This window comes from Euleptes europaea, chromosome 4 (genome assembly GCF_029931775.1).
Source record: "Euleptes europaea isolate rEulEur1 chromosome 4, rEulEur1.hap1, whole genome shotgun sequence".
In the NCBI taxonomy this organism is placed as follows: Eukaryota; Metazoa; Chordata; class Lepidosauria; order Squamata; family Sphaerodactylidae; genus Euleptes; species Euleptes europaea.
The window spans coordinates 87,026,886-87,165,982 of NC_079315.1; the positions used below are offsets into that span (position 1 = coordinate 87,026,886).

At 41.0% G+C, this 139,097-nt stretch overlaps 3 protein-coding genes across 3 annotated transcripts; 2 read left to right on the forward strand and 1 right to left on the reverse strand.

The window, feature by feature from the left end:
- Nucleotides 1–4,007: 4,007 nt before the first annotated feature.
- Nucleotides 4,008–72,962, reverse strand: MSH3 (mutS homolog 3). Its single transcript, XM_056849014.1, has 24 exons — nt 72,783–72,962; nt 70,432–70,525; nt 69,018–69,199; nt 67,870–68,082; nt 67,215–67,331; nt 65,950–66,069; nt 64,602–64,742; nt 63,644–63,810; nt 53,788–53,900; nt 51,505–51,619; nt 48,801–48,885; nt 47,430–47,539; nt 35,540–35,672; nt 27,384–27,571; nt 26,073–26,241; nt 24,865–24,929; nt 13,982–14,098; nt 13,151–13,258; nt 12,765–12,879; nt 11,736–11,893; nt 6,171–6,357; nt 4,867–4,996; nt 4,446–4,620; nt 4,008–4,176 (listed from the first exon to the last, which is right to left on the reverse strand). The coding sequence occupies exons 1-24, from the start codon at nt 72,960–72,962 to the stop codon at nt 4,083–4,085; spliced, it is 3,276 nt and encodes a 1,091-aa protein (XP_056704992.1). The 3' UTR covers nt 4,008–4,082.
- Nucleotides 72,963–73,250: 288 nt separating this feature from the next.
- DHFR (dihydrofolate reductase) lies at nt 73,251–93,196 on the forward strand. Its single transcript, XM_056848536.1, has 6 exons — nt 73,251–73,336; nt 75,900–75,949; nt 78,777–78,882; nt 80,017–80,143; nt 92,681–92,796; nt 93,015–93,196. Exons 1-6 carry the CDS (start codon nt 73,251–73,253, stop codon nt 93,103–93,105), a joined length of 576 nt encoding a protein of 191 aa, XP_056704514.1. The 3' UTR covers nt 93,106–93,196.
- A 34,250-nt stretch (nt 93,197–127,446) lies between these two features.
- On the forward strand, nt 127,447–129,016 carry ANKRD34B (ankyrin repeat domain 34B). Its single transcript, XM_056848686.1, has one exon. The coding sequence runs from the start codon at nt 127,471–127,473 to the stop codon at nt 128,980–128,982; it is 1,512 nt and encodes a 503-aa protein (XP_056704664.1). The 5' UTR covers nt 127,447–127,470; the 3' UTR covers nt 128,983–129,016.
- The last annotated feature ends 10,081 nt before the right edge of the window (nt 129,017–139,097 follow it).

Below are 139,097 nucleotides of genomic sequence, written 5' to 3' on the forward strand. Positions count from 1 at the left end.
AGCTCCTTTTCAATCTCCAGACAGATTCAGAAGGCCTGGATTGGGATGAAGCACTGTGTGGATTGGAGTTGTCCAAGAAGGAATACAGGATCACCTGAGTAGATCTTGAAATCACACCTTCCTGAGCCAGAGAGGAGCAACCAAGACAATGCCCCTTGATCCACTATTCTTTGCCCTACTTTGGGGACAAGCTTCAGAGGGAAGAAGGTATATAGCAGCTCCCTTGCATATTCACACATAAAAGCATTGACCCCTTTTTCTTGAAGACACCTTCTCTAGGAAAAAAAAAGTTGGAAACCTGATAAGTTTTCCTAGGATGCAAAGAAGTCTATTATTAGGGTCCCAAATTGGACACAAATTTGTCAGAAAACTTCCAGGTGCAGTCTCTATTCCATTTGATCTAGTTTGTATTTGCTGAGCCACGCTACTGTAACGTTGGATGCTCTGTTCTGATGGACTTCAGGTATATCTCCACCTATTTCAAAATCTCTACGGTTGGGGTTCCTTGTTGATTGAAGTAAGCCTCTGCTGACGTGTTGTCCATGTGAAGCATGACCCTCCTTTTCAACTGAACTTGGAAGCAGATCAAATGTCAATTTCTGTCTCTCAGTTCCAGGCAATCGATGGTCATCCTGACTTCTGTTCAGTCCCAGCTCCCCTGGGCTAGATGTGTTCCCCAAACACTGAAACTGGCATCCACTGTGAAGAGCACTCTGTAGGGATCCCAAAGGGGAGGTCTATGTTATAAGTTGTCTCCTTGCTTCCACCGTCCAAGTTCCCCATGAAGATCCTGAGGTATGGTCAGGAAGCATCATTGTTGCCTGAGAACCTGTGATTGGAAGGGAAGAAGAAACTTGAATGGAATCTGGCTGATTGGATCATATCCTGGCATGACACCAACAGTGCTCCCTAAAAGCGGAGCTAGTGTCATTAGGTTCTGTTGAGGCCAGAGTAACTGTTGAAATCAGATTTCTGATTTTTCTCGTCTTTCTGGAAATAGAAAAACCTTGTCCAATGCAGTGTCTATGACTACTCCCAAATCTTCTGTGAGGGTCCTAGCCAACTCTCTGCAGGCAGATTACAAAGCCATGACTCTCCAGGCAATGGATAATTAAGTCCATGTCATGTAAACCTTGAGGTGAGGGGGGAGATTTTATCAAGATGTGGAAACACCAAGACTTCCTGTGTTTGCAGATACCAGCAAGGTCACTAGCATTTTGGAGAACACTCTTGGGGATAACAACAGGTGAAACGATAGGGCTTGGTGTAGAAAGTGTTGTCCAGCATAGGAAAACTGCAGAAAACGTCTGCGAGCCTCATGAATAGGAAGATGGAGTATGCTTCTGATAAATCCACTGAGGTTAGGAGGTCCTTTTTGCTGGTTGCTCCTACAATAGACCTGAAAGTTTCTGTCACTGCATTTTTAGAGTAGGCTATAGTGTATAGGATCATGTACTGGTGCTACTGTGTTGTACCAACTCATGAGAACTATTTGCAATGAGGGGGGGGGAAGTAAATTAGCAATCCTACAATGAATATAAAATTATTTTTATATCTTTGATATTACATCTCGATATTTATCAAGGGAGAATATTGTCAAATGTCTCTAAATATCTCAGTACTTGAAACACGTACTTAACAAACTGTGTTTTATATTATCTGTGCAAACAATCACAGTCATTGATGAAATCTCCCTCTACGCCACTGCAGAAACCGAACCCCATGGTATACCAAGGGGCTCCGGGTTGTAAAACGGGAGTTTAGACAGCTAAGGCAGGTTTGGCAGCATGCCTGTGACAAAGCTGCAAGAACATCTTACAGGACATTTATGAAAGCCCATGAGATGGCAGTGAAGGCTGCTAAAAGGAATATTATGCAAACTTCATTGTGTCTACTAGCTCTTGCACGGCACAATTGTTTAGGATTGGCGTCCCTATCAGAGGGACAACCAAATTTAAATGTGAATTTGGCTTATAGCTGTGAGGCATTTTTTGAGCTTTTTTGCGGATAAAGTCTTGTTGCTCTGCCATGATCTGCCGGCCAATCTTGATACAGTAAGGGAACGGGCCATCTTCAGGTTCAATTTTGGACCATTTCAGTTGGCTTTCTCTGGACGATGTGGATAGAATCCTGTCACTGTGAGGCCCACTACTTGCCTCCTGGACCTGTGCCCTTCCTGGCTGATTAAGGCCAGTTGGAAAGCAGTGCAGGGGCCCCTGGGAGAAATTATCAACTTGTCCTTCAGAACAGGGACCTTCACGGGGGGCTTAAAGGAGGCATCTGCGTCTACTCTTAAAGAAACCATCATTAGATTCTAGAGATCTTGCCAATACCGCCCAGTTTAGAATTTATCGTTCCTGGGTAAGGTAGTTGAGAGCAGCAAACAGCTTCATGCTTTTCTGGATGAAGCATCGGTTCTAGACCCATCCCAGTCAGGCTTCCGCCATAGTCATTGGATGGAGACGGCTCTGATCACTCTCACGGACAATCTCCTTTGACAACTGGATCAAAGCAAGTCAGGGCTGGTGATACTCTTAGACTTGTTGGCAGCCTTCAACATGGTTGATAACAATGTGTTAGACCACCGCCTTGCCAACATTGGAATCCGGGATACAGTTCTTCAATGTCTGCGTAAAGAGATTTTATCCCAATGTTCTTTATAAAAAAAATTCATCAGGAATTTTGATCATATAAGCATCCAAACAACCATCATCCAGTCTTACTTTATTTAACAGGTGTTTCAAATAACCAATAGGCAGTCTGTTTGATAATCACTCAAATCTCATAAACGACTCCCATTCTCACTGCTCTTAGCAAACTCCACATGCACATGTTGTCCTTACATTTCCAAAGTCATCTTCATGAGTAGAAGATGCAATTAAACATTTTCTTGCTGATATTTTACGGGCAAGAGTAAATGGAAGGAATTTTATAACCTACAACTGAAGGATCAGTGATCTGCCCACAATGTATTTTGTGAGAAAGATAAGCATGTCAGCCAGCAGCCTAGGTGCACCTCCTTAAAAAAATATGGTAATATGAAGCACCTGCATCCATTAAATCACAAATAAATACACTTCTATTATTTATTTCATTTATTTAAAATAGAAACAATTACTATGATGCCTTTATAAATTGTTTTAATAATCAAAGTGCTACTTTTTAAAAAAGCTGTGGAGTGGATCTTGTAAAAAAAAAACTTGTAGGAGTTAGTGAACAAATAGTTTCCTGCTTGCCCCTTCCCCAGCAGCTCTTTGATTGTCCTGAAAATCCTCTTAGAGGGCCAAGATGGTGGCAGAGGCAATTTAACTCGATTTCCCACCCTCACAGCAGCCCCATGTGCTGCATTTTGTCACAATGGACTTCTGATCCTCAGAGAGGATTTTTAGCATAAGCAGCAAGTTACTGGAAACATGGAAAGGTGAGGAAGGATCAGCTCCACCATCATCTTCTGTAAGATCCAGCTTATTCTTTTAATTAAAAATATTTTTCTGTAATTTACAAACATGATTTCAGCAAATGATGACAGTTCACTTCAGCAAATACAAAAAGCTATTTTTTTTTACTTTAAGTAAACTCTTATGTGTAGAGGCTGGAAATAAAGTTGATGAAATCAGCCTATATTTGGGAAATAAATATGGGAGACCATAATTCTATTTCAGTGAATACATCCAATGTACATTAGGATAAGATTTTCAAAAACCATAAATAAGAGAGAAGTACAAAGCTTACATTTGAATGAAAGGGTAATTCACACTATAGATTTTTCTAGACGCATTTGACCTTGTGAGTGCACACGATTCTGTCACGAAGTACCGTTTAATCCTAGTATGAAAGTACATTTGGAAGTGAACAGCAACCTTAGTTCACATGGTTTGTTCCACATAATTTCTTCCATGGAAATAGTTTGAGTGATTTAAAAATTACCATGAGAATCAGCCATTAGCCACTTAAAATTTACCTACTAGTTTTAGTTAAGGAATCTCAAATGTCACTATTATAAATTTTTTGTATGGGCAATTTTAAACATTCTATGTCATTCCAGTCTTCATTCAGCAAGCATTATCATTTTTGCCACTGGTTCAATCAATTTCTGTTTCAAACACACTTTTCCATTTTTGCAGATCTCTAGCATCATTAGCGTTCCATAGTCTAGCAAATGACATCAGCCTTTTCCTAAAAAACAACACAAAGATCAGCATTAGAAAGCCACTTAGAGACCATTAATTAGCATTTAAAATATTTCAGTAGCATAGATTATATAGAGTGTAGGACAGGGGTAGATTCTTTACTCAATAAACGGGAGTCCTTTGATCCAACAGGTAGTATATTTCTGCATAAATGTAACATTTTCTATTTCAATGGCAAAGTTTTAATTGTAAATTCTTCTGCCTCATTTAAAAGTTTTACTACCAACAAAGATGTGAATGAAGCTATTCTCTAACCTTTTCATATTCATTAATCTCTCCAGCTCTTTTGATTTGTGAGCTGCCTTTTTCAGAATTTCATCAGGAACATCTGCTAGTCTAGCAACGTTTAGCCCATAACTCCTCGCGGCAGCTCCTCTTGATGTTTGATAAAGGAAAGTGACAAATCCAGGATTTTCTTCATGATCAGTTGCTATAAAAAGAAAGAAAATTTTCGTTTTAATACACCATAAGAATTCACTACTTTTCCTTTTTGCTCTCTGACTAACTACCAAAAACAGTTCTTTACTTTTCTAAGCACATTTCTCAAATGTTCCCTAGGAATCAAAGCTTGGGTAGCCTCACATACCATCATATACACAAGACAAATTAGTTGAGACCATTAGCATTCAGGAACTATTAGAATGAACCTACCCATCAGGTAATTTTGATATCATACCCTTTTCTTCTTCACTATCCTCTTCATTTATCAGAAAAGCCATGTGGTAATTCCCAGTCTGACTTGGATAGACCTTTTCTAGTTCACACACTGGGGGATAATGGGTGACAAATAGCGTCAGTGAACCCACCTAGAGAAAAATAAAATATATCATGGTTTGGAATTATACATATTGGGATTTTATTCCTAACAGGACATTTCTACAGGGCAGTAATTTGGCACTGAAGTGGATTGAACAGGGCCTTGTTCACCCTCCCAATAGATCAGGTTAGTGGGTAAGATGCAATATTAAATGCAGATAGCAGACAGTTATTTTTTCCCCTTCTCGCCCAATTTAGCTTTTGCAGTCTCTGACTGGGTTACATTGCCACCACAGTTTCAATGTCCATGCTCTGGTAGCAGCCATAACACCTCAAAAAGCCACCATAAAACTTTGGGTCTTCCTTTGGTCCATGGAAGTTTAACCCTTCCCCCCCAAATCAGTCATCTTCCCCTGTGCACCTCCCGTACTATCTGTAGAATCTTGAATATGACTTGAAAATGTCGAAGTAGTTTAAACTTATGCAATCTATTTGCTACAGGAGAAGAGTGGATGGAATACAAGAATGAGGGATTTATGAACTTAAGCTCATATTCAAGGTACTGTGGATAGTAAGATATGCGGCGCAACCTGTAAACTCTACCCAATGTGCAACTTCATAGGTTTTGCCTGCCTACTTAGGCATTTACAGATCATATTCCAGGTCTACACATAGTGGTAGCTGGGAAAGCATCCACCAATCCAAGGCTTGTTCCTGTGTCCAAGTAAATAAAGTACATTCTGAAGCTGTGTATGAATCAGAATAGACTGCATGAGTACTTATGTGCAGTAACTATACTGTAACTTAACTGTACTAACTGTAACAAAATCATATTCAATACAGCATCTTTCTTGAAATTCATTTAACCTAGAGGATTGCTAACATCCATGCCTGGGCATCTTTCAAAAGTGTTGTAAAATCAGATGCAAGGACATTTATTTATGATATTTTATTTATTTAGGATACTTTAGAGTCCAGATCAAGGAGGCTTACAATTAAATTAATATAAATAAAAAAGCCATGAAAACCAAGCTGTTTAAATAACCAAGCTGTTTATTTTATATTTTTAAATAGAAACTGTTCACATCCTCTGGAATTACATTAGCTAAAAATGCAAACAACTAAATAAATCTTTATTTCTGCAACTATCAAGCAATGCTAAAAGTGTTCTGTGTGTAACATCTAGAGACCACTCATTAACACACCCAAGTCTGTTCTACTTACATCTTTAATAAAATGTTCTAGAGTAGCATAAGCAATAGCAATTCCATCATGTGTGCTGGTTCCTCTCCCAAGTTCATCCAAAATTACAAGTGAACGTGAAGTTGATTTTCTAATTATTTCAGCTGTATCTATCAGTTCTTCCATAAATGTACTGTGACCTTTGAATATATTGTCTGTGCCACCCATTCTGCAAACAAAACAGGACTATTTATTAGACCCAACCTAAAACAAACAAAAAACCCTATATTATTTTGGCAAATAATACAAATATAATGTTGTAAAATTATATGAATTTTCCCTAAATATTTTCTTAGGATTTCTAATCTTAATTGGGCTACTGAAGAATATATGGGTACAATATCAAAGGTATTAATGTGGACACAACAGAATGAAAGGGCTGTCAAGACATTATATAGAATATGGTACTGAAATGAAATTTAGCAAGCTTAAACTAGGTATCATGAAATTTGATGCATGATGCCAAATCGGGGGGGGGGGAGGAAATGTGCATGCATGACAGGAATAAGTGCTTAATCTGCACCTAATTCCCAAACTGTGGTTAGATTCAGATTCTTTTCCACATGCAAAACATATCTTCTGTTCATGATGAGGCAGTTTTATACCTTATATTGGACTGCTATACCATTAAAGTGCAACTAAACTAAAAGATCTTCAATTTGTACATCTTGCACATCATGAATGCTGCTGTAAAATCTACGTGTTACAGCATTCTCACTCTTGCACAAGGCCGTCTGGATCACCTGTGCACCACTAGGTGCTATTTTCTTCTGTTTATGAACATAAGAAGAGCTCTAGATGGATCGGAACAGTGTTCCATCTAGTCCAGCATGCTGTTTCACACATTGGCCAACCAGTAGCCTTGGAGGCCCAACAGGGCACAGAAGCCAAAGTCTACACCTGATGTTGTTCCAGTGTGCATTACCTTACACCACTTCTTTTTACTTCATGTATACCCTTTTCTCCCCAATGAGTACCCAAAGTGGCTTCCCCCAATTTATCCTCAAAAAAAACCCTTTTAAGTAGGAATGAGGTTCTGAACCTGGGTCTTCTTAGTCTGATATTCCATTGTATCCCACTAACCTATTTTAAAGAGATCCTCCCAGAGGGCTTCACAAACTGCTTTGGTTTTTACCAGATTTCCTAAATATTTGGTGTAATCTGCAAGCTTGGCCATTACACTACTCATGGCCAGTTCCTGTTAGCACTGGCTCCAATACTAATCTTTGTGGAAACACATTGCTTACATCTTTAAATTGTGAGAACAGTCCGTTTATTCATAGCCTGTCTCATGTTCAAAAACAGTAAAAAATGTGAATAATTTTCAAATAGTTTACTTATTTAATCTAAGCATAATTCAATAGGTTTTGAGTAACTTTTAATAATGAATAATACAATTTAATATTTATTGTTGCCTATCACATCCCTCTTTTCAGGACTCTGGGAACCACATGAACATCTAGGCAGCAATCCAGGTCAATTACATCAATGTGGACTGCACCCTAATGGTTTGTTAAATTTATCTACACTAACGGAAACTCCCCCCCTCCTGAACTTCCTGTCTACAGGTATTACTAACAGAATTGGTGTTTTTCTTTTATCCAGTTTCAGGAAAAGCTGTAAAAACAAATTTTTCTTCTAAGAATGACAAACAACTAATCTACTAGGTCTTGTCCAACTCTGATAAGCTGACAGATGACATATAACATTCATTAGATGAGTACAGATCTTTCCAAATATTTTGCACACATATTTACTTGACTATAGCTATGTCACTAGCATCAAAGGACTGCAGAGACCAAGATTTTTAAAATGAGAAATTGAGGATTTGGCACAACAATTTGGTCACTTTACTCGTGTCACTGTCTTCGGATGTTGTCAAAAATAAGGGCCAAACTGCATGTGATACAGGACTGAATTCACAGGCAATATAGATGAACACTGTACTACAGGGCTAGGGGAAGTTCCTTTTTCCTTTTGTAGTGTTTGTCCAATTGGAAATGCCCTCCCCCAGCTGCATTAACCCCTGAGAAGGAAAAAAAGCCATACTGTCCCTTTCTTTTCACCCTAAGGTTTGAAGCAGTTGTGGGAGGTCCCCTATTAATGCTCATCTGGGGGTCTGATCATGAATTTCCAGCATCACGTAGTTTTGCCCAGAGAATTTGAAGCTTATTCAATTATTTACTGCACACTCCTATGCAGAATTACTCAATTCTAAGCCCACTGACATCAATGGGAGCAGACTGGAGGAGTTCTACATTATTGTCAATTTTATCAAGTAAAAATAGAATAGAAACCAATATTTTGAATCATTGGTAGCAAGCATAATCTCTGCTTTACATGTGTATATTATTGATAATATCGTCTATTGCAAACGGATGCAAAACTTCCCCACTTCCCCTGTTCTCCCTTCTGTATTTCTTAAAACACAATAAGAACTTTAAAAAAATAATAATAATAGCAGTGCTCCACTCCAACATGTATGAGATTATTTCTGTGGCTCTGAAGACTAACTGTTCTTGCCTGTATTTGTAATTTCACTTGAATATATTTACAGCAATTTAGCTCAGTTATGCCCTCTCAAATTGAACTGCTTTCCTGGGTACAGTATAAATAAATATCACTGTCTAAATCTGAATGTCTACATAATTCAGAAAAGGAGAGTTATGGGAACCTCTAACCCTCTTCAGTTTGCATCATAGTAACTTTTTACGACTGAACAATCCAGTGTATTATAATTTTTTGGGGGACAGGCTCATATCTAATCAAATTATCAAACCTATTTCACATGAAACATTTTTACTATCTTCCAACCCAGAGAATGAAGCTATCAGATATTTTTAGTACATCTGAGAGAAGCAGCATCGCTCTACAAGGCCTTCTGACCAACAGTGCAATCTTGTACAGTTACTCCAGTCTAAATCCATTGATTATAAGGAGTTCGGAGTATCTCTGTGTAGAATTACTCCAACAGATCTTTTTTTTCCAAATAAAGATTTTCTGTACTGACTTCACAGGAGTCACATGATCTGACCCAAAGTTTTTTGTAATCTACCGGTATTAAGTAGGTTTTTGATCTTTAACAAGTAGTTGACTACCCCTTGCATTATTCAAACCTGTGCAGATAAGGCAATCATACGTTGTCTTTTTTCTTCTTGTACTTCTTTCCAAGGCTACTATTTTTCTTAAACATAAATTTGGAAGTTTCTATCAGCGACTGACATTTTCACATCCATTGAGCACTACGTGGATGTACTAGTTCCATTTGAATGCTGCCATGAATGTTTCTTCCATTTTGTTATACCACTGTATGTTTCATCTTCCTAACTGCACAGTTTACTTGCATATTCCATCTTACAGTTTTTTAAAATAGTATTATCAACTCACATGGCAGCTAAGGCGCTAGCACCAAATAAGTTTTTGCTGGCTTGGTGCAATGAATTAAGGCAAACGAATTTCTCTTCACTAAAAGAGGATGTAACTTATTACTTTTAAAAGATGTAGCTCAATTATAATGACTGACCAGATGAAGTACTATTATTATTAAATTACTGATACCATAATTTGTCTACTGTATATCTAAGATCAGGGGTTTCCAACCTTTTTGAGCACCTTTAGAATTCCGACACAGAGTGGCGGCTGCAAGTACAAAATGGCTACCACAGGAGATGGAGCCAACCACACACCCAGATGAAGTCCACATACAAGGGAGAAGAGGGGGTTATTTTAAAAATACACTGGGAAAAGAGAGTGAGTCAGAGAAGAAAACTAACACTGGTGGCAGCTGTCATTGAAGCACAACCAATCAGATCTCCAATAACCGAGAGCCGCACCTGCCCCACCCCATTTTTTGAAAACAAGCAGCAAGTGCCAGGTGATGTGTCGGTGGGCACCATGGTGCACATGGACATTATCTTGGGGACCAGATAGAAAGGTTCTGCTCTTCTAGCAGTAGAATCTTCTACTGATAGAAGACAGCTCTTCTGATGGAAGAACTCACCTTGCACCTGAGATAGATGATGATTGAATCTCATTTGTACAAACACTGGGAACAGCCTTTTGAGATAGATGACTGAATCTCATTTGTACAAACACTGGGAACTAGACCTGCAGTACAGTGATCCTGTGAAGTTCCACCCTGTAAACCTATTTAATGTTTCAGGGGAGAGTTCAACCTGGCTTGCTATATCCAACATTACTGGGCATTACTTGTGTAGTCCTGCACATTTTTAGTAATTATGACATTTTGTGAATACCACTAAAATAACGATACTATTTTTAAAGGTCAATACTGTAAACCTGAGATAACTCCTGCTGCTAAGAAGTTAATGTCAGTATTCCTCACTGAAACTATAAAACCCTAGCTATATTTCTTCAGTAACGATAAGAAATTCTCCCCCTGAACTGGTGCAAAATATTTCAAGTAATTTTAGCAGACCACTTTTAATCTTTCTAAGCAAGCATATGGTAACACAGAGAAGTTGCCATCAAATCCTTATTTTTTATGTTGAAGGAGGAAAGTTCATCAAGTCTCTAAAGTCATAATGTGAAATATATTGGTTATTGTCCAAAATAACAGTGATCAAATGGACACTAGAAATGTCCATTTTGGGGGGCCTACCACATTTTAACACTTGATGTTACACTAGATTGTACAAGAAGCAGCAGAAAGTATTCCACGGCAGTAGGCTCTTTAATTGTATAAAAGATATTTTGCACAGTGCCAAATTGGAACACATCCCTACATACATACCTGGGTTGTGGTTATTATTCTGCTAGAATACTGTAATACATGCTGTATTATGTATGCACTGGTGTGCATTATAAGTGATGTTATCAGACCACTGATGGAAGGCCAGGGGGTCAAAACGTGTTTGGAGTGTGGTTTTAGTTTATCAACCTGTATCAGTTGCCATTTGAGCTTTCTTTTAATATAACGTTTAATGTTTTTAATGTAGATATCAGCGCCTTAAAATAAATATTTTTCTATACATAAGTGAGTCTTTTTCCACCCACACTTTGGGTACCCAACAGAGTCAAGTGACTACAGAAACAATGAATCATGAGAATTAAATAAAAGTTCCCGAGCTACTAAATATTCCATCCAAACCATGGAAGAAATCTGAACCTTTGAATTGGTGGATATTGTCTTAATGTTTCCAAATTCCTCCAGTAATCACTATGGCTAGAAACGTTCTCTTACTGGCCTATATCCAACCACATTTTGAAGGGTACAAGTTTTCTTAAGAGAGGGGCATCATTTCCCCCCTCCCACTTCATCCCTCCCACTATGCTTTCCCTGAGGGTCCACTGATCCCCACAAACAAAATGTTAAGAGTAGCTCAGTGGGCTGCAGTCAGAAATGGAGGCTCAGTTGGCTCCCCCTCTGTATCCTTAAGTACCCTTACGTCTTTAGAAATGCACGGTTATTACATATAAGGTATGAGTCTACACACTTGGGCAACCAGCAAGTATGTGCTGAAAAAGTGGACATGTAATTTCAAAAATATCATTCATCCCATAAAAATCTTTAGCTTTACATCTCACCTGGTGAATACACCATCCACAATACCAACAGATGCTTCCTCAGCTGGTACATAAGAGCCAATCTGTGCCATGATTGTTATCAACGCAACTTGTTTTATATAGGAGCTCTTTCCACCCATATTAGGTCCAGTAATTATCATTGTCCTTTGCTTGTCTTCCTAGAAAGAGAAGCAGTATTTAATAACCATATTATGGAATCACTTATCATTAAGGTCCTTTTCGGGTGGTCATAGGGAGGGGCAGTCACAAGCAATAGGAGGCAGGAAGGGTTGTTAACTTTTTTTTTAACAACTCCTTGTGAGAGGGACTTCTCCCTCAGTCTCCTGGGCCGTTCCAGAAGCTGTGCACCTTCTCTACAACTACAAAAAACACTATGACTCCAACTGTCAACAATTAAAATGAAACAGGAAGAGAACAAGGGAAACATCAAAAAGCCATGCTCCAAGATTCTCCCTTTGGAACACTGACAGTTGGGAGGGACTGACTGCCCCATGTGCTGGGAGGGGACAAGGCAGCTTTTCTCCTTGTTGACTACAAAGCCAAGGGTCTGAAGGTGGGCAACAGTCCAGTCCATGTCTGCCAGCCCCTGGTGAAATAAGGGATATGAGAATATTGTCCAGATGGTCATATCGGGATGATTTGAACTAAGACACTACTTCTAAAATATGACTTGAAATATTTCTCATCTTGTTTTCTTAACATTTCACTTATTTATAAGGAGTTGTCTCATTTTTTCTACCTGATCAGGGTTGCCAAAGCAGCTTACAGTATACATATCACAATATCCCAATATCACGTAACAATAACACCAACTAAAAATAAAAATTGCACATTAATAGCTATATCTCCATAAATTGTTATCATCACAGTAAAACAAAATAATTATTTAATAGGGGTGGGGGGAGGCACTGATAAAATGTATGGATAGTATCTCCTGGTGGCAGCAAACTGTCAAGTACATTGTTTTTCTGGAAAAAAGCAACGTTGTTATGAGTTTATTACTTCCTAATCTATTTATTCCATACTTACCGATAAGAAGGTATCATTTGGAACGTACTGCTCTTGCTCCCCTAACAACAAGTCAATCACTGGGTGTTTCCCATTTTTTATCATTATCTCTGATCTGTCATCTTTTATGACTGGTCTGAAAAAGAACATATTACAACACATTGTTTGATGGAAGTGAGGAGGAGTCTGAACTCAATGTTCAAACTCCCCCAAACTGAAGCAACTCAGGGTACACAATCAGAAAATCAACTCCACCACTGTAATAACGAGCCTCACAGGCTGATCTTATGGAGTATTGTTTTAATATCTTCAAATGTGATACTCAGATATTTTACAGTTCTTATTTTTGAGTTATATTAAATCAACAAAGATAACTAATGTTTTGCCCTTGTTTAGGGAGTCATTACCTGCAATAGTCCCCTTGTTTAGCAACCTCAGCCAAGGAAAAGACACAATCCACAGTTGCTAGGTGATCCACAGCTTTAGAGGCAGAGTGATAATGTTCACTAAAATGACTACACATTAAGGAGAAAAAGAAAATTAGTGAAAAAAATATTTATTTATAAACTATTACTACATTCTGCAACTGATTCTAGTTTCCCCCCAAAATTCCTACATAAAGGTTCGGTATTAAGCTTATAACTAACCATTAAAGAACAAGCAAAACAAAACGTCTATACAGAAATATTATATTAACTGGGCAAACAAACCTTTCATTTTCCAAACTGGCATATGATTAGCATAGAATTCCAATTAGTGGGACAGATATAAGTTGAGGCACACTAGCAATCCATTTCAGGTAGACAACAGATTAGTTAAAGGCAGTCTTAACATTTTATTAGACTTGAAAACGTATTACATAAGCATTCAAATAGCTCCTAGAGGTTTCATTTATTTCTTTATTAAAGTTGTATCCCACTCTCTATCCCGGCCAAGGCCAGGCTCAGAGCAGCTAACAATGTTAAAACACAATACATAAATACAACAATAAATACAACACAATACATAAACACAACAATATAAATTAAAGACAAGTTCAGCTATCTAATAATAAAATCAAATCTAAGTTCTAAAATACCGGCTATACATATTTTAAATATATCATTTTCAAATAATCCTTGAAGCAAAGCCAACCACAAAAATTTAATACTTGCACTTTAAAAATATTAATAAATTTCTATTTTGAAACACATTTTATGGACTTCTTGCAATAACAAACGCTGAACTTGTAAACTTACTCTAAAAAGCGTAACCATTCAGCACTGCAGTCAAAGACTAGCTGCTCACGCAGCTGATTCAGACGTCTGTAATTTTCTACAACAAATGGAGTGTGGAAACGGCTGACGGTTTTTGTGCTAGAAAGGAAAACCAAATAGGAAATAAAGGTTACTAAGCAATCTGTCATGCTACCATGTGGAAAATCAGACCAGTGCTTTCTTAGGATCAGTTCACATATAACTTCAATGTAGGAAGATTATGTTCCATATCATTTGAACTGGACTGCTGTTGATCATACAATTGTTGCTGGTTGCAACTGATTTAATGTTTTACTTTCAGCAAACTTACCACATGCACCATTCCTCAAAATAAAGAGTATACTTTTATGGCAGCTATATCTCACTGTGTACCCTGAAAATAAAGGAAATCTCCCTATTTAGTGAACTCTGATTTTATCATTTATTGTAACTAAATTACCATATTACTAAGGAGCATTCAGTAAGTAAAGCATTCAAAACACTAAGCAATTCAAAAATAATATATAACAGTCAGAATTTAGATACATGTATTTGCATGTACTGTTTGAACTATTCAAACTGTTAAATATTCTGTTTCACAGAAGACATATTTTTGCTAGGAAAGCACAATGGCTAGTATGGATTTTGCTTAACAGCAGTATTATGACATAACAAAACATTTCTGATGTTTTAAAAGCAAATGATGTTAAAATGTGGCCTGCCCATTCCTCCAGTAAGTAACCCTTTGGAATTTCCTTTACAGGCTGTTAACTGCTTTTTCATACTAAAAAGGTGCTATGTAATGAAGAGTTATGGAAATTTATTTCAGGAAAGCTTGTGAGAGATGTTCTACTACAGTACTAATTGACAGGGGGAAAGGTTGATGTATATATGAATACCACAGCCAATTAAAAAAGTAATAGTGAGTGTTATTATTAGACTCTTTGGGAATCCGTAAATAATTGTTAACGGAGGGGGGACGTTTCTCTTTCAGTAACTGGATGTTAGCATGTGGCTAAATCAATCAAGAAAAATTTAACTGGTTCTTTCGCTGTAGACTACTGAATACATTATTAATGTATTGATGTATACATTATACGAAGTCTATCCCTGAGATCAATGACAACGATTGGAGTGAAAAATACAAAGAGATACATTTTCGTGAATATTCTCAGGATAACCTGATTAAAAGATGTAATTACTGAAATAAAATGTGTATTCTATGTTGCTATACTGCTAAGGAGGCACGGTAGCTGCTCTAACAGCCTAGAGCAGCCTGATCTTGCCAGAATTTGGAAGCTAAACAGGGTTGGTTCTCAGATGGGAGACCACCAAGGAAAACTGGGTCTGATATGCAGAGGATGGCAATGGCAAACAACCTCTGCTCATCTCTTGACTTGAAAACCCCACAAGGTAGAATTCGCAGCTTGATGGCACACTTTACTTACTTTAAGAAGAAGATTGGTGAGGATACAGTATTATTCCATCTTGTTCAGCAAGCCAGGCCTGCCTTATTAATGATATCATAGGAGTCATTACTAGGAGCTAAAATTCTCTGTATACTTACTTGGGAGGAAGCCCCATGGAATTCATTCCAGAGTAAGCATGTCTATAGTGGCTTTTAGCAATAGCATAACTGAACTGAAACTTTTATTTGTGTCCCTATGGGAACAGATATAAATATCTATTCTATCTAAATATCTATCTATGAGCCACCTAAACTGAAAGCTCAAAGAAAAGTGTGTGTGTAAAAAGAGAAGTAAATAGCATCTGAACTTAAAACTAAATAGAACGCATAAATAAACCTGCTGTTTGACAGTTTGAAAGGGTAAAAACTCAGTAGAATTTTGACGTTTGAATAATTGCAGGGGTGCTCCAAAATGTAAAATGCTCTTTCCTCCAGAAAACCACCGCATTCGCAGTGTTTTTTATTTTATCGAGAGACACTTTACAGATTATTTTGCCAGAAAAAAAGAACTGTTCTCTAAATCACTTTTACTGCACATGCTTTTGCTACATTAACAGGTTGCCAACCTTTACCACATATGGAATGAAAAATGCCAGATGTTCAAGCTGGATTCCGAAAAGGAAGAGGCATTAGAGATCATATTGCAAATTTATGTTGGTTACTGGAACATGAGAATATTTTAGAAAAATCAGTTTGTAATTCATAGATTTCAGCAAAGCTTTTAACTGTGTAGATCACGAAAAGCTATGGTTGGTTTTAAAAGAAATGGGTGTGCCACAACTGATTTTTTTGATGCACAACCTGTACTCTGGACAAAAGGCTACTGTTAGGGCAGAATATAGAGAAAAAACAGTGTTGCACTTACCTGTAACTGTTGTTCGTTGAGTGGTCTTCTGTGCAGGCACACATGGGACTGCGCAGGCGCAGGCCAGCCACGGAAAAGATTAGCAGAGCTTCCAAGCAAAGTTAGCTCCCAAGGAGCGCTCCCCTCCCCCCTCCCGTCAGGGACCCAGCCTTAACGGCTTTTCCCGCCCAGGAGTCACCTGACCGGAGGGGGTGGGGAGCACTCCTCCCTCAGTTCTCCTAACGCCGCCGCGGGGAGTACACTCTTTTACGGTGCCATCCACAGCGGGGAAGGAGGGAGGGATGTGTGCCTGCACAGAAGACCACTCAACGAACAACAGTTACAGGTAAGTGCAACACTGTTTTTCGTTTTCGTGGCTTCTGTGCAGTCCCACATGGGAGAATAGCAAGCCTACTTACTGCGCAGGTGGGTGTGCGATGGTCAACGGAATAACGTATTCAACACTGCTTTTCCCACAGCCGCATCAGCTCTTGAGTCGACATCTATGGCGTAATGCTGAATGAAGGTCGTCGGAGTGGACCACGTAGCCGCCTTACAGATGTCTGTAATGCTGACCGTCGAGGCGAATGCAGCCGAGGTCGCTTGTGCTCTCGTGGAGTGTGCATGCAGGATAAGAGGACAGTCTACCCCTGATGCCTGGTAGGCCAATCTAATGGCTGTTACCACCCACCTGGAGAGTGTGTGAGTGGAGACTGCTTTCCCTTTATGTATCCCTTTAAAACAAATAAACAGATTATTATCCTGTCTAAAGGGCTTCATTCTTTGCAAGTAGAATAAGAGTGCTCTACGCACATCCAAGGTATGTAATTGCTGTTCAGAAGGGGATTGTGGAGAAGGAAAGAACACGGGTAGGGTGATATCCTGCGATAGATGAAACTTCGAAACCACCTTAGGTAAGAAGGCTAAACTTGGGCGCAGGACAACTCTATTTGAGAAAATCTTGGTGAAGGGCCCTTAAGGCTCTCAGATCACTTACCCTCCTGGCCGAAGTGATGGCTATCAAAAAAGCTGTCTTATAAGACAGCAGGGACACATCACAAGACGCCATGGGTTCAAAAGGCTTAGTAGTTAAGTGTGAAAGAACTAGAGACAGGCTCCATTGATGAACAGGAGCGTGTACCTGGGGAAATAAATTCTGCAACCCTTTCAGGAACCTCTTGCAAAGTTTATTTGAAAATAGAGAACAAGAATCTATTCCATCATGGAACGCAGAAATAGCCGCTAAGTGGCATTTGATGGAGGAATTCGACAACCCACTATCCTTTAATGACAAAAGGTACTCAAACAACTGCGGTAACTTACATCTTTGCGGTACAATGGCGTGAGACAAAGCCCAATTGGAAAAACGAGACCACTTGAGCGCATAAGCCCGCCTAGTGGATGGCTTACGGGCAGAAAGGAGGACATGGGCCACCCTATCCGACCACTGAGTCACGGAGTGATCCTCCATGCAGCTAGACTGAGACAGGCCGGGTCGTAGTGAAGTACCCGTCCCCTGGTCAGAAGGGACGGGGAATCGGGGAATCTGATGTACCTCTGACGCGACATGCTCCAGAGGGTTGCAAACCATGGCCTTTTCGGCCAGAAAGGGGTCACTAAAATCAAATTGGCACTTTCCTGGAGGGCCTTCCCTAGCACCCTCGGGATCAGAGGAATCGGGGGAAAAGCGTACATCAGACCTGTTGACCACGGGATCTGGAATGCGTCTCCCGGAGACAATGCATCTCTTGCTGCCCTTGAACAGAACTGTGGGCATCTTGAATTGTCTTGTGTAGCGAACAGGTCTATGCTTGGCCAACCCCAACTGAGGAAAATCGGGCGGAGGAAGGAAAAGGGGATGGACCATTCGTGATCCTGGGACACATCTCTGCTCAGGGCATCTGCCGTAACATTTGAGCAACCTGCCACGTGAATAGCTGTGAGGGATATCTGACGTTCTATAGCCCACTCCCATATGCGGGACGCCTCCCGGCATAAAGCTAGGGAATTGGTGCCCCCTTGTTTGTTTATATAAAACATAGCTGTGGTGTTGTCTGTGGCGATGAGCACATTCTTTTGAGTGAGAACATCTGCAAAAGAAAGGAGGCCAAATCTAATAGCTTTCATCTCCAATAGATTGATATGCAATGAGGCCTGGCGTGGGGACCACCTACCCTTAACTGTAAGGGATCCACAGTGAGCCCCCCAGCCTCCCATGGAGGCATCAGTAAACACTTGGAGGTCATGCGACGTGACACCGAAACTAACCCCCCTGAGAAGGTTAGACTCCTGCGCCCACCAATCTAGTGAACGAATAACCACCCTTGGAATCGATAACCTCTTCTCTTGAGGGTCAATGTTGATTCTGAAAGCTCTCAAGAACCAATTCTGCAGGGGTCTCATGTGCAACCTAGCGTAGAGGACCACGGCAGTAGTAGATGACATGAGCCCCAACAACTTTTGAATAGTTACTGCCTTCTGATATCTTTGAGCCGAGAAGTATCTAACCAATTTCTGAATGGCTCTAATCCGAGGTATTGGGAGGAAGGCAGCCTGACGCACAGCATCCAGGGTTGCCCCTATGAAGTCTACCCTCTTAGAAGGCGTAAGACGTGATTTTTCAAAATTAATAATTAACTCAGACGGCCCAAGGTGCCCGTCACCAGCGTGAGGGAGGCGAGTAACGCCTGACGAGACCTGCCCACCAGCAGCCAGTCATCCAGATAAGGGTATATATCACAACCCTGCAATGCTAGGAACCCTATCACCTCTGCCATCACTTTAGTGAAAACACGTGGGGCAGGGGATAAACCAAATGGCAAAACTGTATACTGATAGATGACCCCTTCACATGTGAATCTGAGATACTTCCTACATTGCCTGTGGATCGCAATGTGGAAGTACGCATCTCTGAGGTCTATGACTGCAAACCACATTTCAGTTGACAGAAGGGGTAAGATATCCCGTAGGGACAACATTCTAAACTTTTTGAATTGAATATACTCATTCAGGTCTCTTAAGTCCATAATGGGCCTCTTTCCACCCCCTTTCTTGTCAATCAAGAAATATCTGGAGAAGAAACCTAATTGCGATTCAGTGGGCGAGACAACCTGAATCGCTCCTTTAGATAACAGGCTTTGTACTTCTTGTAGGATTTCTACAGAGCTTCTGCCAGACTCTGGACTGGGATAGGTACACGGTGGTGTTTCCGTGAATTCCAAGTAGTAACCTGATGAGATGATATTCAATACCCAGGAATCAGAGGAAATTTGTAACCATTTACTGAAGAAGGGGAACAAACGCTCAAAAAACATTGGTGTAACAGGTTTTGATACTGACAACGTCGATAACACTGAACTGGGCAAAACAGGGACTGACACCTTTAGGTCGGGTAGTCAGGACACAGATTTCTTTCCCCCTTGGTTATCACGTGGGGGGTATCCCCCTTTCTTACCCAGACTCTTAGGGGTGAATCTCTTATCCTGCTGGGTAGCAGGATAATGGCGGGACTGGGATTGTTGATAGCCCCACGATTGAGGCCTATGCGATTTTCCCGAGTAATAAGCCTGGGAATGTCTATAGAAGGGCCTGGGCTTGTAAGAAGGACCAGCCTGCTGTGTAACTCCTAAAGACTTCGCCGTAGCCTTTTGCTTACGAAGATTGTGTAAGACCTCATCGGTCAAATCACAAAACAACGCCTTTACATCAAAAGGCATGTCCTCTATCCTAGCCTTAACATCAGGTGCCAGTGTGGATGCTCGTAACCATGAGTGGCGTCGTAGAACAATGCTGGACGCCATACTCCTGCCCGAGGAGTCTGCCATATGCCGAGAAAGGGCAATCTGGTTCTTCCCTAGTCTCTGGCCCTCTGATTGGAGGCCCTTCAAAAGGGCTCTCTTATCATCAGGTAGGGAGTCTAAAACCTCAGATACCCTGTCCCATAAAGACATTTGGTACCTTCCCATCAGGGCCCCAAAGTTGGCAATACGGATCCCCAGAGCAGCCGAAGAGTATAACTTCCGGCCTAAACCATCCAACTTACGCCCTTCCTTGTCAAGAGGGGCCGAATGTGCCCCCGACTTATACTTTGCGGCTAGCACCTCCGTAATGATGGAGTTGGGCTGTGGGTGTTTATAGAGGAATTCAGCATCCTCCTCCTTGATTTTGTAAAGATTCTCAATCTTTTTAATTGAGGCAACTACAGAGGCTGGCCTGTGCCAGGTGGCCATGGCAACCTCTTTGATGCCCTTGACCATGGGAAGCTTGGCCGGGCCAGTATCGGGGCTAAATAAAACCCCCATGATGGGGTCAGATGGCCTGGGGTCTGCCTGGATGGCTGTCAATCCCAAAGACTTAGCCATACGCAATAATAGTTCAGAGAAAACCCTTAGGTCCTCCGTAGGGGAAACTGGGGTGGGGTCTCCCACTATATCATCAGGAGACGGTAGGGAAGCGTCCTTCGAGGAAGACTCCGAACCCAGTTCTCCTTCATCGTCACTGACGTCGATCTCGACGACTTGCCTGGCTTTCAACGTCGAAGCCACTGTCGTCGGTAACTCGTCGGCGTCGAAAGCTGTCGACGTTGAAGGACGAGGCGGCGGCACGGACAGAGTTCTTTCTGCGCCTGACGACAGCCTGGACTCCTTGCGACGTCGAGGGGGTACATCGACGGACGGGGGGGAAGGCCAGTTGTGCGTTGCCTCTGACCAGGACTGGAATCGCTTCGCCGTCGGTGGTAAACTTCGGCATCATACAGGCTGTCAGCGTCGCCCCGACGCCGATAATAGTCGACTTCGAGCTAACGTCGAGGGTCGAAAAAGTTGACGTGAGGATACCAAGGGGGAGGGCAGTAACCCCATGGTCCCCAGTTCTGGTACGGCATAAAGTCACGTCGATACGTATCCGGCGTCAGGAACTCCTCCGTGACAGAGATGGCACTCCCGGGAACCTCCATGACGTCATCCGACGACGACGACCAAGAACGCGCCTCAACCCCCGATGGCGATAGGGGGCGAGGGGGCCTTAAGGCAGGTGCTGCCGCACTCTGCAGGCGCTGACGTGGCTCCGACCCCGATCAGCAGGGGGCGTCGAGCCCCTACTCGGTGGGGAGCGGCGACGAGGAGAGGCGGAAGCATGCCTCGACGCTCCAGAAACTGTACGTGAAGGAGCCCAGTGTCTCGGCGACGATCTCCCGACGTCGATCGGTCTTTCGGATGCAGATGGAGCCGAAGTGCACGACGTCGAAGGAGCCGGTAAGGACAAATTCTCTGGGGCAGAACGCACAGAATCTCCCCCTTTCTTAGATTTTGGAGAAGCAGGGTTTTTCTTTTTATCCTTGTGCTTCTTAGATGGTGGTTCGGACATGGCCCTATCGCTTCTACCCTGGGAGGTCGACCTCTTAGATGCGGTAGCGGGGTCAAGAGAACTCGGTCTTTGGGTTTGATCCGGACGCAGCGATTTCTCATACAGAGCAGCCATCAACTTCTTTGCCCTGAGTTGGCGGCACTTGGTTGTAAACAAGGCACAGGCCTTACAGGCCGCCACCACATGCCCTTCGCCCAGACACAGAAGACAGTCCTGATGGTCATCCGAAGAAGCCATCTTGGTACCGCACGTGCGGCACTTTTTAAAGAGGGCCATGTCCATTCACGCGAATAACTATTCGCGGTAAACTAAGAAAACTTTTACCTCAAAACGTCGTCAAATTGCGAAGCTCGATCAACTAGCTGTTCTCTCCGCGGCGGCAGAATGAGAACTGAGGGAGGAGTGCTCCCCACCCCCTCCGGTCAGGTGACTCCTGGGCGGGAAAAGCCGTTAAGGCTGGGTCCCTGATGGGAGGGGGGAGGGGAGCGCTCCTTGGGAGCTAACTTTGTTTGGAAGCCCTGCTAATCTTTTCCGTGGCTGGCCTGCGCCTGCGCAGTCCCATGTGTGCCTGCACAGAAGCCACGAAAACGAACAGAGTGGTTTCCAATTGGCAAAGGTGTCAGACAACGAGGTATTTTATCTTCAAAGGCACATAAGAAAGGCCCTGCTGGATCAGACCAAGGCCCATCAAGTCCAGCAGTCTGTTCACACAGTGGCCAACCAGGTGCCTCTTGGAAGCCCACCCCAGCAGCACCATCCTAGCTGGTTTCCTACTCCTAATGTACTTAAAGAATTTCTTATTGTTTGTTTTGATGTGTTTAGCAATATACCCCTCAAAATCTTTTTTTGCATCTCTAATTATCTGTTTGCATTTCTTTTCTGCAAGTTTGTGTTTGCTTCTGTTCTCCTCGTTTGAGCAAACCTTCCAGTCTCTGAAGGAATACTTTTTTTCTCTAATTGCTTCCTTCACCTTACCTGTTAGCCATGGTGGTGACCTCTTGGACTTATTACTACCTTTCCTGACCTGCGGTATACAAGCTATCTTCCTATCTCTGCAATCCATATGCAGAACATATCATAAGAAAAGCTGGATTAAATTTAGATGGAGTGGAAATTGATGAAAGGAATATTAACAATTTGAGATATGCTGATGATACCACATTATTGGCAGAAAATAGTGAAGGCTTGAAATAACTTTGGATGAAGGTTAAAGCAGAAATTGCCAAAGCAGGATTACAGTTGAACATTACGAAGACAAAAGTAATTACTACTGAGGAAATGCACAACTTTAAGATGGACAATGAAGAGACTGAAATTGTTAAAAAAAAATCTATTCCTTGGCCCCAGCATCAACCAAAAGGGAGACTGCAACCAAGAAATCAGAAGGAGATTAAGGCTGGGAAGGTCAGCCATGAAGGAGCTAGAAAAGATCCCTAAGTGTAAGAACATGTTGCTAGCAACCAAGATCAAGGTAATTCATACCATAGTATTCCCCATTAATGTGTATGGTTGTAGAAGTTGGACAATGAACAAACCTGACAGGGAGAAAGTTGATTTATTTGAAATGTGGTGGTGGAGGAGAGTTTTACGGATCCTGTGGACTGCCAAAAAATAAAATAAGTGTATTCTAGATCAAGTCAAGCCTGATCTCTTCCTAGAAGTTAACTAATGACTAAACTGAGGCTATCATGCTTTGGTCACATTATGAAAAGACAAGAGTCACTGGAAAAGACAATGATGCTAGGAAAAGTTGAAGGCAGCGGGAGAAGAAGACCGTACAAGAGATGGATTGACTCAATCAAGGAAGCCATGGTTTTCAGTTTGCAAGACCTGAGCACAGCTGTTAAGGATAGGATGTTTTAAAAGTCATTAATTCATAGGGATGTCGTAAGTCGGAAGTGACTTGACAGCACTTACACAACCTTAGGAACTTTCCTCAGAAGGTTCCATAGGAATGGAATTTCCCAGAGTGCATTATTGCTTCTATGCAAAACATGAAACCCAAACTAGATGTCTCTTTTTCTGAAAACTAATTGGCATACACAAGCAAGTAGTGACTTCTATTTATTGTGGCAGTTTGCTGAGAAAATCTTGAATCCTAGTATGAGTGCCTGCAGTCCAAGATCTAGGCCGGATGCACTAGGATCATATACCTAAAATATTTTTGTGCCTTTCACACATTCTACTGATGTGAAAAGAGAGGACTGCTTGAAGTTATTAATAGCCTAGCCCACTGTTACTATTAACACAGATAAATGATGAACCAGTTCCTTGGCTTTTGAACTGTTGCTTCAGTGTGCAACTGAAGACAGTACACGCAAAACATTAAACCAAAGCCTGCAGATAGATCAAGAGAATTCTGCTTTGCTTGGTGCTTATTTGACCGGGACACTCTGTTTGTGGAGTTTTTGATTTGAACACATACTCCTACATTCTACTTTACATTTCTGAAATAAAGTATTTGTTACTGAAAATAAATAAGACATCAAAAACACTCTTATTTGCCTCCTTAATGAATACTATGGACCATTTAGAAAACCAGCAGTTATTCAAAACTGCACTTTTACTGCATATTCTGTGCAAAAATATCACCTTTAAAATGTGTATTTCATCTTCTGTTCAGTAACTATGACTTCCAAGCACGTCCAAACCACATGGGATTTTAAGGCTGTGAAGCCATGTCTCACTGATGTCAACAGAACGTCCTTGTATATTAGGGACATAAGGAACTGAGCACACAATATTTAAAAAAACCGGAAAAATGCTCATCAGCTCATTCATCCCATCTTTATGTGCATATTATAATTATAGAAAGCTATGCAATATAAATGAAAACTAGGTGTGATGTATTAATCAAAATGATTGTTATGTATAAACTGCCAGTATTATTTGCTCCTGAAGTTTCATTATTATGTCTAAAGAACTTTGAAACATATCTAGAGTTTGTAAAGTAAAAGAGGACATTGATTCATAGGGTCGCCATGAGTCGGAAGCGACTTGACGGCACTTAACACGCACACACACACACACAAAGTAATAGAAACATTTATCAAATATTTATTTCAAAACACTTATCTTTTTTCATGTTCCAAACTTTTTTCTCCTCCACCATTCAGAGAGGAGAATCTTGAAGGCTTTTCTTGGATATTTGTTTCATTGACAAAATAAATGCTAATCAAATATTGGAAAATATGTATTATTTTGACATACCTGCTAACTTTAATCCAATCAGTTGGTATGGAAGATATCAGTGAGTTCTTGACTTCAATCAGAAACTAAAATAAACAGTTACATGCCAGAAGGTAACTGTATTGGTGTGTTGCAGCAAAACAACAGATCATCATATTAACGACTAACTTTGACAGATGTATACACAAGCACAAGTCCATTTTTTTACATAGATCTGGCCCATGAAAGCATATTTTGCACAATCATGGGAAAGCTTGAATTCCATCTAATGTTTCCACAGGTGAAACGACTTCCACCCATGGAGTGTAATCCCGCCATTTGCAGCAGCCCAAAATGCCCCTTGAAGCCCTGTTCACAGGGGAGCCATCTCCTCCAGGAGCAAGATTTCTGGGGGCATTTTGGGCTGCCATGGGAGGTGAGAAGTGAAGGTATCATGTTCCACTGGTGCAGAACAGTCTGGATGCAACCCATAAGTACCATTCATTAAATTAAAACATTTATATACCCCCATTTCTCCAAAGTGGCTCACACCCTATCAAAGGGGGACAGGACATAGCTCGCTGGCAGAGCATTTGCTTTGCGTGCAGAAAGGCTCAATCGCCAGGGTCCTCAGTTAAAAGGATCAGGTAACAGTTGATGTGAACAACCTGTACCTGAGACTCTGAGAGAGCTGCTGCTAGTTGGAGTAGTCATTGCTGATCTTGACAGAAAAATGGTCTGATTCCATATATAATTCCATCATGTGTTCAAATGTGAATATAATAAAAACTCAATTAATGGTACACTTGGTTCTCAGAAATGTAGTTTTTAATCAGACAGCACCCAGTCAACTCTGAATTGCCATATGCCATATCCATACTTTTTAAGCAACTCAACTCTGACTACATCCATTTCCCAAATTTCTCACCAGTGTACCCATATGTAACTAATGAGCCTGGCCGGGAAAGGTGCTGGGTAGAAATGAAATCAAATAAAAATAAACAATACAGCATTTTCAGATCATTTCCCTATTACTAGAAATCTAATCCCAGATATTAAATACATTAGTTTATAAAGAGCCACATTAGTTTATAAAGGGTTGAACATGTTTTCAAAGGTAAGCAAAGACTAAGTGACGAAGGATCGAGACAGGTAACGAGGTATATGAGTTTTACGTTTACACAAATGGTTGATAAAAAACATGGAACTCGACCACACAAAAGGAAAAAATATAAAGCCCACCGAGTTACCTCTTGCCCAGATACTGTTACATAATCCACAGAAAGACCATTTAGCTTTTTTCTTATATCAGGTAGGTGTAACTGGATCTGGTGGACTACTGCTTCAATTTCACCCTTCCGCTTCTTTATTGTGGGGAAGGTTTTTAGATCATTGAAGAGCTGGGTCTTGTCTCCAGTTCTAATTATGGAGAATCAAAAATGTTGTGATTGTACAATCTTATAGACTCGCAACTTTTCATGATTCCATAACTGCAATCAGCTTAAACAAATACTAGCTACGATTCATGGATGCCTCTGCCTTCCAAAGTGTGATGGATGGATAGAGAGTCTTTTCTCTGGCAGTATTTTCTTCCTGTCTCAGATTCACTTGTGCCAATATGTTGAAGTCATAAGCATGTCCTGTTTACTGAGCTTGTAACAGATATAGGGATACCACTTTATAAGATACCTGGCTGGTTTTATCATTTCTGCTTTTACACTGGATATTTTCTGTTTTTAATAAGGGAGTCTTTTTTTAAAGAATAAAAAGTCAACAAATTTCTACACACAAACAACATTTACAGTACAATACTACATCACTGTGGGAAGATTGTTTATAGTATACTTCTAATAACTGTGATAGACCTGATACAAGAACGTCACAAATTCTGAAGGGAGTGGTCCTGCCTCGTTTGAAAATGATTGATTAGAGTCAATACTGCAGTCAAGGGACCCTGCAGAACTATGTGCCATGCACCACAGAGATATATTAGAAGAAGGGTTAACTGGGCATGGATCACTGGCGCAAGATCTGACTGAACAAGGAACAGGCACAGTTGACGTGCCAGCTGAAGCTGGGCAAAAGCACACAGATTCACCACAGCCACCTGATTTTCTAAGGTGACTGCGGTGTCAAGCATCACTCCCAAGCTTGGACCTGGCTTTTCAAGGGGAGTATAACCCCCTCCAAGACAGGAAAGATCTTAAGTCCCCAGTCAGTTTCTCTACAAACCCAGAGAACCTGTCTTCTCAGGACTGAGAATAAAATTACACATAAAGGATTAAAATACACATAAATAGCATACCATAAGTTATTACTAATCAGAAAAGACTGCAAGGTGAAACACAAAGTAGTGGCATTTAGGTATCCCCTTCTCCACTCCCCAAATGACTCTGGATAAAATCCTCTGAACATAACCAGTTTTATATATAAGTAAATAATTGGCGAGTTAAAGTTTCCAAAGTTTTTTCAAGATAAAACTCAGCTAGCAGGAAACTCTAAAAACTGTCATTTCACCCATTCGTGTATAAAAATAAGTAACTAATCATCTGTTTACTTACCTGGCTGCTTCTTCATTAAGCATACTTAAATAACTTTTCATTGAGCAGAGCAATTCTGGAATTTCAAAGAGCGTCTTCTGCAACAAAGATGCTTTCACCTGAGAACGTATTGCTGGGATCAGTGCTGTGATAGCAGCATCCAACTGAGACAGTACGCTGACTACCAGGTAGAACTCCTGAACAGAACACTGAAAGTGAAAGTAATTATACCTTCAGGTAATGCTTTTGTCCTTGATTTTAAATGGAATGTAGCTTAAAAATCGCTTTAAATTTTTCTCTTAAAATGGTATTTAGATTACACCAGTCTGACTACAACACAGAGACTCAAATTCCCTACTTCCCTAAGAGACAAATAGTAACAACAGTAATTAGGGCATACATTTTCATTCTGAGGGGGAAAGCATCTTACCATGGATGATGCCCAGTGATCAGTCAAGGAGGCAGGTCTTAATTTTAAGCATCCTGTCTCCTTTGTTGGGGTGAGGGTCACCTGATTCCACATTCATTTTCTGCCTCAGAATGGAGCGCAGGATTGCAAAGGACCTCTACTAAGATACCATCCCCCCTCTATTTTATCATCCTGTGACAGTTCTTTCTCCTTTCTTATTCCCAATTCTTCTTCTTGACCATGACCTCTATCCACCTTAAAAAACAACAACACTGTAGAGCTCAGCCTACTCCAGCTTAGGCAATGAATAAGTGCAGCATTGGAGAAACTGCTTGGGACAGGTAACTTTACTGCTCCTCAGCACAAACATTTGTATTGAGCCCCTCCTCATCCGAGCTGGTGCAATTTGTTCAGAATTTTTTGGTAGGGAATCTGAGTGAGGGAAGAGAGGTACAAGACACAAAGGCCAAAGATTGGCACAGAATTCTGGTAGGAATTTCCCCTCCAGTGAGGGAGAGCCCTGCAGTGCAGATTGAATGTGGTGGCTGGTTTGGTTCAGCCTGGTATGTCTCCCACACAGAATAAATTTAGTACATTTACATACCACACAGCAGCAGCACTCCTAAGTTTCCCCAAAAGTGGATGGATGGATGAGGTGAGTGTTGAAAAATCCATGCTTTTACAAAACGAAAACCTGTTCAGAAACTGCAAACGGGTCATATCAGAGTCACTAATAGGAGCTTTAGGCTCAGTCGAGCAGCAGAGGCAGATACTGGCCTAATAAGGCTGCACAAAACTTAGTGCCTCAATGCTGCCAGAAGGGATAGAGATCCTAACAGGGCAATAACTTCCACTCTTGGATTCTGAAAGCCCTTTTCAGACAGAGGGGGAGAAACTTCTGAGGATAAAGTGGTTGAGCCAGAACAATCCAAATGCCTGTTTAATCAGGATGATTATCAAAGCATACTGGCCAGAGCCATTACAGCCCTAAAAATATCAGCGAAGCTGAGGAGAAAACTCACAAGTGCAAACCAAACAGGAAAAAAGGTTTTCCCCAAGGTTCCCAGGGGTTGAAAGAGTAGGTGAAAGAATGAGCATCTCCCCTTCCACCAGGCAAAACATGGTCTATACCAAAAAAAAGTTTACACTCTGCCCAACAGCACTAAGGATCTTAGGCAGGTTCCTCTCACAGATGTTCATGTGACCCATCTCATCTCTTGTATCCAAAGATGGCAAAAGATCCCTCAACAATTAAACAGACCAGAAATGTAAGTTTGTTCTCTCAAGGTCCCATAAATCCTTAGCACTTATGAACAGGACCTTGGCCACATCATCTCTGTTTGCCAGGGTCTCCATCATATGCACACGTGACTTCAATACTCAAAATAACAGGACTAGGGAAGGCACATCCAGACTTCTTAAGGCTGCCTCATTCATGGCAGATACCAGTCTAGATGCCTTAATGTTTTCCTTAAGAGCCATGTCTTCAGCGGTTGTGATCAGACACGATCTGTTGGCAAGCGGATAGTCACAAGATCACCCTAGCCTCCTTCCCCTTTCAAGAGAAAAATTATTTAGGGACAACCTGGATGTCATCTTGGTTGAAACCAAAGACATGTATACCTTGGACCTGCAGAAGAGAGTCCATGCCAAAGAAATCAGTCCTTTCATTCCTTTTGCTCTCTATGCACCTTAACCCGATTCAGACAAGCAACTATGAACCAACACTGTATTCATATTCCCATTCTTCAATACATAGATGATGTTCCCCTGTCCAGATATCACAAATTTGCTAAGGGGTGTACGAGTGTATCACATTAACCTTCCAGTAAACCACAGGTTTCCATCATGACAACTCCACGCAATCATATTAGCTGTCTCTAAACCTCCATTTGAAACAGAGGTTTTTTTAAAAATTCATAACACTCAAGGTATTATGCATGACAGTGGTGGCTTCAAGCATGCAGGGTGTCAGAATTAGGATCACTGTCTGCTAGAACAAGGTTATCTTTAGAAATGATCTCACATTAATACCTATAGTAAACGTTTATTTCCACCACTTTCAGGAAGTATGCCTTCCATCCTTCTGCCCTAAACTTAGTCACCCCAAAGAAAAATCCTGGAATATGCTGAATTTTTGTAGGATCTTCATAGGGCAGAGGAGAAATGAGTCTACTAGGCAATGTGATTATTTCTTTGTATCCTTTCATCTTCTGATGTTGGGCATCCAAGTCAACAATGAGCAGATGGCTCAGACAGTGCATCATTATTGCATACCAGACACAAAGACATCCTGTACCAAAGAGAATTACAGCCCACTCCATGACAGCAGTATCCAATGCCAACTCATCAGTAAAGGAAATATGTACGGCATCCATATGGACATCAGTTTCTACATTTGTAAGACACTGTAAAATAGCTGATGTAATATGTGTGGCCAAAAGCTACAAGTACAAACAGAATGTCAGCAATTCCCACCAGACATGGAAAAGTCTGCTTTTGGATACCCCATGCACTTGCCCTCAGAGTGAGAAAGAAACATTGCATTTACCATTACTTCTCATAAAAAGATGTTTTACTTTATTTATATTCACATTTATAGCCCACCCTCATTCCCAGTCTGACCGGGCTCAGGGTGGGTTACAACCTTTAAAATCAACAAACCATACAACATTAAAATCAACTACTTAAAACACAGCAAACATAGCAAATTAAAGCATAGTTTTCTCTGCCTCAAAGGAATTTTCATAATAAGTCCAACATTCCTTTTTACAATGAATTTCTAAAAGTTACTGAATATTGAAAAATTCCAGCAAATTTCATGAATGTCAAAAAGTATCTTTCTCCCTACTTGTCTGACATATACCAGAGAAACCTGCCAACCACATTTAGTTGGTCAATGTTAGCAAACCAGAATCCCAAAGGGGCATAACTAAGTGCTTACAGTGAGGGAAAAAAGTATTTGATCCCCTGCTGAATTTGCCTGTTTGCCCTCTGATGAAGAAATGACCAGTCCATAATTTTAATGGTAGGCTTATTGTAGCTGTGAGAGACAGAATAACAACAGGAAAACCCCCAGAAACCCAGAAAACAAAAGTCAGAGATTGATGTGCATTATACTGAGTGAAATAAGTATTTGATCCCTTTGCAAAAGATGACTTAGTACTCGGTGGCAAAACCCTTGTTGGCAATTACAGAGGTCAGACGTTTCTTGTAGGTGGCCACCAGGTTTGCACACATCTCAGGAGGTATTTTGTCCCACTCCTCTTTGCAGATCCTCTCCAAGTCAGTAAAATTCCGAGGCTGATGTGTAGCTACTCGAACCTTCAGCTCCCTCCACAGATTTTCGATGGGATTAAGGTCTGGAGACTGGCTAGGCCACTCCAGGACCTTAATGTGCTTCTTGAGCCACTCCTTTGTTGCCTTGGCCGTGTGTTTTGGGTCATTGTCATGCTGGAATACCCATCCTCGACCCATTTTCAATGCCCTGGCTGAGGGAAGGAGGTGCTCACCCAAGATTTGACAGTACATGGTCCTGTCCATCGTCCCTTCGATGCGGTGAAGGTGTCCTGTCCCCTTAGCAGAAAAACACCCCCAAAGAATAATATGTCTCCCTCCGTGTTTGACGGTGGGGATGGTGTTCTTGGGGTCGTAGGCAGCATTCCTCCTCCTCCAAACACGGCGAGTTGAGTTGATGCCAAAGAGCTCGATTTTGGTCTCATCTGACCACAACTCTTTCACCCAGTTCTCCTCTGGGTCATTCAGATGTGCATTGGCAAACTGCAGATGGGCCTGTACATGTGCTGTCTTGAGCAAGGGGACCTTGCGGGCTCCGCAAGATCTCAGTCCTTCATGGCGTAGTGTGTTACCAACTGTTTTCATGGTGACTATGGTCCCAGCTGCCCTGAGATCATTGACAAGTTCCCCCCGTGTAGTTCTGGGCTGCTTCATCACTGTCCTCATGATCATTGCAACTCCACGAGATGAGATCTTGCATGGAGCCCCAGACCGAGGGAGGTTGACAGTTAGGGTTAGGGTTGTCACCTTCTCACCAAGCTGCTTGGCAATAGTCTTGTAGCCCAGTCCAGCCTTGTGCAGGTCTACAATCTTGTCCCTGACATCCTTGGACAGCTCTTTGGTCTTGGTCATGGTGGCTAGTTTCGAATCTGATGGATTGATTGCTTCTGTCGACAGCAGAACTCTAACCCTAACCCGGCTGGTTGATAGGGGATCAAATACTTATTTCACTCATTATAATGCACATCAATCTCTGACTTTTGTCTTCTGGGTTTCTGGGGGTTTTCCTGTTGTTATTCTGTCTCTCACAGCTACAATAAACCTACCATTAAAATTATGGACTGGTCATTTCTTCGTCAGAGGGCAAACGGGCAAATTTAGCAGGGGATCAAATACTTTTTCCCCTCACTGTATGTGACTGTTCTGGGACTTCCCTGATTTCTTCATCAACATGCAGCAACTAGCACTGCAATGGAAGCTGCTCAGAAGGCCCTTGAGCTTTGGAAGCAGTTTTTTCCACAGGCACTGGTGTATAAAACACCTCAGAAAGCTTGGTGAAACACCTCAGTAAAACACCTCAGAAATCTTGATGCACAAACAGAAGCATGTGTCCATTTGAATCCTGACCTGTATCTACTATACACTGTAACACAATCAATTTGCCTGCACTGAGTATGCAACTCAGAAGGGTCATCTGTAGTGCAAAGAAGGATTTACGACATAATTCGCACAGATGGTGTTGCATTACAACTCTCACAGAAATGTCAGCACAGACTACCTTAAAACATGCAAAATAAACAAGTTTCATGCTGTGCAACTATGTTTTTATTTAATATATTACTGGTGAATCTAGATATGCACAGTCAGAACTATGATTATTCAATCTGCGGTCATATAATTATTTTAAACAGGGTATTGTTTACAAGCAACGAAGAAGCAGGTGAAATAAATCTTCAAGAACCGTAGATAATCATTAAGTATTTATTTTCTAAACTAGATATTGAAATTTTGTTTCTGAAAAAGAAGATTCCTTTTCCATTTTATTGTCGAAGGCTTTCACGGTCAGAGTTCATTGGTTCTTGTAGCTTATCCGGGCTGTGTGAAAGAAAATACCAAGACCACGGTCACACAGCCCGGATAACTAACAAGAACCTTTTCCATTTTCTTTGCCAAATAAAATGTACAATGTGCAATACTGCCATTTAGGTTTTATTTTAATCTCCTCTTTATGATCTATAACGTATCCCCAAAATTCTATGCTTTTCAAGGACTCAGAACACAAAATTTTTATAATATGAAACCAGAAAATGTAATACCAATGTAGTAAAATGAGAATTCTATATGGTATATATTTACTATACATATTCTCCAAGCATATACATGTTTTCATTGCTTTCAATGGGGACAGATGTGCCTAATTCTGCATAGAGATGGACTGTCAAAATTGTATAAAACCAAGGGTTAAACAAACACAAATCCTCTGTTAAAATCTTAATTTCAAAGTTGTACTACTAAAATAAACCACTTTACATAATGGGCCAAGAACTATGAGCCAAGTGAATTAGGATACATAAGAATTAAACTATATCCTGAAAATGCCTCACCAGCAGTACAATCCTAAACAGAGTTAACTCCAGTCTGAGTTTACTGATTTCAGAAGGCTTACGCTGGCATGACTGCACAGGCAAGTATAATTTCAGACATGCACTTACCACTTCTGCAGTTTTTTTTCCTAATCATGTGAAGTTGACAACCTCCCTCCTCTAGTCATGCATTCTCAGTGCTTAAAGGCACATCTGAATATTTGCACTAATTTATGACTGACAAGTGGGAACCCGCAAGGGCTCACAGGAGGCATCTAATTTCCCCCTCCCCCCACTATTTCCTCTTTCCCTTTCCTGAAAGTCCTCATAGACTCTCCTCTTCTCCTGCTTCCTTAGAGTTGCCAGCTCCAGGTTGGAAAATTCTTGGGGATTGGGGGTGGAGCCTTCAGAGGTGCGCTTTGGGGAGGGAAGCAACCTCATCAGGGTATAATGCCAGAGTCCACCCTCCAAAGCAGCCATTTTCTCCAAGGTATCTGTCATCGGAAGACCAGTTGTAATTCTGGGAGATCTGCAGCCCCCATCTGGAGGTTGGCAAGCCAGGAAATGGCTGCTTTGGAGGGTGGAGTCTATATTATTACACCCTTCTGAATTCCCTCCCTTCCTCAAATCCCACCCTCCTCATGCTCCACTCCCCCAAATCCCCAGGTATTTCCTAACCTGAAGTTGGTGACCCTATCTCCTTCCTACCAAACAGCTAACCTACCTTTATCTACCTCTCTGACTTAAGTCCCCCCACCCTGGCAGCCTCTACCTAGGAAAACTGTGATGAAGCTTTGTGATGCTGGCCACTGGGCCAGGCCCACTTGCATGGCAGGCAACCCTCATGGACTTATGGGGTGGCACCTCTTTTCCCTCTAGCCTGCTCCCCATGCTATTTCTTTTTTAGCTCTCCCTGGCAATACTCATATCCTCACCCCTTCCTCTGCCTCATTCTTTCCTTCTCAGCCACTCACCAATCTACCTTTTATCTATATCTTCAGCTATATTTATACTTCATTTATACCCCATCTTTCTCCACAGTGGGCACCAAAGCAACTTACATTATTCTCCTTTCCTCCTTTTTTTTCACACAACAAGCAGAAAAATATGACTTACAGTTCAATCCTATGCAGAGTTACTCCACTCTAAGACTACAGATTTCAATCAGCTTAGACTGGAATAACTCTGCATAGGGTTATACCGTTAGAAAATTAACCAGAAGGGGAAAGGCAGCCTGTTAAGCACTGACTGTGCTCTGGGAACCACGAATGTTGAGAACAGTCTACAGAAAAAATAATGAAAGGCAGAGAAAAAATCTGCCTGTTCAAGCGGAAGTGCATAAGCTCACGGAGGAGGAGATGGTGGGGGTGCTCAATTTTCTTCTGCAATACTTTATTAGCCCTCAGTGTGTGCGGTATATTCATAAACAAATCACCCATTTACAGCTGTTTTCCAGGCCCAATAATATATTTATTATTATAGAAGCAAAATGATATGGAATATTGTATTGGATCCTTTTTATCACCTCAAAAGCTGCTCCTGAGGGTAAGAGGACCTTTAGCAAGAGTGCAGAATACGGCATGAGGCATTGCAGAGGGAAGGGAGATATTAGCCAAACCTCCTTGGGTGAGTGAAATGTTCTTCTGCTCAAGCTGGCATGTTTGGATCCAGCCATGGAGCAGAGAAGCCAAACCACAATTTTTGCCATTATCTCTCTCTTTCTCAAGCACTCACACATTTTGACAAGCACTATTCCTTAAGAAGAGTAATTACTGTTTATTTGTCTTGTATTTTACCTCAACTTTCTAATAAACTAATTAAAATTACAAAGCTAAATGTACATAAAGTATCAGCTAACTCTGAACTGCTCCATACTTACTGATATTAATGTACAATGAAACTGAAGTTCAATATTAGTCTATAAGGTTACAAGGCATTTTGCTCAACAGCCAACACTAATTCATCTGTTCTGTCACAAGATTTTCTTCAAGACTGTCATTATACCTGATGTTGCAAAAAGTGAATAGGCTATCAATTATATCCTGCCTTATAAGGTATGCCTTAATTCTATAATAAATTTTAAGGAATACTACTTATGAAAATAATACATAAATATAATAGCATATTAATAATAGTATATTGCTTTAATGGGTTGTATAATTCATTACCTTTTTATGATAAATACTACAGAGTCCACTCTCAATATCTGGCACCTTATATAGGAGAGTCTTAACTTGACCAAGGATGCTTGATTCGGACATGAGAACCTCAGATACCGCATCAAGTCGAGAATCAATTTCACTGGGAAGAAAAAAGTAATATTTTTTAAAACACAATCAGAAATCTTGTACCTCTATGAATCATTTATTGGGATGGAGAGATAGAAGGAAGAGTTATGTAACGAGACATTTCTAAGTTTTGCTAAAGAAGAGAACAACTGGAGGAAAACAAGCAAGTAACTGACATTGCTTATGTAGTTTCCTGTTCCCACCATTAGGTGATACCACCCAAACTGGCTTCTAATGACGCTTTAACTAGTTCATCATGTACACTTAATGTATAGTATTGTTAATAGTCAGATTATTAATCTCTCAAAATCTTAAGGTACCTGTGGGTTCTGTTTGGAGCAAAAGACTGAACTGATTAACTTTTGACTTTTATATTTGTTAATTAGAGGTTGTCATTCCCCCTTTTCCTTTCCAGAAGGCACAACCAGATACGAGCTCCAGCACGATTATCTATTCAAACTTGTCTGGCATTCTACAACGGATGCAGACAAAAGGCCTTAAAGTCATAGCCTGCAACATTTTTCCACCTTTGCTCTTTATTCTTTAACATCTAGCCTCATGAGAGTTTTGTAGAACTCAAAACACTTGTACACTGTTTTGTGGTTCTTAACAAAAGGAATTATTTTGGATTTAATTCATCTAGGACTTTCTAGCTCAGGATATTAACTAGAATTATTATCTTGCTAAATGCACAGTCTCTGAAATACACCGGTATTAATTCAGAAGGCTATAATAGGTGCATCAGACTAAATTCCTCTGGTGTGCTCCTGGCACCTAAACAGGGGAAACATTTTATTTAAGTCCTTTCAAAATATCTGTACAACCAAATACAACTCAAAGGGAAGAATAAACAGGCTTCTCTTATTTAATTCAGGCTGGCCTTTGTTTTGTCATTTAGAGGAAAACATAAATAGATCTAAATATACTACTTTTTAAAATTTATACATAATATTGTATTTTGCTTTGAGAGTTTCATTTATGCAAACAATATACCAATCTGAATCAGTAACATACAATGGCATACAGCCCAGATGTAACATCCTTTCTTGAAAGGTTAATCTGCACTTTAATCATTTGCACATATGGCTATGCTGCAGTAGCTCCAGTAATCTAACACGCATAAAAAAACATCCATATACTTTGGCCGCTGTAATCCTCAATATTAAAAGGGGGAGGGGTCAGGAGAATATCATCCAATATCATTGACCTATTTTTTACCTCACTGTTACAGAATGTAGTTTCGGGGGCAGCCATGTTCGTCTGCAGTAGAACAGCTACCATCAAGCCCAGTAGCACCCTAGCTACAGCATTTTCCGGGTATGAGCTTTTTGAGAATCAAAGCTCCTTTTGTCAGAATATATGAAAAACATTACTCAAAGAATGATAAAATATAACTCTATTTAACCTCTATTTATATATGGAATAGGTGCGACAATATAAAAAGCAGTTTTGATATATATTTTTGCTTCTCTTTTTCCCCCCTATCATTGTCTTCCACGAGTGGGTGAGGACTTTTTTGTTTTGTCTGGTATTAATTACCTCACTGATTCTATTTGACTTCCTCTCATTCATGTGTCCTGTTTTAGTTGTTTTTATACACTGGTGTATGTTTTAAATCTTGTTTTAATGTTTTCATTGTTCACTGCTTTGGGAACCCTAAACTGGGTGAAAAGGCAGCTTAAAAGGTTGTAAATAAATATTCCGCTACAATTATACTACAACAAAAAGGAGAAAGCTGAATGTAGGGAATAATTCAAACTTGTAATATTTTCATTACATTCTGATCCTATATTTATACTAGAACTTGAGTAATCTGTAAGAAAAATGTATACCAATTTAATTGTGCTTTGAGATTATTCATTGATTTAAAAAAGATTTCCAAATCTCTTTGTTCAGTTGCTATGTCATATAGATGATTTTCACAACTGAACATAACTGTAAAACAAGACTGGTTGAACAAACAGATTATATAAAATCTACTAATTCTGTTTCATTGTATCAATTAAAATTACAGATATATTAAGATTTATTAAAACAATCTTGAATTTTTGTTACAATGATCTAACTTCATTGCCGTTTGTACAGATACAATAGGCAAGTTGAGACTGGTGCAGTTTCAGTTAAGGATGAAAAAGGTTCTATCAAAAGGGTAAAGTACAGAAACAAAATGCACTCCTTGATACTGACTTCTTAACCCCCAAACCTGGTCCTGTAGCCATGCCCAGAACTAACTGTAAACCTAATTCCAGATTAGCTATATAATGGGGTCACAAAAAGTACAAAAACATACAAAACATATACAGTTATGTGTACTGTTACGTATTTGGGTACAACAGATGCAACCTTAATACAAAGGACTCAAGTATATGAGTTTACGGTTTATTCAGATTTCCAGTTTTATTAATTGTATAACCCTGACAGTTTGCAAAAATATAGGTGACGCAAAGCCTTCATTTACCATTGGCTCATTTACCATATCTGAAGACACTTTTCATCTGACAGGTAGTGAGTATGGAATGTTTGGAAAACTACTACATACGTCAATGAATACCTGACTTTGAACAACAACTGGGTGGGGGGAAGGGAGAAGGGCGACAAACTGAGCCATTCACTTCTGCAACCAAGACCCTGTAATAGAAAATATCTATAAAAATGATCCTCAAACATCAAATCTGCTTTGATTCAAATAATGTTCAGGAAATTCTAAAAATGTCACAGGAAAAAATACTGCAATATCCTTCCAACTGTTTGAATTTTCTGCATAAATTTTTCAAAATCCTATATGACCTGCAGCACAGTTTACTGGATTCTTCAACACTTCCACCACCAACTGTTTCTAGTATTTTGGTAACGATCTCTTTTGCTTTTTGTGATATAATGGTGCAACATATGAAAACATATTCAGCTGAATAATGTACTGAAAACATTCACGAACGTACATATTCAGCTGAATAATGTACTGAAAACATTCACGAACGTATCTAGAATGACAACTAGTACTATGCAGATCTTTGTACATCTGTTAAATGGCAATCAAGTGCTTTTGTTTTACACAAATAGACTGCAATTTCAGCAACATTTGCCATGAAAAAGGAAACAGGGAACCATTTGAGAACAGATGAATGCTTAAATCTTTACCACAGTCATACATAACTTCAAACAGTATGCAACAATGCATTGTACAGCTAATTGTTTGGTTTAGAGCAGCGGTCTCAAAAATTGGCTACCTAAAGTCCACCATTTTGATTAACATTTTTCATGGAGCCCTCAAGTGCTCATGTCCTCCCTTACTGGACCAAACCACACAGTCCCTTTCCAAAGTGTTATTTGCTAAGCTGTATATGCCCTATAGATGCTTCTATCTTCTCACATCTCAGAAAAATACAGTGAGAACTTTATCAGCTAAACATTAAAACCAAGCTTGAGAAAGTGTATTTATTTATAAAATGGACTACTTTGCTTTTCTCCCTGATAGGGGCCGTAAGCAGCTCACTAGAGTACCTAAATTAAAAAAACTTAAAAAGTAAAATACCACCAAAAAAAAGGGAGGCAAACAAACAAACAAACAAACAAACAAACCACGTCCTGGATAGGTTCTGAATTCAATGGCCAGGTCACAAAGTGGCCATAGCTTGCAAGCCATGGGCTAGCAGCCAAGAGCCCTTTGCTTTGTGCCAAAAAGGTATACATCTGGCCATACCAAGCCTTTACACCTGCAAACAGGGAAGAGACAGAAGCATCTGATAAGATGCTATCTAACAATCCCTTTCCTTCATCTCCCCCCCGCATGTTATTGTCTGTAACATGGCCTACAAGATGAAATCTGAGAGAGTAGCTGGTTATATAGGGCCACAGTTCAAAAGGCCCTGACCCAAGTTCTACTCAATATCAGACTTTATTGGAAGTAACTTTGCTTGAAAATAGCAAGAAACATTCTTATCGGTTAATAACATCTAGATAAAGGCCAGTTGAAAAGAAGTGGCAAGGAGCCTGGAAAAATGTTCAGAGCTGCTAATAGAAACAGAAAAAGACCAGCAGAACACAAAATCTAAACTACTGCTGAACTGAAAACCACTACTATTATGGTCTAAGTATGCAAAAAACATTTATACCAGAAGTAACTATGATGACTGTAGCCGTAAATAAATTATTATTATTTTTTCTATGATGACTGCATTAGGACTATACTTACTTAGTGCCACTCAACCAGTTTGAGTTCCTAGATTAGATAATGCTCTGAGGTTAGATGGGGGCAGCTCTATAAATTCCTTGAAAGAAGGACAAATGGATTCTGTCCCTTTCCTAAGGAGGAGGGTCCCTGCCCCAATCCTGTGGAAAACAGAGGGGCTGTGATGGACAGGAGAAGATTCTACCTTCTCTTTTCCCCATTTAGCACAGACCAATAAGATTTGAAAGTCTAAATGGAATAGTGAAGTGAGGGGGCAAAGACAGAGGAGTTTAACAGTCAACAACTGATGGACTAGGCAGGGAGTCCAGTAGGGACCGTAGTGTATGATTTTTAGACAGGCAGTGTTTGGATGCTGTTCCTCAATAAAAACAGTGAATTGTGTGAGGAGGAAAGAGATGGAGAGTGTTATCTTTTCTGGGGGCTGAAGAAAGGGAGGCACTACTGCCCCTGCTATCTGAAGAGGCAAAAGATCTTGAGCTGCCACTGTTGAGCAGCATAGTTGCTGTCTTTCCATGGCTCCTCCTATGCCACTACTGATGCATCTTCTCTCCCAAATGGTTAGGGAAGATTGCATGATTACATACCATACTAGCAACATATAAAATAACACAAAACCAATAACACAGAAATAGCTACCAATAGCTGTAGCTCACGCAAGCTCATACCCTGCCAGAACTTTTTTTTTTGTCTTTTAGGTGCTACTGGACTCTTGCCCTTTTCTACTGCTATTGACAGACTAACTTGGCTGTGTGTGTGTTAACTGCCGTCAAGTCGCTTCCGACTCATGGCGACCCTATGAATCAATGTCTTCCAAAATGTCCTATCTTTGACAGCCTTGCTCATATCTTGCAAACTGAGGGCTGTGGCTTCCTTTATTGAGACAATCCATCTCTTGTTGGGTCTCCCTCTTGGCTACTCATCGTGATCTATATCTAAATCTGCCTTTCTCCCAGCACAGCTGGGATCCTAGGTAAACAACCAAAACAGTAAAATAGCAAATTTAAACAACTAAAATCATTCTAAACAAACAGCAAAGAAGCCAGCATACTGTCATCTTAAAACATGTCCTATGTCCTGTCTGTTCAAGAATCATTGCTTAGTCCAGTGGTTCTCAACCTTCCTAATGCCGCGACCCTTTAATACAGTTCCTCATGTTGTGGTGACCCCCAACCATAAAATTATTTTCGTTGCTACTTCATACCTGTAATTTTGCTACTGTTATGAATCGTAATGTAAATATCTGATATGCATAAAACGGGAGGCACACCTTTCCATTATTCAAATGAAAGAAGCTGTTTGATTTCACAAAAATACAATTTAGCATGTATATAACTTATTTTATTTTTGTTTAATTTATACCCCGTCCTTTCCCAATGTCGTGAGAATTTTCAGTATTGATCATTAGCTTATATTAAAAATATTAGTAATCTATATTAAAAGAGTTTGGGTTGAAATTGACCACATACATTATCACCTATAGACCTGACTTTCAGAAAGCAGCTATTAGCTGACATCAGCTCCAAGCAGGACTCTGACCTAAAAGGGTCATAAGTAATTGCATCGCCAGCAATTAACCACCCAAAGCACATCAGATGCCCCAAAATTTATGCAAGGTTATAAAAACAGACAACAAATCATTTGTCCTCTAAGGGAGAAGTTGTTTTCAGAACATGGGAACACTGACTGATAGACAAGCACAATCAGATATCAAAACAGTCAGTGAAAAGAATTATTATGGAACAAGATATTTCTAAACAATTTAGTCATGATTTGCAGAAAACTCATTTCCTAAGAATGTGTCAGGGAGGGGTCATTTGGGACCCCCTCTCCTCTCTATAAAGGAACAACCCAAAACCCCAGTTCTTTGTCCTTCCACTGAGAGACCACAGACCCTTTGAATGGTTGCCATCTCTGTCTCTCTCTTTGGAAGTGATCCAAAGGCCTTTGTTTCTGTATGTCTGTCAATGTATGTATACGTTTGTTAAATATATGTTCAACTAAATATTGCTTTCTCCTTTGCTTCATATTCTTTTTGTAAGTTCAATAAAACTGTTTGGTACTGCTTATATTGCTTGAATGCTGTTTGAGAATGACTGTGGAAGAATGCTTCTCTGTATGAAAGGTTCTTTTATATCCAAATCTCTCTGGGTTGCTTTTTGGTAAGTGAAGCAGGCAGGAAGGACCAAACACAACGGACTAGAAAGAGGGGGGGTCCACAGACTCCCGCCACACCCAACAGAGTCTGGCTCAGAGCGGCTTCCAACAAATATACATACGGAATACATGGAGTATAAGTTAAAGCATAGAATAAAACTACAGTCACTGATTCAAGTTAAAGATGGCATTCTAATTTCCTACCTACTATATATAATAGTGATTATTCCTAATGGTGAGTTGATTTATAACTAATCATAGTAGGCAGATCACCACTAACGGCCCAGGATGTTGCATGTCCTCCAAGGACTTGAGACAAGAAGAAACCAAGGAAAAGGGGGGGGGGCAACGAGAGAAAACGAAAGGGCATAATGATTATTTTGCAGCAGTGTTTAAGAGCTGCCCAAACGTTTGGAACGGCCCCATTAGGCAGGGTGGCTTTTATTCCCTTCTGAAGGCGAGAAAACTCCTCCGAGGCAGCAAAGAGCGAGTTAATGCAACGTGGTCGAGAGAGCACCCCCATCCCTCAAAACCCAGCGCTTTTGCATCACAGGCTTGTATCACACTTCCTCTCGTGTTTGCAAGGGCTGTGTTCCTGGCTCCGGGTCGGTCATTTCCTTCCAAAAACCCCCAGCTCCTCTTGTCCCCCCCCCTTTGCTCAGAAGTAAAAGCCCTCCCCCACTTTTGTAGCATAGGAGAGTAAGCGCGTGACGGGACCGCAGCCCACGAGGGCTTCCCCCCTCAGACGCCGCCCGCTCCATCCGCGTCCTACCCTCTGACACCCCCAAAAAAAACACCCCTCTGACGAGAAGAGCAGGTGGCCCGCCCCTTTCGGTGCTCTCTCAACCAGGGGAGGAGGAGGAGGAGGCATCCTCTCGCTCCAATAGGGCGAGGCCGCTGCCAATCGGGAGGCGGGAAGGCGCGGCGGAGCGCCCGCCAGTTTGGCTGGGGGGAAAGAGGGGGGGAAAGGAGAAGAAAGAAAAAGGAGCGAGCGGCGGGCGAGCTGAGGGAACCGCGCTGTTGTCGGCAGTAGCTTCCCTCGCCGGGGCTGCTTCTCACACGCTTCCTCGCACCCCTTCTCTCCTGAGGTGGCGCTGCCGCCACCAGTAGCCCTTAATCGTTAGAGGAGTGGTGTCTCAGATCCTAAGACCATCGGAAATATGTGTTTCCGATGGTCTTAGGCGACCCTTGTGAAAGGGTCGTTCGACCCCCAAAGGGGTCTCGACTCACAGGTTGAGAACCGCTGGCTTAGTCTGTTCCAAATACTCTCCTAAATACCTTAGTTTTACAGCCCCTCCAGAATACCACCAAGGACACAGATCAGGTCATCAAAATTCTCCATATTGTCCTTGGAGGCCTCATGTCCTAACGTGTCAGTCAAGGGAGCCTCTTTGTGGAAGCCCCCTAATACCACATTAGCTAGCCACGTAAGGGCAGAACCACTGCAGTTCAGTGCCTTCCATTCCTAACTCAGCCAGCCTTTCCAGAAGGATACCATGGTTGATGGTACTGAAAACTGAGACAATTTTTCTTCCTCATCCACGACTACTACTAGTATTTCATCTTTTTCTACAATTGGGAGCCCTGTCTTGTGAAAGCTCCAAATACGTAGAAAGTTCTTAAAGTGCCTAGTAAACAAACAGGATAGAATTGCTATCTGTACCAAGTTGGGTTCATAATTACATTGTAATAGGAACCCTTAGAATGATAGTCAATCAAACTCAGTTCTGAACAGAGAAGAATGATTTGCTGCTCTGGTCCAGCTAATCAGATAATAAAGAAAATTAGGTACACACAAAATCCCCCCCCCCCACAAAAGAAAAAACTATTTAATCATTAGTCTACAGCTTCTGAATCCCTTTATATAGAATTTGTCAGAATATGTAGCCCCTCTCTTAACATAAAGTGCCTTTGTCCTCACTTTCCTCAGAATTCTTAGTTTTTATTTAGTTCAATTCTCAGCAAATTACAATTCTGCCTGAAACATGCCTTAGCCATCCGCATTCCGTCTCTTAGGGATAGATGAGACATCTCGCAGAACGGCTGGGTAATGAAACGCTGCAATCATCATCAGTGTCTACAGACTACAATTACAACACATATAGCTGGGACCACATAGTCATTTATCATGGTAAGCCAGGAGAGGAAGCTGCTGAATACACACTGATTAGGAGAAAACCAGATAAAAGACATTCATTCCAAAAGAAACATCAACCAGCATCAGTTTTTTTGGGTCTTTCATTTACATACAAATTGCTGACTGGCTAGTATTTTACATACACAGACCTCTGAAATCTACCCAGACAACAAGTAACAACAAGCTTTCAGATAACAGAATGCTGTCCCATATCAGCAGTCCTTTTGCCATTTTTGAAGGCATTTTACCCACTAATTCTACCTATATCAAATTATCCTAGGATATGCAGAAAACACAATTTGAGTCTTGGTAATTATCATGAAGATAGTTCCTATGATTGGGCATGCAACTAGGAATATGCTATACAATTCCCTAGACCAGGAGTGTCAAACATAAGGCCCATGGGCCAGATCTGCCCCCTTGAGAGCTCTTATGCGGCCCGTGGGCCAGCCAAGGCAGCCACCCACCCACCCCACTCTCGATCTGGGCTGTGAAGACATGGCCCAGCCCAATCAAGTGGCATTTATGAGATATCTGGCCCTCATAAAAATTGAGTTCAACACCTCTGCCCTAGACCTTTTGACACTTTGAGCAATAAAGCCCAGCCAGAGTGGATATGATTTAAATAACGATTTAAAACACTAGTCAGTAAGACTAGATTTAAATCATGGTTTTCTACATAAAGACTCAGCTCTTGCTGGGATAATCTTAATATTTACAACTAGATGAAGGATTTTTACGTTAATAACTTTTCAGACTAGTTTTACAGTTATATCAAATTACTAATTTGGTTGTACTATTAGAAATACATAGATAATTATGAAATTAGTGTGAGGAGAACTATCTCCAGTTTCATTCGGGCCACCATGCCTTGCATTTCTTTGTTGCAGTGTTTGCATTTTTCACGCATGCCTGCCTTACCCATAGGTAGAGGACCTTAATTAAAATATTCCCAAACTCCAGAGAGAGAATAATATGGTAAACCTCAGGTTATACACAGAAAGATCCCAAGACTTGTGGTGTATTCTGCTCAAAAGGTTTCACTTTCATTTTTACTACTTGCCCCTCCCTTCTGACACTTAGCTCCTTGTGCAGATCTATTCCACTCAAAATAATCTTCTATTCATTGAACTTCTTGAAACTCAGTACTTAAGAGATAAGGGGTTGATTCTGTGTACATAGATTTGCAAAGGAACAGTGAGATTAAGATCTTTTTCTCTGCTCTCTCTTTTACAACATTTTTGCTGTGAAGCAAATAAAATTTACAGTTTTGAGAACAGCAAAACCAAGCATCTGTGATAATACCTTCCAGACAGAAAAACTGCCCAAAATAATCTTACAGAAACCTCTGCAAAAGGATGACATTGTTAATGGATTAATGGAATTCATTAATCAAAAAAATTAAACATTGTATGAATATACAGCCTCATGCTACATAATTAAAAATTAATCCTTATTTCCTGATGAATAACCTTTGGACTAAAATGTATCTTAAATAGAAAACTTTAGATAGATTTTTCCTCAACGAGCTTTTTATTTTAAAAAGCCTGATTTAAATATAAAATCTGGTTTAAATTTTTAAAATCCGATTTTTAATTTTTTTTAATTAATTTTTTTTTATCCTGACCCCAACTCTGGTAGCAGTAAAATAAAAGCAACAAATTGGAAAGGCAATGTCAGTGTTTAAAAGAAGTGGGGAAAAGAAGAACATTCATCTTTTGTGTTTAAATCAAAATCTGCCATGCAGTATTATTTTTATATACTTTAAAGATCTGAAGGCTTCCAGGAGCTTTCTCTTTCTGATAAAAGCTTGTTACAGGCTTTGACATATTAGAGCACATGAACTATGGTATTGGTGTTGTACATATGCCGAATTATTCAATATAAAACCTAATTACACATATAAACTGCAAATATATAGCAGAGGTTTAATTTCCTTTTAAAAGGAAGGAGAGACTGAATATTCTATGCCAGAGGCTTATGCTTCTATTACATTATTAAAGGTTTCAGTAAGTAACTAGCAATACATTCTGCCTTTTTCTATTACCTTTCCCAGCCTTTTTAATGGCTAATGAGGAACTAATTCTCATGAGAAACTAATTTTCGAGTTACAGAACTGAGTGCTTGATTCTCGCTTTTCCAATGCAGAAATGTTATTCATGCCAAGGGTATATAATGCTGACTATGCTGTAATGATGTAATGTAAACAATAATTGTATTTTATGATTTAAACATGAAAACAAGATGCTATAAATTAATGAATGGGTTCAATCTCAACATATTTTTCTGGAGATGAGAATGATGTTAAAATTGATTATATAGTGTGATCACAAAACTGATTGTTTATAGTTTAGCAAAACAGCCCGGTGAAAGAGGAAGTCCTTATTTGGTAATACAATGGGAGGCCACTGAGCATGTGAAGTAAAAATGAGAACTGCTCGATTCTCAAAGTCAGCAGACCTCTCTCAGAGGGTCTCAGAAGAGGCAGTTGGTATGTATGGCTTTACAAATATATTATTCTAGAGTGTGAACTAGATATTGGTTCTTGTAGGTTATCCGGGCTGTGTAACCGTGGTCTTGGAATTTTCTTTCCTGACGTTTCGCCAGCAACTGTGGCAGGCATCTTCAGAGTAGTAACACTGAAGGACAGTGTTGTCCTTCAGTGTTACTACTCTGAAGATGCCTGCCACAGTTGCTGGCGAAACGTCAGGAAAGAAAATTCCAAGACCACGGTTACACAGCCCGGATAACCTACAAGAACCAATGAACTCTGACCGTGAAAGCCTTCGACAATATTGTGAACTAGATACTTTGAACTAAATCAGACTTATTTGACTGTTATATTTTAAGTGGTGGATTTTAAAACTGAATAGTATGTAGAACTTGCTTGCTTTACTGTATACATTGTTACTGAATATTAAGACTTTGTAATACTTGCATATACACATATATATACACAATTACATTGGAGTACATCAATAAAAAGGCTTACTTTTTAAGTGAGTAAAGTAGTTGAGTCCTGCTTAGTAGGTGACTACCTGAATAAGATAACATACCACTTCTCAGGAAGGGGTCCATTCTAAGAGCATAGTCACTCAAAAGGCACTGACCCACTTCAAGCTAAAAAGGCAAAGCTGAACTGAAAGCCAAAAATCCCTCCCTTCGCACACACACACACCCCCGGTAGCATTATTTAACTTAGGCTGAAAGTAGCACACTCTCACTCAATAGAAAAAATCAAATAGATTCAACTCAGCACAGCTATTTTGTAAGAAAGTTAAAATAAATACCTGGCTTTCAAAAGGGGCTGTGTCACCCATTTCTTCAGTTTTCGTCGTCCAAATGAAGTTTTTGTATGATCCAAGACCCAAAACAGGCTGCCTTTTGTTTTCCTGTCAGTCTAAAGTAATGAGTTTGTTTTTGATTGAATACATTAAAGCATATTCAAATTCTGATGTATTTAAACAATTAATTAATGATTAACTAGTTACATGCAATTATATTTCAGGCATATTAACAGTACAACCCTAAATAGGGTTATACCTTTCTAAACCCACTGTTCTTAGAAGACTGTAGCTCTGTCTAGAATTGTTCAATAAGCTACAGAACTGTAGTTAAGATACATTTTTAAAGATCCCCAGACCTTCATTTAAAACTGTTGCTACTATACCCCTCCGTTAAGTTTATTATATATACACACCTTAACGAATTCAAATCTTTTAAGAGCTCTCAGGCAAATGTCACCTGGTTCCATGACTAGTGGATGTTTTATAAATATTGTGTGTTAGCTCTAAAACATTTACCAGTTGACACACCTGACCTCATTCTAACAGTCCCCAAACAGTGGTCCAAATGTGGATCTTTCTGATTTTTTACAGTTAAGACTAAAACAAAGACATGATTTAGTTTATCTTCAATTTCACTGTCTTTTTTCACTAATCTTTTTACATCTTTACTCAGGCTGCTTCTGCACAACAATGATTCTCCGTTGTAGCTCTTGTTCCTGCTGTGAACGTAGAGGAATTCACATAGGCAACAGAACATCTCCATGGCCATTTTCCCCACACTTTCTTTGCATTAGCCTCCTTTCACAAGTATGACTTGAGATGGAGACTTTTCAACAGTGGTACCCTGACAGTCAAGTTTTAGGAACCAGGTATTTTCCTAATATACTGTTTGGTATAACTTGCTCTGGTTCCCTTTTTTCTAGCTGGGAACATCTTTTTGACTTAATTCTGTTTGTACTTTGACTGTTTTGTGACTGCTGCTTTGCTGTACTGGCAGCCACAACAGGGAAATGACACATGCCTGTCCATGTGTGGAAAATGTCAGATGAACAGAAGATGATGTCATGTGGATGCTCCCGAAAACAGTGCTGCAGTAAGGAACCCAAAGAGAAGCAAAACTTATTTGTGGAAGCAGTCTAGAAATCTCCCACATTCCGGCATGGATTTCCTTTCTCATATATTTAAATTAATCTTTATTTTTCCCTGTATCTTCAGTAAACACTGAGTCTAAATTATTAAAAATACTGATACTGCACAGAATACTATCAAATCTCCTAGCTGTTGTTTTAAAGCATCATGCCTTTTCTCCCCACCCCTTGCATGAATTTCTTCCAACCCAGCAAACAAATGCACAAATTTTCTATATTCTCTTACTTGGTTCTGTAGGATTTCTAGATTTTTTAATGTAGTTCCATTGAGTTTCATGTATTCAGCTTCACTTGATAACTTCTTAAAATTACTGGAAGAAAATAAAACCAACTGTCATTCGTAGCAAAGACATAAAAGCAGGGGTCCCCAACCTTTTAGAAGTTGCAAGCACCTCTGGACTTCTAACACAGTGTGGTGGGCGCAGCCACAAAATGGCTCCCCCAGTTTACCTTCAGTCACACAGTGAAGATCCTTGTGCTGTGGTGGCAGCTGCTGCCAAAGCAAGGTGTTTAAAAACTTTTTACACAGCCTTGCCTTGTCCACCAGAGCACTCACCAAGGCTGGCAAGCACTGCTTTCTGTGGTGGCATGAGTGAGGCCATGAAGTTCCTTGGCCAGCTTGACCTGTGTGAGATGCTATCCAGGCAGAAGATGCACAGGGAAAATACACTTGCGCCATCCTGTGGGGAGACAGCCGATAATCCAGTCCCTAGGGGGCTTTGGTGGCAGCACTTTTCATCCCTTGATGGGGAAATTAAGACCTGGCTCCAGATGGTTTCCTGGGTTCCCTGCTGGGGGAGCAGGGTTCTCTCTAGCTGATGAACTACTGATAGGCATAAGCACATCAGCAGGCCCATTTGCACGAGCCCCCCCCCCCCCCGATGAAAAGGAAGGCCCCATTAGCCACAGTACTTACCTGAAGACAGACCTGAAAGCCCTCCCACCTCCTAGAGGCTACAATTTCTATATTGAGGGATGTTCTCAAAGGCTATGCACAACAGGAAGTGGATGCTGTTTAGTGTACCACCCCACCAAGGCTATCTCAACTTTGTACGTACAATGGATTCCTCTGACAGGGCCTTCTCGGTCCAGCTAATGCCTGCTGTACTATAATGAACTTCTGAGGCAGTCGCTAATTTGATCTGGCATTTCGATCCCAAAATATAAGTGCCTTGTTGGTCTACAACTCATTGCTACTATTCAACAGGCCAGACAGCCGTATCCTGCCAAACATCAACGCACACATGGAATCCCAAAGCAAAGGTGAAGGGCCACAGATACGTGGCTTCTAGGCCATAAAGGTCCTCTCCAGAAGCTCAAATTGGAGTTTGAAACAAACTAGCAGCCAATGTAGGTAAGATATTTCCCTAAGTGGGCTGCTACACTCTGAATCAGCTGCATTTTATGGATTATCTTCAAGGGCAGACCAAAGCACAGTGCGTTACAGTAATCCAATTGCAAGTTTACAAATGGATCAGTGTGGCCTAATCAACTGAGTCTAAGAAAGGAGTCCGTGAATCAAATGCAGTGATAGATGGTACTCTTGGCCCCTGCACCAACCTTTTTCAAACAGCAAGACTCTATAAATGCAGCAGATGGCAAGTATTTTTATTTATTATTTATCTTTTTTACTTCATTTGTACCTTGCCTTTCTTCCCAATGGAGACCCAAAGCGGCTTACACCTTTCTCCTCTTCCTCCATTTTACCCTCACAACCACTCTGTGAGGTAGGTTAGGCTGAGAGAGTATGATTGGCCCAAGGTCACCCATCGAACCTCTGTGGCACAAGTGGGGGTTTGAACCTGGGTCTCCCAGACACTAGTTCAACACTCTTAACCACTACACCACACTGGCTCTCACATTCGAATCCTACTCAGAGGCCAGATCTTTCCTACTTATACATCCGTCACAAATTAGCCAATGTAATCCAATCTATACTGTTACGTGCTTAAATATGAATCCACACGGTTCAAGTTAACACACCATAGATAAGGTGGAGGGGAAAACAAGAGCCTCTAGCTAATCTGACATTAGAAATGCCCCAGACTGTCCCCCAAGTTCTTGCTGATCATTATTTGCCTTCTGAAAAGCCTCTCATAGTCCACCATATTTCAGCTATTCTATGTCTCATACTATCAATTAACTCCTATGTACTTACTGCGTGTTTGTTTGGACTAACAGTTTAGGCTTACTTTGACAGACAGAATTTACACTTTCTTTTATATTTCAGCGCTTATGCTGTCCATATTCTGTTAAACTAATTCAGATGACATTGCTGAAGCAAGCTGCCCCTTTATAAATTCTGTTGTCTTGTTATGTGACACACTTGGTTACAAATAGGCTTAGACCCCAGTGTAAATTTCCACTTATTGGGTGGGGGAGGGGTATGACAGCAAGGGAAGGAAGCCAGTGGGAACGATAAGGCAAGCAGAGACAATGTGGGAAGGAGTTCCCCTCCTCGAATCCTTATGCCCACCACTTGTTAGTGACAGGCTGACTGGCCATGAGAAATCATCTAAAGATATAAACAGTTTGGAAATCCATCCCTCAAAATCTCCTTCTTCAGGATTTTAAGCCCTTGAACAGGCTGATTTCCTCTTCCTCTCCTCTTTCTTCAGGTGACATTCAGCTGCATTCACATTCTTCCCTTTCTGAGCATCAGGCTATTTTTTTTTTAAGATTTTCTTTTATTTTGGTTTATAAATCATGTTTTTCTGCAGACCTAGGAGTGCCCCAATGTTTAGAGAATTCTATTTTCCCTGTGGGTGCACCCACCCCCACCTCTGTGCAGCCACCATTAGCCGCACAGAGGACAATCAGTTTACTGCTAGAGCTAGTGATAGTATTATAAAAAATCAATTAAAAAGGAAACAAATATTCTTTGACCACAAATGGGGCTTACAAGCTTTTTATAAATATGAGTTACTTACTTAGGGTTACGCAGTATTTTCTCTAAATTAAATTCTTTAAGATAAGTTATCACAGCAGCCAAGGAGCATAACACTGGCTTATCCAAGTTCAAGATGACTGACAACGTTTGGGAGCCTGGAAAACAGAATGTTAATTTGCTTAGTTGTATTTCAACATATTTTATTGCAACAGGATATAAAATGCAGCTTTACAAGATACCATTATCCTTCTGCACTATATGTCACTGTCTATGTGGCTCCTTGCCAAACGAGCATCCTAATCACCTCTACTGCAAATATTTCTTTTTGATAACTTACATTTGGATGCTACAGTAATTTTCTCTTCTACAGTGATGTGCATATAGTTAATCCAACAAACAGGTAAAAGTCACTAGTCCTAAGATTTCTGTAATTTACACAGCTAATATAAATTTGATCACAGTATTTTTACTTGGGGAAAAAATGCATGTCTAGACAAGGAATGGTATTAAAGTTTGCATCTCTAAAAAATCCAGTACTTTCCCTTTGGTTATATACTTGCACTAGGCCAGATCAAATAAGGCAATATGCTGATGCCCAATAGAGGAGCAGGTAGCCTTCTGGTATGGAGAATGGCTTGTAGATTCTGGTGAATGAGAAGAGAGCACACACCCTTCAAAAAGATGTGCAAAAACTATCAAGGAATTCCTTCAAGAGGTATAACAGGTACAACTTCTTTTTTTCATTTTTACAGTTCTAGAATTGTTTTAAAAAACTGGTCAAAGTACGCAAACAACAGGGCTGGAGACACTATTCAACCGGTGCCTAAGACAGTTTTCATTAGAATTCTCCAAACAATAATAGCCCCAGCTAGCTGGAGAAAATCACATTTTTCACTAGCAACAGTGGTCAGAGTCTCTTGCTCAAATAGAAGATGCATGAACTCATCTCAAATTCACATGGAGTCTACCCTCCATCTGCAAAATACCATGCCATATCCTGCCAATCTTCAGAAATTGTTTTTGGGGAGGGTGCATGATAGAACAAAATCCATATTCCACAAGCATAATTCTGTTTACAGCTGTCGGGATCCAACCTGATGTATTACAGTGTGAACACTGGGAATACCCCTTGGAGCAGTTTCTACAGATAAACTGCCTGTATCCCATGAAGTTTTTGTTGCCTGATAAACTTCAAATAATCCAAAATACAGAACTCTCTCTCTCTCCCTATCCCTACTAGTGTTAACAAATGGTCAAAATTCCCAATTCCCAATCCTTGGAACAAGACTACTACTTTATTCAATTTGCAAGTGCAAATGTGAGTTCTTGAATTCTCCTTTGACATTTGATTTGCACTGAACCATTCCTAATTGAAAATACATTTCCATTGGCAATCAGGAAGTATATAAGAACAAAATCACCTCTTCTTGAATCTCACATATTGCTGTATGTAAAAATATGGCATTTGGAGTTGGGGCTGAGCAGTGTAGAAGCCAAATTTGCAGACAATACAAAATTATTCAGGATGGTGAAAACTAAGGCACATTTTTAAGAGCTACAGGAGGATCTCTCTAAATTGGATCATTGGGCAACCACGTAGCAAATGAAGTTCAGTGTGGGTAAGTTTAAGGTAAATATATACTGGAACAAAAACTAATAATTTAAAGTATATACTGATGGGGTCTGAACTGGATGAGAATGAGACTGAGAGATTTTGGGCCTGTTGTGGAAAGATCAAAGAAAATGTCTACTCAGTGTATAGCTGAAGTAAAAAAGGAAAATTAAGGTTAGCAAAGGCACAGAATAAAACAGCCAATACAAAACAGACAAAAGGCAATACTTCTTTACTCAACAAGTAATGAAGCTTTGAAATTCACTGTCAGGGGAGGTAGCAATGGCCATAAGCATAGACAGCTTTAAAGGGGGTTATTCAAATTCATGGAGGAGAGGTCCATCAACGGCTACTGGCCATTGAAGGAAGCCTCCATATCCAGAGGCAACCAACCACCAAATACCAGTAGCTGGAAGGCAGCAATGGGGGATGGCCTCTACTCCTTGTTTGCCCTTTGGGGCAACTGGTTGGCCGCTGTGTGAAACAAAATTGCTGGACTAGATGGACCTCTGGTCTGATCCAGCAGGATACTCTTATGTTCTTACCCCACAACACTAAAACTTCTTAATAAGCATTATCACAGAGTATTTTACTCCTCTTTTAAATTACACAAAGCCAAAAATATGACACGGTAAAGCAAATTTGGTAAAATAATCATCTTTAATGCAGATAAAAGCTGATCAAATTTCAAAATGTTTCTGAATTAGGTACCTGTGCTATCATGTTCTTGACAGCCATAAAAATCTGTAATCAGCTGGAAAGCACTGCTGTATTCAAAATGTTTGTTTTCCATTTTTTCTATTCGAATTCTGTCATCCTGTAAACTGGAAAAAGATAAATGTTCAACCTTAATCTCATTTCAAACAAATCAATAAAATCCTGTTTCACTCATGAAACTTGAGCTGGGTTTTAAGTGTGAACTTTCCTCAGTGCAGAGATTGATGGCAATTCCTATTCTTCAGGTGCAGAATCCAAATGGACTGATAAAACCTCTATATTATTTAGCTAGCTTTCTAGAGAAGTGAGAATTTGACAATGACAGATTGCTGTAAACGCCTTGAAAATTAAACAAAACTGCAAACAGTTACATTAAAATTAATGATTGCATAATACCTGTGGAACAAACAGAACAGCCAAGACTACAGAGAAGCATATCTGCAAGAGTTTAACAGTCCTCTAATGCAAATAAGCCCTGAGATGAATGGCCCATCTTGTCAGATCTCAGAAGCTAAGCAGGGTCAGCCATGGTTAGTACTTGCATGGGAGACCACAAAGGAATACCAGGGTCACTGTGCAGAGCCAGGCAATGGCAAGCCACCTGTTTCTCACTTGCCTTGAAAGTTCTTTGCTGGGCTTGCCATACGTCGGCTGCAACTTGACGGCACTTTACACACACACTTAATTTATTAAAACATATATCCCACCTTTTCTTATGGTTCAAGGTGGCTTACAATAATAGTTAAAATACATTTTTAGTTTAAAAGCAAAAATAAAAAAACACCAAATCTCTCCCTCCCCTCCTCTCTTAAAAGATGCCTGCCAATTCATTTTTTTAAAATAAATTTTTATTGATTTTTAGGATACAGAATGAAAAGAGGAAATAGGAGGGGAAAGGGAAAACAAGAAGAGATAGTTTTACATTTTAAGCGTACCTTGTAACCCATCTTCATAATCATGCTAAATAAAAGTAAATCAGATATTTTCTTTTTATAAACCATTATTCCTCTGGAACTCATCTAACTATTACTGCATTATATCTATTACTATGTTTCTACGCTTAGCTATAATTTAAATACAGTACTATTCAAGATGATTTTATGAACAAATCTAGACTACAAACATTATCATCCATACTTGTTATAAAACGGTTGCCATTTCTGTTGGTGCTCTTCATTCTGTTTTCCCTGCAATTGATTAGTGAGCCTTGCCATGGTGGCAAATTCCATCATTTTTGTAATCCATTCTGTTAGTCCAGGTGTCCCTTTATTTTTCCAATATCTTGCATATAAAACCCTTGCTGCAGTGACCGCATACTGAAAGAATTCCTTCTGCGTAGCTTGCAGCTGAATTGGAATCATCCCTAGGAGCATAAATTTTGGGCTTAAGTCGAATTCCACCTGTAGTATTGCCATAATCTCTGAATTTGCTTCCAATATCTCTGAGCCTTTTTACAAGTCTACCATTGATGAAAAAAGTCCCTTCAGTCTCTGAGAACTTCCAACAATTCGCTTGGTTAGATTTATACATTTTTTTTAAAGTCTTTAGGTGCAAAATACCATCTATAAAACATTTTGTACCAGTTTTCTCGAACGTCCTGGGATCTTGAGAATTTTATTCCAGATTTTCACATTTTCTCCCACTTGCACATTGGAATCATTTCGCCAAAAGTTTGCATCCATTTTATCATGCATGACTTAACTTGTTCATTCGCAGTTTCCATGTCTAATAACATCTTGTAGATTTTAGAAAGTAAGTGATCTTGTGATTTCATTAATAATTGTTAAAAGTTTGTTGGATTATCTGATGTTTGATAGTCTGATTTTAATCCATGTATCACTTGGTGATATGCCAACCATGTTATTCTGATAATTCCTTCTCTTAGTTCTTCGAGTGATTTGATCTGACCTTTTTTCACTAAATCTCCATACCTCAGGAAGTCATTAGATTTTCGACTCGTGAAGTCCATATACGCGTCCATTGGGGACATCAATCTAGACACTCTCGGGCTGACCAATGGTTTTAGAAAATTCCATGTTTTCATCAAATGAAAAGTTGTAGATTCTCGAGGTAAATGCTTAGGTATTTGCGGCCTTGGACCATAACCAGTAATGAAATACTTTTTCTAACAGAACCTTTTCCAGTCTAATTACTCGGCTCTCAGGTTGTAATATCCAATCTGTAACACCCAATAATGCGGCAGCTTGATGATATAAGAGTAAATTGGGTAGTGAAAGTCCTCCTCTTTCTTTAGCATCTTGTAGGACCACAAATCTAACTCTGGACGTCTTTCCTTTTCAAATAAATTTGTTAATGATTCTTTGCCATTTAGTTATTGTAGTTTTACTGATGTCAACTGGAAGTGTCTGAAACAAAAAGTTCATTCTCGGTAGCACAATCATTTTGATTGTTGAAATATGGCCTAACCAGGAAATTTGAAGTCTGCCCCATCTTTCCAAGTCTTTTTCGATTTTGGACCACGTCTCTTTGTAATTCAAATCAAATAGTGAGTCGTTTCCAATTGGAATTTTGATTCCTAAGTACTTAACACTTTTTTTTTGAATTGGACATCGCAGAAATTCTGAAATCTCCGATTTTTCTTTATTTGACAAATTGAAGAGAATCACGTTGGTTTTCTGTTTGTTTAGTTTGTATCCCCAAAAATAACTAAACTGGTCAATTTGGTATTTTATTTCTGCCACAGAAGGCTTTGGGCCTTGATATATCAACACCACATCGTCTGCAAAGCTTCTGATTTTGTACTCCTGGTCTTCAAACATAAGTCTTTTGATTTTGTCACTTGATCTTATTTTATTAGCCAAAACGTCCATAGCTAAGTTGAATAGTAGAGGTGATAGAGGGCAGCCTTGTCTTGTTCCTTTCTTAATTTCAAATTTGTCAGTTAGCATTCCATTAATTAACAATCTTGCGTTCTGTAATTTGTATATTGCCTTTATCCCCGTCAAAAATTCCTTCCCAGTCTATTTGATGTAGTACCGTTATTAGAAAATTCCATGACACGTTATCAAACGCTTTCTTTGCATCCAAAAATAACATGGCCACCTTCTTCTTACTGACTTTATAGTTTATAGCCGCTAGTACCACTCTTACGTTGTCTTTCAGTTGTCTTTTTGGGATAAACCCTGTTTGGTCTGGGTGTATTATTTTATGGACGCATTTTTTAAGCCTCTCAGTTAAGATAGATGTTAAAATTTTATAATCCACATTTAGCAAAGATATTGGTCTATATGCCTTTGGAGATTGTTTCTCCCGTTCATCTTTGGGAATTAGTGAAATATGAGCTTCTTCCCAGGAACTTGGTATCTGACCCTCAGTGATTATGTCATTGTAGACTCTTTTGAGATGCGGAATCAAAATGTCTTGAAATGCTCTATAGTATTTAGCAGTCAGTCCATCTGGACCTGGGGCTTTGTCTAATTTCAGTTTTTTGAAAGCTTCCACTATTTCTTGCGTCGAGATCTTTTGATTTAGAATTTGCCGATCCTCGTCTGAAATTTTTTGTAAATTTGCAGTTTTGACATACTTTTCTAATTCTATTTGATTGGTATCTGTGTTTTGATAAAGTTCCAAATAAAAGGTCTGAAAGACTCTTGTATGTCTTCTTCTTTATTGGCTGCCATTCAGACAGCCAATAAAGCCCTCAAAAGCCCTGACAAACAGGCAGGCTTTGCAGCACCTCCTGAAGATAAACCTCAGTTACACAAGCAGTTCTTGCAGGTGTGCACACAGATTGTTTGTACTGTCCCTAATTACTGTAAATGAATTGTGCCCCGTGGCACAGAGTAGTAAGCTGCAGTACTGCAGTCAAAAGCTCTGCTCACGACCTGAGTTCAATCCCGACGGAAGTCGGTTTCAGGTAGCCAGCTCAAGGTTGACTCAACCTTTCATCCTTCCAAGGTCAGTAAAATGAGTACCCAGCTTGATGAGGTTAAAGTGTAGATGACTGGGGAAGGCACTGGCAAACCACCCCGTAAACACAGTCTGCCTAGTAAACGTCGGGATGCGACGTCACCCCATGGGTCAGTAATGACTCGGTGCTTGCACAGGGGACTAACTTTACCTTTTACCTAAATAGAATATTTTATAAAATTTAGAGATCACAAAGAAAAACTACACAACACTGAATATGTAATTCTTCTACTAACACTAGGTATCCCTGTGCCAAAAAGGAATCATGTCCAATAATTACATTAAAAAGATCTTAAGGAGGCTAGACTATTTCAGCCCAATAAAATAAAGGATGCTATCCTTAATAGATAGTTGTCCTGAGGTTATAATAGGGATATTACAGAATGTACAAATGTAAACCTGAATTAATGGGTTTTTAAGTAAAATACTAGTGTTGAGAACTTTCTTGACTAATATAAAGCATCTACATAAATCACTATGGATACACAGTAATAAGACAGGCGCTGAACACAAAAGTGAGAAATAAACTAGTACGAATGAGAAAAACAACAACCAAAAAACCAAAACAAACTATGTTCAAAGGATATTTGTTGAAGAGCTTGGAATTGACTATGGCAGTGATGAGCTTGAATGAGAGCAAAAAAACCCTTTTAAGTTGGGTGGGCTTCTTATGAACACATAAAGCTGCTTTATACTGAATCAGACCCTTGGGCCACCAAGTTCAGTATTATCTACTTAGACTGGCAGAGGCCTCCAGGTAGAGGTCTAACACATCATCAGCTACCTGATGATTTCAACTGGAGATGCCAGGGATTGAACCTGGGACCTTCTGCATGCCAAGCAGATGCTCTACCACTAGGCCACAGTCACCCCACCCATCCCCTTGCAGAGCTTAGATGAAGGAAAGCAAACAAAATAAGAAAAGCTTTTGAAAGCAGTTCCACAAAGGAAGCAAGCTTAGAGCCAAATTTTGCTAGCAGCTACTGTCATGGTCTTTCATCTCACTTGGAAAAGTCATGGTTAATAAATCATGAAATACTCAGCTTATTTTAGCTACAATAAGCAAGCCTTTGGCTGAGTTTGGGGAAGTGAGAAACTTGAATTTCTCACATATTTGCCTATACATCAGGAAAAACTTGAATTAGAAAAGAATTCTGTGGGACAGGATTTATCTGCCAGATCAGCAAATTTTATCTACTTGGAAGTGAAAATCTGAACCAAAACAAAAAATGGTGAAACTGCTATCCTCCAATTAAAAAAAAAAAGATTAGTTCCTTAAGTAGATTTAGCATCATTCATATAAAGTTAAAGGGGTAGGGGTATAGATGAGTTGTTTATATGAACCATCAATAAAAAGGTGACCAGAGAATAAGCAATCAGTTGTAACAGAAGTCTCATTTAACTATGCCACCAGCCAGTTCTATTATCAAGTGACAACAAAAAAATTCCAAACCCCAGAGGCAAACCTTAATGGAGGGGTGTGTGTGTGTGGGGGTGAACACATAATATTCTCAGGGCTATTTCTGCTTGAATGGAAAACACAGGACTTTCTCATGAACCTGCTATTTCCTGGAGCACAATAGTCTCATTCCTTTCAGAACAAGAAGTACCATAATGCAGCTCAACTTTCTTTTATTTCTTCAGGTATACAGCACTGAACTCCTTAAAAAAATACTAGACCTAATTTGGAATGCATCTCACATTGAATGCTGGGGTGCTCTCTCATACAGTAAAAGGGACTAATAGCAAACAGGTTTGCTGTGGTGTCTCAAATCAAGATACTTACAAATTTTGTTAACTGGCACCTAAAGGTAGTCCCCTGTGCAAGCACCGGGTCATTCCTGACCCATGGGGTGACATCACATCCCGATGTTTACTAGGCAAACTATGTTTATGGGGTGGTTTGCCATTGCCTTCTCCAGTCATCTAGACTTTACCCCCAGAAAGCTGGGTACTCATTTTACCGACCTTGGAAGGATGGAAGGCGGAGTCAACCTTGAGCCAAGTACCTGAAACCAAATTCCGTTGGGATCGAACTCAGGTCGTGAGCAGAGCTTTTGACTGCAGTACTGCAGCTTACCACTCTGCGCCACAGGGCTCTAAACTGGCACCTGGTTAACCGTAAAGCTTGGATAACCAGCATGCTGGCCAATAGGCTTCAGCGTGTGCTGCCCACACCAGCCACACACCAACTGAGTCACTCAAGTGGGCACCGCCGGTTGACTTACTCAGCTGCACATCAGCCAATAGACTCAGCCAGTTGTGAGCCTCAAGCAGGCACCTTTGGAGTCGTTCACCCATGCCATGGCAGCCAAGTGATTTGGCCATCTTACAGCCAAGTGACTCAGATAGGTGCTACCTGACTCATTCATGTGCAAACTGTCCAAGTTTGTTAGGAAAGAGACACACGAATCATTCTGGGCAGGGCCAATTAACTGAGTCTTCTGGATAATCAAGTGCCAATGATAAACCTTTTACTGTACAACTATTTTGTGACATTATTTATTTATTGTTTTAATTGACTTTTAGTAATAGTACTTTAAGCAATTATGAAGGCCAGAAGGCTAGTAACCGCAGGATACAAATTAGAGTAGCAAACATGAAGCTTTCGTAAGGTCAATGCAGTAACCCATGAAACACACTTTCAACCCTATGACAGTTTGAGAAATACTGACAACAAAGTGATTACGCTTAATATACACTGCAGATGGACATTTAAAAGTGGAATGGTTAAATTTGTGCTTAATTTTCCCCATTAAAACCAGTCATACTTATACATGCCTATTTCTAGCTGAATCATACCCACAATCATATAAAATGTATGAGAAAAGACAGCAAAAATATGGGATGCACTAGCCAATACAAAGCACGATAGGAGCCTCTAGTGGTAAACTGTTTCTATAGCAAACATTGTCATTACTAGTCTTTATAATTTTTAAAAAGCAATTTTCTTGGATTGCTCCAGAATAATTACATGCATTTAAGTCTTGAATGCTGATCTATTGGTGCTCCTTTATAAGTTACTAGAAAGTGAAAAAGTCAAACCATCTGTCAGAGGCTCAAGCTCAGCAAATGTCATTCTCGCTTTTAAAGTAAACAATAGTGCCTATTAAAATGAGGTGAATGGTGCATAAAACATCTAATAATTGCTTGTTGTTTAACACAATATTTTGAAGCTATCTGTTTAAAAACACTTCACTAATCCAAATGCATAATTATTTACCGGCTGCAAGCTACAGTAAACCCTATTTACCCCAATGTTTTTTATGCGTGAACACTACGTACCTAAGAAAAGTGTGCTTTTTCTTGAAAAAGCTATTTTAAGGGGTCACAAAACAAGTGAAATGAAAATTAAGATCTGGAATGTAAACTGAGCATTTCTAGTCTGTAGACCATTGTTTTGTTTCCCATATTTGTTGGCATTTAAGATTTGATGAACTCCGTTTCTGTGGCTTAGATTAGCTCTATTGATATCCCATCTACTCCTGGTGACCAGAACCAACGGGTTGAAATTAAATCAAAAGAGTTTCTGTCTAGACATTAGGAAATTAGAGTGGTTCCTCAGTGGAACAGCCTTCCCTGGAGGTTTTTAAGAAGAGGTTAGATGGCCATCTGTCAGCAATGCTGGTTCTATTACCTTAAGCAGATGAAGAGAGGGAGGCATCTTGGCCATCTTCTGGGCATGGAGTAGGGGTCACTGGGGTGTGGGGGGAGGTAGTTGTGAATTTCCTGCATTGTGTAGGGGGTTGGACTAAATGACCCTAGTGGTCCCTTCCAACTCTATGATTTGTTTCTCCCAATTGTTCTCAGTGCAGCTTTCACTTCACTTTCTAAAACGGTAGGTTCTTCTTCCAAAGATTCTTCTTGGAAGGAATCTGTCATCCTTTCAGTTCTTCAGCGTATTGTTCCCACCTTTCCTTTATTTTGTCCTTTTCCTATTTCCATGTTGATCTTTCAGCATACCTAACCATGCTTTAAATTTCCCTTTGATTTCTTGGATCTTGTGGAATAGATCTGTTCTTCCTTTTTATTGTTCTCTTCTGTTTCTTTACGCTGGTTCTCTTTGTCTCTACTAGGGCTGTTGATTCGGTTCGGTCTGACCCGAAAAACAGCCGAATTTCCCGCAATTCGGCAGTTTTTCGGTTTGGACGAACCGAACTCAAAAAGGGGGGGAAACCGGGGAGCCGAATTCATCAAGTTCGGGGTGTTCCCGAATAAATTCGGCCCCTTTAAACAGATCTGCGCCTCCCCGCGCTCCTTCAGGGAGCTTCCCTGGAGGCGTGCGGCGGGCCCTTTAAACAGATCTGTGCCTCCCGGCTGGGAGGCACACATCTATTTAAAGCTCCCCCCCCCCCAGTCCTGCCGGGAGGCACAGATGTTTGAACTCCCCCCGCATGCCTCCAGGCAGCTTCCCTGGAGGCGCGCGGCGGGCCCTTTAAATAGATCTGTGCCTCCCGGCCGGGAGGCACAGATCTATTTAAAGCCCCTCCCAGCCCTGCTGGGAGTCCCGGCAGGGTTGGGGGGGTGTCTGGAAACCCTCTGCGCTGCCTGCAGGCAGCACAGAGGGGCTTGTGTAAAGGCCCCCCCGCGCGCCTTCAGGGAAGCCCCCTGAAGGCGCGGGGGGGCCCGAATTTTCCCCCGAACTCCGGATCCCCCCGAATTTCCGGGGTCCGAAGCCCTAGTCTCTACATTCTGGCAAACAAGCAATCTCTCTCTCAGTACACATGGGGGGATTTTGATAGCATGGTATTTAAACTCTTCAGAAATGAGTAATTGTATTTTTGGCATTGTTTTGGTGTTTTTTCTTCAGTTTTATTCTAATTTTCCATATTAACAATTCATGGTCTGTACCACAACCAGCTCCTGGTCTTGTTTTAGTAGCGAGGATAGAGCTTCTCCATCTTCTGATTCCAATTATGTAATCTATTTAATTCCTATATTAGCCATCCAGTGATGTCCACACACACAATAGTCTGTTTGGTTACCTGAAACATATGTTCGCAGTGAACAAATGGTTGTCTTCACAGAATTCTATGAGTCTTTCATGCTTCATTTCGTGCTCCTAGGCCAAATCTTCCAACAATATTTGATTCCACTCATTCCAGAAATGAAAATATTTTATAGGAGATTTTTCAGTGCTCCGTAATATTTTGACAAACAAAAGAGAGAAGCTTTGGCCTAGTTCCAAAATGGACTGGTAGCAGCTCTCTGGGGTCTTAGGCAGAGTGTTTCATATCACCAACTACTTCGTCCTTCTTACTGGAGATGCCAGGAATTGAACCTGGGAACTTCTGCACATCAAAGAGATGTTCTGCTACTGAGCCATGGCCCCTCCCTTACACAGCAATTAAAGAAAGCACTACAAACCAAAGGACTCTATAGCTACATTTCATCATTTGTGAAATCCCTAAGAGTGCCTCTGTCATACTGGCCTCAGCCTTAAAGAGTAAAGCTGGTAAGTGTATCGTTTTCTTCATAGCAGTAGCACAAAGAAGGGGAGGTGTTGCAGTGTCAACAGGTAGAACCAGCTGATTCAGTCTCACTTGGCAGGCTTAGGATGCTTTTTTAGCTGTAATACCACAATCGCCTATGTATCTCACCACAGCTATACTGAATCTATAGGTCTCATCTGTCTACAATACAGACAACTGTTAATATCAGCACTGCAAGATCCATCTCTAAATTGAAACTTTAGGTAATTTATCAGTGCTAATGTTTAAAGCATTTCTTTAGTCTTGCAAATCTCAGGGGAACATGTATACCTTGACTATAACTCTCCATCGCATCCTAATTTGAATAACCTGTGCCCTTTTGGTTCAATTTTAAATTTGTTCTCTGGTTTTGTATTGCTACCTTAGACTGGTTCTACTGGGGGGGGGGGGATCAAAATATCATCTTTAGCCAAGACACAAAAGCTTACCTTACAGAACTCACAGTGTTGATAAGATTTTCAGTTTGATTTGACACATCAGCAGGAAGAAGAACTTCAACAGGCTGCAGGCGTAAGAGCCGACTTTCCAACTCTAAACGAGCTATAGAGTCCCGAAAGCTGTCAAAAATAACTTCCCCTGTACTAGGCTGGACAGCCTGAAAAAAAGAAATATATATAAATAATAAATAGAACGTTATTAACATATAACAAATTATTAATATTTAACAAACGGAGCAGGAATAGGGCTATTTGCAACAGATGTCTACATTGTTCAAAGGTGGTTGCTTCTGCCTCTCTAGGAGAGTTATCAAACAGTAAAGTGAAAAAATTTTGAGACAGCTTTCATCTGTCAGCAAAGAAAAAGATCACATTGTTTAATCAATTTTGCAGTTACATTTTCCTATGAAACTCATAACTAATCAATAATAGGAAATGAAAACGAGATTCAAAATATGCCAATACAATTACATTACAAAATGATAAGGATAGCCTTTTTTTGCTGTCAAGTCACAGCTGACTTATAGCGAACCTGTAGGGCTTTCAAGGCAAGAGACATCCGAAGGTGGTTTGCCATTGCCTTCCTCCACATCACGCCCCTGGCACTCCTTTGAGGTCACCCATCCAAATACTACCCAGGGTCAAGGCTGAGAGTGTGTGACTGGCCCAAGGTCACCCAGTAAGTTTCCACGGTGCGAGTGAGGATTTGAACCTAGGTTTCCCAAGTCCTAGTCCAACACCTTAACCTCTACACCATGCTGGCTCTCAAGGATAGCCTTAGCTATCTACAATCTGTTTGTTCCTTGTTATAAATACAAATATATTCTAAATGATAATGTTGATGGGTTTTTGCAGATTTTATGAAAATCACAAGCTATCACAAACAATTCTAAAAACAAATTACACTACAAATAAGTATTAAGACCATAGAAATTCCCCGACTGCTTACCACTATACCTATAGTACTGTCCTGCTTTCTCTCCCTGAAACTTTCTTTGCTTTCACAGATACAGAGAAGGTAATTATCACAGGCATCAGATGATACATCCTCAGCATCGGAAAGATGATCAAGCTTCAGTAAAGGATTCACATTTAATGGATGTTAAGGAAAACTACTTGCTGTATAGTTTTTATCACCAACTGAAGTAATGTCTTGATTGCTCATTCACATAGTATTCAATATGCTGTCCTATTTGATTCTGTAGGGAAGCTTCCAAAAGTGCTACATAACACCATACAACATCAGACACACTGATGTCGCACTAGCTATGGTTACATTAAATTATACAAAGAACCCACCAACCCATAAATAATTTACTGCATCCTGGATGAAGATATTTTCTCTGTTCATTTTTAGAACCAACTACCATTTATGATCATGTTGAATTTTAGTACTGATAGGCTAAAAAAAACCCAAAACAGCATACACAAACATCCCATTTTTACACGTCTATTATATCTTCATTTAGACATCTTTCTTTTAAACTAAAGAGCCCTGAATGTTGTTTTTGTGTTTTACAGTATTGTTTTTACTTGGAAGCAACCTCAAGCAGGTCTCCAGAGAGGTGACTTATGACTTCCCTAAATAAAAAACATTATTTAGCCCTCTCTCATTGAGAGAATGCTCCCAACACTCTTTATCTCTTACTGCCTTCTCCGGCTTAAAGAAAGCCTTTTTATAGACAGATAACCAGAACTATACATAGTAATCTAAATATAGCCATACTATATATGTGTGTAATGTATGCTCACATTTAAAAACAGGTGAGGGAAGAATGATTATTCTAACTTAAGGAACTACGGAGGCATGAAGATAATGCAACATGTCAAATAAAATTATCTAAAGCAAAGATTCTTAAACTGTGGGTTGCGACCCCATATGGGGTCGCGTAACTGAATGTGGGGGTTGCAAAAGAAGCACATCCATCTCATTAGTATGCAAATTTGCTTTAGTCTTTAATAAATAAAATTATATGTATACCAAAGAATTGTTTTAAAATAAATTTCTTTATGCTTTATTATCAGTAAATATTTGATTTGTATGCCTATTTTATATACCTATAAACCCGGGGTCGTATAAAAGTTTCTCGGGCGAAAAGGGGTAGCGAGTGGAAATGTTTAAGAAGCCCTGATCTAAAGAAACATTACCATTAAAGACAAGTGGTTTCTGTAACAGATGTAAAGGAGCCAGGGGAAAATAAATTTCATAATTAACGAAAACTGGCTATGGCGGGGCATAAAACGAAATAAATAAATATCTCCTGAAATGAAAATACTAATGTATATATGATAAGGATATCTTCTCCTAGAACTGTAGACTTTGTATACAAAGCAGTTAGTTTTCGGGTGAAGAGAGAGCTTTTGTTTTCTCCAGCAGCCTTCAAGGCAGCCGTTTCCATTTGTTTTACAACTCCTACCTGCAAGAGAAACAAATAATGTTATGTACTGGAACAAACAATAATATTTTAAGTAGACAACAAACAGAATGTTAAAAACATAGCATTAAAGACATCTTGGGGATTGAAAGCATGCTTATTAAATCTGTTCAATTGCAGCTTCCTTGCTCCATGTGCCAGAGGCTGTGCACAATTCTGATATACCAAAATGCTTATAAAACCAAGAGCCAGTGTGTTGCAGTGGTTACAGTGTCAGGCTAGGATCTGGGAACCCCCACTCTGCAATGGAAACTTGCTAGGAGACCTTGGGCAAGTCTCACACTCTAGGCCTAACCTAGTCACAGGGTTGCTGTGAGAATGATATATGCTACTCTGAGTTCCCACTGGAACTTGAAGAATGCTTGGCCTTGCTGCCATTTAATCTGGCTGAAAAAATCATGAGATTGTTGATGACATCATGGTGTTCCATCTGCTCTGATAATATCACCAATGCCCAAAGACAAAATCAGATGGTACACCACAGTGAGATTAAATAGCAGTGGGGATAAAGAGAAATGGTGCTGAAAAAGAGCTGAGGCAGGGAACAAGAAGTTACAAAACAGCATTCCAACACAGATATTTCTCAAGGCATGTCAAATAGAAATGCTGAGAATGGGAGGAGGTTTTTTTTGACACTCTCCAAAACAAACATGCAATGACACACATAGTCAGGAAAGGGCAGGATATAAATCCATTAAACTAAACTAACAAACCAGGGATGTCAAACATACAGCCGGGGGCTAGGCCGGGATCCTTGAGAGCTCTTATCTGGCCTGCGAGCCAGCCCCCCACTCTCGATTTGGGCTGGGGCGCCTGCTGTGGGCTTGCCATCCGAGGTAGCCACTCCCCCCCTTCACCTGATCTGGGCTGGCGAGGCATGGCCCGATCAAGTGACATCTATTTCATAGCCAGCCCTCGTAACAAATGCGTTCGACACCCCTGTAATAAACTAAACATATAGTTTCGGTTCAGGCTCAATTTTACCACATAAAATACTTAACATAAAATACAAAAGAAATAAATTACTTTGGTTTAGAAATTACATTTCTTTAAGCTTACATTTTATAGTTGCATAACTGCTTTAAATAAAATAAAAAATTGAGTTAGGTAACTGATTAGATTAAAACCTTATATCCCTTTGCTACAAGTCGCCGAACATGAACAAACAGCCTGTGAGTTGGTATGCTGGCAGTCATAAGGTTGTGATTCTGATGACAATAGATGTTCAGTTCCTTAGCAGCAATCTACAAGGCATGAGAACAATCAGCTATTCATTCAATCAGGTCCACAAGTGCCCTGGAGCTCTTATGTGAGCACATGGTGCTCATTAAATAAACAGCTACTAATGAAAAGAATAAAAGTAATCCTGAAGAATTTGCCCCCAAAATAAAGCTGACAAAAAATACTACCATTACTAACTATGATTGTTTTTCTGCCAGGAAATTCAGCAATTCAAATCACATGACAGTTAGAAAAACAAACTTTCCTTTCCAATGTCAACTGCATGCCACAGATAAATTTTACCATTAAAACCTGTTTAGCATACAATTTAGGTAAATACAAGGTATGGTTATGTAGTGGTCTGAACTGCAATTATGCTCTTCAATTAACTTCAGCCAGGTCCCTGATCAAGGCTGTGACCCCCTCCCTCAGCCAGAACAGGGCAGACTCACATGGTGCTACATTTTTCCACATGCTCGTATTTTACAGGGATCATGTGTAATTTTAACAGCAATAACATGTAAATAGAAAGCAATGCTGCTACTTATAGAAAGGATTTACCTCTGCATCATCACCAAAGAATCTGTACTTATAACCACACTCAACACATAAAATAACATCCTTATATTGATTTTTCATTTCTAGGAACTGGAGCTCAAGTGGTGTATATATACTTTTGGTTCTTTTATTGAAAATCACATCAGAAGTATTTTGAATATTTTCACAACTTGTATTTGATGAAGAAAATTGATTTAATTGAAGGCGTGTTTTTTCCTATGATAAGAGAAATTACATAAGAAAAAAATACAATTAGTACAGAATAATATGATTTATTTTGATTCACATATTACATTTTTCTGTTGGAACCAAGAAATTAATTTAGATCCGAATTCTAATCCAATATTTTAACTCTGAAACTTACTGTCAAAAATCAAAGATAGAAAGTCAATAAAAAAGGAAGAACAAGTGGAGTTTAAAACAAGAATTCTGCAGCACGTCATAGCACCCAGCCCCAAATACCACTATGTAAAACACGTACTAAAAGGCAACTGCACGTAACCAAGGTAATGCCAGAGTGATGTTGCGGGCAAACTTCCTAAGAGCACAGACTGACAAAGCAGTGCTGGGAAACACATGGGAACCGAAACCGAGGCAATGGAAAATGAAGAAGACAACTATTCAACAGACACAATATGGTAGTTTTGTCTCTATAAAATCTTAAAACCAATATGAAGACCATTACTAAAGCATTAACTAAATAGGAAATCATTACATACTGGTACACGCAAGTCCATCAACTCTGGGATAAACTTCCCAGGACTGAAAATGGCTCGGGGGAGGAAGATTCTACAATCTTTTCTCTCGTAGATCAGGGGATCCAACCTACTGTCACAGATCAGGGGATCCAACCAAGTGAACCATTAACTGTAGATTCAATTAAATCTATAGATACTATAATTCAAATAAATGCATATGCAGTTCTAAGAACTCTTAGCCATTCTTCCTCACCCACCCATCCAAACCAATTTATCCAGAGTCACTTACAAGCAATTTTAATATTGCAAAAATTCTCTCTTTAAACTGTGGTTAAACATTGAAAAGACCATTCCCAGATTTAAGAATTCTATACTGCTTGCTTTAGTATATGTTGGCATTTGAAAGAATGCTATAATCATTTTGATAAGAGAGATTGGAAAATAACTGCTTACCTTATCGATGTCAATGTTTCCAACCACTGACTGCTGACCTTTTTTCAAATCCACAAGTGGGATTCCATGAGAAATCTCTGAATGAATTCTATGACTCGGCTGTTCAAAGTCACTAGAAAATTCTCGCAATTTATGAAATGTTTCTGAACATATTCGAGGGTTGGTACATTTTCTTTGCTCCCCTTTATTAGCAAAAAACAAAACAAACCCCTACTTGTATTAAACCTTCCACACTTAATGCCAAGTGTTGAAAGCATTCATGGCTATTAGTTAGAATGGATACTAGTCATGCTGCATACGTATTCTCTCTAGTATCAGAGGAGCATGCCTATTATATTGGGTGCAGTGGAACACAGGCAGGATGGTGCTGCTGTAGTCGTCTTGTTTGGGGGCTTCCTAGAGGCACCAGGTTGGCCACTGTGTGAACAGACTGCTGGACTTGATGGGCCTTGGTCTGATCCAGCAGGGCCTTTCTTATGTTCATTATATATAATTTTCCTACTTCGCACATCAACGTAAGAATATCAAGATCCTTTATGCAGTTGACAGCAGAGAAGCTTCATCTGAACAAGCCCTAAAACCTTTGTAAGCATGCATCTAAACATCACTAAAATATATTTTCAATTGCATAGATCAGTTTGCTTTACTTGTGAAAAACAGCCATCAATGCAATTAATTATTGCATAGTTTTCCTGTATAGTCAAATCAATCCTTCTGGAGAAAAAGGGGCAGTGACACTACCTGCTAATCGAGGGGCTTCCCCACACCCTGAAAAATGTGTACAGCCTGGAACACTCCTTAATCCATTGCTACTCCTGGATTCCCAGGTTGCAGCAGAGGCTTACAGCTCATTCCTGAGAGTAGCAGCAGCAGCCAGGGACGGTGCGGCCGGAGTGGTGACACGACTCTTTCAATGAGGTTTCCCAGCTGCTGCAAGACTAAAAACAGGCATTTAAAAAATAAAAATGCTTAAAAAGTGGGGATAGCCCTATTGAAAACAGTGATGCTGTGCCAACAAAAAGCTGATGGCTGCTCTGCCACAGCAATCCAGGAGGGCCGGTGCAAATGGCACTATGCCAGCGTCCGTGCTAGTTTGCACAGCGCAAGTGGCACAGACGCTGGCGTAGGAGTCACGACATCTCCTAAGCCCATATGGCCCCCAAGCTCAGGAATGGGCTGTAAGAGTTCCAGAATTCTCCCCTGATTTTGGGAGTAGTTTCATGGTGAATGAAAGACTGTAGAAAGTTGAACACTCAGTAACTTTGCAATAGATATGGAATATCTGTCCTTAGATCTTGTTCTCTGACTTTTAAAAGCTGCTTCTAAATTAAGCCAATATAAGTTTTTTATATTTTATATTTTATTTTTATATTTTATATTTGTTTTAATTATAACCCCCTTATTCAAAACTCACCAGCTCCCTCTTTCTTTTGTCTACCCTGCAAATTCTTTGAAGGTTGGACTTTGTTTTTTACAGTTCTTCTCCTTTTCCCAACTGGTTCAGGATCCTACAAAACATTAAATAAAAGGTTAAGTTTGTTTGCACTGTGCAATTATCTACGCAAAGAAAACAGGACAAATGTCCAATGAACTATGTGCAACAGTCCAACATTCAACATGGAAAAAATCCTATCTCTAACAAAACACTTAAGATAACTAATGGAAATGCCACAGGTTCCCAACAATACCACAAGAACTTTAACTTCAATTTAAAACCAAGTTTTTAACCTTTAAAAATGGAATACAGGAAAAATACCAAGACCACTCACTTGTTATAATAAACTAGTTAACATCTGTAATTGGTGAAGAGTCACAGATTTCTTAAGCTAGGCATACACAGATAAAAATCTTGTTATTTTTGCTACGGCACACTAACATGGCTAGATGATGTGGAATGGTACGTTACAGCCCGATCTTATCAGATCTCAGAAGATAAGCAGGGTCAGTTCTTTGATGGCGCACCACCAAGGGAGACTCTGCAGAGAGGCAATGGCAAACCACCTCGGCTTCTCACTTGCCTTGAAAACCTTTTGCTGGGGTCCCAATTTCGTCCGTTAGTCATCATTTACAATTTCATGGCACTTTCATACATGGATGAACATAGACTAACACGGCTACCACTCTGGAATTATCTGGAGGAATACACTGCATTTACTTACAGGAAAGGGCTGATCTTAGCTTTTATTAGGAGGACCAAATCATACTGACAGAATTCCTGCCCCCGCCCCCCCGGCCATTGATTTGATAGGAGTTGGGGCACCTCCCTCTGTGAATATGTTCCCAAGTATATTGCTTGTTCCAGTCATGTATGTGTGGTTCTCAATTGACACAATCCGCTTTGTAGAAATTTCTGAACCAAACACCATCACCACGTGTAAAAAAGTGGCTGCTTTATCTTATTATTTCACTATTTATATTATTATGTAATTCCCCTCTCTTATAGTACAATAGAATAAAAACTGCTTAGTCCATTATTGTCCCAGTTTGTAATCTTATTTTATAGAATCATTTGTTTATGCATTATACTGTCATTTTGGGTTCTGCAATTTTGTAATCCAAATTTCAGGACCGTTTGTATGTAGTATACTGTTTTATAATGTTTTCAAAACCATGTAATCCAATTTTAAATTGCGTAACCCAATCAAATTGTAAAATTATGTAATCCAATGCAAATGTCAAGAAGAAAGGCAGACTGTACATGAAACAGCTAAATAAATCTGTTCCCTTTTTATAATGCTGGTCAAACGACCGTAATAAATCGAACTGAATTGAAAATCTGTTCCCTGAAACAGGGCCAGGGCATGATTGGGGCTGTGCTTCAATTTTATAAATAGCACATCAAGTAAAGGGAGATTTTAAAGGGAGACTGGAAAGAGAAACTGCTGAATTAGTTGATATTCAAACTAAAGTCAATGCATTTACCTGGGCTGAATTCATGGCCCATTACCAATGCTGATTTCTCCACACCCATCTCTCCCCTGGACATCACAGACTCTTCTGCATATCACACCTAATCCCATCAAGCCTGCTATTCACATTTACATACTGTTCCTCTACTTAAAGACCGATGGATTCACATTCTAGCTGTATCTGAAGAAGTGAGCTGTGGCTCACGAAAGCTCATACCCTACCAGAAAATATTTTTGTTAGTCTTTAAGGTGCTACTGGACTCTTGCCCTTTTTGACTACTGCAAACAGACTAACACCCACTGTGAATTAACATCAAGTCAAAGTTCTTCCATGCAGAATAAGGTAGCAGAGACCTGAAAGAACAGAATAAGCTATACCACGTTAGATAGCAGGTTATCGATTCTAGTTCCTTCCCGTTAAAAAAAACCCTATGCAAAAAATTTTTTAAGTAGCATAGCAGGGCCCTACCCCAGGTTCTTTGCTTGCTGCGTTTACTTTCTATTTATAAAGTGCCTTCAAGCCGCAGCCGACTTATGGCAACCCCTTTTGGTGTTTTCATGGCAAGAGACTAAGAGGTGGTTTGCCAGTGCCTTCCTCTACACAGCAACCCTGGTATTCCTTGGTGGTCTCCCATCCAAATACTAACCAGGGCTGACCCTACTTTCTATTTATGGAAGCATTTTTTTGCAAACACTGGGGGGGGCATTTCAAATGGTTACCCTCCCCTCGCAGCCTGAGACAGCGCGCTCCATGCTACCACCTCACCCTCCTCCTGCACGTGGGGAGTCCGACAAAACCCACCACCTCCCATTACAAGCCAGCATCACCCCCTCAACCCCCAGCCTAGGCCCGCACCGTGCACAGAGAAGAAGCCGCCGCGCCACCCTCGCTTCTCTCCTCGGCGGGAATGAGGGCGCCGGCAGGAAAAGCCGAGGAGGCAGAGCCGGCTGACCGAGACGGCAAGAAGAATTTACTCAGCACTGTTTGCCCTCGGGCCCCGCCACTCGGGCCCTGCTTCCTTCGCCCCCGGGGCATCTTGATAGGGGGGGGGATGTGGAAACCACCAAATAACGGCCAGGGGAAACGGTCGCGAAGCGCCGGGCTCTAACGGCTGGCGCCTGCCACGCCCCCCTCCCCTTCTGCATCAGCAAAAGCGCGCCGCGCGCAACGCAGGGATGCCGTCAGGGCTCCATCGCGAAGGTGATTGGTGGCCGGAGGTGGGCGGTCTGGTTCGCGCATGCGCTCCTGGACGCGCGGGCCGGTTCAGTACAAAGTGCACGGCTCCCGGCTTTTGAGTCCCGCTTGAGGCTTCCGCGAGGAGAGATGGTCCGCCCGTTCAGGTCCATTGCTGCTGTGTCGCAGAATATGGGCATCGGGAAGGACGGAGACCTTCCTTGGCCCCCGCTCAAGTAAGGACTTATTCCGATATTTTTTTCCCTCTCCCCAGTCCCCCGCTTCGTTGTGTAGGAGAAAGACTACAACTCCCGCTAGGCATTGCTAAACAGCCGTCCGTGGACTGGTCGTTTCGCTCGGGAGCAGTGTAGGCTGGGAGCTGTAGTTGGTGCGATGGCTAGGTCGAAAAAGGCGGGTAGCGTTCTCCTACTGAGAGGCCAACTTGAAGGAGAGATAATTCACAGTGGGTCGCCGTGTTAGTCTGTCTGCAGTAGTAGAAAAGGGCAAGAGTTCAGTAGCACCTTAAAGACGAACAAAAATATTTTCTGGCAGGGTATGAGCTTTCGTGAGCCACAACTCACTTCTTCAGGTATCTCACGAAAGCTCATACCCTACCAGAAAATATTTTTGTTAGTCTTTAAGGTGCTACTGGACTCTTGCTCTTTTCTGCTATTGAAGGAGAGATATTCACTAGTAAATCTTCACCGGCGAATTTTCTTTAGACGAAAGTTTCATTTTTACACAATGGCTAGTCTTGACCTGGGAGAAGGCTGCTTTCAGTTTTTCTGAGCCTGGTGCTGGGAGTAACTTGCTGTTTTTCCTCTGCATGCTTTATAAACCTGGGAGAGAAGCCTATGATGGAGAGTTTAGCACCCCTGCCGTATTCCTGCTTCCTTTGAAGCAGCAGCAGCACTGGGGTTAACCAGGTCCAAGGAAGGACAGACAGTCTTCTTCCAGGCTTTCCTTTCTCTGCTACAACATCAGGCATCCCACGGAGAGGGGAGCCGAGGTGTCAAGCCTGCGGCAGGGAGTGATCGCATGCCCTGTGGGTCCAGACCTGTCTGAAGGCACCTTGCGGACTGGCATCCAGTGACTCTTCTCTCTCCCCCCCCCACCGACCAAGAAAGACTTGCAGTTGGGGTTTAGCAAGACTGGAAAGCAAGGCCATCCTGTTGCTTCAGCAAGCAGCAGACCTACTGTACAAAGTGCTAGAAAACAGCAAGAGTCCAGTAGCACCTTAAAGACTAACAAAATTTCTGGCAGGGTGTGATCTTTCGTGATCCACAGCTCACTTCTTCAAAGTGCTGTTCTACATTCCCACGAGAAGCGCTTCCCTGTGTCTTGGAAAGATTATCCTTGGCCAAGATTGAGAACTAGAAGCACCAAGATGGAGTATGGATCTGGAATTTCCTCCTAGAGCATTTGTGGGCCTGGAGGTGATTAGCCATCTAATTAACACCTTGGCAAACCTCCTTGGCGAGGACATTCACAGGAACTGGCCATTGAGATAGGGTGCCATCTTGTGAACTGGAGCTTTAAGCTTTTACTGTATAGCATTGCTATAGTTGTAAGTTTTTTTTAATAAAGTTTTTATTGTTTTCTCATTTTGTACATCATAAATCATTTTCCATTAATACTTTACAATATAAAGTTGAATCTATAAAAATTTCTAATATAAGAAATAATAAAACATAATTGACTTCCCCTTCACTCTCTTCTGTCCATAATTAAATTGTATAGACTTTTGCTAACAGTATAACCCCCTGCTCAGTTACTTTATAAGTATCTTACTTAATCTAATTAATATACCTGTAATCATTCTAATATTTTCACTATACCAAATAAATGTGAGGGATTAAATCAAAGAGTATCCTTTAAAATGACCCATTGAAAAATATTTTTCACAATAAGTTCTCCACACCTCCCACACCCCCAAAAATTGTTCATTACCGGTCTGATTAATATAAGCAGTAAGTATAGCATTGCTATAGTTGTAAGTTTTATGTGTATTGCTCTACCTGTTGGAAGCTGCCCTGAGCCCGGCAGGGTGGGGTATAAATTTAATAATTAATAAAAATAAATAAATCCCCCCTTACTTCCTTCAGATCCCTTCTCAAAGCCCATCTTTTCCATAGATACTTCAGTGCACACCCCTCCGAATCACAGCTAAGCGAAGCACATGAAGCTAGAATGAGCACATATTCTTACCCTGTTTATCCCCATTCCTTTATGTTGTTTCCCTTATGTCAGTTTTTTGGATTGTAATCACATCAAGGCAGGGACCTGATTTCTAGTACTCTGTAAAGTGCCATGGCTTAAAGAAAATATTAACAGTTTCTATAGACAGAGGAAGAGGTTCAGTTTAAGAACTGCCATATGAGTTGGCTATGTTTTATAACTTTTAAGAATGCTTTTAGAATTTCAGTGTTTTAATATTGGGCCAGGTAGGTGGGAAAATAAGATATTATTTATTTCTGTCCATTCAGGGGGAAGGCTGGGGTGTCTTGTTCTGTCCTTCTGTCTGCTGTTCATTTTCTATCTTGTTTATGTCAGTCTGGACACATTGTGGATTTCGCATTACTTATGGAAACAGCAATAGGGGAAACAGTCACCGGCAAAAGGGGGGAAACTCCTAAGTGTTGGTGTGTGGAATACATCAGCCACACTTGTGTGAGCTGCAGTGATAGAGTGTGACAAAACAGCCACCACTGAAAGCTTGAGGGGGGGAAGTGAGTAGGGCATGGAGGAATGTCAGTGCCTATGAGGATTGACATCAAAACATTTCTTTTTTTTAATCAGGCAAGAGTTTGCATATTTTCAGAAAATGACCAGAACTACTACACAGAAAGGTAATGTTAAATGATCTTTACCTTGTCTGTTTTCTTTCTCTTTACCGCAGGGTGCTAATATCCTAATAATAGAATATGAGTAAAGTGCCTAATTAGGCAAGTTTAACTCCCCTTTTATCAGTAAAATTAAGATGAAAAGGTGCCCCAAACTCTTTTTCAAGTTGTGTTATTTCTAAGAATATTTCAAGATTTTACGGGACTAAATTTTGATTTTGAACTAACAAAGGTAGCAATGCTAACAATCATGCTAGAAGGCTACAAATGGGTGATGAATAATGTTGTGTGTTTTAAGCTGGAACAGTGCCAAATAGGCACTATATAAGATTAACAGTCTTGTAGAGTTCTCAGATGATGCATGCGTGTTTCCCCCAACACTTGCCCTTTTGCTAACCACTGTGGCGAAGTAACTTGAGCCCTAATGAGCAACTAGTTTTACTCAGGGACTGTTTTGGAAAAGAAGAATAGGTTTGTAAGCCAAATTCCCAAATCTGGCCTCTCATTTTGGCTAGCAGCCAAATCCCCATTTTAACAAATGCGCCTCATCCACAACCATCATTTTTCCTATAGATTAGCAATTAAACCTCTTGATACCCATTGAGGGTAAATTTGGTATAGCAGTCTCCAATCTAAAACATCAGCTGCGTTGTGGAGAAATTTCTGTGAAGGCTGCATTGTCTTTTGGTCACTGGCTTTTCTTTGTGTTCGTGGGAGACTTTATTGGATGTAAACACCATTAAAAGTTGGGTTTAAAGCTGTGGAAATCACACAAATGCAAACAGAAATAGAAATCACATAAGGAGTGCTTCACTTTCATCTACCATGGCTGAAATATTCTCTGTTCATGAAAATTCATGCAGCTACTCCTTTTGTAATATGAAATTCAGCTTGTGTCACTGAACACCATTGTCAACTATAACAAAGCTAACCCTTATATAGATGAAAACATAAGTGGTCTGTAAAAGCTGAATTCTTCAGTTAATTTACAAAGGCTCCACTTGAAGATTTATTTTTAAAAAATTACAGATGGGGTGATTTTTCTGTCTGTATACTGGGACCATGTGCAAAATGAAATATAAAGATATATCCAAATGGGTCACACATTTATTGGTCTGTTAGTGGACAGTCTGTTCATTCTTTTTGTTGTATGATTAAGAACTAGAGCTGAGGGCTTGAAACATAGCAATTGTTAATTGACTGAAGTCTGGCCAGAGAGACTAAAAGGAAACATGGAGTTAAGACAGTTACTTGGTGGCTTGGTAATGGGAACTGAGAGGAAGACAGGCTGGAGGCAGAATAACATGAAGAAGGTTAGCTGAAGAAGCAGTGGGGTCTTCCATGAACTGGTGTCCTAGTTCCAAGGTCTTCGAAATACTGAAAGAAATCAGTCCAGATCGGGGGGGGGGGAATCACGAGCTTAAGAAGAGGTGTTTATCTCTTCAGTATCCAGAACAGCCAAGAAAAAGCCTTTCCACAAAATAGCCTACGAGGCAGCTAAAACATGGCTGTATGGGCTAACTTGGGGTGAAGGCAAAATTGAAGAATATTGGCTAATGGAGTTTAATTAGGGGAGAGAACTAGAGCAGGGAATGCCACCTCCTATAGTTGCAATAACTTTAAGGAAATTATATATTTATATAAAATTGTTTTTAGTAATTTGTAATAAACATTTTTATATTTAGGTTCATGTTATCGTGTGGACTCAATCTGTCTATCCTGAGCCTAATAAATATCAAGATACTAGAGTACAATAAAGTATGGTTTATCATCAAGGGTAAATAGTGTAATGCCCAGATATAAGGGCTGGTTTAGAACACTATTCATGCGCACACACATGGAAGCTTTGGGAAGTTGGCATCCGGGAGCCATGAACCAACAAATCATGCTCTCTGTGCTTGGTAAGGCCTTTCACCAGTAGAGAGCTCTGAATTACCTTCATCTTTAGGTATGTAGTTTCTAGTTACTAAGATCACAAGACCTAGGACTTGCTTAGAGACAGCCTTCGGCCAATATCTATGGCTATGCTAATTAGAGTGAAGTAGACACTTAATGTGCATTAGTGCTTTTGTGTATCAATCTGCTTGTCAGCAGCCATGGGCCTGCCCCATGCGAATGCATAAATGATACTGACTTTCCTTTGTTTCTCTGGTGAGTAACTCTGCATCTTATTTGTGGGTTATTTCACCCCAGGGTCTCTGTTTAGCTAAATAAAGAACTGTTGCTTATTTTAACCTCCTCCTAGTTGTCTTCATTGGACTCTATAAGACAACCAGGGCACTTCAATAGTAGCAGAGAAATAGAGATTTATTATCAAACCTAAAATAAGTAAGTTGCAGTCTTGGCTGACAAGGAGACTGATTCCTGAGTACATTGGAAATGGTAGGATGGGACATTTAAAAAATGCTATTCTCCACATACTCTAAATCATTATTTAACTATTAGGTATTGTTTAGGCTAACAATACTTCACATACGTTATCTAAAATTCTTTGAACAATTCTGCAACGAAGGTCTTCATTTACTATCCCCATGTTGCCAGGGGTGGGTGCTAAGGCTTACAGAACAGTATTTGAACCAGGAACTTCCTGGTCAGTCTGTAGCCACTGTACCACACTACCTCTTGCATGATCATAGTAGTCTTAAGATGACGTGTTGTATATTCCTTCACTTATTAGGACAGCTTATTATCATGCTCCATTAGCTTGAATGGTATTACTTCAAAATATTTTCAGGATTTGTGACACTGTTGCTTAAACAAAAGCTGAGTAAGGAAATACGGCCACTAGATGTCACTACGTAATTACATCAAATATCATTTCTGTATTGTACAGGAAAACAAAATGTAGTGATAATGGGTAAGAGGACTTGGTTCTCCATTCCTGAAAAAAGTCGGCCTTTAAAAGGCAGAATTAATATAGTGCTCAGCAAAGAACTGACGTAAGTACCATATTCTGATAATCTTGAAGAGGGGTGTAACAATCTTTTTATTACAGAACAGAATGAGCTCAGAATGCAGAGTTTTTGTTTTTTAGCCATGCCACATTCTGTCCTGGAGCAGGGCATTGTGCCTAGAAGCTGTTACTGTTGTCAGTAGTAATAATCATACTACCTGTTCCCACAGCTTTTACTGTAGCTTTTCAATTCCAGCTCCTTTGACTTTATTGGAATAAATTAATGTCAAATATAACATGTCAATTAAAAAGCCTTTGACTTTCAGGGTAACATTTATTTTTGATCTTTCTAACATAAAATTAATCCTATCATAGGTTACTTGGTTTAGTAGGATGCCATATAATCATGATAGGGTTTTTATTTCATTTTCTCCTACCGAAAAGATAATGTGCAGCACTACTTGAACACAAGACATTCTGATACTCTTCTAGGGCAGCAAGAGAGGGGCTGTTTATCAAGCAGCATATTGCTCAAATGAAAAGCACTATTGGTTTTTAAAAGGGCAGCTGCGGGGAGGGGGGATGACAACCATGTGCAATATCCAGAAACAATTTTCTTAAGCATTTTTATAATATGCAAGGCTCCTGCTAACAAGTTCAAAGAAACAGCATGCCTCTTGGGAAAGAAATTCAGAGGTCTCGTACTCAGTGATCTCACATACCCAAAATCTTACTTGATTTTTGATCACATACCCAGGGAGCCTGAATAGCACCTGTATCTGGTTAAACTGCTTGCTATAGTCACTAGTGTTTGGGCCCAGACCTCCTTTTGGAACGGCTCCATGCAAAGCAACTCAGGACCATTGGAAGGGGAACATGGTGGCGATAACAGCCATTTCTCTAAATGCATGTGTTTGTTTGCAGTTTTTAAAAACTGACTTGCAAGAAGCTGTACCAAAAAATGGCATGCATGTACTAGGCAGATGTGATTCATGTGAGTTTCTGGCACTGTGTGTAGCATGTGGTGCTTGCATGTTCATATGCACTCAATCTGACTTGCCTGATTTCTGAAATGGTTGTAACCTCCTCAAACAAGGTAAACTGCATCAGGTCCATCAGGATTCAGGTTGTCATGTTCAAATGTACTTGGATATTCAGCAGTCATACTTGTGTTTTCTAGGGAAACGCCTGAAGGAGCTCACTTTTTGGCTAGAACTCTAGATGAGGCGCTAGATCTTCTAGAATTACCAGAGTTGGCAAAACTGATAGACATGGTTTGGATAATTGGAGGCAGTTCGGTATATAAGGTATGGTTCAAACACAGTAGTATATTTCTACTTAATTGTTCTCATGGTCCTTGAGAAGGGCTTTTATGTAAGCCTCACTGAAGTGTATGCAGTGCTTGATGAATGGCAACACAGCGGAGTACAAGACCCCTTATCTTCAGGTGTTTGTTGGTTCACCCTTTCTGATATAATGAATAATAAAATAAAAGCTCTTTATTTTTAGCTCAGTGTATTTTCAAATTTGGATATTCTTATATCGAGGTGAGTGGCAGTGTGCTTCATATAGAAGAACAGCTATTTGAACAGACACAAAAATACTTGCTTTCACAAATGTGCTTTTCTAGTTTTTCTAAAATGTGCACTAATTGTTCATACCGTTAATCTCTAACATAATTAAGTGTCGTGTTCTACTTTACAGAGAACAGCACAATTTAATGTTGCCGTACTTAAACATTGGTGGCTTTTGTTTTTCATGAAATTGCTGCCATAACTTGCAAGCTTTTGTGCTGTAAAGTGGTTTTAGAGCCTGTTGCTCTGGTGCTCATTGTAATGAAGATATTTTTTAATGTATAAATGCTGTTGGTAGCTTGATATATCTCATGATAAAGGCATTTCCAAAGAACCTGCAGATCATTAAGGTGAAATAAACTTATCCCATAGAGGGCTTAGAATTTAAAATAGCATTATTTTAGATAATCACAAACACCTCAGTAAAAGCTTCAAATAATATTTTAATACAAGGATGCTTTATGCTGAGTGATGAGGATTTCTGAACAATTTCCATCATACTATGAACATGTGTAGGTAGCAAATTATCTATGGATACTGAATACCTGTTGGTAATTGAAATGAATCATTTTTATTTTATGTAATCCATTAGAAGCAGGGATTTGCTTTTTAAAACTTTGGTCTTGATGTTACTATGTTACAGCTTTAATAAGGATATGGGACCATATCAATACGGAAAATCAGTGCTGGGAAAAGTATGGCCTAGAACATTCCCAACAAAAGGTAGTGGTGTTCTAACCTCATCCTATCCCAAACGAACAACATATTTTATACTTTTACCCCTTTAAACAACTAGCTGCTTAAGCTTAGATTAATGTTTTTTACATTGCTTCTGGTAAATGCACAAAAACTGGAAAATCTGCTTCAAATGCTCTTTCCCTTGATTCCTTTGTAGAGACCCAGCCTGCATTGCAGCAAGGACAATACTGGGTTAGATCCAGGCTTCTAGAATTGAAATGGAGCTTTTTGTAAGGGATCTTTGCTGACTCCCTTTTCTCCCTTCCAAACTCTGCACCCCTCCCCCCGAATAAACACTCTTGAAGGTCAGAGACCCTTGAGAACATAATAGTGTGGGATGTGGTGGCAACTGTGTGGCAAAAAGAGGTGTAGCAGGAAGAAGAAATCTGAGAAAATAAATCAGAGGCACACAGTATCCCTGTGGGGCTTGCTTCTGGGTTTCTAATGGGAGTTTCTAATGGGAGTTGAGCATGGGATTGGTGCAAGAGGCAAGGAGTAAGTGTGTGTCTGTCTGCTCAAGGTGGTATGGTTTCTGTTTGGACTGTGTATGAAAATCTAGCTTTTGGTGAATACACTAGAAGCATGTGGTTCTGCTGGGAGGGGTTTCTGCTTGATGAGGTGAGTCAGCTGCCTACTGTTCTCTGAATCAAGAAAGTTAGAAAATATCAGGAGAATGATCTCCCCAACAGAAGCAATATGGGTGGGACCCTAAGGATGACTTAAAAGTGGGGGATGACTTAAAAGTGGGGGTGTACTGTCGCCCATCTGATCAAACCCTTCTGATCCTGCGATGGAGAAGGAAGTAAGGGAATAAAGCAGATAATGTTATGATACTGGGAGACTTCAACTACCCTCGTATATTTTTTAAAAAAAATTACGTCATTTATAGTCCACCTTTCTCACTTGGACTCAAGGTGGACTGCACTGATTAAGTCAATACAGTCAACAGGATGGTGTATTCAATAGACAATACAATAGGATTAGGGTTGTAGACTTGGTAAATATGTTTGATTAATGCTGTATCATAGAGTTGGAAGGTGCCATATAGGCCACCTTAGTCCAACCCTCTGCTTAATGCATGATGAGCCTAGAGCATCCCTGACAAGTGCTTGTTCAACCTCATAGAAACAGAGATGAGATTACTAGATATCACAAATGACGTGCACTGGAACAGTTGGTCACAATGCTATTAAGTTCAGCATTCATTTCAAAGGAAAGTTGTCCCTAAAGTCCAAAACAGTAACATTTGATTTCAAAAGAAGGAACTTTACAAAAAGGAGGGGAATACTTAAAAGGAAGCTGAAATGGAAGCACAAGGAAGTTAAATCCCTAGAGGATGCCTGGAGGCTATTTAAAACCATGGTAATTGAAGCCCAGATAGACTGCTTCCACAGGTTAGGAAAGGCACTGTCAGTCTAAAAGGATGTCTGCATGGTTAACAATGCAAGTCAAGGAAGTTACAAAAAGTAAAGAGACATTTGTTTAAAAAGTGGAAGGTCTGCCCCAATGAAAGGACTACAGGCTCTGGCAAAAGAAATGTAAGTCAATAATTAGGTGTGCAAAAAAATTTGAGGAACAGGTCACTAAAAGCACCAAAGCGAACAATAAATCTTTCTTTAAATATATCCGGAGAAGGAAACCAGCCAGAGATGTAGTTTTGCCTTTGTGACCATGCAATAAAGGGATTGCTAAAGGAAGATGGGGAGATAGCAGAGAAACTCAATGAACTTCTGCAAAGGGAAGTCCTGCCTCACCAAACCTTTGGAGTTATTTGAGAAAGTTAACAAGCATGTACATAACAGTGACCTGGTAGAGATTATATACTTGGACTTTCAAAAGACTTTTGACAAGGTATCTCACCAAAGACTCCTGAGTAAACTTAGCAGTAATGGGATAAGAAGATGGGTCCTCTTATGGATTAAAAATTGGTTAAATGACAGGAAGCAAAGGGTAGGAATAAATGGACAGTTTTCACAATAGGTGGAAGTAAGCAGTGGGGTCCCACAGGGATCAGTATTGGGGCCAGTAATAATTGTTCATAAATGTTCTGGAACTAGGGGTGAGTAGTGGCCAAGTTTTCAGATGACACAAAATTATTCAGGATGGTGAAAAGCAAGGAAGACTGTAGAGCTTCAGGAGAATCTCCACAATTTGGGTGGGTGGGTGACAATGTGGCAAATTAAGTTCATTGTTGATAAGTGTAAGGTGATGTACAATGAGACAAAAAAATCCCAACTTCAAGTACAGGCTAATGGGGTCTGAACTTGCTGAGACAGAGGGGAAAAGATCTTGCGGTCGTAGCAGATAGCTTAATGAAAGTGTCAACCCAAGTGTGCTGTAGTGGTAAAAAAGGCCATCTCTGTGTTAGGGATTATTAGGGAAGGGGTTGAAAATAAAACTGCCAATATTATAATGCCCCTGTATAGATCTATGGTGAGGGCTTATTTAGAATATTGTGTACTGTTCTGGCTACCATATCTCAAAAAGGACATAGTAGAGCTGGAAAAAGTAAAGAAGAGGGCAACCAGGATGATTAGGGCATTGGAGCCCCTTTCCTATAAGGAAAGTCTGAAAAGTCTGGGACTTTACAATTTAGAAAAGAGACTAAGAGAGGCTATGACAGAGGTTTATAAAATTATGCACAGGGTGGAGAGAGTTGACAGAGTTGACAAAGAGAACCTTTTCTCCCTCTTCCAAAATAGTATAACTCGAACGAATCCAATGAAATTGATGGGCAGTAGATTCAGGGTGGACAAAAGAAAATACTTCTTTACACAGAGTGGTTAAAATGTGTAATTCACTGTCAGGTAATGTTGAGATGGCCATAGGCAGTGTAAAAGGCGAAATTCTTGGAGGATAGGTCTATCAGTGGCTACTAGGGACCTGCATGTTCAGGGACCTGCATGTTCAGAGGAAGTTAGCCTCTAAATCCCAGTGCCAGGAGGCAACATTAGGAAAGGCCTCATCCTCTGTGCCCTGTTGTTGGCTCTCCAGAGGAACTGGTTGGCCACTGTGTGAGACCAGATGTTGGGCTAGATGGACCACTGGTCTGATCCAGCAGGGCTCTTATGTTCGTCTTCCTTGTTATGAGCTTTATTTGTGTGTTTCTCAAAATGCCCAAATATGCCTCCTTGATCTCCTTGGAAATGGCATGGGACAAAAATTGTTTGGTTCTTATGTTTCCCTGCAGAGAGGGTCCATTATTTGGCCCTCCTCCCTAATTTGTTGCAGCCAGACAGGTTACAGTTCTGCTAGCTTATTCTAGGGAAGGAGGAAAACGGCAGTTGGCAGCATTCAGAGTGGAAGTAGTTGCTTCTACATCATGTGTTACTGCCCTGTTAAAGAACTGACTCGAGGTCAAGAGCCAGCTTTTCCTACTTGTAGAAAGAAAAGTGAGCATGGCCATGCTGTTGCCCAACCCTAGTTCATTTATTGTGCCTTGTGTGAGGAAGGTTCCTGATACAGTGTGCCTATTTTTTCCTTTAAGTTAACTTCATGGCATAATCCTACAATAAACAATAAGAATTGCTCTTCTCAGTTTATTGACTTCATTTATAATCTGCCTTTCTCCCTGAGATTCAGGGTAGATCACACAATTTAAGAAGTAATGCAATCAAATCAGTATTATAAATTGGATTAAAGGATTTGAGAAAAATTTAATTCACAGCCCATTCCTGGGGGGCGGGGTAGATCTGTAGTGGCCGGGAGCAGCACAGCCATGCTGCCTCTTCAGGGGCTTCCCGGCCGCTACGAAGAGGGGCGGGGGAAGCATTTTTTAAAAAAATAAAAAAGTTGAAAATGCTCCATTGCAAAAAAGGTGCAGCCACGCCACAGCTCAAGGGGCGTTCCCAGGGCAAAAGGGGTTAGGAAGCTGACTAACATCAGCTCCGCCCCTTGGAACGCCCCCTCCCCCAGTTTGCCATAATGGCACCTGCCTTTTCTTCCTGACTAACTAGGATTTGTAGGAGTGAAATTCCAGTTAGTGCAGGTGCCCGCGTGCGTGCTTCATGACAAGCTGGAATTTGGTACAGGGTGTCTGAAACCAGGAAGCCTTTAATCATACTGCACATGCAAGGGAAGGAGGGGACATGTGAACATTTGGTGAACAGGAGGTTTATGCAAAGCTTCTAAAACCAGGAAGCCTAGTCTTATGCACAAAGCCCAAATGAGGGGGAAGGTCAGAAGGGCAGTGCGAGCATTGTAGCAAGCAGAGTTTGTGCTTGTCGTGATGTCTGAATATAGCCAGTGTGGGAGTTCTGGCAAAGTATATAATGCCCTTTGCCAATTTCAGTATGTAAAAGAGTATTCTTAGCCTTTTTAATTGTATTTGTATTGAAAGACCGCAATCTATTGTGCTCTGTCATTTATAAATGTCTGTATAGATTTTTTGAAAGTATAAAGACTAGATTAAAGACTAGATGAAAGCACTGGTTTAGATGTATTGGTTGTTAAATCCCCTGAGCAGTGATTTTTCCGAACAGTGACAAACAATATGGTAGTCAAGGCTGCACTAAGGCACAGCATCACCTGAACACATTTTGATTGTGCAAAGCATTACTCATTTGGCAAGAGAATGAGAGGAGGTGTGATGTTTAGCTTATCAGCCACTGAACAATGGAAAATAAGAGCTCTTTGCTGTGCAGTATGAAAACACTTTATTCTGCCTTTTAATGCCCATGATTATATAAATGTTAAAAAGAGTGAATTTTACTCTGACTCTGGTTTGTCCTGTTTTTCTTACATTAATTCCAAACCATTTACACTCAGTTATTGTGGCTAGTTTCTAGTATATGATCAACTGCTTTTTAATGCCCCTACAAGGGGCAGCACCCTCCTTGATTTATACTGCGGCTGCTACTCTGAGGCTCACAGCCAGAATGATGGAGGAAGGGACAGCATCGCTGTCAGCTGAGGACAGGTAAAATAGGTGCTTAATATATTTTAACTTGGTTCTAAAAGATTAAAAAATAAATACCAATCACTTTGTGCTTTTTCATTTACTTGCTCAGACTCTGGTAGCAATATACCTTTACTTTTGTCAGTGAACGGTTTAGCAGAAATACGCCATAGCGTTCTTCTTTATTTCTGTAACTAAGGAATATAGATACTATTTTAAAAAGATGACACCTTGTACCCAATACTTGGTGAGTCTGCTATAGGAGGGAAGAATCTTAATGAAGATTATTGTGGAAGAAGTTCTGATGTATGCAGCCTACTTTTCCTTGCCTGCCTGCTTGTTATTCTGAAACTGGAGTGTGTATGGTTCAGTCAAGACTGTTTGGGAGGAGTGTGTGCGCAAGAGAGATGCTCGGGCCAATAGAGCAAAAACACCTCTGTATTTATCTGGAGGAACTGGCTACTAGGCATGACATCACCAAGCCAAATTGTTATATGGAACTTCTTACACACACGGAAAGTTTAATGTGGCCAAAAGATGACAGTTCTAAGTGTCTGACTGACTATAGGCAGTGTTTCGTAGGATAGTATACATCAAAGCTAACAGAAGAATTATTGTTCCTTACCTGGAAGCAAAATGTCGTGGGAATCTAAGATTTAGTTCCTTTTACTTCCTGGCAACATTGCCTGTGCTTTTATCACAATATATTGCACTCAGCTACTCTCCATTAAGTTAAATTTCTGGGGAGGAAATGGCTAGGAGATGAATCTTTGTATTCAGTGGGTCCCCAACTGAACATTTTGAGACAAGGGGAAGAAAGAGAGGGGTCGCTCCCCAGTCATTTTGTAGTTTGCGTTTGGTCTGAAATGGTTTTCTGTCAGTAGCCTCCTTTTCTCATTAACACAAAATATTTGCACTGCGAATTTCTCCATCTCCACTTGATTTTCATTTGTTTGCTGGGGTTTGGAAAGTCAGGACACAATAATACAGCACTGCACTTTTCCCTTGTTCAGTGTTAACAAGGAGGAAGTGGAACCGGCAGCACAGAGTTCCTACTTGCAGTAGGGGCCACGTATCAATCATAATGTGGTGGTTTGCCTGAGCGGATTAATTTGGTGTAGCTTCTTTCTGTTTTAGAGGCAAAGTAATGACATCCTAACTGATTGAAAAAAGAAGCCATGATGATACTCTGAATACTCTATAGCTGTATAGGAGCTATGTCTAAATGACACAATCACATGCATAGATCTTTCCCACAGAGTTGTCACCCTACCACTAGGGGTGTCCCAGTTTTGTGGGAAAGACTCAACCAATTTGTCCTGCCTATATGGTTTAGATGCACTTCCCAGTCATGTGGGATTTGTACATGAATAAGTGGCTCCCACATGATTGGAAGAATGTTTACGTATGTGTAAGTGGCATCAAGTCACAACAAACGTAAGGTGACCCCAGCAAGGGACTTTCAAGGCAAGTGAGAAGCAGAGGTGGGTTGCCATAGTCTTCCCATGCAAAGTCTTCCCTAGTGGTCTCCCGTCCAAGTACTGACCCTGCTTAGCTTCTGAGATCTGACCAAGACCATGATATACTAAAGCATTCCACATCCCTGGAAAATGTTTATGGGGAACCAAAGACAATAGATTCCTATTAGGCTTTTTGTTTTGTTTTTTAAGTCAACACTAAGATTTATAACTAATATTTTGATCTGCTTTCAACAAATCAGAAATGCACTGTTAGATGTAAACTAGAATTCTTTTTATTGCTTGAAAATATAAAATATTGTTTCTAAATACTTTGTGACTAAAGGTCTATTGAACTTCCACTGTCAAGGAAACCTAAGTCCCTACAAAAACTGTTACAAGATTAGTATGACCAGTTTATGCTGTACTTCATGGCTCTGATGGAGCCAAAGAATACAACATGAAGAGGTTCTCCAACACAGGTGCTATTAATATTAAATGTTCTTACACAGAACAGCTATGCTTCCTGGAGTGTCACGACCCATAGTTTCTCAGTCAACTTCCAATAAAACTGCGTTGATGATGAAGGTTCTGGGACCACAGTGACAATACAGCATCAGCGCTCTAGTTCCAAATCTGCCCTTTCCAGTCACCATGCACCAGGGCATGGAATTGGGCCTTAAAACAACATGGAGTTTTAAATTAGGAAATGCATACAAGAGGTTATTTTTAATTCAGTCCAAAATTAACAGTCATCTCTTATTCATATGAACAAACATGTTGATTTGACATTATCTTGGAAAGAATTAAAAAGAGAAAAAAAGACTAGAACATGACTCACAGATGGGGAGTCAGAAGTCACAAAGCCTCATCTTCTGTGTTTTAAGTGCTTTTTAAGAAGTGCTTGCTAAGAGAGGAGAGGATTTGAACCTTTTATGAGGAAATGTGGGAAAGGAGGCTTAAGGAGAGTTACTCCAGTCTAAGTCCATTCATTTAAATGGGTTTAGACTGGAGTAACTGTAAGATTGCACTGTAAAAGTGAGAAGCCATGTTAGATGCTGAGCAACTGAATGTGGCACAATTTGGGGGAACAGGAAAGAAAATACCAAGACCATGGTCACACAGCCCGGATAACCTACAAGAACCAACGAAGTGATAGTTTAACTTCTGCTGTTTGCCTTCTGTTCTGTATCAGTGAACCAAATATGTTACATTCATTGTGAGATTTTCTCCCTCATTTTTTTTAAGCTGCAGGTGCTTAACAAGGATTTCTGCCTGAAACATGGGAGAGATTAATTCAAGAACAAATGCTTTTAAGAGTTACTTAGCATTTTCTTGTACTTGAAATTTGTTTTACATGATCCGCGGAATGAATTTCTTCTGAAAACTGCAGTATGTACACCAAGGATTCTAAAGCAAATGCTAGAAATGGATTTCATCTGGAGCCCCTCTTTTGTAGCTGAATATAGTGCCACTCTAAAATTTGCATTTCGTACTTGGCAATTACTTGCATTCACAGTTAAATTTGCAAGGCATTTTAAAACACCTGTTACTCAAATAAGTTAAAATAGAGTAACTGAAGTGTCTTGTTCCTTTTAAGCTGAACTGTTCCAGCTGACTTAAATGGAAGCACTTCGTTTTAACTGCTGCAAAATATTTAAGAAGAAGCACAGTTTTACACGGGGGTGGAGGGTGGGATAGAGACAAACAGTAAAACCCAGATAAATCTGGGTTTTGCACAGTTTTGGGTTTAAAAAGTGATGTAAGAGTGTGTGTGTGTAAAGTGCCGTCAAGTCGCAGCTGACTTATGGCGACCCCTTTTGGGGTTTTCATGGCAAGAGACTAACAGAGGTGGTTTGCCAGTGCCTTCCTCTGCACAGCAACCCTGGTATTCCTTGGTGGTCTCCCATCCAAATACTAACCAGGGCTGACCCTGCTTAGCTTCTGAGATCTGACGAGATCAGGCTAGCCTGGGCCATCCAGGTCAGGGCTGATGTAAGAACAGAGCCCATTAAAAGTCAATTTGAAAAAGTAAACTAAATAACTTTTTCAATACTACATTAAATGTGCCAGTATGAACCACTATTTTTCTCTTCTGAAAGTTCCAAAAGAATGATTAACTCTCCTTTTTGCATTAACACACGCCCTTATATTGCTATCAATACGAAATGCTAGATCTTTATTCAGAGCAGCTTCCTTTCTGAACTTTACATTTGTGGGTATAATTAAAAATAAATCCTACTTGTGAGTCGCAAAGGCAACATACAGAATTACAGTGGCAAATTCAGCCAATGGTAATATTTGCTTGCTGGGCTTGGCCACTACCTAGGTAAAAGACTGCCTGAGAACCAATACTGCTTCCTCAGATGACCACACCTGTGAGAAGCAAGCCCATCCTGCTATGTCAGCTGCACACCTTTTCTGCATGTTATTCCAGTCGGGTCTGCTACCCTCTTTCCACACACACACACCAAGAGGAGCAGCGGGATGGATAGGATTATTTGTCCAGTGCTCCTCACATGCTCAGGGTACCTGACTGGTGAGACTCTCTCTGGCTCCTCCTCGTTCTGACGCATGACTTCCTGTCATGTGCTTGCAGCTTACTTGGTCCGTGCTGCCACCTGTGACGTTAAAGGTGGATACAGGGTTTGGAAAGGTTGAAAACCAATGAGTTAGACAAATAATGATTTTAGAAGAGGCTTTATTGCCTTGAATAGACCTAACTAGAATGACTGGTGACAGATCCCAAAGAGGGAATTATGTTATCGGGGAGACACGTACTGAATTTTATTCGTAACTCACTTATGGATTGAGAAAATGGTATATATATGCATGTCTTTTCAGCAGTGTGGTTAGGATTAAGGTTACAGTTTTAGCCTGATGGTTGGTGAGGACTGCAAATTTGTGATATGTCGGTATCTTACAGGTTCGGGACCCAGAAACAATCAGCAACTACCAGAATATTTTTGTAGCATTCTTTGTTCTTACAGATTTCTTCAGAACCATCTGGAATGAGTAGTAGCCTGGATGAGCCACTGCTCTGATTTATGACAGGTTTTTTTTTTTTTACTAGCTGTTGTTTTTTATTTATTTATTTAGAAATATATATATCCCCACCTCTCCACAGGGTTGTTCAGGGAAAAACAATACAATAAAATTATAAAAATATATGATTGCTATGAAAAACAAGCCAAGGATGTAAAAACACCACAAAACAACACTGATCTGCCTAAAAATATATAAAATAATCATCAGCTTAGGAGGTCCTAAGAACCCCTCAGATAAAAGCCTGAGTAAAAATCAGTGTTTTGGTCTGGCTCTGAAAGAAGAGTAAGGTAGGTGTCAGGTGAGCCTCAAAGGGGAGGGAATTCCAAGGCAAATGCCACCACTGAAAAATACCTCCCTCTGGTTGCCACCCACTTCACCTCTGCTTGTGGGGGCACAGAAAGTAGGGTCTTGGGAAGAGGTCTTATCTGATGAGCTGGACAGTATGGATAGAGGTAGTACTTAAAGTAACCCAGCCCCAAGCTGTTTAGGGTCTTAAAGGTAAGAACCAGCCCTCTGAATTGTACCTAAAAACAGAAAGGTTGCTAGGGCAGATCTTTCAGCACAGAGATATGATTCCTGTCGTCTCTCCAGTTTGCACAATCTGATGACCACACAGCACTTGTACCTTAAGCAGTTTTTTCAAATAACTCCTACAATTTCTTTCCGAGTGGTTACACTACATACAGCGGGTCTAGATCATTTCCCCCTATCACACAGCCTCAGTTTAAACTTGGTCGCTGAGGAGATACAGAAATCAGTACTCTGCATCATTTTACTCCTATTATATGAAAAAAGAGTAAAAGGCTTTGTTTTTCTTGGCCAGAAATGGCCAAAATAATTCAGTCTCGCTGAAGCTTCCCCTACTGAAGGCATTCACAACTAAAGCCGTTTCTTTGGAAATTTGTGTTCCCAGTAAGTGCTGCCTGCTGAATTATTGGATTAAATCTGCATGAACAAACATTCACAGAAGTAGCAGTTCTCCACACAATGTTAGATGAATCATCTTTAGAAGTTAAGCATTGGGGGATTTAAGTCTGTAAGCAGGCAAGCGCATAGCTGTTTGTGGTTCACAGATGATGCTATTTTTTTTATTTCTCCATATCTAAACCAAAGACACTATTGTGCTCAGAATGCATATAGTTTCTATATGAATATTCCAAACTATTGGTATCACCCAGACTACAAGCCTTCTTAACATGGGCTTGGGTCTAGCAACAAATGGAAAAAAAGAACTCCGTGTACTTCTGTTTGTGAAAGAGGTTTTGCAAGATCTTGTACATCTCCCACTTCCATCCAAGTTAGCTCACATACATAATGACTTACACATGCAATATATTGTGCAACAATGTCCTTCCTCTCCCATACTATACCTGAGGGAGCCATTTTGAGAATGGAGAAGCTGCCACATTCACTTCCTGAAACCCTGGGATTGGCTACACAAGATCTTGCACAAGATGAAATACAAGTGGAGATACAGTAAGTTTGAACTAGTACATGTGGCTACCAAAGTCTTTTTCTTGCATTTCCTCTTGTGCAAGCAGAAAGTTTGCACTGGATCCAAACAATTTTTTAAAGTTAAAATTCATATTCTGTTTTTCTCCCTAAATAGGCTTGTCACTCACTGCATGTTCCCTCCTTAGCTTTATCCTTGCAACAACAACCTTGTGATGTAGGTTAGGGTGAGATTGAAAAGGTTACCCAGTGAGCTTCTGCAGTGATTTGAACCCTGTTGTTCCAAATTGTGATCTGACACTAACTACTATCCAGTGCTAACTCTCCATTGCATAGATGGGTTGTCTTCTTGGATGCCCATCTCTAACATATAACCTACAAAACATGTTTTCTCCTCTTAGGCCATATTCACTTTTGGCTTAACATTGGAGTAAATGCACTTATGCCTAAAATATGCTGGGTTGGGGGGGCTGAGGATAAACCGGAAGGACAGCGGTCACCTTCATGGCCAGCTTATGGGCTCTCAAAGGATGGCCAGTGCTGGATAGGAAATGCAGACTAGATGCACCTTTGTTTTTACACTTTTATCTTTTATGAACCATGAACTACACATATATAATACCAAGGGAACAAGAGGGGGGAAATCTTCATTTATCATTTTGTCTAATTTTTTTAAAGGCAGCAATGGAGAAGCCAACTCATCAGCTGCTGTTCCTGACAAGGATCTTCCAATACTTTGAAAGTGATACATTTTTTCCAGAAATTGATTTAAAACAATTCAAGCTTCTGCCAGGGTAAATATTACTGCTACGGTAATATCTTGTATTCGATTTATCATTAATGGCATGACAAAATATTTCACAAGCTTATGCATGCTGATGTGGCTTCTGAAAAAAATATTTGGACCAACAGCATGTACAAGACAAACACAGTCAATTATTTGTACTAATGGTCGTAACAGTTAAGCATTCATTGGTGTTTTATTACTTTATGTGTAATTTACTCTCTCCAGGTACCCAGGTGTGCCTGATGGTATTCAGGAAGAGAATGGCATCAAGTACAAGTTTGAAGTGTATGAAAAGAACATCTGTGGTAACATATGAAGTCTCTTGTCTCAACATATGATTCTGCAGCACATTTTACAGTGTGGTCACAAGTACACAACAATAAGCCCTGCTGAAACAAGGCAGACTTGCTTCCAAACATAGAATTGTGTTGTAAAACAAGTTATCTCTCAAGCACACGGACCTTCTCTATCTTTTTCCACCCCTTCTTCTTTCCAGACTAATGTAAGTACTCTTGGGACTGACGCTTCTTTACCGTAAGTTCCGTGCCACAAAACATTGCTTGGAAACAGCTATGTCAACATGGCTTTTGATCATCTGAGCTTTCCATACTTTCAGAGAAAAATATATTCCATTATTATTGCTGACAGATGGCCTTGATCCTTTTTTTTTCATTAATAAGATCCTGAATGCAATTCACTTCCTGTTATGTGCCTTCACTGATTTGCTCTTAATGGTTTAAATGTCCAAATAATAGATGTCCAGGAATCTCTTACAGCAAATTGTCCATCAAATGTTATGGAAAAGACCACAGCTGTAAGTTATTGTTCATTGGTCCCCAGTATGGCGCCCATGCATACCAGGGTACCCACGGATGTATTTCCTAGTGCCCACTTGCTTCTTCCCCAAAGCCTCTCTTGTCTGAAGCTAGGAACCAATCCTGATTTTTTATCCACTTAATTGGAGTAGAAGGTGTTTTGGAAGAGCCCATGAGGTATTCCCTCTGTATCTGCAGGGAGCACCAAAACAACTGCCTCCGTAGTGGAACCACCAAACATTTTGTGTTTGGATTCAGCAGCACACACACCCCCAGCAGCCATTATATTGGTGCCCCCAATATCTTTTCTCCAAACTCCCCCAATGTCCAGTGGTTCAACATAGGCTGGGGATCCAGACTACAGCTTATGTAAACATTTGCTTGAGTCCCACTGTTTCGTCCAATGTGACTTTTGTGTTCAGTATCTTCTTCCCTTCTATACAGGATGTTAATTCTAATCTTGACTGCCAAGGACATACTGTGCATGTTCAGATATGGTAAAAGGTAGTTTTGAACAAACTATTATCAAGAGAAGAGCCGTGATAGTACAGATACAAGTTACCTTGGCGTTCACCACAGTATATAACTGCTACGCGCAACTACACAGGAGTAGGAGTTATTTACAGTAAAAAAGTGTAACACATTTTCTTATCCTATTCTGATAACAATAAAATACTTTTCTTATCCCATTCTTATCCCAAACTGGAAAATGTGTTAAATACTAAGCCCTCTGTCAATAATCTGATTCAACTGTATGTTTTGGGGGGGTTGTTTCCTATATTGTTTCTATGTCTTAAAAAAGATTTGTTATTGTTTGGCTGGTGGTTTTCTGTTAGAAAAACTCTGCTTATTTTTTAAATTAATTTTACAAAGACAATTGAAGTAAATGGCCTTAAAAGGGTGTAAACTCTGCTTAGGGTGGCACAGTTGGTATTTCAGCCTTATGAACTTCAGAAGGTTGTAAAGCAAAGTTCAGGGGAACTTGATACATTGCATTGAGCTCCTTGGACAAAAGATGAGAAATGAAACAGCCATCGGCCATGATAGCCATTTTGTGGTACCACTCACGATTAGTTGTTTTATTTAGAAATTTTGTGTGCCACCTATGTAGAGCTGATCAAGGATGCTCACAACAAAAACAAAACCAACTTAGGACAACAAAAATGAGTCAAGAAAAACAAGTCATACCACTGTGCATGTCAATAAAACAAGCCAATTCAGTAAAATAAAAAGAAGCCTATAAAACAATCCTGTAAAAACAGTACAGGACATAAAACAGAGCAGTCTAATACGATATTGATAAAAAAATATTAGGATAGAAGCAGACCATAAAACAACTTTAAAAAAAGATAGAACCCCTTATCTAAAAACCTGAGTAAAGTTTTAGCCTGGCACTGATGGGAGAGCAAGATAGGCTCCCTTATGGGAACATTCCAGAGGCAAGGTGCCACCACAAAAAAATCCCTGTCTCTGGTTTCTGTGTCTGCTTTTGCATTCTCTTCTTTGTAATACCCCTCACCTTCTGACTGGGATATAAGGGCTCAGGGATTTCCATTCCTACTTTGTATCTAACAAACGGGGCTTTGCTTCTCAAAAGCATAGACCCTAGAAATCTGGCCTTTAAAGTGCTACTGGGCTCAAATATGGCTTGTCTTCTGCAGACCAACACCTGAAACTGTCCCTGGTTGCCACCCACCTTACCTCTGTGGACAGAGGCATAGCAAGCAGGGCTTGAGAAGAGAATCTTAACTGGCAGGCTCCTGCTTTACAGTCAGGGAATTAAAGGAACTTGGCTGATGTCAACATATTCATGTAAAAATCAATGGGAAAACTAGTATTTCTGTAAGTGTCTCAAGCTGAAAAGTGAATGTTTAAAATCTAAGTGGATTTTTTTTTCCCACTGACCTTTTGGTAAAATAAGTGAGAGGTAAAATTTAAGTTGCTTAGCAGCAAGCGTTGCACTTCTTAGTCACTGACTAGTTCAGTTAGCAGTGCTAGGAAGTTACTATCTCCATTGTAAGGATTTTTAAAGTGGAGAATTTCCAAAAGTCATCAACATGTCTGATCATTTTCTCCAAATTTCCTTCAGGGAAAAGAAGGGATGATAAAAGAATGAAGTGACACTAAGCAATCTCCTTACAGTACCATCTGATACACATTTTTTTTAATCTCAGATGCTCAAATCAAAACACTTCTGTCAAAATTTTCTAAGACAAGCTCTTTACTCCTCCACCACCTTCCATTTAGTGTTCTTTTTGTCATGTGAGAGACTAATAACTTTCAATTTACTACTGGGTTTATGATGTCGACTTGGAAAGTCAAGAATAATAACAAAGCAATTAGCTTGTAAAGTTAAACCTCAGCCATAAGAGTGCTACTGATTATTTCCAACAGCCTGGATGTAATAAAATGTATAAAAATTAAACTGCATGGATCTTTCATTGGAATTCTAGTTCATTGTTTTGGATCTTTAAAAATGAATTATAAACTTCCTTCATGAAGTACATTGAGCATTACCATGTATGAATGCACCTAAATTTTGACTACAGTTAGAAGCAAAATGTTGCCTCCACTTTCCATCCATGCAACTGAAAACAGCCACATACTTTCCTAAGCAGAGTGACATTCTTCTAAGTTCACTGACTTCAGTGGACTTTGGAGGGTGTAACTCTGCTTTGGAGTGCACTGTTAGTCTCTTTTACTAGTCCACTGTTGCCCAATCTGGGGTACGCATACCCCCAGGGGTATAAACCAGGGCATTTAGGGGTACGTGAAAAAATTGAATAATGGTGGGAAAAGGCACATCAACAGCATAAGACAAGTTACAAGTCAAAAGTTGTGAAATTAATTTAACATGACAAGTGGCGGAGCAGGGTTTTTTTGTTATTTAACCATGAGAAAAGCCCCGTTCCCTCGCTTTTTTGTTTTTCCGAATTAAAGTAACAAATGTAATGTATTAATGTGATGTAGTTTTTTAGGTAATCTGTGATGTATTTATTGAATTCATTGTATCTTTTGAGCTTTGAATGTAAATAAGTCTGTTCACTTTATTATTCCATTGCTTTTTAATCCCATTATTGGGCTATTTGTTTACTGTTACAGTTACAACAACTATATTAATTACAAACATTTTGATAATATAAAGGGTACAATTTTTGGAAATGGGCTGGCAAGGGGGATGCTAGCGAACAAAGGATGGGAACCACTGGCCTAGTCCTCAGTTCCTAGTGGCATACACAACTGAAGCAAACTGCTGGAGAATCTAGACTCTGCAATTGTTCTGCATTCCTCAGACAGAACCAGGCATTGTCCAGCCTCCTGTCATTACTTCAAAAATACAGATTTATTTAAAATATTTTAATGCCACCTTTCCACCCAATCTGGGTCCACAAGAAGGTGAAGATAAAAACATAAAATAGTTAAACTATTAAAAACGAAGTTAAAAATAATAAAATTCAATTAAACACATAAACAAGCTAGTGACAAGGTGTAGCATTTAAGTGGGGTGTGATATGTTCATGTAGAATGGATTTCTCTCGTCCCTTCCTCCACATGACAGAAAAGGAATTATCTGATCCACCTGTGCGCTCTCCCATAACTGGTCTGAACAAGACACAATCAGTAGTTATTGAACGCCCTTGCTGCTGCATCTGCCTTTCCATCTTGGCAATGAACTTACAGTGGGCTACTTTAAGAATGGGAGTAGATTATGGAGCTCTCTGGACTCCACCTGCTGCTGCTATTGCTCTACCACCTCCATCCAGCGGAGTGCTACTCCATTAGAGGTAATTGGTTACAGCCTCGCATGCTGGAACAGGTAAAGGTAAACGGAGGAGACAGCTTATTAAGTATGTTATGTAGGTAAGGAACACCCACACTTGGAACAATGTGGGCTGGAGTACTATTACCCAGCAAGAGACCATCACTGGACATATGCGAAAGCTGAGTGATAATTAAACTCTGAAATTTTACTGAAAGCTGGCATATTTTTAAGTGAATCACTTGTCTACTTTTGGAACAGTAATGCAGACCAGCTGGTTTCATCTTTCTTGCTAGTGCCACTATTAAACAATATTTAATTTTTAAGCTGTTTAGAACACTTTGTTCCCAGGGAACCATGAATGAGGGGGATTAAATTATATCTGTATTATACTTTTCTTAGTGACTGGTAATTATATTGTCAGTCATCATGCCATGCTATTCATTGCTCTTAGCTGTAGCAAGGGGGGGAGGGATGATTTCATTTTTTCTATTCTACAGCACGAATCTGTCTAAACTACCTAGAGCTAAATTAACCCACTGAAACCAATGGGTCTACTTGTAGGAAAAAGCCAGGAATCTGAAGATCAAAGGTGTCCTACTGACTCACAGTACAATTAAGTGAATAAGCATTATTTTTCAGTAGAGTTTTGTTTCAACAAATTAAACAGATTTGTTGCCATTTTGATGTAAACAAGGGACTTTATAGGAATTGGGATTTTAAAAAAATACAAACTAGACTGAGGAAATCATGGTTTACTGCTCTTTGTAGCATTGTTGTTCTTTAAAATTATAAAGGACACTGTAAAGCAGCGCACCCGAATAAATGTGCCATGGTTTTATCCATCAGCCCAATCAGCAAAATAGATAGATACTGACTGTGTTAAAATCACTACACAGGGAAGGAACCTGTTACCACACACAGTTACCACACTTGCTACCAGTGTAACATCTGAAGCCTGAATCTACAATCATGTAGCTTGCCAAAGTGAAACATACTTCTTTTTAGCTCTTAATGGGTAAACATGATTTTACTAATTATTATATTAGAGACCAATAATTGTATCCCTTTATTAATGCATACTATTGAATTGTAATGGTATGTATTTGTCTTCCATCTTGTGTTCTCTGGCTACTAGAAGTGTGGCCATTGTTGTACTTTGAATTCTCTTGGGAGTGGTCAATTGACCATAATAAAGCATGACTGAAAATCATGTAGCTTCAAAGAATGGCACACAAGAAATTCAGTGTACAGGCAACTTCTAATCTTAGTTAAGATATGGCCAAAAAAAGGGAAAAGTAAAGACGCGAACACAATAGATCTCCAGGACTGGACATAAACAGGCCCAATAAAGAAAGTCTTGATTAGGTCTCTAGCAAGTGCATCCCAAACCAGAAATTAGAAAAAGCACACACTGTTCATAGCTACCCTTTTCTAGAGGTATGACATTCCAAAATATTGAGTGATAGAAATGATAAAAATAACCAGGAAGCGAAGGGTTTGGTTCAGTGACTCTTAATGAGGCCATTCACACAGACCGACAGGCACACAGATCTTGCATTCAGAATTTTAGGCAGCTTCTTCCCCACCCTTGGAATGGCTTCTAGGAGCCATCGGAGGAGAGTTGATTTAATAACCCTAGCAGAGAATACAATCCCAAGCGTAGATTTCTGCTCCTGGGCCTTTGAAAAGTGGCACACAGCAAAGAGATCAAACCTCACATTAAGGAGTTGGCTGATGGCTACCAGCCACAAACATCCAATTAAATAAAAGTCTGTGCTGAATGCATATATCATTTACATACATAAATAAAGTTGCCTTGTCTGGAATGGTTTTATGTCAATGTTTTACATGTCACTGGGCAGTCATTTAATGATAATGTTTACTTGGCGGCAGTAAAGGAATAAAGGTTTAAGAACCACTGGTTTAGGTACACATGCAGAATCAAATTGATAGAAACCAAATGCTGGAAGAGCATGAGTACACCCTTTTGAGTGTGAGTACATCCCTTGCAAATCTTGCAAAGCGTATCTTGCAAAGTTCTCAGGCAAGGAAGATGAAGAAAAATATATATGTTCAGGTGCACATTCAATTATATGTTTTGAAAGACCCAGTCAGAGAGAGCTATCTTTAGGGAAGACATTGGAGCTAGCCATAGTACTGAAACTGCATGTAACCTAATAAAGCCTACTGACATTCAAATTTGTGGAAGTGATTATGTATATATTTACACTGGCTGGTAAAATCTCAGATATGTACACCAATAGAAGGGATGGAGGTTTAGATGCTGTAGCCATACAGCTGCTGAAAAGTACCCAGTCTATACCAAAAGTAGTTTTCTGTATCTTTGTGAGGGCCGCTCCAGATTTTACTCTTGAAAGTATATTTCTGCCAAGACCACTCTAGCTTAAGCAGCAGGCATACCACCACTACCCCACATAGTGGATGAGAAAAGCCTAGCAGCAGGAACTAACTTTGTTGAGGGGAACAAACTCAGCAAACCTATTGTAACATATGCTTCTGTGAGCCAGAGCTCACTTTTTCAGATCCATAAAATGGTTTGCTATACATACAAAGAGAAGGGAAAATAGTATTATTTGCAGAGTGAGGCTAAATTTTCAAGTTGTACAAGTGAGATGTGCCATAATATTTTACAAAGCACAAATGATCTAATCAGTGTGGGTGTGGCCCATTGGGCCACTACGCTGGTCTCCCAGTTCCTAGCCCACCAGTCTAATACATATGTTGGTCTTCTAAGCAGAATAAATTAATGGTTTAATTATGGAACAATCATCAGTGTACAAACAAGTAGTGAAGTTTTTCTCCCTCTCCCATAATACTAGAACACGGGGTCATCTGCTAAAGCTGGAGGGTGAGAGATTCAAAACAGATAAAAGGAAGTATTTTTTCACACAACGCATAGTTAAATTGTGGAACTCCCTGCCCCAGGATGTGGTGATGGCGGCCAGCTTGGAGGGCTTTAAGAGGGGGGTATTCATGGCTGTTAGTTAGAATGGATACTAGTCATGCTGCATACCTATTCTCTCTGGTATCAGAGGAGCATGCCTATTATTTTGGGTGCGGTGGAACACCGGCAGGATGGTGCTGCTGCACTCGTATTGTTAGTGGCTTCCTAGAGGCACCTGGTTGGCCACTGTGTGAACAGACTGCTGGACTTGATGGGCCTTGGTCTGATCCAGCAGGGCCTTTCTTATGTTCTTATGTAGTAAAAAAAAGACCCACACGATTAATGCTTTGCAAATAAAAGGGACAAAAACTTAAAACTGACACATTGACAGTGGAGGGATGGACATGATCGATTTCAGACAAAAGCGAATGAAAATAAAGTCCAACTATCTCTACAGTATACTGCCTTCCAAATGATCTCCAGCCCAAATACTTAAGAACCAACTTAAGCCCTTTAAGTTATCCAACATATCATGCAGTCCATAGCTGCTTTGTCCAGGCGTCCAGTGGTTCTAGTGATAAAACGACCAAAAAAGGAAGGAAATGGAAAGCTGGAGAGATAAAATTAAAAGGAACTAAAAAGGGGAAAAGAGATACAAGGGGGAAGCTGCTGTTAAAAAGGCATGAGAGGCAGCTGTTGAAGGCAAGAAAGATTACATTGCCTGCCTACCCTGCTCTGAACATGTTTTCATTTATCAGGTACCCCTATTCTTTTAGAGATTGGGGATCGTCTTTTGTTTATCCAACCCCTCCAACATGACCACTGACTCTACCTTATCAGCCACATACCCATAGACCAGCACCAGTGCATAAGGATGCATCACTTTGTCGCATTCATCTTGCATCTTGGCCTTGCACCTCTGCTTTGTTATGAATGTGCCACCAGTTGCACAGCAAAAGAGCATCATATTTCCTTAGCTAAATCCCCAGGTACACAGTTCACAGCAGCTTTTACAGCATCTCTGAACCAACAAGAGCCAGGTTGCAGGATCCATTTTATTCATCTCAGAGGAACCTGTAATAGGCCAGTCTCAGGACTAGGGTTGCCAGCTCTGGTTTGGGAAATACCTGGAGATGTCGGGGTAGAGCCTGAGGAAGGCGGGGTTTGGGGAAGAGAGAGAGTTCACCTTCCAAAGCGGCCATTTCCTCCAGGTGAACTGGTCTCTGTCCATTGAAGATCAATTGTAATAGCGGGAGATCTCCAGGCACCATCTGGAGACTGGCAACCCTACATCAAGGCAACATGCCAAGTGTCTTTAGGCTTTAACAAGGCAATCAATAGGATATAAATATGTTGACCACTCAGCTTCCTGATGGAAATCTGATATGTTCAAGATAACCTCATCACCTCTGCTGTCATCTCCTTTGACTATTGTATGGAAATGGATCAGGCCATGAACTGAATTTTGTTCTACAATCAGTGCTAATGTCTGCAACAGGGTCTGCTCAAACACAACAGCAGACTCACTCTGAATAAAAATACAGCCTGGTACTGTGACCACCAGGAGGGGATCCATAAATAATTTCTCTTTCTGAAATACCAAGAGATTAATTGCTGCGTGCCAATACACTGTTCAGTGGTACCATGAAACAATTCCTTGAGTCAGCAAGGACACAGGTAAGCCTGTAGATTATTGGAGAATTGTGTTGCATGTGAGAAAGAAGGCCAGTACCCAAGAATAGGATAGACACACACAAAAAGAGAACATGTATATGTCTGTGGCATATTTATTACTAAGATATTTAGTATCTTCTCTCCCCAGAAGTGGCTTGTAATATCATTCTTCCCCTCCTCCATTTTATCCTCACAAAAACTGCTCTAGTTGTGCAGTGAAAACTTTTTGACAGCTGTGAACTCTTATCGGACCTCTCGCCAGGGATTTCAGGCCACACTCATTCTGAATCGGAGAAGCTACCTCAGGCACTGACAGTGGCCTGTCCCCTACCCATATCCAATCCACTGGCCATTGGAAGTCTGCTGCCTACATATCCTACATCTCCCCTCAGGAAGTTCCCTCCTCTTATACTCCCTCCTTTTAGTTCCTACAGGTCACCTCAAATTCGCCTGGATCGTTGGCAATAGCACTGTGCACTGCGTGGGCCACTGCACATCTACTACAAGTTGGGGAACCTTGTTGGAGCTAAAAGGACAGCTGTAGGCCTTTTGGATAGGACAAAGAGGAATACTGCCCTTGTACAAATCTGTGGTGAGACCACACTTGGAATACTGTGTATAGTTCTGGTCACACCTACAAAGGGATATTGCAGAGCTTGCGAAGGTGCAGAAAAGAGCAACCAAAATGATCGGGGGACTAGAGCAACTCTCCTATGAGGAGCAGTTAAAACTCTTAGGGCTGTTTAGCCTGAAAAGAAGGTGGTTAAGGGGAGACATAATAGAAGTCTATAAAATTATGCATGGTTTGGAGAGAGTGGACAGGGAGAAGCTTTTCTCCCTCTTTCATAATACTAGAATGTGGGGTCATCTGCTGAAGCTGGAGGGTGACAGATTCAAAACTGATAAAAGGAAATATTTCTTTACACAACGCATAGTTAAATTGTGGAACTCCCTGCCCCAGGATGTGGTGATGGCTCCCATCTTGGAAGGCTTTAAGAGGGGACTGGACATGTTCATGGAAGAGAGGACTATTCATGGCTACTAGTAAAAATGGATACTAGTCATGATGCATACCTACTCTCCAGGACTAGAGGAGCATGCCGAATATTTTAGTTGCTGCGAAACACAGGCAGGATGGTGCTGCTGCAGCTGTCTTGTTTGTGGGCTTCCTAGAGGCACCTGGTTGGCCACTGTGTGAACAGACTGCTGGGCTTGATGGGCCTTGGTCTGATCCAGCATGGCTTTTCTTATGTTCTTATGTGATGAGTTGGGATTCTGGATCCGTGCCCTAGGCCACGCCAATGCTCCATCTGCTGTAATTAATACAGCTGTAGCCTGTTGCACTCCACTTGGTTCTTGGTGTATTTATGCCACCTCTCCATGGAAAATGTATTTATTTATTTACTTCATTTATACCCCTCCTTTCTTGTCCATGCCGACCCAAAGTGGCTTACATGCCAACCCTTCTCCATTTTATCCTCACAACAACCCTGTTAGGCTGAAAGTGTGTGGCTAACCCAAAGCTTCCATGGGTCGCCGTGATCTGAGACCAACATTCTGACCACTTTTTAACATTAGTTTTACCATTACTTCAGATTTCACCATTAATTCACTTCTGGTCAGGTTGACACCCAGGGATTTTGAACAGACCACATGCCACTTAGTGGCCTGTTACATATTGCGGTGTGTTCCATGGAGTGCCAAATGTTTTACAAAGGGATATCTACATAAAAGTGAGACACGGAATTCCAATGGATTTCAACATAACTTTACTAGATTCCCCATATTTTGTTTTTTTTTCTTATGTATTTCAGAATATGTATAGTATCAAACACTGTATAATGCTTAATTACATGGTGTTACAAACTAAGTCTGATAGACCCTAGCCACTCACAATAGGTGCTAATTAGCATGTAATCAGTATAGCACATTTCCTTGACCTTTTGATAGTCAACTCTTGTGCATCTGCAGGCTGGTAAAAGTCTGTGAAACTGGTTTGCCTAGATTGTACACTAAGTTGACAAGTATTACTTAAAAATTATTCTTTTGAGTTTGGAAATGGTTAGTAGAATTTGCAAGGGATTTTGGGGGGGCAGATTTGGAGTAGGATAGTTGCTATTGTTTTACAACTGATGTTGCTGCAGAGCAACACAATACACATATGTGCTTGCTTCAGTGCCCTCCCAATACATGCTCAGCAGTTTTATATATGTGCTGGTCTATGACCATAACATTAAAAAAAAAAACATGCTCAGAAGTGTACACTGTTGCACATAAATCTCCAATGCTTTCTCTCCTCCAGAAGGAAATGGACTGTAAATGGCTGCTCTGAACTTCCCACTGCTCAAACAGCAGTATTTTATATTAAACTACAGTTTAAACTAAGGGTGCATTGTAAGCATAGATAACAATGCATTTGCCATTTCATTCCTTAATTCAATATTTCATACTCCCTTCAGATGAAAGAAAGCATTGTTCCTTGTTTATTGTTCACAGCATGGCTACTTTGATTTTAAAAAATCTTTGGCATTAAATATTGAGCATATGCTGTTACATTGATTTAATGCATAAGCCTTTCAACACAGATGGTAATCTTTGAAGTACTGACATATTACTTCAACCAAAAGAACAAGAGGACTGTACAGTGGTTTGGAAGATGGAACAGGATTTCCTGTTATGGCTGACTGAACTGATTAGCTTTGGGCTGCAGCATGTATTTTCTTTTGCCATAACATTGGCTCCACAGTGCCACATTCTACACAGCCCAAAATAATAGAGTATTATAAGTCAGACAAGACAAACACACATTAATTCAACATGAAGGTAGATTTTTAGTTAGCAATTACTAGTCCTTCCTGACTAATTTTATGAAAGCTGATACCACTGTTACATTTAAGAAATATGAATGCACTAAGAACAAATATGTCTAAGCACAGAATGTTCTTCAAAACACTCAAGATTATTCTATGCAAATAATTCTATGAATAAGCTTGCCAACCTCACAGGTACTAGCTGGCGATCTCCTGCTATTACAACTGATCTCCAGCCGATAGAGATCAGTTCACCTGGAGAAAATGGCCACTTTGGCAATTGGACTCTAAGTCCCTCCCCTCCCCAAACCCTGCCCTCTTCAGGCTCCGCCTCAAAAACCTCCCATCAGTGGCGAAGAGGGACCTGGCAACCCTATCTATGAATGCAATAGGATGTTTGTAATAGGGGATGTTTGCAATTTTAAAATGTTAGCATGCCACTTTAATTTTAAGCATATAAGCATTTTCATTAAGCTTCACAAAGGTGTATCACTAGAGGAGCCGTCATCTCTAAGAGTATACTAACCATTCTAAGGTACAATGAAGATTGTACTGAGAATTAGCTCTGTGTTGCATCACAAATGTGTTGAAATTGCTCCAGTGGGATGTTATCATTACAGGTATATATGGGAGTACAAATTTTGAGCCAGAATACTGGCTGCTTCATTTCTGCTAGGGCTACCAAAGAGAAAAGGGATGGAAGTTTTTAATCGGAGTGAACAAACAAGCAGGTATGATATTACACAGTTTAAATAAGAAATAATCAGGAAGGATTCAGTATTGTAAGAGAGCATACCTTAATAACTTATAAAAACATAGTTTTCAAAGATCTTAGGTTCATACAAAAGGCCTCTCAAAGCAGCTACTCTGAAGTTCCTCCTATTATTTAATTAGCAAGACAACTGCAGGCACATTACATGAATGTACAGGACAGCTTCTTCACTTTAGCCATTGTAGCGATGCTGCCCCCACCAGCAACCTTGATAAACCATCCAGAAGTGTACACCACCCACATGCCTTACATAATGCACACAATAACAGGTCAGAAAAGTGCAGTAACCTTTCCAAAAGAGTGGGTGTGTTGCGCATTCATTTCCCAGGCTGTTCAATAAAGAAACAGTATTAACAATGTAGGTGATATGTGAAGAAAGGAGGAAGCAAGGATAGCGAGACAGAGATGAGATGGCATAAGTGTCCTTGGATGTTGTCATAATATGGACTTCTTTGTGTTTATATCTGTGCCTTACTCAGCTACCTCAGAGTCATGGTAACATGGCATGATTTGCCTTCAAGTTCTCTTTTATTGGTAATGATGATTCAACAGTCAGGACAGAATTAACCATTAGATTCTCCATTTTAGAAGGGTTTCTATCAGCAAAAACATTCCTCTTTTGCTCCGTGTGCTGAGCCTTCATGAAAATTCTTGACTGTTCAGAAGATGGGTGAGTTCTTCTTATAACATGACAGAAAAGCAGTGTCAAGGACTGAAATCCTTAAAACACTTTCTTGAGAATAAGCCTCATTGATTAAAATTGGATTTACATCTGAGTGGACCTGATTAGGCTTGGATTTACTTCTTAATAGACCTGATTAGGCTTGCTCCCTATGTTCCCTGGTGTGGGAAAACATAGTGTTGCACATATGTTGCACAGAAGAGTTATCATGCAGTATGTTTTTTGGCATGAAATAAAGGCTGTAATTTTGTGCATACCTATTTGAGAACAAGCCACATTGGAGTCAGTGATACTCACTTCTGAAGCAAGAAGCATAGGATCAGCCTCATGTTTATAAAAAAGCTACCTTATACTGAAACCTAGTGTGGTACATATCACTAACCTCTTTTTGAGAAGCCCCAGAAGTATGGAGGGTTTCCTACCTTTTCCTGTCAGCCATACCTAAAGTTGCTAATTCTGGGTTGGGAAATTCCTGGAGATTTGGGGGTAAAATCTGGGGAAGGGGGGGACCTTAGCACAGGTTTCATGCCTTGGTCCACCCTCCAAAGCAGCCATTTTCTCCAGGAGAACTGATCTCTGTAGTCTGGAGATCAATTGTAATTCTAGGAGATCTCCAGGTCCCTCTTGGAGGCTGGCAACCCTAGACACCATTGGTCTTTCTGCCACAGTCCTGCCTTCTTACAGACTGGGAGCAGCTTTCTGGAATATAAGAAAAGGTTTTTCCCAGCCCAGCTCCCTAAAATCCTTTAAATAGTGACACCAGGAATTGAGCCTGGTACTTTATGCATATGTAGGGTTGCCAACCCACTGGCAAACCACCTCTGTTAGTCTCTTGCTATGAAAACCCCAAAAGGGGTCGCCATAAGTCGGCTGTGGCTTGATGGCACTTTACACACACACACACAGGGTTGCCAACCACCTTGAGAAAAGTCCTGTCCCTTTAATCCAGACTTAATACGCTTATGTCATGAGTCAGCCTGCAGAGAGTCAGCCTGCAGAGACCTCCTCTGACGAAGAGAAGGTAGAGGCCAGAATAGAGGATAAGCCAAAGTCAGGAGATGACTCACCATGCCTGCAGCCTGCCAGCTCAAGGACTCCAGTTGGACCTGACACCTTGCAACATGCAGTGTCTCCAGAGGCCTCGCCAAGGCCACTGGAGCAGAAAAGACAACAGGTTCGTCTGGCAATGCAGCAGAGACGGCAGAGTGCTAGACTTTACACAGGAACCTCCCCAGTAGCGGTGATGAGGAAGAGCAGGGCTGAAGCACCATCTGTGAACTCAGCCTCATCAGCATCAGCTGGCTCTGCTACAGCAGCAGGGGAAGGGATTTAAGCCATCAGTTAGGCTTGGCTGTTGTGCAAGCAACTTGTCACCAACCTCCTGGTGTACTGGCCTTGTTTCCCTGCTATCCTTTGGATTCCTGGTATCCTGACTTCTTGGACTGGCTCTGACTAACACCTTGGACTTCCCTTGCCTGTGTTGATATCTCGGACTCTGCCTTCACTGTGAATGACCTTGGACTGTTCCCCAGACTACGCTTACAGCCCTCGCTTCTCGCCTGCACCACGACAGCTTATAAGAGCCCCGTGGCGCAGAGTGGTAAGCTGCAGTACTGCAGTCCAAGCGCTGCTCACGACCTGAGTTCGATCCCGACAGAAGTTGGTTTCAGGTAGCCGGCTCAAGGTTGTCTCAGCCTTCCATCCTTCTGAGGTCGGTAAAATGAGTACCCAGCTTGCTGGGGATAAAGGGAAGATGAGTGGGGAAGGCACTGGCAAACCACCCCATAAACAAAGTCTGCCTAGTACAATTTGATCGGTGGGTAGACATAACAAACAGGATCTTTTGAAAGACGCTACAACTACCAATCAGACACTACCACGCAGAAAGGGGAGGGAGGAGGAGATACCCCCCACCCCAGTGGTGACGTCTTTCCGACTTAAGTAGGTCCTCCAGCCACGTTTTCCCTGGAAGCGACCTATCCTGGAGAACCGGCAGACAGTAAGAAACTTGTTGCTCTCTAAGGTGTCTAATACCATCGTAATATCATCGATCGTGGGACCGGAAGTGTGTCTCCCTTGTGCAACTGGCAAATATCTCCCAAGTTCCTGGATATCAAGTGGAGGTAACGGAAGGTCCACGATCCTGCAACTTCCTGTATATATCCTGTTTCCTGCAGCATCTCCGTGCTAGAGTGTCTTCAACTCGATGGTATTCTAATACTAAAGTACTACCCACAATACAAGAATCCTGCCAAACTATTTACAAACTTTCTTTTTTCAGTGTATCTGTTTGAACTTTACCAACTAAGCTTTAACAGAATTTTTAAAAGCAGCAGCCATGGAATGTGCAATTAATCAGCTGGATCAACTACTTGCTATGATAAACTCTCAATATCAATCTATCAACCAAAAATTGGACATCATCTTAGACGAATTTAAAGATACAAATAACCAAGCTACTACAATGAAGCCAGATGTGGGAGCAGTGGACTTTCTAACTGAGAAGACGACTGAAGAACAGAAAAATCCTATAAAGGAACTGGAAAGCCATGATAAACAATCAGAAGCTGCATACCTTCAAGAAGAAACTGCAATAGATCAGCTGGCTACAATGGATCTGAATGTGAGAGACTTTGATTTCTGTCTTTGCAATCTGCCTGAAGAACTTTTTAATGCTAGCTTGGAGGATTTGAAGGGTGGAAAGGCTGGAGTTACTGGGATCTCTCTCTACGACTTTGGGATGGAAGAAATTAAAATGCAGATTTACTATGAGAACCCTATGTCTGCAGAGGGAATTTTACCAACAATTTCCAAGGATGCTCTTCGACGTTTAGTGTTAAAGAGGAAAAGCGGAAGACGCTGGAAATTCCGGACAAAGGGACTGGTTAAAAGAGTTTAGATTTTCTGGAACAAAAAAGGAACTGGTTAAAAGGCTTAGCTTTGGTGAAAATGGAACAATCTACTATACTAATATACTAGAAAGATAATTTGCAATTATGGGTGATTGGGAGACATGGAGGGTTTACAGAGAAATTGGAACAATCTACTATACTAATATACTAGAAAGATAATTTGCAATTATGGGTGATTGGGAGACATGGAGGGTTTACAGAGAAATTGACTTTTAAAGGAGATAATAAATGTTACCTATTGTTCTAATCTATTTACTATTAATTAGATTAATTAATATTTTTTGTGTTAGAATCAATTAATTTTTAACGAATATATTCAATGCTTTATCTTTAAAATTGTGTGAGATTTAGTTTAATGAATAAAATTAAAAATATTAGGATTGGAATTATCTATACTAAAGAGTACATAGGCTTATTGATGGATGGAGGAAGATGTAGGGGAAGTCTTCTTTTTTTCTTCTTTTTTCTTTTTCTTTTTATATTGGATATACTTTCAACAACAATATAACGTGTTTTTTTATTACTGTTAGCAATTGTAGAAATGTATATGTTTATTTGACTTAGAAAAACAATAAAAATTATTTTTAAAAAAACAGTCTGCCTAGTAAACATCGGGATGTGACATCTGTCTGTTATTTCTAGGGTAGAAACGTCTTTTTAAAAGGTATATTCAGTGAAATTAAAAGATAATTCAGGAGCTATGCTAAGCATGAACGGATAGAAACAAAGCCACTGGTTTCTTACTTGTGCTAACATGTCTCCAGGAAGGCTTGTTACTTAGCAGTTTTTCACCCCTTTTCAGAACACACAGCTATTACACACAGCCCCTTCCCTGCTGAGATCCAAAGCTCCCAGCAGCTCCTTGATCTCCAGACCCTTTGCAATCAGAGGTACAGAGACTCCATCTTGTATCGAATCAGTGAATCATGATCAGGCAATTAAAGTGCTTCTGGAGATGAGACAGCCAGCTTCCCATATCACCCCTAGTCAAGGCTTTGTGCTGTGACTCTTCAGGACCCCCCACACACACACACACACACAGGCTAAGATAAACAAGTAGTGTTCACAGAACAATAACCTTACATTCTATAACACTGCCTGGTAACCTATTCAAGCCATTCATCAGCAGGCTAACTTCATCTCCTACCTTACTAGCGTACACTTCAGAGTAAAATGAATACCCTGAGTTTTGTTTCCCCACCACTGTAAAAAAAAAAAAAAGTGTGCAAACTTGTTGTATATAAGGAGCCCCATGGGTCAGCATTTTAGGCTCGGGGCTCTTCCACATGCTTGACTTACTCTTGATTTTCTTGACAGTCGATCCACAAGCATTGGAAGCGGTTTCAACAAGGTTCTTCCACAGTGCTGCCCTCTCTCTCTACATTTTCACAGTTGTGGAAACAGTGTATTTTCTTCTGCTCTTGCCTTCAATAATGATGTATATCGATGTATCACTGGAACATTGTAACAATAGGCTTAGCAAGTTCTCTGAATTCCCAGCTTACTTGCTTTTCTTTTTAGTCTCTAGACCCGTCCCTCATGGATATATGCCTTTTTCCTTATATCTCCACAAGGGAAGACACTAAAGACTTACTTTTTAAAAAATTGAAAGCTGGGAATTCAGAGACCCCGCTAAGCCTATTGTTAAAACACTCCAACAGTACATCAATATCACCCATCTTCAGGGTGGGGGGAAGGAGAGGGAGTGGTTTGATCATGGAAGACCAATCAATGTACAGTGGGCTGGAGGTGGGCAGCAGTGGATGGCACAAAGAAAACCAATAGAAAAGTTCACGAGGAAAAAGTCGACTCAAAATCACCTTCCAGAAAAAGACTGGGGTAAAAGTGGTCTCAAAAGAATGGGGGGGGGGGAGAGAGAGAGAGACAGGGAAAAGCAAAAAACCTCAACTGACAATGAAAGGCACAAAAATGCATGCAGAAATCAAAGGATAAACCAAAGCAATATGGGGCCAAAACCAACACACACAAAAACCATATGGAAAAGTCCTCAGTCATACCCATAGGCTGTCCTTCACTATTACAGCAAGAGAAGGTTTTATTCTGCCTGAATTGTTCCTCTACCACTTGAGAATGCTGCAGGAAGCAGGCAATGTATGAAACTTTCTTTCTCCCTCAGGTATCTCTCCTCATTTGTCTCTGCTATTGCTCTGCATATACTTGGACTTCCAAAAGTCTTTTCATAAGGTACCTCACCAAAGATTCCTGAGTAAGCTTAGCAGTCATAGGATAAGATGATGGGTTAGGGTTGCCAGTCTCCAATTAGTTATCAAGGAAAAATCAGCACTTGGGGTTGTTGTGGAAAGTTCAATGAAAATGCTGACCCAGAACTCGGGAGCACCCACTGAATTTATCGAGCATTAGGTTCAGACCAGACAAAAGGAAATACTTCTTGACTCAATGAGTAATGAAACCATGGAATTCACTGTCAGTGAAGGTACTGATAGCCATGAGAATAGATAGATTTTAAAAGGGGTTAGACAGATTCATTCGTGGAAAAATACATGTTTACTGTAGGTAGCCTCTATATACAGAGGCAGCAAATCTCTGAATACCAGTGCTAGGAGGCAGCATCAAGGGTGGGACTCAACCTCTATGCCCTGTTTGTTTGGCCCTCTGCGTCAATTGGTTGCCCACTCTGTGAACAGTATGCAGGACTAGATGGACCACTGGTCTGATCCAGTAGGTTCTACTTATACTGTTTCCTCCCCAGCCTTCTTCACTAAGACTGGCTTCCCATGTCCTCCACTGCAGTAGCCCCCTTCTAATTTCAACTTAATTAATCTTTAACTCTCCATCTTAGTACTACATTCGTCACTTGAAACATCCTCCCCTACCCCTTCACTTTCTTCCCATCTTTCCCTCCTCCTTGCTCTTTGGGGCCACACAGTCATCCTTCACAGGTGGTCTTCCATTTTGGACTGACCATAGGCAAACACATCTGACTTAAATGGGATGGCTTCCACTAGGAACTGCTTAAACTGCTTGCGAATGGCTTACCCCTCAATTTTTGTGACTTGCACCTGTGTGAGAATATGCTTTTGGCATATGCTCAGATTCTGGGGGTATTTTGTTGCATTTTATCTGTCTTCCTTTCTCATTTCTTGTTTCTGTTGCATGTTCAACAAAGATCAAATGTAGTTCAATTCAAAGTTTCTGTCACTTACTCTTTCATTTTCTGTCCCCTTTTATAATTCCACCCAAAATATCACCCCAAGATTGAATTGTGTATACAAGGGCTGACATTCCTGATGCCAGAGTCCAGGACCTGCATGTGTGGGGATGCTTATGTATGCCAACTCTGATAGGGGTGTTCTTTGGGGTTAACAATATTTTGTATGAACTGCAATATTTCTAGAGAACCTACAATGTTGTATGCAAGGCAAAATAAGACACAGTCCTGTTCTCATTTTCACAGTCTAAAGAACAAGACACAGGGAGGGAAAGAAGGAAACCGGGGACCAGCTTAACAATGCCAAGTTAACCTTCCACTGGCCTCTGAAGTCACAGGCTGACAGTTGGATATCGAAAGCCATGTAATATATTTTATTAAGTTCAGCCAAAATATACACAAGCTTTCAAGTTCTCTGGAATTCATCAGGTTGAATATTAAAACACAAATGGGGAGAGGAGATAATATATAGCATGACTGTAAGACTTCTTTGTTTACATCCTGTATACAATGGCAGGGAGATTTTAATAGATAGTGGTGCTGGGTGGAACTCAAGGCTGCATCTTTGGCCCTGTTAGAATAAGAACTGGGGTGGGGGAGATACAATAGCAGCCTCCAGTGCAGATATGGGAACCAGTGATTGTCTCTCTTACAGGAGACAAGCACATTGGTCCCTTAAAAGACTGAAAGCAACAGGGAAAGCATGCTGGTCATTATACTGACAATACTGGAGATTAATTTTAGATGATGCACTGGGCAAAGAATTACTTTATAATTGAAAGCTTTTGAGTCACAACCAACTTAATGGCAACCCAAGGTTTTCAAGGCAAGAGATGAACAGAGGTGGTTTGCCATTGACTTCCTCTGCATAGCAACCCTAGTCTCCCTTGGTGGTCTCCCATCCAAATTCCAACTATGACCAACACTGCTTAGCTTTCAAGCTCTAACAAGCTCTAAACTACTGGGCAATTTAGGCTGCCTGGTAAAGAATTAAGGGAAGCCAAATTGGGTAGTATTCCCTTTATAAAAGGGGAAGAAACCACGTCAACATAGTCTTTCTCCAGGAGTTTTTTTTCCAGTTGAAGAAACATCCTGGCAGGGAGCGAAGAAGCAAGATACTTGCAGCTGCTCTGTCTCATGACTGGGGCCTGTCTGGTCTTCCCATTGATGGGGTTTTCTTCCTGGGAAAGGAGGGTGAAACTTCCCAGTAGACTTTCATCCTCCTGCTAATTACAGTGGCAAGAATGAATTTTGCCTTCCTTCTGCACTCAAAGGCCATCCTATAGAAAAACAGAATCTGGTACACTAGTTCCACTTGGCAAAAGAGGGGTATGACAGAGTACAATTCTAAGCAGTTTCAGAGGGTAGCTAGATTTGAGCCCAGTAGCACTTTAGAGACCAACAAGATTTTCAGAGTATGCGCTTTTGAGAGTCAAAGTATTTGTCAAAGGGAGCTTTGACTCTCTAAAAGCTTATACCGGGGGTGGGAAACCTTTTTTCCGCCAAGGGCCATTTGGATATTTATAACATCATTCGCGGGCCATACAAAATTATCAACTTAAAAATTAGCCGACCAAGCCCCAAGCAGGCAGCTGCCCCAGATGACCCCCCCCCCCGCACACAGGCAAGCATCCAACCGGTGATGCACTCACCCACCTGGTGGCACAGATGGTCTGTTGCACCAGCTGTCCAGCCACACGCCAGAGTTGCTCCTGCCACACGCCAGAGTTGCTCCTGCTTCGCATGGTCGGGGACGGATTCTACAGCGGGCTCCTGCTATCTCCACCTGCAGGGATGAAATGAGGACACACTGGCTAAGAACCCGCCCCCGCGCATTTTGGCCCTGCCCTCTTTAACCCCTCCATTGTCGCCACTTCCAGCCCCAGCCCTCTTGTAGTACAGAGGGAATACGTTTCTCCATGGCCCGGGTGGGAAAGGGTTAACACAGTTTCTTGGGGGGTTCTAGCAGCTCCATAGCTAATGACTGTTCTGCACCAGGGGGTGGGGGAAGGTTCATTTTCTCGGCAAAACAAACTCACATCCGCCTTGAATGGAGGCTATTCCTGTCCGTGGGAGGGGGCGGATCACCAGTCTTAAATCTGCCAGGACCCATGAAGGGCCAAACCAAATGATTTCGCGGGCTTTAAACGGCCCCTGGGCCTGACATTCCCCACCCCTGGCTTATACCCTGAAAATTTTGTTGGTCTCTAAGGTGCTACTGGACTCAAAACTAGCTATCCAAGAGGAGATACACCCTTCTCAATCCACTGAAGCCAATAGGAATAGAAGGATGGAACTCTATTTAGTTTTGCATTGTTAGTTATAAAGTGAGTGGAAGCAGCCATTAGCAAACAAATAAAGAATGGCAGATAATTAACATTAAAAGCAAGAGCTTCTTTGAGGAGATAAGTTGAAAGCAAAGAATTGTTTAAAATATACTGATCACACAGTGATCAGCATGATGCACAGGGCTTACTTCTCGATTGCAGGAGGCAGATAATTTCTGTTCTGAACAGTGTGTCATTAGTCATCAGCTTTCTGCATCAAGCCGAGGCAGTGGTAGAAAAAATATATATTAGGACAGTGAATAAATGACATTTATGAGAGACATTTGAAGAAAGCTGATAGGAAGAAAATAGATTTCTTTGAAATGTGGTGTTGGAGGAGAGTGTTACGAATACCGTGGACTGCCAAAAAACAAATCAGTGGGTTATAAATCAAATCAAAGCTGAACTGACCCTAGAAGCCAAAATGACTAAACTGAGACTATCGTATTTTGGTCACATTATGAGAAAACAAGAGTCACTGGAAAAGAGAGTCATGCTAGGAAAAGTTGAGGGCAGCAGAAAAGAAGAAGACCCAACAAGAGATGGATTGACTCAATAAAGGAAGCCACAGCCCTCAGTTTGCAAGATCTGAGCAAGGCTGTCAAAGATAGGACACTTTGGAGGACTTTGATTCATAGGGTTGCCATGAGTCGGAGGCGACTTGACGGCACTCAACACACACACACACACATAAGAGAGCAAGCACATGTCTTGCATGCATGGGTCGGGGGGAAAGGTTCTCTCTAGTGGGGTGCAAGAAGGACAGCAAGAGTTGTATATCCCCAACCTTGCAGAATCATAAACTGCCTGTGCACAACTCATGAAGGATCAATTCATGTGGCTGCATTATAAAAACTGCCATATGATGAAAGAATCATGCTATGGTAAGACTGAGCCAGACAGATGTTTGGCTGTGCCAGAAGGTTGTGTGAGGCTTCTCGTTACAACTCCAGGTGGAATTTAAGTATCCCTGGCCTCATCTAGCATCCAGGACAATTTTGGTATGAGGATTAGAAGTTTAAGTATGTTGTTATGCACTATGTCCAACAGATGTACATTATATTAGGCTTTCCCACTTCTTGCCAGATTTTTTTTTCCTTTTCAAGGTTGCAGAACCTTTTCTTTTTGCTTAGGTAGTTATTAATGAATAAATTGGCAAACCCATAGCTTGGCCCATGTAGTTCCTGTATAGGAACTCATTAACGGGGAGGGGTCTAGCTGAGTAGCAAAGAGCACAAGAATAATTCTACAAGAACCAAGAAAGGAAGAATGGGTGAACAAAAGAGGGTTCCTAGGGAGAAGAATGAGTGGAAAGCAATTAGTTTCATTGCACACTGAAGAGCTGGGTGAAAAGGCAGGGTAAGGCATCACCTTTGGGGAAGGTTTTCAAATGACGCTGAGACCATTTTTCTACAGGCAGACTCTTTCATAACCTTCCCAATGTCTCCACCTGCAAGAACATTTTGACATGCAAACCAGTAGATTGGTGTCTTAGAGCAGGGGTGAGGAACGTCAGGCCCGGGGCCGTATAAGGCCCACGAAATCATTTGGTCTGGCCCTTCATGGGTCCTGGCAGATCTCTAGCTAGCTCAGAAGGATGCTGCCTTGCCTGAATCTCTTGGGCCCAGCTGGGGCCAGCAGAGCTCAATAGCGAGTCGCTCTATATGGCATACACTTGGAGCCATCTCTGGACGTGTCTCTTGGCTAAATGTCTGACCAAATTTTTAGGTTGATAATTTTGTATGGCCTGCGAATGATGTTATAAATATCCAAATGGCCCTTGGCAGAAAAAAAGGTTCCCCACCCCTGTCTTAGAGGCAGCAGTTTCTCTGATCTCTGAGAAATGGATTCTGATGTTACATTTTAGTCATCTTCTCTCCCCCGCCCCACTTGTAAAGCAGAAGCAGAGATCTCACACATGATGAGATGAGTCAGCTTTGCCTGACAGATTAGCATTGTAGATAAAGGGAGATTTTGCCATGAAGGCAGTAGGCCCTTTCAGTCAAATGATTCCAGGATTGTACAGGCCTCTAAGAGGGCTGCATCATCATGTCCCCACCCTCCCTCAACCTTTAAATTGGTTCACATATCCATAAGAACATAAGCTCTGTTGGATCAGGCCAAACGTCCCTCCTATCCAGTATTCCGTTTCTCAGAGTCACCAGCCAAATTTATTTGCTTCATTTATATTTCACTTTCCTCCCCCATTGGGATCCAAAATGCCTCCAGGAAGCCCACCACCAGGGAATGGACCACAATTTCCCCTTCCCTCCAACTGATGTTCCAAGGTGCACTCCCTGGAGTCTCTCTGAGAGATCAGGGAAGTTACCTCATTGATGTCAGGCGGGTCTTTATTTCACTCTTGTGAGGCTCCAGGGAGTGCACCTTGGAACATCAGTTGGAGGGAGGGGGAAATTGTGGTCTTCATTCCCTAGTGGTGGGCTTCCTGGAGGCATTTTGGATCCCAATGGGGGAGGAAAGTGAAACACACATATATACCCACATATATATACTAATTACGAAGTTGGACAAATCTACCTAAATCCGATGACTGGAGCTGTGAATAGGCAAGACAGATCTTTCTACAAACCTGAAAAGGGCCCCGTTTGCAGAAAAATGTGAAATAATTTTTTAAAAATACACTGGGAGTTTAAAAAACCTAAAAATGATAAAAGGAACACCTATAGCTTTAAACAACAGATTCCCTCAGTGGCTGTTGCTAGGCATCCACAGCATTCCAGGCTTCAGTTTCGTTGAGTAAAAGGCAGTGGGGAGGGGCAGGGTCCTTTCCAGGCCTATTTTCACCTTTAAGGAAGGACTTGCTGGGGCCAGGCTTAAGGTTGCCAGCTCCAGGTTGAGAAATTCCTGGAGATTTTGTGGTAAAATCTGAGGAGGGCAGAGTTTGGGGAGGAAGAGCCCCAGCAGGGTATAATGCCATAGAGTTCACCCTCCAATGCAGCCATTTTCTCCAGGGGGTCAGATCACCGTTGTCTGGAGCTCAGTTGTAATTCTGGGGGATCTCCAGGTCCCACCTGGAGGTTGGCAAGCTTAGGCCTGGCAGCAACCTCTAGGTGACTTGATGCTTGGCTTGCCAGGTCCCCCCTGACCAGGGGATGGGGGGTAAGGTGGCCATATCCAGACTGAGATACACCTGGAGATTTGGAGATGGACCCTGAGGAGGACAGGGACCTCACTGGGATAGAATGCTATACAGTCTACTCTCCAAAACATCCATTTTCTCCAGGGGAACTGATCTCTGTAGTCTGGAGATGAGCTGTAATTCTGGGGGATCCCTAGGTCCCCACTGAAGGCTGGCATCCCTACTTGATACCACCTGACTTGCGTACTCAAGTAGGCCTGGCTGCTTGCTACTGTTCAACAGCAGCAAGTCTATGAAAGCCAGTGCGGCATAGTGGTTAGAGCTTCAGAGCAGGGTCTGCAAGACCCCGGTTTAAACCCCCATTTTGCTGTGGAAGCTTACTGGGTGATTGTGGACCAGTCACATACTTTCAACCTAACCTACCTCACAGGATTGTTGTGTGGATACAAAGGCGGTAAGAAGACTAATGTAAGCTGATTTGGTCCCCACTGTGGAGTTTTCCAAGATAGAGGCTGCAGGGTGCAGGGAGGAGACAGAACACTTAAGACAGAGGGGCAACCATTTCCTCCAGGGGAACTAATGCTGCCAACCTACAGATGAGGGCTGGAGATCACCCAGAATTACAACTGATCTCCAGACAACAGAGATAAGTTCCCCTGGAGAAAATCGCTGCTTTGGAGGATGGAGTCTATGGCACTATACCCTGCTGAGGTTGCTTCCCTTCCCAAATCTCACCCTCCCAAGGCTCCACCCCCAAATCTCCAGGAATTTCTCAACCTGGAGCTGGCAATCCTAAAAGGAACTGATCTCTGTAGTTGGGAGATCTACTGTGATTCTGAGAGAGTTGCTGCAGCCGCTGCTGCTGGGGGTGGGGGAGAGGAAGCAGGTGGAAGGCCAGGATGGTGATGGGGGGGGGCAGAAAAAGAGGATGATGGGGTGGAGGGGGCAGAAAGAATGAAATAGTGATGGGGGGCAGAAACAGGGAAAGTGGCAAACATGGAGGGCGAGAGGGAAGAATTTTCAAACAGAGCAGTTCCTCAGCGGAACAGGCTTCCTTGGGAGGTGGTAAGCTCTCCTACCATGGAGGTTTTAAGAAGAGGTTAGATGGTCATCTGTCAGCAATGCTGATTCTATGACCTTAAGCAGATAATGAGAGGGAGGGCATCTTTTGGGCATGGAGGAGGGGTCACTGGGAGTGTGGGGGGAGGTAGTTGTGAATGTCCTGCATTGTGCAGGGAGTTGGACCAGATGACCCTGGTGGTCTCTTCCAACTCTATGGCCATTTATGCATAGGAGGTTCTGCCCTGGATTTGCCGCTCCTTTGTTGCACATTTTCCCTATTTGAATTTTCAAAAATCTGCATGGGGGGCTTATTTTTGAGTTTTGAGAATTTGGATGGGGGGGGGAATGTGCATCTAGAGAGCGGCAAATCCAAGGTAAAACCTCCCATGAATAAATGGCCTATGATTCTATAATTCTAGGGAACGAGCAAAACGGGAGGATGGGGTCGCTGTTCCCGCAAGTTTCTTGCGGATCCCCCACTTGTTCCTTTCGATCTTTTCATGCAACCCGCCTGGAAGTTGCCTCTTGAGACAGCAGGGGAAAGTCTGCTGCAGTACAAGACTCATGTGTGTTGAGTCAGTGGGGGAAAAGTCATGGGGAATGATAAAGGGGACTGGATGGAACCGCTGTGCTCCTGTCTCTGTGAAACTACCAGATAAGCACCAAATGTTGACGTGTCCCGTCTTAGCATGGAACTAGGATAAAAGTTCATTCCCCAGTACAATCGGGGCTCAGTCTTTATGCTTGTTAAGGCGGCTGAGCCGCAGCTGCAATAAAACGGTTTCCTCGACTAACAATCTCGGGTCTTTTGCCGCAACGCCTTCGAGGGCGCAAGAGCTCCTGCCAGCCATGGGTTTCAGTACCCAGGGCAGAAGCTGGGTCGCCCCCCTCTCCTCCCGATTTTGTTGACACAAACCCTGGGCTTTTGACTGTCACCACCGCGGCGACAGCTTCCCTTTCCCATGTTTAGGAAAGGGGGGGGGAACCCCACTTGCCGGAACTCACGGAGCCTTTTCCGGAGACAAAGCGAGCGAGAGGGGCTGCATTCCCGGTGTTGTAGCCAGATTTTAGGAGTTAGATTTCAAACCCAAAGACCCGAAGCCAGTTTCTGGAAGAACCGTTCTTTTATTCCAAACAGCTGTTCGAGCCTCCAAACTTTGCCCTTTGAGGCTTTTCGAAACGGAGCTTGGAGCACCTTGCAAAAGCGGGTTTCGCCGTTTATCACCTTTCACAAGCTCATTATAATATTTTAACTGCGCAGATTACACCATAGCTTTCATTGGGCTCAGAGGTCTCGGGGACGATCCACGGAAATCAGAATAACTTCCATTGGTTTACAAAAACAAGGGAAATCATTGGTTTCCAGAAACGCAGCAATATTTTCTTTGGGCTAGGTAAGACTTGGTTAGAGTTATTGTCAGCGCACCTGGTATTTCTACCTAGTGACACTTAACCTTTCCCTCCTTTCGACACCCCAGCCCCCCCTTGCTCCTCACCGGGCCTGCTCATCGGGGCGCCTGAAGACAGCCGGCCCGGGCTCGCTTCGCAGCGGGAGCGAGCCGCACGTGGCCAGAGGCGCCGCAGCCAGCCTCGCTTGGCCGCGCCTCTCCCCTGGAGGGAAAGCGCCAGGGCGGCGGCGGCGGCGGCGCCCCCTCCCCTGGCGGAGCCGTCCTTGAGGCTGTGGCTCAGCGCGGGGGCGGCCGAGCGCCGAGGAGCCGGAGCTGCCCGGGCTGCAAGAGCCAGAGGCGCGAGCGTCTCCCGGCTCCCCCGCCGCCCCGCAGCAGCCGCAGCCGCAGGAGGAGCGCGAGCCGGGATTCCTGCGCAGCCAGCCGCGCGCTGGAGAGGCGGCTCTTCGCCTGGAAGGTAAGGGCAGCCCGACGTCCCGCGCCGGCAGGCGGAGGAGGCTGTGCTCCCGCTCCGGAGCTGCAGCCCCTGCGACCACCTGCGGCCAGCCGGCGGGCTGCAAACCTGCAGGGCGAGCGAGGGCGCTTTGCCAACCGGGGAGGCCTTCCCGCCCAGGGAACTTGCCGGGCGCCCCGGCCGTTGCCCAGCGGCTTGCTTGGCTCGCCCTCATTGCAACACGTTTACGCGCGGGAGGGTTGTGCCCGTGCATTTGCTGCTCTTTAGTTGCACATCCCCCCCCCCCGTCCCAATTCTCCAAACTCAACCATCAGCCCCCCGTGCAGAGTTTGGAGAATTCGGATGGGGGAAAACGTGCCTCTGCAGAGGGGCGAATCCAAGGCGCAGCCCTCTCGTGCATAAATGGCCACACCTTTTTTTGCTCCGGGGTTAAATGAATTGAAGTGAACGTTGTTGCTGTGTGGGTCCCCCCACCCCCGTAAGTGGCTGGCGGACCTACTGCGTGGTTCTTCGGAGAAAGCGTCCGTTTTGTCTCTCTTCGTTGCGGGAAGGCGGAGGGAAGTTGGTGGGACTGCGGAAAGTTGGCCCGATGACTTTAGCGGGGCGGGGGGGAGGGAGATGAATTTCCTGAATTTCTGACCGACTGGTCCTCAAAATAGGAAAGGCGGAGCTCTTCAACCAAAGACTCATTTAAGGGTGCTTTTTTTGCGTGTGAAGCAGATCTGTACACAAATTAAGCTCCGATTTTATTTTTGTGGCTCCAGAGCACCATGGTGATCCATAATTACAACTACAGGTTTCCATTAATAGGGCAGCAATATAATGCATGCTCACAATAAGACTTCCTTCCTGATAAGACTGGACTGCATGTTCCACAGGCGTACATATTAGGTCAGGGTGTCTGGGGGCTGGCTAGGATCGGTTTCCATTAGCTCAGACGTACAGCTGTTATTGATTTCAGTGACATTTATTCCTAGATCTATCTGTGCCTCCTAAAGAAGTATGTCTGCATTTAAATGTGCTGAAGGAAGTAAACTACATTGAACTTGGTAGGGCCTCCTGAACAACATGTGCAAGATTAGGCTGTTCATCGTATTGAATTGAGAGACAGGTATAGTGTCGTTTTAAGCCCTCCCCTAAGAGATAGTATAAGGATGTTGCTTGGAAAAAGGGGCCAAAAGGGAAATGATTTTGATACAGTCTACAGTTGTATAAAGCCCATGTGTGAGAAAAAGATTCAATGAAACCCGGTGAAACAACTCAGCTGAACTTTTATTTACTTAATGTACAGCCTGCCTTTCTTTCTAGTGGGAACCCAAAGTAGCATACATTATTTCCCTCTCCTTCATTTTATCCACAAAACGATCCTGTGAGGCAGAGTATGTGGCTGGCCCAAGGTCACCTAGCAAGCTTCTGTGGCAGAATGGGGATTTGAACCTGGGTCTCCCAGATCCTAATCTTACACTGCAATCACTATACTACAGAGGCTCGTAATGGTTCTCCTATTTGTACACTTTTATCCTTGGGGTGGTGGTGGGCAGAACAACCATTTTGTCAAAATACATACATGACAAGGATCCCAACAGACGACTTTGCAATTTTGTATGATCATCGGGTTCTTTGGATGCTTTTGTTTTAAAAGTGTACTGTGTGTCTGCTTTGTTCTGGAGTTGCTTTTTGCTTCTGTACTTTTGTGCATCCTAATTCATTTTAATACAGGAGTAATTTCACACGCACACACAAAGATAAAGATTTGTACATGCTAGTTTTACTTGTGTTAATTTTGAGCTGCTTAAGAAGTCACCAGAGCAAAAACTAACCTTTTGCACGATGCATGAAATTATACATTTGCCTCCTACACCGTCTCCCTAAACAGAGTTATACCCTGTTAAGTCAGTTAAAGTCAATGGGCTTAGAAGGGTGTAACTCTGCATAGAATGGCACTATCATTTTCCTCTGTCTCTTTCTTAAAAGTTATATTAAAAGGTAGAATTTTAATGTGTCGTTACTGTGCCTGCTTCTAGTTAAGCATATTTGTTCTATGTTAATTTCACATCTTGGGAACCATAAATACTTCCTTAGGGGAATCTGTGGGTAAAACCCTTTTAAATGGGAGGTAAAAGGTAAAGGTAGTCCCCTGTGAAGCACCGGGTCATTACTGACCCATGGGGTGACATCACATCATGACATTTACTAGGCAGAGTATGTTTACAGGGTGATTTGCCATTGCCTTCCCCATCCTCAGTCATCTACACTTTACCCCCAGCAAGCTGGGTACTCATTTTACCGACCTCGGAAGGATGGAAGGCTGAGTCAACCTTGAGCCGGCTACCTGAAACCAACTTCCATCAGGATTAAACTCAGGTTGTGAGCAAAGCTTTGACTGCAGTACTGCAGTTTACCACTCTGCGCCACGGGGAGTGGACAAGATTATAGGGAAAAGGAGAAGCTGGTCCTATCAACATCATGACTGTCTTCAGCCACAGACAACTTTTGACATTTACTTTACTCTGGAGTCTGAAGTATGGTGTACCAGCTATTGCTCTTTATAGACAGGGATTTCCTTCCATAGTTATCTGTGTTGTTCTAATATCTAGGATACATTACTGCACATGGGGTTTCCCTTGAAAACAGATTGGAAATTTTGCTTGCTTCAGAACATGGCAAACAGGTTACTAACTGGAACACGCTGGTTTTGGCAGATTTATTCTGTGCTAAAAATTGAGGCATTTTAAAAGGGAAAGTGGCATACAGATGTTTTCATCATGCTGTTGGTTTTAAAGTCTTACATGATCTGAGAACAGAATATTAGGAGGTCTATCTTTACCCCATTAATTATTAAATTTACATCCAAACTTTTTAATAAAGCTAATAAACGCTGCAGAAATGAATTACACCAAAGGTTCCCTCTCCTCTGCTGTTCATCATGGCGTTGGTTTTAAAGTCTTACATGATCTGAGAACAGAATATTAGGAGGTCTATCTTTACCCCATTAATTATTAAATTTACATCCAAACTTTTTAATAAAGCTAATAAACTCTGCAGAAATGAATTACACCAAAGGTTCCCTCTCCTCTGCTGTTCATTGTTGAGTTGCCACAATAGGGAGGCAGTCTTTGGTTTCCTCCTACTGCTGCTAGAACTTGGTCATTGTATTGCCCAGAGAAGAAGAAGAGGAGGAGGAGTTGGTTTTTATATGCAGACTTTCTCTACCACTTAAGGAAGAATCAAACCAGCTTACAATCCCTTCCCCTCCCCACAACAGAAACCCTGTGAGGTAGGTGGGGCTGAGAGAGTGTGACTAGCCAAAGGTCACCCAGCTGGTTTCATGTGTAGGAGTAGGAAAACAAATCCAGTTCACCAGACTAGCCTCCGCAGCTCATTCATTGAGACTGAAGTGGAAGCTCTTCTTCAATTTATTGTCGAAGGCTTTCACAGTCAGAGTTCATCGGTTCTTGTAGGCTATTCGGGCTGTGTGACCGTGGTCTTGGTATTTTCTTTCCTGACATTTCGCCAGCAGCTGTGGCAGGCATCTTCACAGGAGATCCTTCAGTGTCCTTCAGTGTTACTCCTCTGAAGATGCCTGCCACAGCTGCTGGCAAAACGTCAGGAGAGAAAATACCAAGACCACGGTCACACAGCCTGGATAGCCTACAAGAATCTTCTTCAGTTGTTCTCACTTTCAGAAGCAAGGCACATGGCAACTGGAAAGAGCCTTTTTGATAGTAGCACCCATTTATGATATATCCTTAAGCAGGTTTGTGAGGTGGTTACACTCTGTACATTTTAGCACCAGTGAAGACTTTTTAAAAATTCCATTGTGCATTCTTAAAATACACAGAATGTACACCAGAGCCCAGCGTACTATGTACAATGTATGGTGAAGCGTGGAAAGCAAGTTATATCTATCTAATTTATAAGGAGCAACCAACATTTGTTCAGAATGTATCAGTTGTACATTACTTATCTTTCTATTGCATATTTCTAACTCCTAGCAATGTTCAATACTGGACCATTCATATAAATTATTTTTCCGAGAATGGTAACCACACCCTGCTCAAAATGCCTGTTATATCCTTTCCTCCAGGTCTTTATCTAGACAGACGGGGGGTGTTTGTTGTGCGGAGGGGAAGGGAAGGTGATTGTAAGCCGGTTTGATTCTGCCTTAAGTGGTAGAGAAAGTCAGCATATAAAAACCATCTCTTCTTCTTTAATACTGTCAAAGACAGAGAGCTACATATCTCTGTTCCTCCCTTCTCCAATATTTAAAACTGAAACTTTTTACTCCTGGTGAAAAAGCCAGTATCCCTTTAATGCTAGGGAAGACAGAGAAAGAAAGAGAATTAGAACCATGTGTGCACCGTCAATGGCTTGGGCTTTTTGCTAAGGCTAATAGGATATGACAGTGCATTTCCCGACCACCATCTTTTAATGCTGAGAGGGAAAGCCATCCATATCTATGGCCTCTATGGCTCACTTATACGTTATGCTAATGCAGTCTTAAAACACTACTGTGTGCCAGCATTGAAGACATATAATGGTGAATCAGGGTGTGAGAGTTCTCCATTTAATGATGAAATGGTGTAACCTAACTAAGCAAAGGTCAATGGAATTGCATGTATAGGATATGCTACAACATTGATTCAGCTGAACAAATAGTTCTGTTGTAATGAACTAGCATGTTGAATTAAGCAGGTGCTGCTGAAATAGCGTCTGATATGGATATATATATATATAATAGAGAGCTGTGTGCATGTATCGCCACTACCCAGATAGTTATCACAGTTCACCTGCAGCTGTCTGGAAGGGAGAGGGCTAGAGATCTCCAAAGCTGACAACAGCAACTGTCTGTTCAGCACTACACTCACAGTTCCAGCAACCAGTGTACACACAGTCCCAGATGTTAGACTGGGGATCCAGCAGTAGGAGCTGTATATGCCGATACTGTAGGTAAACCAGCAATTCGCAGTCTAGAAAGCATTCTGCTTGCAGAAGCTCGCTTTATACACACAACACGTCCCTATTAGATTGTGGCAATAGTGTTTTGCAAATAATTGAACTCTCATTTCTCTTTGATTAAAACTTCAGCAAGCTTTGGAGCGTGGAAATTGCAGGCTCATAGCTTAGATTGTTGACCTTAGACTTCCAACCTTATCAGCCCCTCTGCCTTTTACAATGGCATGGCAAACAAAGTTGGGTGAGCTTTTTCCATCACTGTGTTTTCATACTACTAACAGCTCCCATTTTGTTTGTTATACATCTGTTGAAGTCACAGAACACCTTTCAGAATCACTGTTGACAGTCCTAGTTGCTATCCCTAGGCCATCATGAGCCAGGGAATAATCCAGCAAGCGTTTCTGTTCAAGGTCAGAAGGTAAGGATGGTTGAATGCAAAGGAGGGTATGAATCTTCAGTAGCTCTATGGAAGAGAAGGGAAGGTTTCTTGCAGCCACAGCTCTTATTCCTGTAGGACAGACTATAGCTGTTAACGCTCTCCTCTGTTATTAGGTTCAGGAACGCTGTCCTGCTTTGCAACAGATTACTCTTACATCTGTCATAATCCATTCTGCTCATGATGTAAACATATTCCTTTGTCCATATTGATGCCTTAAAATCACTGTTTCCCAACCTGTGGGTCAGGACCCAAAAGTGGGTTGTGAAGCCTCTGAAAGTGGGTCGTGGCCCACCCCTACCCTATCCATTACTGTCTTTTGTATTTTGGAAACCAAGATCTGACCCTGGAAACAGTATCTTCCATGTCATACATTATTTGCTATTTCTCCCCCCACACACACACACTGCATATACATGTTGATCAAGTAAAATGTGTCCTAATGGTTACTAAACTGAGTTTCTTAGAATCTTAGGGTGGATTCGAGGGAGTAATGGAGAAGGAAAGGGTGGTCAAAGGCTGGAATCTAACCTCCATAGGCAAAGACTGTGTATGTCAGAATGCCACTTGCTTGGAGTTCATACTGGGGGCAGCTGCACTCTTTGTCCTTATCTGGTTAGCATGTTAGAAAATAGAATGCTGAATTAGATTGGTGTCAATGTCATAATTTGCCTCGAGCGCCAAAAAACGTTGGACCAGCCCTGGCTGGGTTACCATATCAAGTAAATTTGGACTTGAGGGTCACCATATCGAAAAGGTTGCAAACAGCTGCCTTAAATGGTATAAGGAGGGTATACATGCGTAGAAGTCGGTCTGAACCAGCTCAAACTTAAAAGTGTGTAACAATATTTGATGGCTCATTCTAAGGCAATCTATACACAGAAAGAACAGCACGTAGGCTCAAAAGCTTCAAAAAACTTCTTAAACTTTGACACACAATACACAAAGGGTATAAGCACGCAACAGAAATAGTATACAAACTCTATATTAACAAGGTGTATGTAAGACAGGAAGTGTATAGTTGCAATGGGCAAGGGACCACTACTTCCACTTATCCACTCCAAATCACCCAGTTCCCCAAACTTTTCTGAGAAGGTACTGTTGGACTTTCGTTGCACTCATTTTAATGTAATATGTAGCTTGGTTCCTAATGACTATTTGATCAGAATGAGAATGCGAAGCAATCTGGTGCTTACATGAAGGGCGCGGTTCCAGGAGACAGAAATAGAATTCTGACATTTTAATTTAATTTTTTAACATCTAGAATGTGCTGGTTAATAAAGTCTAATATTTGTCATCTTCCTACTTGCAAATATGACGATATATTATGCTTATTAATCTTTTTCTATTTTAATGTCCCTGAAAAATAGGTGACCTTTCCAACAATTGAAATCTAGAGCTTAAAAACACATAGAAGATGGATGAAACCATAGAGCTTTCACCTGATGGAAACTCCTTGATCAAAGCTGTGTATCACAGCAGACTTCGTCTCACAAGATTGCTGCTAGAAGGTGGGGCATATATCAACGAAAGCAATGACCGCGGTGAAACCCCCTTGATGATTGCTTGTAAGACAAAGCATGTGGACTGTCAGAGTGTGAGTAAAGTAAAAATGGTGAAGTATCTTCTGGAAAATAAGGCAGATCCAAACATTCAGGATAAATCTGGGAAGACAGCCTTGATGCATGCCTGCTTGCAGAAAGCTGGCCCTGAAGTTATTTCTTTACTGCTTAAAAATGGAGCTGACTTAAGTTTACAAGACCATTCTGGCAATTCAGTTCTTGTTTACTCGGTGAATTCAGAGGATAAGGAAAGCCTCAAAGTTGTTCTAGACGCCTGCAAAGCAAAAGGGAAAGAAGTCATTATTATTACAAAGGATAAGTCTCCATCTGGAAAGCAAACAACTAGGCAGTATTTAAACGTGCCGCCTCCTGACAATGAAGAATGTCTGTCTCCAAGTTCTTGCACTTCTCCATCAGATGTAGAAGTTAAAACCTCTCCATCTCCACAAGAAAACTCAAAAGGTACAGAAAAAGCTCTGTTTAACTTCAAAGAGCCTCATCATTCTGGAAGAAAGGAGGATATACCTAAGCCACCCTCTCCTTCTAGAAAACCTCAGATGCAGCACATGTGTTCTGACCCTTGGGTGAAGGCTCCTTCCTCACTTTTTGACCAGAACAGAATCTCCTCTTTACAAGAAGACCTGCAGGATATAACTCCAGAGGAAGAACTGTGCCTAAAAATCAATAACCTTTCCCTGTCCAAGAGATTTATCACCCGACATCACAGCATTGATATAAAGGATACCCTTAACTTCTTGAAAAGCTTTGAGCAAACTGCCTCCAGAAAAATGTCATGTGATGAGATAAATTCTCATTCACTCTTTGGTGAGGCAAACCACACCCAGAGTGAAATTCCTGTAGATCAAAATTCAGATTCAACCCCAATGAGCTTTGTATCCACGCTAAAGAACATTGTTCAGAGAAGAAACCTAGGGGCAAATCATTACAGCTCTGATTCCCAATTGACTAGAGTAGGACCTCCTGTAGAAGACAGTAAGTCACTTCTAGGGAAGAAAAAGCTTCTCTCCCCTTCTCCATCTTTGTCATCAAGTTCCAGAGAACTGATAGAAAACATGCCTCCAAATCTATTGAGCAGGAAAAACCATGCTATGTTAGAGAGGCGTGGGTCAGGAGCCCTTGTTTCAGATCATATGGCTCAGGTTAGACCTGGCTTTCTACCCCCTTTAAATGTGAACCCTCATCCTCTGATCTCTGATAGCTATAAGATGTCTGCAATGGTCCCTTATGGGCAGAAAACCCTCATTCCAACAGCACCTGCTTATCCCAAGGACTTTAAAAATAAGACTCTGTTGACGAGGAGGCAGTCGTTACAAACCGAGCAGATCAAGCAACTGGTGAACTTTTAACAGATTGGCATGCAACCATGGTATACAACTTGTACATACAAACAGCATTTTTCAACACAAGCGTTGACTGCACCAAGTTCTTGGTAGCGAGAATGCAGCATATCCATTTCTGTAACTCATTATGAAACATCTGCCTTGAGATTCAGTGGCAAAGATATGCTGCAAACTACGTATTTACAATATTGTTGCCTTTATCACAGACTTAAAAATGAGAAAACTGTGGATATATTCCTCCATAGTGTGCACCCGAGGCATACGTAATACAAACCTGATTCCCCGCCCCCCGCCCAATTAAGTTCTAGACTTAGCCTTCTCCAATCCATCTAACGGGTGCCTTATGTCAAGCATGTGACCACATCTGAAGAGTTAGGTGGGCTAAATTCGGTGCAATGCAGCAGAAAGGTAGACTGTACAATGGCTATTTGCCATTATAGCCCTTAACGCTAGTGGATTTTAATGGCTTGTTAGTAACTCTGTGTTGCGTTGTGGCCAACGTCTATTATATTGTTCTTAAATTAATTTAACATTTTAAAAAGGTTACAAACACTAAATGAGACAGGTACATAATAAACCTACCTACAACTCAAAAGTGGAATTTGCAAAAATAAAACAAAATACTGTACCATTTTGAAAAAGAGCTACAATTTGATCCAACTACATAACAGATAGGACAGCTGGCTTAATATCTATACACACTTCTTCAATGTTTGTAAAGTGAATGTTTTCTTCCTATTTAGTTCTCCATGTCTATCTGCCTTTTCCCATGGAGATGGTGAAAATCAGCCAAGATTATTTTGTTGCATTAAACACATACAAATTATCAATTTAAAGTATTTAATAGCATCCAAATAGTTTTATATGGCCATATGCACAGACCCTCAAATGCATGAGACCTAGTGATATATGTGAGAATTGTTTGTTGTAATCCACTGTACTCTTGTGCAGTGAAGCCTCCCAATAATTGCACATGGTCAGGTAAGAGAAAGTGAGATGGACACGATAAAAGTATGTGTGCGTGTGTGTAGGAAGTAAGTCTTACTTTCATTCTGTCTGCCTTCCAATAACAGTACCAGGTGTGGCTTGAAGGCAGGTCTCTGTTTGGATGGGAGACCTCCTGAAAATCTTACGTATGACACTTTGAGTTCTATGATGGAAGAAGTGTGAGAGATAAATGTAATGTTTTAAATAAATATGTGATTTTGGTGCTCCTTCGTAAAGATTTCTGCTTACATGGAGCCTCCTGTCATGCAGTCTCTCTTCCATGATGGAGTGGGAGAGGATGAAGCATATAAGCAAAACCTCTATGTTAAAGCAGGCATTTTCATGGAGTGCCCAACATAACCTTCTTAGAGGTGTGCGGTGAGAAGGCGGCAGTGAGGGGTGCCCATCCACTCTTGCACCGTGCAAGGGTGGCCAATGGCCATCGCCACCACGTTAACGGGGGCAAAAGTGGGCGAAGAAGCAGGAAGCCATGTATCTGGCACTGTGGAGAGAGAGATTCTTCTTTAAATTTGTTGATGGGAAGGGTTTTTTGTGTACATTCGAGTTTGCCATCCAAAACATTGACTGCAAGCCTCTAGTTGTTATTACTATTATTATAGTTAAAGTGCAACTCCATTTTCTCTTATTATCTACCCCGTTTGACCACAATTATCAGGTTCCTCATGCATATCTACTTTTGCATAAACTCCAGTGCAGTGGATGGGATTGCACATCAAAGGACAGTTGAGTGAGGGAAGGATGGGGATGTTGGTGCAAATGGTGCACCAACATCAACCAGCTGCATGTACTCACCTGCCTTGAGTCTTGAGGTGCTTGGGAGAAAGGTGAGTATATATAGGGACACTTCCGTATGCAAATCTTCCTTGCTAGAACAGATTGTTTTATAATTACTCTGTATTTTTCAAACCATACAGACATTTGCTCTGGAAAAAAAATCTCCTTGTTATTTACTTACGTTTTTATGACATTTAAGGATTGTAAATGTCAGCATTAACTTTTTGTACTGGAATTGTTCCACTACAAAACAGTGAATCACATACATATGTGTAGTTATTGGCACTGTGTGGGGCCATAAAAAAGTTTGATGCTTACTAATTGCACAGTAGTTTCTGATCTGATCCCAACAGTTAAATAAAACATGCTTTTCTGGCTGGAAATCCTGGATGTTACCCTGCTACAGCATCAGAAACAAGATTTTCTACACACAGCATTATGTTATTTGTAATATTTTTGGTAGCCACATTTATGCCAAGATGACAGATTCATATTAAACAGTTATTTTATATTAGATAATATGTAGTTTTATTTTTCATATTGTTCCTTGCAGCCTCAATATCGAGCTTTCCAATTTAGTCTCACTTTCAACTCATGTTCTTCAAGAGCTGTCTGTCCCCTGCCAGGATCCATGGTGTGGGTGAGGACCATTCTTAAAGTTATCTTCCTGGGAATATCATTTTGTCTCTCTTCCCATATCCACCCCTATCATAATACACAAGGAAGAGTGGTTCATTACCAAATATTTACTGCTGACACATCAAGTGGAGTCAGTAAGAATTCAGTTTTGTACTAAGAATTGATGTTAAACAATAGATATTTATATTCATCCAATTACATATTAGATTGAGACTTCGTTCCATTTTTCAGTAATGTGTGCTCAGCAAAGACCAAAAGGGGGAAAAAGCATAACAAGAGTATTGTTTTGCAAATAGAAAAAAGGCATAAACGCTGTATATATTTTAAGTGATATTCTTATTTGCCTAATGCCATACACTGTGCATTCCTGAGTTGAAAAGAATGATAATCAGTTCTGCTGAGCTGTGATGGGTACTATAATGCTCCTAATTTTAAAAGCAGTAGCTAGTAAAGTGGGAAATTGTTAAATGGTAGTGTATCATGAAATGACTGCATTTATTAGCTTTAAATCTATGGATGGGCTATATATTCAAAACAGATAAAAGAAAGCATTTCTTTACACAATACAAAATTAAAAATGTGGAACTCATACCTGCAAGGTACAGTGATGGTGACTAATCTGTATGGTTTTAAAAGGAGATTAGAGGAGGATAGAACTGTGCCTATTTGGCATGATGGCTAAATGGAACGTCTATGTTCAGACAGAGTATCTCTGAATTATTGACAGTGCATTCCTAAGGAGAGTTATTCCAATCTAAGCCCATTGAAGTGAATGGACTTAGGCTGGAGTAACTCTCCTTAGGAATATACTGTTATTTACTTAGTTTAGTTATACCTTTCTCCCTAGTGAAGATTTAAAGCAGCTTAAATTGTTCTCCTCTATCCTATTTTATCCTCCCAACAACCCTGTGAGCTAAGTTAGTTTGACTGTGTGACTGGCCCAAGGTCACCGATGACAGAGTAGGGATTCGAAACTCGGTCACCCATATTATAATCCAACACTAAACCACACTGTCTCTCAGTATGAATACCAGTTGCTAGGGGCCAACAGGGAAAGATTTGGCCTCCATGCTCTGCTTATAAACCTTCCAGAGACATCTGGTTGCTTATGTGGGAAGTGGGAAGCTGGACTTCATGGTTCTTTGGTGTGATCTAGCAGGGCTGTTTGTTCATTCTAAATCTGCAACTTCACAAAAATGTCATCAATAATGGCAAATTAGCAGCATTTATTACTTATAAGGATAACGAAGTCCTCAGGAAATTAATGGTTTTGCAATTATGAAAACAGCTTTTTTATTTACAGTGGAATTGTTCAGAGCTTAAGGTTTTGGGAATTGGTGGTTAATGTAATACCTTATAGCCTTGGTATAGACCTTCTCTGTGTTCCAGAAGTGCTTCTTTTAAACTATGTGATAGCAGTTCCAATTTATTAACATGGTGTTGTTCTTAATATAATTACTACAGCTGGGCTGGTTTTTGCATAACAGACTGTGGAGACAGCAGTCTACTCCCTGAAAGAGGGAATGGATTGGTAAAGTGAATGAATTACACAGGTTTACAGTTTTACAAAAATATAAAAAAATGTGAATTAGTTGAATGTTTTCTGGAAACCTGTGATCCATCATATGAAGTGTAATGATGTAGTGGACTGAGATTCATCTTGTTTAAATAATGTATATTTAAATATGTTTTGTAATTAATTATTTGTTTTAAATAAAAAAGGAATGCTGGTGATGGGTAGCTAGTGAGTTCAATATGCAATACTCCCTATCTCAGTAAAGTGGCCAGAAATTAGAGATGATTTTCTGTTGTACATACAAAATATTTTCAAAACAATAGGGTTATGCATAAACCATTAGTTGTCCATGCAGGAGGAAATGCTGAGTAGTCTTGCAAATAAGCCCACAATAGTAACTGGACCCCTCCTCCCCATATTACCAAGTTGCTTGCCTATACATACATTTCTTATTATTTGTGGCACATGAATGTCCAGCCTTGGTTTTGGCGGGGGGGGGGGGGAATCAATGCTTGATTTTTACAGAAGTTAATCTGCCTGGTCACCTGAAGATAAATCACATTCTTTGCTGGGACCAGTTTAGTGACTTGCAGTAGATTCAAAATTATGACATTGTTATATAAATGAAAATAGCCACTTTTAAACTGGACTGCTTGTTAAAATTTAAAATAACTATTTGATTTTTTTCTCATTCAAGGTAAGAAATATGTTTATTTGTTTTAAAAACTGATGCAGCTTTAAAAAACCATCTCTTGTTTTCACTAACTTCATATCTATCTTCAGATCTGTGTTTGGCAAATAAATGTTTCCATTTACTGGCTATGTCTCCCTTGATTTCTTCATGTCGAACAACATTTCTGTATTTCTGTGGCCTTTCCTCAACTTAATCTGTTTTATGATAATTTTATAAAGACACAAAGTAATTTCAAGTAATTTCAAAAGCTCAGTACTAGTAGTCTTCAATATAATGGATCATGCTTTATGTAATCTCTACATTAAAAATGTATATTTACTTTTAAATTATTTGAAATTAATTGAACAACTTTGATACATATGTAGAAATGTACTAGAATTTAGCATGTAAGATGAGGGACAAAATTGTGACTGCAATTCCTGGGAAGGGTAGAAATTGAGGCTATTGGTCATTTTTTATTTACAGACTGACTTTAATTGGAAAAAAAACAAAGGCTAATATTTACATCTGTTGTTCACAGGTTAGAGAGTAACCACTTTTTGTAACCTGCAGCTGCTGACAGCTGATTATTATTTTTGTTATATTGGCGACTGAGAATGGTCTACTGATGTTTCGCAATGGATGTTAATTGTTAAGGGAGAACCAAGGTATTTTGAAAGGTCCTTAAAGAAAGAGAGGGATTCAGTATCGTGGGGGCAGGGAGGACAATTTACAGCACAATCAATGCAGTTACTCCAGTCTAAGCCCATTGAAATGAATGGGTTTAGACTGGAGTATCTCTCTTTAGGATTGCACTGCTAATCTACCTGATTTCACTTTGTGGAAATGTGGACATCTCAATATAATCCAGACGTCTGGCTTTTCAGGGTAGGAAAAGATGATTAAGGGCCATAATTGTTCTTAAATACAGAAAACACACAAAAATATAGAAAAACTGTGCATTAAACAGAAGGATAACAGTGAGTTAATTTTGTAGCATTTGAGATTGACATTGGAAGCTGCAAGAATATACATTAGAAGGGAGCAATCTGAAGCAGGTCCACTCAGAAGTAAATCCAATTTAATTAAGTGGGATTTATTCCAAGGAAAGAATTTTTAGGATGGCATCCAAATTTACAGAAACTGCTTAAGTTAGTTTTCTGATTATTTTCAATAGGAGACAAAGGATGAAGCCTCTTTCAAATCTTTACAACCAAGATTTTAGGAAGAAGGATGGGAGCTTGATTATAGTTCAGCAGTCCTGTGCCTTCACTGCTGATTTCCTTCCATTTGTACTGTGGGGTGCACAGTTCCCTACATGTGCTGGGGAGGCAACATATGGGCAGAGTTTGGTCATTGGGTATAAGGTATACTAAATGGTTATGTCTGATAATTAATCTCCTTGTTGAATATAGTCCACAAGGGAATGAGGCTGTGGGAGGAATTCCTGCAGACACTTAATCGGCTGCTCTGGCCAGACAATGCACAGCCCCATCCCTAAATAAATGTGTCTGTGAGGGGTGAAATACTGGTTTCGGTGTACTTGATTAATGCACTTCCTGTTTCCTTGGTCTGCCTTAGTACAGCTTGGCAGTATTTGTCCCTCTCACTCTGTGGATATTTGAGTAAATCTCTCCCAGAAGCACAGAGCTTTCAAGAGGCTATATTCTGCAAACATTTAGTGAACACTTTTATTCCTTATCTGTAAGTATGCAGGAAACCATGCTTCAAAGTAATAGTTCAATGTGTTTTTCAACTTTCAGAAATTACTAGAGAACCTGAACAGTCTAGATTCAGCTCCCTCAAGTAAACTCTGTAATGTTGTCTGAAAGATTAAAAGTTATTATATTCATGCTAATTGCCTGTTTACATAAGTAATTTACTCTTTTAACATAAGAGAGATTGCCTCAAAGATATGCTGGCAATATTAAAAAGCAGTTTTATTACAGCTAAGGAAAGAGATTATGTAACATCAAATCATTTTAGGCCTGGGTGGTTTCCTTTATGATAGTCTCTACTGCACAGTCATTGGTAATCTGAAACAACTAACACACACCATAGATAAAATTCTTCAGTCTCCAAACACAGCACAATTAAAGTAATACATTAAAGTTTTATATGGGAGTTGTATGAGATAACAAAGTAGTTTTATGGAAAGTTGTTAAAGTTTGAATACATCTATCTTCAAAAACCTGTGCAATCACAAATAGCTGGGTGAGAATAAGGAGACTTTAACTTCCCTCATATCGATTGGATAAATGTATGCTCCAGTCAAGCCAAAGAGATAAAAAATTTAGACATCCTAAATGACTGTGCCCTCGAACAGTTGGTCATAGACCCAACCAGAGGGGAGGCGATCCTGGATTTAATACTCTGTGGTGCTGCCAGTGGCTTGATGTGGATATAGTTGAGCCAGTTGGCAATAGTGATCACAATGGCATTAAATTTAATTTATATGTAAGTGGGAAAGTGACTGGGAAATCTCACACAATTACCTTTGACTTTAAAAGAGGGAACTTCTCTAAAATGAGAAAACTGGTAAAGAGGAAGTTGAAAGGAACAGTTAGGAGGGTTAAATCTCTGGAAAGGGCTTCGGGGTTACTCAAGTCCACATTACTAGAGGCTCAGCTAGATTGTATACCGCAGGTCAGGAAAGGTGGTAATAAGTCCAAGAGGTCACCACCATGGCTAACGGGTAAGGTGAAGGAAGCAATTAGAGAATCTTCCTTCAGAGACTGGAAGGTTTGCCCAAACGAGGTGAACAGGAGCGCAAACAAACTTGCACAAAGAAAATGCAAACAGATAGAGATGCAAAAAAAGATTTTGAGGGGCATATTGCTAAACACATCAAAACAAACAATAAGAAATTCTTTAAGTATATTAGGAGTAGGAAACCAGCTAGGGAAGCAGTTGGACCATTGGATGACAATGGGAGTAAAGGAACTCTAAGGGAGGTTAAAGCGATTACTGAAAAACTAAATGAATTCTTCTCATCTGTCTTCATTGTTGAAGATACAGGGCAGATTCCTTCTTCTGAACAGAGATTTTGGAGAGTGGAGAATGAGGAACTGAGGCAAATAGTGGTAACAAGGCAGGAAGTCCTAGAACGTCTAGACAAACTGCAAACTAACAAGTCACAGGGACCAGACGGTATTCATCCTAGAGTTCTTCAAGAACTCAAATGGGAAATTGCTGAACTTCTAACAAAGATATGTAATATATCCCTTCGATCAGCCTCTGTACCAGAGGACTGGAGAATGGCCAATGTAACACCCATTTATAAAAAAGGTTCGGGGGGGGGGGACCCAGGAAATTACAGGCCAGTTAGCTTAACGTCTGTTCCGGGTAAATTGGTGGAAAGCATTATTAAAGATAGAATTGTCAAGCATATAGAAAAGCAGGGTCTGCTGAGCAAAACCCCACATTGCTTCTGTAAAGGTAGGTCCTGTCTCACTAACCTATTAAGAGTTTTTTGAAAGCATCAATAAGCATGTGGACAGGAATGAGCCTGTGGACATTGTGTATTTGGATTTCCGAAAAGCTTTTGACGAAGTCTCCCACTAAAGACTGCTAAGCAAACTTCATAGTTATGGGATAAGAGGACAAGTTCTTTTATGGATTGAGAGCTGGCTGAAAAATAGGAAGCAGAGAGTGGGAATCAATGGTCAGTTCTCACAATGGCGGGATGTGAGCAGTGGGGTGCCTCAGGGATCTGTGTTGGGACCGGTGCTTTTCAACCTTTTCATCAATGAACTGGAGTTGGGGTTAAACAGTGAAGTAGCCAAGTTTGCAGATGACACCAAATTCTTTAGGGTGGTTAAAACAAAATTGGACTGTGAAGAGCTCCAGAAGGATCTCTACATACTGGAAGAATGGGCATTAAAATGGCAAATGAGATTCAATGTGAGCAAGTGTAAAGTGATGCATATTGGGGCAAAAAATCCCAACGTCACATATATACTGATGGGATCTGTGCTGGCAGCGACAAATCAAGAAAGGGATCTTGGGGTGGTAGTGGATAGCTCAATGAAGATGTCAACCCAGTGTGCGGCTGCTGTAAAGGCAGATTCCATGCTGGCCATAATTAGATGAGGAATAGAGAATAAAACTGCTGATACCATACTGCCCTTGTACAAATCTATGGTGAGACCACACTTGGAATACTGTGTATAGTTCTGGTCACCACACCTACAAAGGGATATTGCAGAGCTTGCGAAGGTGCAGAAAAGAGCAACCAAAATGATCGGGGGACTAGAGCAACTCTCCTATGAGGAGCAGTTAAAACTCTTAGGGCTGTTTAGCTTGGAAAGAAGGCGGCTAAGGGGTGACATGAAAGAAGTCTATAAAATTATGCATGGTTTGGAGAGAGTAGACAGGGAGAGGTTTTTCTCCCTCTCCCATAATACTAGAACGCGAGGTCATCTGTTTGTGAGAGATCCCCTCTCTCTGAGTTACTTCTCCAAATCAAATGTTCAGACGTTGATAAAGAAACAAAGGATTTATTGAAGACATCAGGAGATGAGACAGGCACAGATAGCAAGTTGCAAGTGAGGGGCTAATCGGGTTTACAGAATATATTGACTCCAGGGCACTGGGGCACTGGGGTTCACACTTATTGTTATGGGAAGTTACAAGCTTGGCATAATACAAAACATCAGACGAGTCCCAGGAAGTCTGGTGAAGCTATCACACTTCCAAGGCCGCATCGGCCTGAGGGAGTGCTGACAGGAAGAACAGCGGGGGGGAAGATACTTGGGGCAATCAGGCCTGGCGCCAGAGACCAGAAGGTGTGAACTGCTTTTACGAGTTCACTGATAGCAGGTGATGGGAAGCAGAGACACATACACAGAGACCCTCACATTCTGCCCCCCTTAAGGCCCCCCTCCGGGGTCCTCGAGAGGGCGAGGCTTATCGGGATAAGTGAGGTGGAATTCTCGGACCAAGCGAGGGGCCGCCATGTGGGGTGCGGCCACCCACTCGTCGTGAGCGGACCCAAGGTTTTTCCAACGAACAAAGTAAAACAGTTTCCCCTTCTTCCATTTGGAATCTAAGACCTTGGATATTTCCAGATGGGTATCCCCTCCTACCACAGTAGGAATCTCATGGTCGGGAGGGGGGTGGAACTGGGGAGCTGCCACATACGGTTTGAGGAGACTAATATGAAATACAGGATGGACTCCCTTGAGAGTCTTTGGGAGCTTCAGTTCCACGGTAACCTCATTGATCACTCTGGTAATGGGGAAAGGTCCCACATAACGGTCGCTCAGTTTTTTGCAGGGACGAAGAGAGCGGAGGTTTTTGGTAGACAGATACACTTGCTCCCCCACCTTTAGCTCCCATCCCGGAGACCGGTGTTTGTCTGCTTGTTCCTTGTACTTGCTTTTCGCCTTCTCAAGATTTTTGAGCAGCCACGGCCAGGTAGATTTAACTGCCTGGATCCACTCCTGAAGATCAGGGGTGGTTTGGAGCTCTGGCGTGACGGGGGCGGAACCGAAAGGACCGAATTCCGTC

Coding starts and splice junctions, on each gene's coding strand:
- DHFR (XM_056848536.1), top strand. CDS start 73,251: ATGGTCCGCCCGTTCAGGTCCATTGCTGCTGTGTCGCAGAATATGGGC. Junction 73,337..75,899: donor CTTCCTTGGCCCCCGCTCAA/GTAAGGACTTAT, acceptor TTTTTTAATCAG/GCAAGAGTTTGCATATTTTC. Junction 92,797..93,014: donor CAATTCAAGCTTCTGCCAGG/GTAAATATTACT, acceptor TACTCTCTCCAG/GTACCCAGGTGTGCCTGATG.
- ANKRD34B (XM_056848686.1), top strand. CDS start 127,471: ATGGATGAAACCATAGAGCTTTCACCTGATGGAAACTCCTTGATCAAA.
- MSH3 (XM_056849014.1), bottom strand. CDS start 72,962: ATGCCCCGGGGGCGAAGGAAGCAGGGCCCGAGTGGCGGGGCCCGAGGG. Junction 47,540..48,800: donor TAGAAATCCTACAGAACCAA/GTAAGAGAATAT, acceptor TCATTACTTTAG/ACTGACAGGAAAACAAAAGG. Junction 4,621..4,866: donor GGATAGTGAAGAAGAAAAGG/GTATGATATCAA, acceptor TTCTTTTTATAG/CAACTGATCATGAAGAAAAT.